The sequence below is a fragment of the Protomyctophum parallelum genome (assembly GCF_964188405.1).
Source record: "Protomyctophum parallelum genome assembly, chromosome: 7".
Classification (NCBI taxonomy): Eukaryota; Metazoa; Chordata; class Actinopteri; order Myctophiformes; family Myctophidae; genus Protomyctophum; species Protomyctophum parallelum.
Window position 1 is genome coordinate 24,936,334 of NC_139705.1, and position 112,627 is coordinate 25,048,960.

Sequence of the window (112,627 nt, forward strand, 5' to 3'; positions counted from 1 at the left end):
AAAAAACGATGGGCTATAACCATTGTTTTTTTTAATTTAGATTTTTTTTCAAATCCTCAAAAATGATGAAAAACGGTGTGCTATAGTATGCCGTATGGTAGGGGCTATAGCCCATGTTCAAAAATGATGAAAAACGAGGTAAAAGAAAAAATCAAAATTTCAAAAAACGATGGGCTATAACCCATGTTTTTTGAAATTTTGAATTTTTTTCAAATCCTCAAAAATGATGAAAAACGGCGTGCTATAGTATGCCGAACGGTAGGGGCTATAGCCCATGTTCAAAAATGATGAAAAACGAGGTTAAAAAAAAAATCAAATTTTCAAAAAACGATGGGCTATAACCCATGTTTTTTTAAACTTTAAATTGTTTTCAAATCCTCAAAAATGATGAAAAACGGCGTGCTATAGTATGCCGAACGGTAGGGGCTATAGCCCATGTTCAAAAATGATGAAAAATGAGGTTAAAAAAAAAATCAAAATTTCAAAAAACGATGGGCTATAACCCATGTTTTTTGAAATTTTTAAATGTTTTCAAATCCTCAAAAATGATGAAAAACGGCATGCTATAGTATGCCGAACGGTAGGGGCTATAGCCCATGTTCAAAAATGATGAAAAACGAGGTAATTTTTTTTTTCAAAATTTAAAAAAACGATGGGCTATAGGCCTAACCCATGTTTTTTGAAATTTAGATTTTTTTTTCAAATCCTCATAAATGATGAAAAACGGCGTGCTATAGTATGCCGTACGGTAGGGGCTATAGCCCATGTTCAAAAATGATGAAAAACGAGGTAAAAAAAAAATCCAAATTTCAAAAAACGATGGGCTATAACCCATGTTTTTTGAAATTTTGATTTTTTTTCAAATCCTCAAAAATGATGAAAAACGGCGTGCTATAGTATGCCGAACGGTAGGGGCTATAGCCCATGTTCAAAAATGATGAAAAACGAGGTTAATTTTTTTTTCAAATTTTCAAAAAACGATAGGCTATAACCCATGTTTTTTGAAATTTTGAATTTTTTTCAAATCCTCAAAAATGATTAAAAACGGCGTGCTATAGTATGCCGAACGGTAGGGGCTATAGCCCATGTTCAAAAATGATGAAAAACGAGGTTAAAAAATAAATCAAATTTTCAAAAAACGATGGGCTATAACCCATGTTTTTTTAAATTTTGAATTTTTTTCAAATCCTCAAAAATGATGAAAAACGGCGTGCTATAGTATGCCGAACGGTAGGGGCTATAGCCCATGTTCAAAAATGATGAAAAATCAGGTTAAAAAAAAAATCTAAATTTCAAAAAACGATAGGCTATAACCCATGTTTTTTGAAATTTTGAATTTTTTTCAAATCCTCAAAAATGATGAAAAACGGCGTGCTATAGTATGCCAAACGGTAGGGGCTATAGCCCATGTTCAAAAATGATGAAAAATGAGGTTAAAAAAAAATTCAAAATTTCAAAAAACGATGGGCTATAACCCATGTTTTTTGAAATTTTGAAATGTTTTCAAATCCTCAAAAATGATGAAAAACGGCGTGCTATAGTATGCCGAACGGTAGGGGCTATAGCCCATGTTCAAAAATGATGAAAAACGAGGTAATTTTTTTTTTCAAAATTTAAAAAAACGATGGGCTATAACCCATGGTTTTTGAAATTTTGATTTTTTTTCAAATCGTCAAAAATGTTGAAAAATGGCGTGCTATAGTATGCCGTACGGTAGGGGCTATAGCCCATGTTCAAAAATGATGAAAAACGAGGTTAATTTTTTTTTTCAAAATTTCAAAAAACGATGGGCTATAACCCATGTTTTTTGAAATTTAGATTTTTTTTCAAATCCTCAAAAATGATGAAAAACGGCGTGCTATAGTATGCCGTACGGTAGGGGCTATAGCCCATGTTCAAAAATGATGAAAAACGAGGTAAAAAAAAAAATCTAAATTTCAAAAAACGATGGGCTATAACCCATGTTTTTTGAAATTTTGAATTTTTTTCAAATCCTCAAAAATGATGAAAAACGGCGTGCTATAGTTTGCCGAACGGTAGGGGCTATAGCCCATGTTCAAAAATGATGAAAAACGAGGTAATTTTTTTTTTGAGGATTTGAAAAAAGAATCAAAGAATCATTATTATTTTTGACCATGGGCTTTTTTTGAAAAAAAATCTAAAAAATCTAAAAACGATGGGCTATAACCCATCGTTTTTTCATTTTTTTCAAAACCTCAAAAATGATGAAAAACGGCATGCTATAGTATGCCGTACGGTATGGGCTATTAGACGAGCGTCTAAAAATGGGATAAAAACGTCTAAAAATAGATGTGTTTTAGACGTCTATTTTTAGACGTTTTTTATCCCATTTTTGACCATGGGCTATAGCCCATACCGTACGGCATACTATAGCACGCCGTTTTTCATCATTTTTGAGGATTTGGAAAAAAAAATCAAAAAACGATGGGCTAACCCATCGTTTTTTTTCTTTTTTTTCTTTTTTTTCAAATCCTCAAAAATGATTAAAAACGGCGTGCTATAGTATGCCGTACGGTATGGGCTATTAAAACACGTCCAAAAATAGACGTGTTTTAGACATCTATTTTTAGACGTTTTTTATCTCATTTTTGACCATGGGCTTTTTTTGAAAAAAAATAAAAAAATCAAAAAACGATGGGCTATAACCCATCGTTTTTTCATTTTTTTCAAAACCTCAAAAATGATGAAAAACGGCATGCTATAGTATGCCGTACGGTATGGGCTATTAGACGAGCGTCTAAAAATGGGATAAAAACGTCTAAAAATAGACGTCTAAAACACGTCTAAAAATAGACGTGTTTTAGACGTCTATTTTTAGACGTTTTTTATCCCATTTTTGACCATGGGCTATAGCCCATACCGTACGGCATACTATAGCACGCCGTTTTTCAACATTTTTGAGGATTTGAAAAAAAAAAAAAAAATCAAAAAACGATGGGCTATAACCCATCAATTTCTTTTTTCGTTTTTTTCAAATCCTCAAAAATGATGAAAAACGGCGTGCTATAGTATGCCGTACGGTATGGGCTATTAGACGAGCGTCTAAAAATGGGATAAAAACGTCTAAAAATAGACGTCTAAAACACGTCTAAAAATAGACGTGTTTTAGACGTCTATTTTTAGACGTTTTTTATCCCATTTTGACCATGGGCTATAGCCCATACCGTACGGCATACTATAGCACGCCGTTTTTCATCATTTTTGAGGATTAAAAAAAAAATCTAAAAACGATGGGCTATAACCCATCGTTTTTTTTTATTTTGAATTTTTTTCAAATCCTCAAAAATGATGAAAAACGGCGTGCTATAGTATGCCGAACGGTAGGGGCTATAGCCCATGTTCAAAAATGATGAAAAACGAGGTTAAAAAAAAAAATCAAAATTTCAAAAAACGATGGGCTATAACCCATGTTTTTTGAAATTTTGAATTTTTTTCAAATCCTCAAAAATGATGAAAAACGGCGTGCTATAGTATGCCGAACGGTAGGGGCTATAGCCCATGTTCAAAAATGATGAAAAACGAGGTAATTTTTTTTTGAGGATTTGAAAAAAGAATCAAAGAATCATTATTATTTTTGACCATGGGCTTTTTTTGAAAAAAAAATTAAAAAAATCTAAAAACGATGGGCTATAACCCATCGTTTTTTCATTTTTTTTCAAAACCTCAAAAATGATGAAAAACGGCATGCTATAGTATGCCGTACGGTATGGGCTATTAGACGAGCGTCTAAAAATGGGATAAAAACGTCTAAAAATAGATGTGTTTTAGACGTCTATTTTTAGACGTTTTTTATCCCATTTTTGACCATGGGCTATAGCCCATACCGTACGGCATACTATAGCACGCCGTTTTTCATCATTTTTGAGGATTTGAAAAAAAAATCAAAAAACGATGGGCTAACCCATCGTTTTTTTTCTTTTTTTACTTTTTTTTCAAATCCTCAAAAATGATTAAAAACGGCGTGCTATAGTATGCCGTACGGTATGGGCTATTAAAACACGTCCAAAAATAGACGTGTTTTAGACATCTATTTTTAGACGTTTTTTATCTCATTTTTGACCATGGGCTTTTTTTGAAAAAAAATAAAAAAATCAAAAAACGATGGGCTATAACCCATCGTTTTTTCATTTTTTTCAAAACCTCAAAAATGATGAAAAACGGCATGCTATAGTATGCCGTACGGTATGGGCTATTAGACGAGCGTCTAAAAATGGGATAAAAACGTCTAAAAATAGACGTCTAAAACACGTCTAAAAATAGACGTGTTTTAGACGTCTATTTTTAGACGTTTTTTATCCCATTTTTGACCATGGGCTATAGCCCATACCGTACGGCATACTATAGCACGCCGTTTTTCAACATTTTTGAGGATTTGAAAAAAAAACATAACCCATCGTTTTTTCATTTTTTTCAAAACCTCAAAAATGATGAAAAACGGCATGCTATAGTATGCCGTACGGTATGGGCTATTAGACGAGCGTCTAAAAATGGGATAAAAACGTCTAAAAATAGACGTGTTTTAGACGTCTATTTTTAGACGTTTTTTATCCCATTTTTGACCATGGGCTATAGCCCATACCGTACGGCATACTATAGCACGCCGTTTTTCATCATTTTTGAGGATTTGAAAAAAAAAATCTAAAAACGATGGGCTATAACCCATCGTTTTTTTTTTTTTTTTTTTTCTTTTTCAAATCCTCAAAAATGATTAAAAACGGCGTGCTATAGTATGCCGTACGGTATGGGCTATTAAAACACGTCCAAAAATAGACGTGTTTTAGACATCTATTTTTAGACGTTTTTTATCCCATTTTGACCATGGGCTATAGCCCATACCGTACGGCATACTATAGCACGCCGTTTTTCATCATTTTTGAGGATTAAAAAAAAAATCTAAAAACGATGGGCTATAACCCATCGTTTTTTTTAATTTTGAATTTTTTTCAAATCCTCAAAAATGATGAAAAACGGCGTGCTATAGTATGCCGAACGGTAGGGGCTATAGCCCATGTTTAAAAACGTCTAAAAATAGACGTCTAAAACACGTCTAAAAATAGACGTGTTTTAGACGTCTATTTTTAGACGTTTTTTATCCCATTTTGACCATGGGCTATAGCCCATACCGTACGGCATACTATAGCACGCCGTTTTTCATCATTTTTGAGGATTAAAAAAAAAATCTAAAAACGATGGGCTATAACCCATCGTTTTTTTTAATTTTGAATTTTTTTCAAATCCTCAAAAATGATGAAAAACGGCGTGCTATAGTATGCCGAACGGTAGGGGCTATAGCCCATGTTCAAAAATGATGAAAAACGAGGTAATTTTTTTTTTGAGGATTTGAAAAAAGAATCAAAAAATCATTATTATTTTTGACCATGGGCTTTTTTTGAAAAAAAATCTAAAAAATCTAAAAACGATGGGCTATAACCCATCGTTTTTTCATTTTTTTCAAAACCTCAAAAATGATGAAAAACGGCATGCTATAGTATGCCGTACGGTATGGGCTATTAGACGAGCGTCTAAAAATGGGATAAAAACGTCTAAAAATAGACGTGTTTTAGACGTCTATTTTTAGACGTTTTTTATCCCATTTTTGACCATGGGCTATAGCCCATACCGTACGGCATACTATAGCACGCCGTTTTTCATCATTTTTGAGGATTTGAAAAAAAAAATCTAAAAACGATGGGCTATAACCCATCGTTTTTTTTCTTTTTTTTCAAATCCTCAAAAATGATTAAAAACGGCGTGCTATAGTATGCCGTACGGTATGGGCTATTAAAACACGTCCAAAAATAGACGTGTTTTAGACATCTATTTTTAGACGTTTTTTATCTCATTTTTGACCATGGGCTTTTTTTGAAAAAAAATCAAAAAATCAAAAAACGATGGGCTATAACCCATCGTTTTTTCATTTTTTTCAAAATCTCAAAAATGATGAAAAACGGCATGCTATAGTATGCCGTACGGTATGGGCTATTAGACGAGCGTCTAAAAATGGGATAAAAACGTCTAAAAATAGACGTCTAAAACACGTCTAAAAATAGACGTGTTTTAGACGTCTATTTTTAGACGTTTTTTATCCCATTTTTGACCATGGGCTATAGCCCATACCGTACGGCATACTATAGCACGCCGTTTTTCAACATTTTTGAGGATTTGAAAAAAAAAACAAAAAATCAAAAAACGATGGGCTATAACCCATCAATTTATTTTTTCGTTTTTTTCAAATCCTCAAAAATGATGAAAAACGGCGTGCTATAGTATGCCGTACGGTATGGGCTATTAGACGAGCGTCTAAAAATGGGATAAAAACGTCTAAAAATAGACGTCTAAAACACGTCTAAAAATAGACGTGTTTTAGACGTCTATTTTTAGACGTTTTTTATCCCATTTTGACCATGGGCTATAGCCCATACCGTACGGCATACTATAGCACGCCGTTTTTCATCATTTTTGAGGATTTAAAAAAAAATCAAAAAACGATGGGCTATAACCCATCGTTTTTTTTTTTTTTCATTTTTTTCAAATCCTCAAAAATGCTGAAAAATGGGATAAAAATGTCTAAAAATAGACGTCTAAAACACGTCTAAAAATAGACGTGTTTTAGACGTCTATTTTTAGACGTTTTTTATCCCATTTTGACCATGGGCTATAGCCCATACCGTACGGCATACTATAGCACGCCGTTTTTCATCATTTTTGAGGATTAAAAAAAAAAAAAAAAAATCAAAAAACGATGGGCTATAACCCATCGTTTTGTTTTTTTTCATTTTTTTCAAATCCTCAAAAATGATGAAAAACGGCATGCTATAGTATGCCGTACGGTATGGGCTATTAGACGAGCGTCTAAAAATGGGATAAAAACGTCTAAAAATAGACGTCTAAAACACGTCTAAAAATAGACGTGTTTTAGACGTCTATTTTTAGGCGTTTTTTATCCATTCTTTTTTTTTTTTTTTTTTTTTTTTAAGATATTTTTTTTGCGGCTTACGCCTTTTATTGATTTTTTAAGGGACAGACAGTAGGCTGACAGGAAACGGGAGAGAGATGGGGGGATGACATGCGGTAAAGGCCGTGTCGGGTCCGGGAGTCGAACCCGCGGCACACCGCGACTGGATCACCAGTCCGGTGCCCAGACCGTTACGCTACGGCCTGGGCCTTTTATCCCATTTTTGACCATGGGCTATAGCCCATACCTTACGGCGTACGGCATACTATAGCACGCCGTTTTTCATCATTTTTGAGGATTTGAAAAAAAATCAAAAAATCAAAAAACGATGGGCTATAACCCATCTTTTTTTTTTTCATTTTTTTTCAAATCCTCAAAAATGATGAAAAACGGCGTGCTATAGTATGCCGTACGGTATGGGCTATTAGACGAGCGTCTAAACATGGGATAAAAACGTCTAAAACACGTCTAAAAATAGACGTGTTTTAGACGTCTATTTTTAGACGTTTTTTATCCCATTTTGACCATGGGCTAAAGCCCATACCGTACGGCATACTATAGCACGCCGTTTTTCATCATTTTTGAGGATTTGAAAAAAAATCTTTGAATCAAAAAACGATGGGCTATAACCCATCGTTTTTTTTTCCATTTTTTTCAAATCCTCAAAAATGATGAAAAACTGCATGCTATACTATGCCGTACGGTATGGGCTATTAGACGAGCGTCTAAAATGGGATAAAAACGTCTAAAAATAGACGTCTAAAACACGTCTAAAAATAGAAGTGTTTTAGACGTCTATTTTTAGACGTTTTTTTATCCATTTTGACCATGAACTATAGCCCATACCGTACGGCATACTATAGCACGCCCGTTTTTCATCATTTTGAGGATTTGAAAAAAAATCAAAAAATCAAAAAACGATGGGCTATAACCCATGGTTTTTTTTTTTTTCATTTTTTTCAAATCCTCAAAAATGATTAAAAACGGCGTGCTATAGTATGCCGTACGGTATGGGCTATTAGACGAGCGTCTAAAAATAGACGTCTAAAACACGTCTAAAAATAGACGTGTTTTAGACGTCTATTTTTAGACGTTTTTCATCCATTTTTGACCATGGGCTATAGCCCATACCGTACGGCATACTATAGCACGCCGTTTTTCTTCATTTTTGAGGATTTGAAAAAAAAAATCAAAAAATCAAAAAAACGATGGCTATAACCCATCATTTTTTTTTTCCATTTTTTTCAAATCCTCAAAAATGATGAAAAACGGCGTGCTATAGTATGCCGTACGGTATGGGCTATTAGACGAGCGTCTAAAAATGGGATAAAAACGTCTAAAAATAGACGTCTAAAACACGTCTAAAAATAGACGTGTTTTAGACGTCTATTTTTAGACGTTTTTTATCCCATTTTTGACCATGGGCTATAGCCCATACCGTACGGCATACTATAGCACGCCGTTTTTCATCATTTTGAGGATTTGAAAAAAAATCAAAAAATCAAAAAAACGATGGGCTATAACCCATAATTTTTTTTCCTTCATTTTTTTCAAATCCTCAAAAATGATGAAAAACGGCGTGCTATAGTATGCCGTACGGTATGGGCTATTAGACGAGCGTCTAAAAATGGATAAAAACGTCAAAAATAGACGTCCAAATAACGTCTAAAAATAGACGTGTTTTAGACGTCTATTTTTTGACGTTTTTTATCCATTTTGACCATGGGCTATAGCCCATACCGTACGGCATACTATAGCACGCCGTTTTTCATCATTTTTGAGGATTTGAAAAAATGGAAAAAAAACAAAACATGGGTTATAGCCCATCGTTTTTTGAATTTTTGAATTTTTTTTAAATCCTCGTTTTTCATCATTTTGGACCATGGGCTATAGCTCATATCGTACGGCATACTATAGCACGTCGTTTTTCACCATTTTTAGGATTTGAAAAAAAGAAAAAAAGAAAAAAACGATGGGTTATAGCCCATCGTTTTTGAATTTTTGGAGAAAAAGAATATCCTCATTTTTCATCATTTTTGACCATGGGCTATAGCCCATATCGTACGGCATACTATAGCACGCCGTTTTTCATCATTTTTGAGGATTTGAAAAAAACGAAAAAATAAAAAAAACGATGGGTTATAGCACATCGTTTTTTGAATTTTTGATTTCTTTTTTTAATTCTCGTTTTTCATCATTTTGGACCAATGGCTATAGCTCATATCGTACGGCATAGTATAGCACGCCGTTTTTCATCAATTTTGAGGATTTGAAAAAATGAAAAAAACTATGGGTTATAGCCCATCATTTTTGGAATTTTGGAGAAAAAGAATATCCTCATTTTTCATCATTTTTGACCATGGGCTATAGCCCATATCGTACGGCATACTATAGCACGCCGTTTTTCATCATTTTTGAGGATTTGAAAAAACGAAAAAATGAAAAAAACGATGGGTTATAGCCTATCGTTTTTGAATTTTTGAATTATTTTTTAATCCTCGTTTTTCATCATTTTGGACCATGGGCTATAGCTCATATCGTACGGCATACTATAGCACGCCGTTTTTCATCATTTTTGAGGATTTGAAAAAAACGAAAAAATGAAAAAATGATGGGTTATAGCGCATCGTTTTTTCGAATTTTTGAATAATTTTTTAATCCTCGTATTTCATCATTTTGGACCATGGGCTATAGCTCATATCGTACGGCATACTATAGCACGCCGTTTTTCATAATTTTTGAGGATTTGAAAAAAATGAAAAAAACGATGGGTTATAGCCATCGTTTTTTGAATTTTTGAATTATTTTTTAATCCTCGTTTTTCATCATTTTGGACCATGGGCTATAGCTCATATCGTACGGCATACTATAGCACGCCGTTTTTCATCAATTTTGAGGATTTGAAAAAATGAAAAAAAAACGATGGGTTATAGCCCATCGTTTTTTGAATTTTTGGAGAAAAACTATATCCTAATTTTTCATCTTTTTTGACCATGGGCTATACTATAGCCCATATCGTACGGCATACTATAGCACGCCGTTTTTCATCATTTTTGAGGATTTGAAAAAAATAAAAAAACGATGGATGGGTTATAGCCCATCGTTTTTTGAATTTTTGAATTTTTTTTAAATCCTTGTTTTTCATCATTTTGGACCATGGGCTATAGCTCATATCGTACGGCATACTATAGCACGCCGTTTTTCACCATTTTTGAGGATTTGAAAAAATGAAAAAAAACGATGGGTTATAGCCCATCGTTTTTTGAATTTTTGGAGAAAAACTATATCCTAATTTTTCATCTTTTTTGACCATGGGCTATACTATAGCCCATATCGTACGGCATACTATAGCACGCCGTTTTTCATCATTTTTGAGGATTTGAAAAAAATAAAAAAAACGATGGGTTATAGCCCATCGTTTTTTGAATTTTTGAATTTTTTTTAAATCCTCGTTTTTCATCATTTTGGACCATGGGCTATAGCTCATATCGTACGGCATACTATAGCACGCCGTTTTTCACCATTTTTAGGATTTGAAAAAAAGAAAAAAACGATGGGTTATAGCGCATCGTTTTTTGAATTTTTGAATAATTTTTTAATCCTCGTATTTCATCATTTTGGACCATGGGCTATAGCTCATATCGTACGGCATACTATAGCACGCCGTTTTTCATCATTTTTGAGGATTTGAAAAAAACAAAAAAAACGATGGGTTATAGCCCATCGTTTTTTGAATTTTTGAAAAAAGAATTAATCCTCGTTTTTCATCATTTTGGACCAATGGCTATAGCTCATATCGTACGGCATACTATAGCACACCGTTTTTCATCAATTTTGAGGATTTGAAAAAATTAAAAAATAAAAAAAAACGATGGGTTATAGCCCATCGTTTTTTGAATTTTTGGAGAAAAATTATATCCTCATTTTCATCATTTTTGACCATGGGCTATAGCCCATATCGTACGGCATACTATAGCACGCCGTTTTTCATAATTTTTGAGGATTTGAAAAAAACGAAAAAATGAAAAAAATGATGGGTTATAGCGCATCGTTTTTCGAATTTTTGAATAATTTTTTAATCCTCGTATTTCATCATTTTGGACCATGGGCTATAGCTCATATCGTACGGCATACTATAGCACGCCGTTTTTCATAATTTTTGAGGATTTGAAAAAAATAAAAAAAACGATGGGTTATAGCCCATCGTTTTTTGAATTTTTGAATAATTTTTTAATCCTCGTTTTTCATCATTTTGGACCATGGGCTATAGCTCATATCGTACGGCATACTATAGCACGCCGTTTTTCATCAATTTTGAGGATTTGGGCCCAGGCCGTAGCGTAACGGTCTGGGCACCGGACTGGTAATCCAGTCGCAGTGTGCCGCGGGTTCGACTCCCGGACCCGACACGGCCTTTACTGCATGTCATCCCCCATCTCTCTCCCGTTTCCTGTCAGCCTACTGTCTGTCCCTTCAAAAATCAATAAAAGGCGTAAGCCGCAAAAAAATATCTTAAAAAAAAAAAAAAAAAAATTGAGGATTTGAAAAAATGAAAAAAAAACGATGGGTTATAGCCCATCGTTTTTTGAATTTTTGGAGAAAAATAATATCCTCATTTTTCATCATTTTTTACCATGGGCTATACTATAGCCCATATCGTACGGCATACTATAGCACGCCGTTTTTCATCATTTTTGAGGATTTGAAAAAAAAAAAAAAAAACGATGGGTTATAGCCCATCGTTTTTTGAATTTTTGAATTTTTTTTAAATCCTCGTTTTCATCATTTTGGACCATGGGCTATAGCTCATATCGTACGGCATACTATAGCACGCCGTTTTTCACCATTTTTAGGATTTGAAAAAAAGAAAAAAACGATGGGTTATAGCCCATCGTTTTTTGAATTTTTGGAGAAAAAGAATATCCTAATTTTTCATCATTTTTGACCATGGGCTATAGCCCATATCGTACGGCATACTATAGCACGCCGTTTTTCATCATTTTTGAGGATTTGAAAAAAACGAAAAAATAAAGAAACGATGGGTCATAGCGCATTGTTTTTTTAATTTTTGAATAATTTTTTAATCCTCGTATTTCATCATTTTGGACCATGGGCTATAGCTCATATCGTACGGCATACTATAGCACGCCGTTTTTCATCATTTTTGAGGATTTGAAAAAAACAAAAAAAACGATGGGTTATAGCCCATCGTTTTTTGAATTTTGAAAAAAGAATTAATCCTCGTTTTTCATCATTTTGGACCAATGGCTATAGCTCATATCGTACGGGCATACTATAGCACACCGTTTTTCATCAATTTTGAGGATTTGAAAAAATTAAAAAATTAAAAAAAACGATGGGTTATAGCCCATCGTTTTTTGAATTTTTGGAGAAAAATTATATCCTCATTTTTCATCATTTTTGACCATGGGCTATAGCCCATATCGTACGGCATACTATAGCACGCCGTTTTTCATCATTTTTGAGGATTTGAAAAAAACGAAAAAATGAAAAAAATGATGGGTTATAGCCCATCGTTTTTTGAATTTTTGAATAATGTTTTAATCCTCGTTTTTCATCATTTTGGACCATGGGCTATAGCTCATATCGTACGGCATACTATAGCACGCCGTTTTTCATCATTTTTGAGGATTTGAAAAAAAAAAAAAAAAACGATGGGTTATAGCCCATCGTTTTTTTAATTTTTTAATTTTTTTTAAATCCTCGTTTTTCATCATTTTGGACCATGGGCTATAGCTCATATCGTACGGCATACTATAGCACGCCGTTTTTCACCATTTTTAGGATTTGAAAAAAAGAAAAAAACGATGGGTTATAGCCCATCGTTTTTTGAATTTTTGGAGAAAAAGAATATCCTAATTTTTCATCATTTTTGACCATGGGCTATAGCCCATATCGTACGGCATACTATAGCACGCCGTTTTTCATCATTTTTGAGGATTTGAAAAAAACGAAAAAATAAAAAAAATGATGGGTTATAGCGCATCGTTTTTTGAATTTTTGAATAATTTTTTAATCCTCGTATTTCATCATTTTGGACCATGGGCTATAGCTCATATCGTACGGCATACTATAGCACGCCGTTTTTCATCATTTTTGAGGATTTAAAAAAAACAAAAAAAACGATGGGTTATAGCTCATCGTTTTTTGAATTTTTGAAAAAAGAATTAATCCTCGTTTTTCATCATTTTGGACCAATGGCTATAGCTCATATCGTACGGCATACTATAGCACGCCGTTTTTCATCAATTTTGAGGCTTTGAAAAAATTAAAAAAAACGATGGGTTATAGCCCATCGTTTTTTGAATTTTTGGAGAAAAATAATATCCTCATTTTTCATCATTTTTTACCATGGGCTATACTATAGCCCATATCGTACGGCATACTATAGCACGCCGTTTTTCATCATTTTTGAGGATTTGAAAAAAATAAAAATAAACGATGGGTTATAGCCCATCGTTTTTTTAATTTTTAAATTTTTTTTAAATCCTCGTTTTTCATCATTTTGGACCATGGGCTATAGCTCATATCGTACGGCATACTATAGCACGCCGTTTTTCACCATTTTTAGGATTTGAAAAAAAGAAAAAAACGATGGGTTATAGCCCATCGTTTTTTGAATTTTTGGAGAAAAAGAATATCCTAATTTTTCATCATTTTTGACCATGGGCTATAGCCCATATCGTACGGCATACTATAGCACGCCGTTTTTCATCATTTTTGAGGATTTGAAAAAAACGAAAAAATAAAAAAAACGATGGGTTATAGCACATCGTTTTTTGAATTTTTGAATAATTTTTTAATCCTCGTATTTCATCATTTTGGACCATGGGCTATAGCTCATATCGTACGGCATACTATAACACGCCGTTTTTCATCATTTTTGAGGATTTGAAAAAAACAAAAAAAACGATGGGTTATAGCCCATCGTTTTTTGAATTTTTGAAAAAAGAATTAATCCTCGTTTTTCATCATTTTGGACCAATGGCTATAGCTCATATCGTACGGCATACTATAGCACACCGTTTTTCATCAATTTTGAGGATTTGAAAAAATTAAAAAATTAAAAAAAACGATGGGTTATAGCCCATCGTTTTTTGAATTTTTGGAGAAAAATTATATCCTCATTTTTCATCATTTTTGACCATGGGCTATAGCCCATATCGTACGGCATACTATAGCACGCCGTTTTTCATCATTTTTGAGGATTTGAAAAAAACGAAAAAATGAAAAAAATGATGGGTTATAGCGCATCGTTTTTCGAATTTTTGAATAATTTTTTAATCCTCGTATTTCATCATTTTGGACCATGGGCTATAGCTCATATCGTACGGCATACTATAGCACGCCGTTTTTCATAATTTTTGAGGATTTGAAAAAAATAAAAAAAACGATGGGTTATAGCCCATCGTTTTTTGAATTTTTGAATAATTTTTTAATCCTCGTTTTTCATCATTTTGGACCATGGGCTATAGCTCATATCGTACGGCATACTATAGCACGCCGTTTTTCATCAATTTTGAGGATTTGAAAAAATGAAAAAAAACGATGGGTTATAGCCCATCGTTTTTTGAATTTTTGGAGAAAAATAATATCCTCATTTTTCATCATTTTTTACCATGGGCTATACTATAGCCCATATCGTACGGCATACTATAGCACGCCGTTTTTCATCATTTTTGAGGATTTGAAAAAAAAAAAAAAAAACGATGGGTTATAGCCCATCGTTTTTTGAATTTTTGATTTCTTTTTTTAATTCTCGTTTTTCATCATTTTGGACCAATGGCTATAGCTCATATCGTACGGCATACTATAGCACGCCGTTTTTCATCATTTTTGAGGATTTGAAAAAAACGAAAAAATAAAAAAAACGATGGGTTATAGCACATCGTTTTTTGAATTTTTGAATAATTTTTTAATCCTCGTATTTCATCATTTTGGACCATGGGCTATAGCTCATATCGTACGGCATACTATAGCACGCCGTTTTTCATCATTTTTGAGGATTTGAAAAAAACAAAAAAAACGATGGGTTATAGCCCATCGTTTTTTGAATTTTTGAAAAAAGAATTAATCCTCGTTTTTCATCATTTTGGACCAATGGCTATAGCTCATATCGTACGGCATTCTATAGCACACCGTTTTTCATCAATTTTGAGGATTTGAAAAAATTAAAAAATTAAAAAAAACGATGGGTTATAGCCCATCGTTTTTTGAATTTTTGGAGAAAAATTATATCCTCATTTTTCATCATTTTTGACCATGGGCTATAGCCCATATCGTACGGCATACTATAGCACGCCGTTTTTCATCATTTTTGAGGATTTGAAAAAAACGAAAAAATGAAAAAAATGATGGGTTATAGCGCATCGTTTTTCGAATTTTTGAATAATTTTTTAATCCTCGTATTTCATCATTTTGGACCATGGGCTATAGCTCATATCGTACGGCATACTATAGCACGCCGTTTTTCATAATTTTTGAGGATTTGAAAAAAATAAAAAAAACGATGGGTTATAGCCCATCGTTTTTTGAATTTTTGAATAATTTTTTAATCCTCGTTTTTCATCATTTTGGACCATGGGCTATAGCTCATATCGTACGGCATACTATAGCACGCCGTTTTTCATCAATTTTGAGGATTTGAAAAAATGAAAAAAAACGATGGGTTATAGCCCATCGTTTTTTGAATTTTTGGAGAAAAATAATATCCTCATTTTTCATCATTTTTTACCATGGGCTATACTATAGCCCATATCGTACGGCATACTATAGCACGCCGTTTTTCATCATTTTTGAGGATTTGAAAAAAAAAAAAAAAAACGATGGGTTATAGCCCATCGTTTTTTGAATTTTTGATTTCTTTTTTTAATTCTCGTTTTTCATCATTTTGGACCAATGGCTATAGCTCATATCGTACGGCATAGTATAGCACGCCGTTTTTCATCAATTTTGAGGATTTGAAAAAATGAAAAAAACGATGGGTTATAGCCAATCATTTTTTTAATTTTTGGAGAAAAAGAATATCCTCATTTTTCATCATTCAAAAAACGATGGGTTATAGCCCATCGCTTTTTGAATTTTTGAATTATTTTTTAATCCTCGTTTTTCATCATTTTGGACCATGGGCTATAGCTCATATCGTACGGCATACTATAGCACGCCGTTTTTCATCATTTTTGAGGATTTGAAAAAAATGAAAAAAAACGATGGGTTATAGCCCATCGCTTTTTGAATTTTTGAATTTTTTTTTAATCCTCGTTTTTCATCATTTTGGACCATGGGCTATAGCTCATATCGTACGGCATACTATAGCACGCCGTTTTTCATCATTTTTGAGGATTTGAAAAAAATTCAAAAAAAGATGGGTTATAGCCCATCGTTTTTTGAATTTTTGAATTATTTTTTAATCCTCGTTTTTCATCATTTTGGACCAATGGCTATAGCTCATATCGTACGGCATACTATAGCACACCGTTTTTCATCAATTTTGAGGATTTGAAAAAATTAAAAAAAAAAAAAAACGATGGGTTATAGCCCATCGTTTTTTGAATTTTTGGAGAAAAAGAATATCCTCATTTTTCATCATTTTTGACCATGGGCTATAGCCCATATCGTACGGCATACTATAGCACGCCGTTTTTCATCATTTTTGAGGATTTGAAAAAAACGAAAAAATAAAAAAAACGATGGGTTATAGCACATCGTTTTTTGAATTTTTGATTTCTTTTTTTAATTCTCGTTTTTCATCATTTTGGACCAATGGCTATAGCTCATATCGTACGGCATAGTATAGCACGCCGTTTTTCATCAATTTTGAGGATTTGAAAAAATGAAAAAAACTATGGGTTATAGCCCATCATTTTTGGAATTTTTGGAGAAAAAGAATATCCTCATTTTTCATCATTTTTGACCATGGGCTATAGCCCATATCGTACGGCATACTATAGCACGCCGTTTTTCATCATTTTTGAGGATTTGAAAAAAACGAAAAAATGAAAAAAACGATGGGTTATAGCCCATCGCTTTTTGAAATTTTGAATTATTTTTTAATCCTCGTTTTTCATCATTTTGGACCATGGGCTATAGCTCATATCGTACGGCATACTATAGCACGCCGTTTTTCATCATTTTTGAGGATTTGAAAAAAATGAAAAAAAAACGATGGGTTATAGCCCATCGCTTTTTGAATTTTTGAATTATTTTTTAATCCTCGTTTTTCATCATTTTGGACCATGGGCTATAGCTCATATCGTACGGCATACTATAGCACGCCGTTTTTCATCATTTTTGAGGATTTGAAAAAATGTAAAAAAAACGATGGGTTATAGCCCATCGTTTTTTTAATTTAAAAAAAAAAATTAAATGCTCGTTTTTCATCATTTTGGACCAATGGCTATAGCTCATATCGTACGGCATACTATAGCACGCCGTTTTTCATCAATTTTGAGGATTTGAAAAAATGAAAAAAAACGATGGGTTATAGCCCATCGTTTTTTTAATTTTTGGAGAAAAATAATATCCTCATTTTTCATCATTTTTTACCATGGGCTATACTATAGCCCATATCGTACGGCATACTATAGCACGCCGTTTTTCATCATTTTTGAGGATTTGAAAAAAATAAAAATAAACGATGGGTTATAGCCCATCGTTTTTTGAATTTTTGATTTCTTTTTTTAATTCTCGTTTTTCATCATTTTGGACCAATGGCTATAGCTCATATCGTACGGCATAGTATAGCACGCCGTTTTTCATCAATTTTGAGGATTTGAAAAAATGAAAAAAACGATGGGTTATAGCCAATCATTTTTTTAATTTTTGGAGAAAAAGAATATCCTCATTTTTCATCATTCAAAAAACGATGGGTTATAGCCCATCGCTTTTTGAATTTTTGGAGAAAAAGAATATCCTAATTTTTCATCATTTTTGACCATGGGCTATAGCCCATATCGTACGGCATACTATAGCACGCCGTTTTTCATCATTTTTGAGGATTTGAAAAAAACGAAAAAATGAAAAAAACGATGGGTTATAGCCCATCGCTTTTTGAATTTTTGAATTATTTTTTAATCCTCGTTTTTCATCATTTTGGACCATGGGCTATAGCTCATATCGTACGGCATACTATAGCACGCCGTTTTTCATCATTTTTGAGGATTTGAAAAAAATGAAAAAAAAACGATGGGTTATAGCCCATCGCTTTTTGAATTTTTGAATTATTTTTTAATCCTCGTTTTTCATCATTTTGGACCATGGGCTATAGCTCATATCGTACGGCATACTATAGCACGCCGTTTTTCATCATTTTTGAGGATTTGAAAAAATGTAAAAAAAACGATGGGTTATAGCCCATCGTTTTTTTAATTTAAAAAAAAAAATTAAATGCTCGTTTTTCATCATTTTGGACCAATGGCTATAGCTCATATCGTACGGCATACTATAGCACGCCGTTTTTCATCAATTTTGAGGATTTGAAAAAATGAAAAAAAACGATGGGTTATAGCCCATCGTTTTTTTAATTTTTGGAGAAAAATAATATCCTCATTTTTCATCATTTTTTACCATGGGCTATACTATAGCCCATATCGTACGGCATACTATAGCACGCCGTTTTTCATCATTTTTGAGGATTTGAAAAAAATAAAAATAAACGATGGGTTATAGCCCATCGTTTTTTGAATTTTTGATTTCTTTTTTTAATTCTCGTTTTTCATCATTTTGGACCAATGGCTATAGCTCATATCGTACGGCATAGTATAGCACGCCGTTTTTCATCAATTTTGAGGATTTGAAAAAATGAAAAAAACGATGGGTTATAGCCAATCATTTTTTTAATTTTTGGAGAAAAAGAATATCCTCATTTTTCATCATTCAAAAAACGATGGGTTATAGCCCATCGCTTTTTGAATTTTTGAATTATTTTTTAATCCTCGTTTTTCATCATTTTGGACCAATGGCTATAGCTCATATCGTACGGCATACTATAGCACACCGTTTTTCATCAATTTTGAGGATTTGAAAAAATTAAAAAAAAAAAAAAACGATGGGTTATAGCCCATCGTTTTTTGAATTTTTGGAGAAAAAGAATATCCTCATTTTTCATCATTTTTGACCATGGGCTATAGCCCATATCGTACGGCATACTATAGCACGCCGTTTTTCATCATTTTTGAGGATTTGAAAAAAACGAAAAAATGAAAAAAACGATGGGTTATAGCCCATCGCTTTTTGAAATTTTGAATTATTTTTTAATCCTCGTTTTTCATCATTTTGGACCATGGGCTATAGCTCATATCGTACGGCATACTATAGCACGCCGTTTTTCATCATTTTTGAGGATTTGAAAAAAATGAAAAAAAAACGATGGGTTATAGCCCATCGCTTTTTGAATTTTTGAATTTTTTTTTAATCCTCGTTTTTCATCATTTTGGACCATGGGCTATAGCTCATATCGTACGGCATACTATAGCACGCCGTTTTTCATCATTTTTGAGGATTTGAAAAAATGTAAAAAAACGATGGGTTATAGCCCATCGTTTTTTTAATTAAAAAAAAAAAATTAAATGCTCGTTTTTCATCATTTTGGACCAATGGCTATAGCTCATATCGTACGGCATACTATAGCACGCCGTTTTTCATCAATTTTGAGGATTTGAAAAAATGAAAAAAAACTATGGGTTATAGCCCATCGTTTTTTTAATTTTTGGAGAAAAATAATATCCTCATTTTTCATCATTTTTTACCATGGGCTATACTATAGCCCATATCGTACGGCATACTATAGCACGCCGTTTTTCATCATTTTTGAGGATTTGAAAAAAAAAAAAAAAAGATGGGTTATAGCCCATCGTTTTTTGAATTTTTGATTTCTTTTTTTAATTCTCGTTTTTCATCATTTTGGACCAATGGCTATAGCTCATATCGTACGGCATAGTATAGCACGCCGTTTTTCATCAATTTTGAGGATTTGAAAAAATGAAAAAAACGATGGGTTATAGCCAATCATTTTTTTAATTTTTGGAGAAAAAGAATATCCTCATTTTTCATCATTCAAAAAACGATGGGTTATAGCCCATCGCTTTTTGAATTTTTGAATTATTTTTTAATCCTCGTTTTTCATCATTTTGGACCATGGGCTATAGCTCATATCGTACGGCATACTATAGCACGCCGTTTTTCATCATTTTTGAGAATTTGAAAAAAATGAAAAAAAACGATGGGTTATAGCCCATCGCTTTTTGAAATTTTGAATTATTTTTTAATCCTCGTTTTTCATCATTTTGGACCATGGGCTATAGCTCATATCGTACGGCATACTATAGCACGCCGTTTTTCATCATTTTTGAGGATTTGAAAAAAATTCAAAAAAAGATGGGTTATAGCCCATCGTTTTTTGAATTTTTGAATTTTTTTTAAATCCTCGTTTTTCATCATTTTGGACCAATGGCTATAGCTCATATCGTACGGCATACTATAGCACACCGTTTTTCATCAATTTTGAGGATTTGAAAAAATTAAAAAATTAAAAAAACGATGGGTTATAGCCCATCGTTTTTTGAATTTTTGGAGAAAAAGAATATCCTCATTTTTCATCATTTTTGACCATGGGCTATAGCCCATATCGTACGGCATACTATAGCACGCCGTTTTTCATCATTTTTGAGGATTTGAAAAAAACGAAAAAATGAAAAAAACGATGGGTTATAGCCCATCGCTTTTTGAATTTTTGAATTATTTTTTAATCCTCGTTTTTCATCATTTTGGACCATGGGCTATAGCTCATATCGTACGGCATACTATAGCACGCCGTTTTTCATCATTTTTGAGGATTTGAAAAAAATGAAAAAAAACGATGGGTTATAGCCCATCGCTTTTTGAATTTTTGAATTATTTTTTAATCCTCGTTTTTCATCATTTTGGACCATGGGCTATAGCTCATATCGTACGGCATACTATAGCACGCCGTTTTTCATCATTTTTGAGGATTTGAAAAAATGTAAAAAAACGATGGGTTATAGCCCATCGTTTTTTTAATTTAAAAAAAAATTTTAAATCCTCGTTTTTCATCATTTTGGACCAATGGCTATAGCTCATATCGTACGGCATACTATAGCACACCGTTTTTCATCAATTTTGAGGATTTGAATTTTTTTTTAAATTTTAAAAAACGATGGGTTATAGCCCATCGTTTTTTGAATTTTTGGAGAAAAAGAATATCCTCATTTTTCATCATTTTTGACCATGGGCTATAGCTCATATCGTACGGCATACTATAGCACGCCGTTTTTCATCATTTTTGAGGATTTGAAAAAAACGAAAAAATGAAAAAAACGATGGGTTATAGCCCATCGCTTTTTGAATTTTTGAATTATTTTCTAATCCTCATTTTTCATCATTTTGGACCATGGACCATTTGGACCGTTTTTTGAACTTTAAAAAAAAGAATTATCCTCGTTTTTCATCATTTTGTATGTAGGACTAGTAGCATGCCAAAGTTTGTGCTATTGCCATAGAGAATGCATTGGGCGTTTAAGTTAAATAACTCAGAAACTACAAAACATTTCAAAGTAAAACGTTCCAGCATGTGTCTCCACAGTAAGCTGAAAAATAAAAAGTGTGAATGGAGTTTCTAGGTGAAAGTGATTTTTTGATGTGCCAAAATCTGCCATTGAGCCCCATGTTAAAAGTCTCAAATTTGAAAGCACTATCTTTCTAAAACTATGACACCTTTAAAAGATTCCTTTTCAGGCAAACATGTCCACCGTAAGATGAACCTAAGTAGGCTAGAATGGGGTTGGTAGGTTTAAGTATGTAGGACTAGTAGCATGCCAAAGTTTGTGCTATTGCCATAGAGAATGCATTGGGCGTTTAAGTTAAATAACTCAGAAACTATAAAACATTTCAAAGTAAAACGTTCCAGCATGTGTCTCCACAGTAAGCTGAATAATAAAAAGTGTGAATGGAGTTTCTAGGTGAAAGTGAGTTTTTGACGTGCCTAAATCTGCCATTGAGCCCCATGTTAAAAGTCTCAAATTTGAAAGCACTATATTTCTAAAACTATGACACCTTTCAAAGATTCCTTTTCAGGCAAACATGTCCACCGTAAGATGAAACTAAGTAGGCTAGAATGGGGTTGGTAGGTTTAAGTATGTAGGACTAGTAGCATGCCAAAGTTTGTGCTATTGCCATAGAGAATGCATTGGGCGTTTAAGTTAAATAACTCAGAAACTACAAAACATTTCAAAGTAAAACGTTCCAGCATGTGTCTCCACAGTAAGCTGAAAAATAAAAAGTGTGAATGGAGTTTCTAGGTGAAAGTGATTTTTTGATGTGCCAAAATCTGCCATTGAGCCCCATGTTAAAAGTCTCAAATTTGGAAGCACTATCTTTCTAAAACTATGACACCTTTCAAAGATTCCTTTTCAGGCAAACATGTCCACCGTAAGATGAAACTAAGTAGGCTAGAATGGGGTTGGTAGGTTTAAGTATGTAGGACTAGTAGCATGCCAAAGTTTGTGCTATTGCCATAGAGAATGCATTGGGCGTTTAAGTTAAATAACTCAGAAACTACAAAACATTTCAAAGTAAAACGTTCCAGCATGTGTCTCCACAGTAAGCTGAAAAATAAAAAGTGTGAATGGAGTTTCTAGGTGAAAGTGATTTTTTGATGTGCCAAAATCTGCCATTGAGCCCCATGTTAAAAGTCTCAAATTTGAAAGCACTATCTTTCTAAAACTATGACACCTTTAAAAGATTCCTTTTCAGGCAAACATGTCCACCGTAAGATGAACCTAAGTAGGCTAGAATGGGGTTGGTAGGTTTAAGTATGTAGGACTAGTAGCATGCCAAAGTTTGTGCTATTGCCATAGAGAATGCATTGGGCGTTTAAGTTAAATAACTCAGAAACTATAAAACATTTCAAAGTAAAACGTTCCAGCATGTGTCTCCACAGTAAGCTGAATAATAAAAAGTGTGAATGGAGTTTCTAGGTGAAAGTGAGTTTTTGACGTGCCTAAATCTGCCATTGAGCCCCATGTTAAAAGTCTCAAATTTGAAAGCACTATATTTCTAAAACTATGACACCTTTCAAAGATTCCTTTTCAGGCAAACATGTCCACCGTAAGATGAAACTAAGTAGGCTAGAATGGGGTTGGTAGGTTTAAGTATGTAGGACTAGTAGCATGCCAAAGTTTGTGCTATTGCCATAGAGAATGCATTGGGCGTTTAAGTTAAATAACTCAGAAACTACAAAACATTTCAAAGTAAAACGTTCCAGCATGTGTCTCCACAGTAAGCTGAAAAATAAAAAGTGTGAATGGAGTTTCTAGGTGAAAGTGATTTTTTGATGTGCCAAAATCTGCCATTGAGCCCCATGTTAAAAGTCTCAAATTTGGAAGCACTATCTTTCTAAAACTATGACACCTTTCAAAGATTCCTTTTCAGGCAAACATGTCCACCGTAAGATGAAACTAAGTAGGCTAGAATGGGGTTGGTAGGTTTAAGTATGTAGGACTAGTAGCATGCCAAAGTTTGTGCTATTGCCATAGAGAATGCATTGGGCGTTTAAGTTAAATAACTCAGAAACTACAAAACATTTCAAAGTAAAACGTTCCAGCATGTGTCTCCACAGTAAGCTGAAAAATAAAAAGTGTGAATGGAGTTTCTAGGTGAAAGTGATTTTTTGATGTGCCAAAATCTGCCATTGAGCCCCATGTTAACACATTGATTGCTAGAGTTTTCTATTTGCTCAGGCTTGGTGGTGCTGAGCGATTAACATTGGGACTTCTGAACTTTTTCGGGGCCCACAGCGAGGGGCCTCTTATAGCGAGAATCACACCGCATAAATCAAAAGGAAGCCAAACTAGTCCACTTCAATTTAAAAAAAAAATTATGATTCTACCATCTTCCATTCTGGAGATATTGACCTTTTTCTAACACCTGCTTTTCGCAGCACGCTGCTCTTTTGAAAAAACAGCAGAGATATGGAAGGTTGAAGTTGACAGACATTGACAGACAGATATAAAACAATAATGAAAATCACACCCCTGTGAAGTGAGCAGTGCAATGTTGCGCAACATTGCACTGCTCACTTCACAGGGGTGTGATTTTCATTATTATTACAGTAGAAGTATTTTTCTTATGAAAGCAGAGAGTCTTCTGTTTCATACGGTATATAGTATGTACATGTCGCTATAGGCCTTATTTTGTGAATAATAGTTCTTCTGGTCCATGCATTTTCTGAAATCCTCTCTGGTGGGCGCAAGCTGCATTCAATAGCCAATTACTGACAAACTATATTTGAATATATTTGTATATTTGTTTTCCTCCTAAAAGTAGACATTCAGGGCTTTCATTCAGTGTGTAGTATGTATATGATAATAATTTATTTATGTTTATATCTGCCTGTCAATCTCTGTGACTTTAAACCTTTATAACTCGCTATGATAACTTCATGAGGAAATGCTCACTTCACAGGGGTGTGATTTTTATTATTATTACAGTATTAGTTTTTTTCTTATGAAAGCAGAGGGTCTTCTGTTTCATACAGTATATAATATGTACATGTCGCTATAGGCCTTATTTTGTGAATAATAGTTGGACCTGAACAACTGCATTCAATAGCCTACTGACAAACTGTACATGGGATCAATATTATGTATTTGTTTTCCTCCTAAAAGTAGACAATTAGGGCTTTCATTCAGTGTGTAGTATGTATATGACAATAATTTATTTATGTTTATTTTTATATCTGCCTTCAGAACGATAGTATAACGGTGAGATGCGTTACTGGATCGGTGAGTTTAGTGGTTGAGGTTGACATGTCTGGACATGTTTGAGGAAAGAAGCACAGGAGAGAGAGATGATCAAATAACTGGCCGCGTTGTTGGACAACGCCATCGCGTCTTCACTTTGTTTGTTTGTGCAAAGAAGCACGATCAGCGATGGAAAAGAGCTTTATATCCACGGCAGATAAGTAATGACGTATTATCGAGGGACCGCCATGATCAACTAACTGCCTGGGACCGAGGCTACGTTGTCACCAGCCAATGCAGCCATCGCTATCCGTTGTGTGATTGTAGCCTTTTTATTCATTATAATTGCAGTGATAAGACCTATATCACAGCCGGGCGTCTCTCTCGATACCGTGGATATAGCCTACATCCACAATCACACAACGGATAGCGATGATGGCTGCATTGGCTGACGAAGACGTAGGCAGTAAGTTGATCATGGCGGTCCTTCGATAATACGTCATTACTTATCTGCCGTGGATATAAAGCTCTTTTCCATCGCTGATCGTGCTTCTTTGCACAAACAAACAAAGTGAAGACGCGACGGCGATGCACACAACGGATAGCGATGGCTGGTGAAGACTGAAGACGTAGCCAGGCAGTTAGTTGATCATGGCGTGTGCCGTGTGCGTGTTGAAAACGTTATGAAATGGCGATCGTTGAAGATTATTCTTGGTTTATATACTGGCAGAGGGCAAATCGACACGACTGCGTTATATCTTTTTCCGAGAATGAGAGAGCGGTGCAAGGCGATTGCAAGGCGCAGTGTGGCCTGGGGCCAGTGGGGGGGGGAACTCAAACTGCAAATTTGCAATGCGATCCGGGCAGAAGAGACTCCCCCCACAAAGATTCCTCGGGAGAAACCATGTAGAAACAGGAGGGGAGGGGGAATCGAGTGTATTCACAGACACTAGACTACTACTAGAGTATGGGTAACTCCATTTTAGATGCCCTGACATCTGCGTTGGTCTATGCCGTTGCCGTGCAGACCCATACGTGTAATGGAGGCATTGGAGGAGGGAGCGTCTTCGCCACAGACAGACCTCTTTTCAGGAGGGAGGGGCTTTTTACTCCCGGATCACATATTGGAGCTTCCTGGAAAGGATCGCTGTTATTTTCTTCGGTGTCCTGGAGCATAGGACGTTGATGTACAGTAAGCAATAAAAAAACGTATAAAACGTATAGTTACGCTTCGCGCGTACGGCGTTCGATATTAATAAAGCGTATGGATACGTTTCCAGCATTTTTTGTGTTAAAAGTCTCAAATTTGAAAGCACTATCTTTCTAAAACTATGACACCTTTCAAAGATTCCTTTTCAGGCAAACATGTCCACCGTAAGATGAACCTAAGTAGGCTAGAATGGGGTTGGTAGGTTTAAGTATGTAGGACTAGTAGCATGCCAAAGTCTGTGCTATTGCCATAGAGAATGCATTGGGCGTTTAAGTTAAATAACATAAAGAAACGTCCGCTCACGCCGTCGGACGGTTTTGGACTGTTTTTGTGGATTGCAGAAAAGTCAGACTGTTGAAAAATGAATTACGCCGACAAGCCGTGCATACGATGTTGATACGCGTCCAGAGAGAGGTCGGTGTATCAACGTCGTATGAACGGTGTGTCGGCACCATTTTAAATTTAATTAGGCCTATAGGCTATATGCATCTGACTTGGACGTTGTGTGGCCGTCCGCTAATTTGTGCAGAGAAAATAGATCATATTAACATCTTTGTGCAATGTTTAATTTATAATCGGCTCATGCACATTAGGCCTACTAGAATTTAGAAATATATATTGTGAAATTCAAAGTAGGCCTCCAGAATTGAACAAGGACATGTTGGATTTGAACACGGAACCTCTGGATTGAGAGCCTGATCATTAAACCAGTAGACCATCTCTCAGTCACTCCTGGCAGAACTTTATTGTATTCTTGAAGCATTCTTTTGTATTTTAGCAGTAAATTAGGTAAAGTTTAAAAGCAATGAACTGTAAAACGACTGGGATTTGAACATGAAATATCTGTGCTGAGAGTCTGACCATTAGACCATACATCTGCTGAGAGTGCTGAGTGATATTACTGATTGATTGATTGATTGATTGATTGATTGATTGATTGATTGATTGATTGATTGATTGATTGATTGATTGATTGATTGATTGATTGATTGATTGATTGATTGATTGATTGATTGATTTATTAACAGTTTGCAGAATTCCAGTACATTTCAAGTACAAGTTACTGTACAACTCAATACAAAAACTGTTAACTGTGAGTGCACGACACCATAAAGCATTACACTTGTTTACAATAGGGCCCACCATTTTCAATTAATCAAAACATTTAGAGACATACAAATATACACTTCTATATAGCCAAAAATAGGAAATCATCAGGTAAAAAGGGAAAAAAAAACATATAGGCCTACAGTGATTCAGAAAGTGAATGGCAAAATCGAGTGGAAAAGTGAGTGACAAAGTGAGTTTAATGTTGTTTAACGTTGTTTAATGCAATCAAATACAACTTTTCTGTTTGAATGTAGGCTATGGGCTGTCATGGCCAGAAAGTAATTTTTTGACACTCAGTAGGCGTTCCCGCGTAACTTCCGCGATTGATGATGTCATGCACACGTACCTCTATTCTGCTTGTATTTTAGCCCTAATGTATTTACAGTAGGCAGGCTATCTTACAAATTTGCCTTTCTGAAATCCAAGGCCCATAACTCCCTATGGGTAGATTAATGCTGATCGGACACCAATTGTAGTCATTGGTCCTGACTCCTGAGTCCTGACTCCATTGTACTCTACCTCTAACTAAGTCTAAATGGTCTGCTGTTACCACTATTAAAAAGTAAGTTTACTATAAAAGTATTTTAATTAATTACAAGGCCCTCCATTGCACATATACCATCATTTAATATGTCTTTATTCTTTAATCATCAGAACAAGGGCTTTATCTGTCCCTCTGACTAAGATAAGAGATAATTTGCATTTATGGCTCTGAAGCTGATAAACTATTTACCTCTTAAAGTCAGAATGGCTGAATATGTGGATGTATTGCTATTTATATGAATACATTTCTTGATATTAATGATTAATTATTTAAATTCAGTGTAAATTTGTCGGATCTATTCTGTGTTAGTCTGGGGTAAATTGTATGCATTCTGTCTCATATTCAGTCCCTTTCCCTGAGATACATTTCATCACTCGGTGTCCTTGACCACAACTTTGATAGAGCTCTGGATGTTCTTCAGTTTGTCACTGTCAAAGTTCACGAAAAGCACAGTGTTTCCCGCACTGCTTGGAGTGAACTCAACTTTGGCCCTGGCCTCTTGTTTGGCACCCACAGCTCCAACCCTGGAGGAAGATGAGAAGAGAAGAGAAGAGAAGAGAAGAGAAGAGAAGAGAAGAGAAGAGAAGAGAAGAGAAGAGAAGAGAAGAGAAGAGAAGAGAAGAGAAGAGAAGAGAAGAGAAGAGAAGAGAAGAGAAGAGAAGAGAAGAGAAGAGAAGAGAAGAGAAGAGAAGAGAAGAGAAGAGAAGAGAAGAGAAGAGAAGAGAAGAGAAGAGAAGAGAAGATACATTATTATCATTGATGTCATTATTAAAGTACAGTAGGCCTATATCAATCAATATTTGTAATGGAAAGATAAATAAAGGGTATAGGAAAATGTTTTTTTAGAAAAGAGAAATAATAGAGGCAGGAAGCATTGCAAATAACCAGTGCAGTGAATCATGTTATTGTAACAGAACCACATTTTGCATTTACACAGTGAATGGATTGACATTCAAGTTCTCTGAACTGAGTACTCATGACATACTTAAATGTGAGCATCTTGCCCTGTGTGAGGCCCCCTCCCTCAACATTAAAGCAGCAGTCCTTGAGGGGCTCTGGTAGAGGGTTCATCATGAATAGCTCTGCTGTTGTAGACTCGTTCACTGTGGCTTCGCCCAGGAGCTGTTTTTTAAGATAATCAGAATTCAGTTCAATTCAACTCAAAGGGCTTTATTGGCATGAGAAAACATATGTTTACATTGCCAAAGCAAAAAGTTAAACAATACAATTAAAACAAAAATGAGAGACAAATGATGTAAAATTTTAAATCAGAATCTGCTTATGTACCAAGCTCACTCGATGCTGTGGGAAGTATGTGTCTTTGATGTCGTGGTACAGTGGACAACTGTACGCCCAAAATATTATTATGTTGAACTACTCAACTGAGTGCTTGCTTAAGTTGCTTAAGTTGCTTCCTTTCTTTTTCTTCAGCCTGATTCAACCACCATTCACGTTTTAATAGTCTGTGTTAGCCTCTATCAATTCTTCCATACCTTAATCTCTAGATCTGGTTCATCCAGAACAATGGTCTTGTCAGCCTTGTGGTATTGCCTGGTCTCCTTGTCTATGGCAAAGGCTGACAGTTTTATCATCCTATCAGGGGTGAGCGCTGGACCATAATGGGTGTATTTCAGTTTGAGGGGGGTGTGCTTCTCTGAGGAAACACAGAAAAAGTGCATCACTAATAGAAATGGTCTTATAATCATTCATGTTTACTAGACTTAAACAGTGGAGAGAGAAAGAGGAGAGATTACAGTGAGAAGGCATGCTGTGTGGTTGTGACTCATATCCAGTACCGCCAACATCAGAAGAACATCAGTATGGGTAGAGTTATGATACTTCAAACTAACTAAACACTACACAGTTTATTAGAATAGAACTCTGAACTGTCAACTCACTCACTCCCATACTGTAGGTTGCCATTAGCGCTGTTTTAAAACAAGATGGACTGGAGCCCTGTAAAGGCATCCCCAAGCGAGTTGTTGGCCGAGCCCTGTCAAGAGGTGCAAAGTCCACTTCTGCCGATAGGCAGTAAATCGTCATGTCCTTGTCAACACACCATGCGATAGGCATGTTAAACGGGTGCTGCGTGCTGCATGGTCAAATCTGTCCAACTCGTCATGCGTTTGAAGCGTTTGACGCAAAGAATGTGAGAATGTGTTGGCCATGTGCCATCAACAGCAAATTTGTTCTCCAGTATACAGAAGGACCAGGGCCCTGGGCAACCATACAAGGACAGCAAAACGAAATATCTAGCCTTTCACAAGAAAAATCCAATGGGGTCCTTTGGACAATCTTGAATTGCTTACTTATTGCTTACTTGCCTGTTCATAAAAATCTCTACGTGTGGGATATTTTTTGTTCAGCTTCTGAAAATAAGTGGGTCTCAGTTTGCCACCTCAGTTGGCCCAATGTTTTAGAGAGCCCCCTGACGTTTGGGCCCCTGGGTCTGGGCCCGACCTGTCCATGCAGGGATCCAGCTCAGGGATCAAACCTCTCTGATGTGACAGATCACCTATTCTCTGCAAAGAGATTTGGTCAAGAGGAAAAAAGGAGCGGAGCAACGACACCCCTGTGGGATCCTGGTCAAGTATATACTGTAGGGTTTAAGTGGTTAATAACTTACCTTCCCCAATTGACAACTCCACTTTTTCTGAGGTGAATCCACAGGGCTCTCCTCGTTTACCATCATAGCTGACGGTGAAGGCAAATAGCATGAAGCTGCAGACCTTGGCCTCCATGGTGTTGTTGGCGATGCGAGCATGCACTTCAAAGTCTGAGCCCAAGGTCATGTTATCAGCCAGCTTGATCTTAAAGGTAGAATGGAACAAATATAAGTATAAAGTATAAATATAATGTCCAAGCTGCTAAAATTGTTCCTTATAAAACAAAAAAATAATATTGCACAGAAAATTCCTGAGTGTTGATAATATCTCATTCTCTACTATATGAATTACATTTTAATTCATGTCTGTCTGTCTGTCTGTCTGTCTGTCTGTCTGTCTGTCTGTCTGTCTGTCTGTCTGTCTGTCTGTCTGTCTGTCTGTCTGTCTGTCTGTCTGTCTGTCTGTCTGTCTGTCTGTCTGTCTGATAGAGAACCTTGACTTGGATGCCTGGCTCCTCTCCTCGCTGCTGAAGCTTGTTGGTGTGTTGAGCCTTCTCAAAGACCCGCCTCTCCTCCTTTGACCCTGAAAAACATTTTGAAAAGTGCTGAAATAAGTGTGTGTGTGTGTGTGTGTGTGTGTGTGTGTGTGTGTGTGTGTGTGTGTGTGTGTGTGTGTGTGTGTGTGTGTGTGTGTGTGTGTGTGTGTGTGTGTGTGTGTGCGTGCATGCGTGCGTGCGTGCGTGCGTGCGTGCGTGCGTGCGTGCGTGCGTGCGTGCGTGCGTGGTAGGCCCGTACGGTACCTTCAGGATACTTGTATTGGTGTGTGACGTCCTGTCTTGTATCACTGCCCACAGCCTTGGTACTGATGCACCTTCCAACAGATTTGGTTTCTGTACTGAACTGATAAAGCTCTCCACTTGCCAGCTGCACCATCTCCACAACATCAGCGTTAACCTGGTTTCAAATACAAATACAATCATGAACATGACACCCTGATAGTGATGAAATCATCAGTCAGACATTTTAAAACAAAACAAAAAATGTCTAAATTATTACTCAATCAGTATACAAAATGGATCAGCCTTTGCATTAGGGATATCTAAATATAAATATATATATCGTTAGCCTCATAGGATAAATGCCTAAGTAATTTTTTATGATTTTCGGATAATAAGAAAAAACACATTTTCTCGCAAGTATGTAAGAGTTTTTAATGCAGATTTTTACAATGGCTTCCTGAGGGGTTAACAAAATGTTTTTTACAAAAAGATAAACATGAGAGTCATTCCATAACAAAAAAAAGTGACTTAGGCCATTTTCAAGAAAATAATCTGTGACTTAGGCATTTTTTAATACATGTCTACTAAACACCTGGGGGTCTATTAGAGTGATGTTAACTCCATACTAAACACCATGGGGGTCTATTAGAGTGATGTTAACTCCATACTAAACACCTGGGGGTCTATTAGAGTAATGTTAACTCCATACTAAACACCTGGGGGTCTATTAGAGTAATGTTAACTCCATACTAAACACCTGGGGGGTCTATTAGAGTGATGTTAACTCCATACTAAACACCTGGGGGTCTATTAGAGTAATGTTAACTCCATACTAAACACCTGGGGGTCTATTAGAGTAATGTTAACTCCATACTAAACACCTGGGGGTCTGTTAGAGTAATGTTAACTCCATACAGAACACCTGGGGGTCTATTAGAGTGATGTTAACTCCATACTAAACACCTGGGGGTCTATTAGAGTAATGTTAACTCCATACTAAACACCTGGGGGTCTATTAGAGTAATGTTAACTCCATACTAAACACCTGGGGGTCTATTAGAGTAATGTTAACTACATACTAAACACCTGGGGGTCTATTAGAGTGATGTTAACTCCATACTAAACACCTGGGGGTCTATTAGAGTGATGTTAACTCCATACTAAACACCTGGGGGTCTATTAGAGTAATGTTAACTCCATACTAAACACCTGGGGGTCTATTAGAGTAATGTTAACTCCATACTAAACACCTGGGGGGTCTATTAGAGTGATGTTAACTCCATACTAAACACCTGGGGGTCTATTAGAGTAATGTTAACTCCATACTAAACACCTGGGGGTCTATTAGAGTAATGTTAACTCCATACTAAACACCTGGGGGTCTGTTAGAGTAATGTTAACTCCATACAGAACACCTGGGGGTCTATTAGAGTGATGTTAACTCCATACTAAACACCTGGGGGTCTATTAGAGTAATGTTAACTCCATACTAAACACCTGGGGGTCTATTAGAGTAATGTTAACTCCATACTAAACACCTGGGGGTCTATTAGAGTAATGTTAACTCCATACTAAACACCTGGGGGTCTATTAGAGTAATGTTAACTCCATACAGAACACCTGGGGGTCTATTAGAGTGATGTTAACTCTATACTAAACACCTGGGGGTCTATTAGAGTAATGTTAACTCCATACTAAACACCTGGGGGTCTATTAGAGTAATGTTAACTCCATACTAAACACCTGGGGGTCTATTAGAGTAATGTTAACTCCATACTAAACACCTCGGGGTCTATTAGAGTAATGTTAACTCCATACTAAACACCTGGGGGTCTATTAGAGTGATGTTAACTCCATACTAAACACCTGGGGGTCTATTAGAGTAATGTTAACTCCATACTAAACACCTGGGGGTCTATTAGAGTAATGTTAACTCCATACTAAACACCTGGGGGTCTGTTAGAGTAATGTTAACTCCATACTAAACACCTGGGGGTCTATTAGAGTGATGTTAACTCCATACTAAACACCTGGGGGTCTATTAGAGTAATGTTAACTCCATACTAAACACCTGGGGGTCTGTTAGAGTAATGTTAACTCCATACAGAACACCTGGGGGTCTATTAGAGTGATGTTAACTCCATACTAAACACCTGGGGGTCTATTAGAGTAATGTTAACTCCATACTAAACACCTGGGGGTCTGTTAGAGTAATGTTAACTCCATACTAAACACTGGGGGTCTATTAGAGTAATGTTAACTCCATACTAAACACCTGGGGGTCTATTAGAGTAATGCTAACTCCATACTAAACACCTGGGGGTCTATTAGAGTAATGTTAACTCCATACTAAACACCTTTGGGTCTATTAGAGTAATGTTAACTCCATACTAAACACCTGGGTGTCTATTAGAGTAATGCTAACTCCATACTAAACACTGGGGGTCTATTAGAGTAATGTTAACTCCATACTAAACACCTGGGGGTCTATTAGAGTAATGCTAACTCCATACTAAACACCTGGGGGTCTATTAGAGTAATGTTAACTCCATACTAAACACCTGGGGGTCTATTAGAGTAATGTTAACTCCATACTAAACACCTGGGGGTCTATTAGAGTAATGTTAACTCCATACTAAACACCTGGGGGTCTATTAGAGTAATGCTAACTCCATACTAAACACCTGGGGGTCTATTAGAGTAATGTTAACTCCATACTAAACACCTGGGGGTCTATTAGAGTAATGTTAACTCCATACTAAACACCTAGGGGTCTATTAGAGTAACTGTTGTTTGCTGTGTATGCAATGTAAAAATGCCCAAGTCACACAAAGTGAGTTAGGCGGCAACGTAAAAATGCTCAAATCACACAAGTGACTTAGGCAGATCATCATTTTTGAAGATAGTGAGCTTTGTGATTGGCTGAGGACATAGGCGCTAATCCAGGACGATGCAGCAGCCCCAGGAGAGCACCTGTAGGCAGAAATCTCAATTTCGCCAAAAAATGACTTAGGCATTTATCCTATGAGGCTAACGATATGTAGACTACTGTACAGGCCTATGACTATGATCCATCAATGGATGGATGTAGGCCCTACATGTATAAGCTTGTGCATAAATATCACAGTTTAATAATTGTATGTCTTCCAAGCATTGTGACAAGGTTCAACTTAAAATTGTCCTTATATTCATCCATGAAAATCAATATCTATCATGTCATGGTATACATGATTCCTAGTGAGGAAGTCCTACTAGGCAATAGGCATAAACATAAATAACCAGTCATACATTTTGTTCCACATGGTGGCACTGTTGCTCCTTTAACATTATGTCAAAACTAGCAGATGTACATGCTCACAACATGTAGCAAGATGATGCCTTGTGAGCTTACAGATCTGCTATTTTCACTATTTGACTACAACAAAGTATATAGAGCATAGCAGTGGGCGTGGTTTTCCCACTGAAAAGTCGGCCATTCATTTTTCCTAGAGATTTACAAAAATATTTAACAATTATTTTAAGCCTAGAATCAAGCTATGACAAAACCTTTGATTCTATGAATAAATGAAAATTAAAAACGCTAAACAAAGGTTTTATGGTCATGATCCTGGATGGCTTGATTCTAGGCTAATGTATATATTTTTGTACATCTCTATGGGAGAAATTAATTGGAGAGTTTTCAGTGGGTCCAGTGGTTAAATGGTACAATTTTCCAGCTATGTCAGTTATACTTATTATTCCTCAGTACTGTATGTTTTGAAATGAAATGTTATCAACATTGATTATTTACTACATTTTTGTTAGTGGAGAAATAAATACTGTACGTTTAAGGTTTTAATTAATTTCCATCATGAAAAAATATGCAGGATTAAATATTCTACCCATTTATGGTGTTTTCCTTCAAATCAAATGTAATACAAGAAGCTGTGGAACAAACTCACCTCAGCAAAAACAAAGGGGGCATCATACTTCTTGGTCATCTCACCTTCTTTGATGGCGTTGAGAGGAACAGGTCCACAACAATACACACCTGACAGACACACAGAGACCAAAGACAGACTTCATAGTTCATAGACTATTCCGTTCTACCGGTATTCTAATTTGATTCTCACAGACATACAGAAATCTGTTAACCTTATCTATTACATTAAATATAACAGAACAACGGACAGGCAACAAAAGTCAAAATATCGTCAACTTAAAAATGTATGAGTTCATTTCAAAACATTGTTTTGTGTGTCACCTTCACTCTTCTCCTGTGGGGTGGGGTCACTGGCTTGCCATCCATCAAACTCTGGACCCAGATCAGGTCGCCTCATCCAACTATCCACCCACACGTGAAAGTTCCTGTTCATGTTTTAAGGTACATAACAATGCATTAATAGATTATTTAATTTGAAATATACAGAAAATTGCTGTTCTGTTAGGTTTGTGGTAGACAGGTGATAGACAGAGAGATTGAGAACTAACTAAACATATACTTTGTCATGCGATTGTGCCCCTGGGTTAAAATAATGGATTGTCAACAACTAAAATGGCCGTACAACAAAGTATACATTGCCTTAATAATATACTGTAACTAAACACATACCATATAGAATCATCATCATCAAGTGGTTTCCCGTCCTCATCGTATAATTTCTCTATTAACAGGTTGGCGTTCGTATCGTGTGCTGATCCAAAATTAGTAACCACTCGACAGGGGATACCCAGTGCCCGGGACACTTGCGGAGAGAAGGGAAAGTCACACGTCAACAAATGGGGGTATTGAAAAAGATACTTGAGATAACTCTAGTCTTGTGGAGGTTAAGCAATACAAACATCAAATAAAGTGACAGACAGGAAGCAGATAGGCCCAATGGTAAGATACTATTTTAGGGTCAAGATAAAGGGCAATTTTATGAGGCAACAAAGATTAGAAACATGCAGGTGTTTTTCATTTGATAGGAGAGTGAAACTGAGCAGGGACAGGAAAAATGTGAAACATGATGGGAGTCAGAAGTGTGGAGGAGGAGCAAGTGGTTATAGTGCATTTATTGGTTGCCTTTAAAGCTGATCGATGTATTAATGACAATTGGAATGAATGCATGAATGAATGAATGAATGAATGAATGACTACCCTAAGGACTGAATTGCACAGTGTATCTGGATAAAATACACACACACACACACACACACACACACACACACACACACACACACACACACACACACGCACGCGCACGCGCGCGCACACACACACACACACACACACACACACACACACACACACACACACACACACACACACACACACACACACACACACACACACACACACACACACACACACACACACACACACACACTCTCTCTCACACACACACACACACACACACACACACACACACACACACACACACACACACACACACACACACACACACACACACACACACACACACCTGTGCATGCAACGGCAGCAAAGACCCAGCACTGGCCATAGCTGACAGAGCCACTCTCGGCCCACTTTCTCAGGATGTCTCCACTGCCTATCCAGTGGCCTGGGTGTTCTCCATCCTCATAGTCACCACTCCAGTTCCCCACTAACACACCCCTATCATCACAGCTGTTGATCTGAGGGCAGAGAGAGAGAGAGAAAGAAAGAGAGAGAGAGAGAGAGAGAACGAGACACATAGACAGACAGAATGATTGAAAGGCAAGTTAGAGAGGGAAAGATGTAGAGTAGACCATATGTTGGTATATCACAAGTAAACTTCATCATATTCTCATACTGTACAACTATTTGTTAAATAGTTTTTGAAATTTACACAGTTCAGTCTAAGTATAGAGCACATTACCACCATGGCTGTCAAAGCTGACCTGAAATAGCCCTGGAATTCAGATTCATCGTAAAGCTGTGTGGCTATCATGAGTCATGTTTTATGAGGTCTTCCTTAAGGAAGTAGCCTAGTTCTCAAACAGGTTCACGACAAAATCGATGTGTTAGGCCGTGGACCCAAAAAAAACAAAAAACAAGATGCTTGTTGTTAGATTTGATTTAGTACAAAGGTGAAAGTGAATAGTCATTCTTATATGTTCTCACGATGGACTAACTTCTAGCCAGTGAAATAATAAGTGAAATTAACTACTTTCAATATGGGTCCTTATTTTGGACATGTCATTATAGGCAAATATCTTCATAAATGTTTAAAAATAGTCTCCGATTTACAAGCTCGCGCAACTCATTTTCTGATGATGGATAAAATAGGGTTAAACTGTTCCTCATTTTGCTGCAGGGGACCCGCTGGAACCCCCAGAAATCTAAACTCTTTTCTTCAACTTCAACAGGGTGTAGAGAAACTCTGAAGAGTGTATCCAGTAGTAAAAGAAAATAATCTGAAAGGGCAGACACTGAGTGCTTGCTGTGGTACCACGGTAACGTCTTTTGTAACGACTCAAAAGACTATTCACAGCTTGGTTACATGGGGCTCACTAAGTGCAGGATGGTTCCAGTGCACTGGTCTACCCACTAACTCCCTAATTATTATACTCTGCCATTCACTCATCCATCCATTCATCCATCCATCCACCCATCCATCCGTCCAGTTTAAACAGACTCAGTACTCTGGTCACATAGACAGTGTGTATCTGAGTAACAGCATTTTAACTGTAACTGGCAATGTTTTTGTTTATTTTTCTGTGAATTACTATTCACAGACTAATGTGGTGCACATTCAATTCACATTCCAGATAATCCATAAAACCTCCTGCAACGTTGTTGAGGATTTAGATTATTGTGCTGCACTGTAACTTACAATCTTCATGTGTTTAATTTTAATTTATTCAAATGTTCTATTCTTTGAACTTTTTTACTAAGTGTATTAAAGTGCTCTTTTATAATATGTTTCTTAATGATCTTAATATTTTTATGTAAATCACTTTGGAATTGCCTTGAAATGTTGAAATGTGCTATAGAAATAAACTTGCCTTGCCTTCTGTCTGTCTATCTTTGCATCCATCAATCATTCCATTCAATCACTGATCCATACACCCTTCACAGACCAGACACAGACCCACCATGGCACTCAGCACTCTGGTCACATAGACAGAGTTCCTCCTGGCAGAAGTGTCCTGATCAGCATCAGCCACAAATTTAGGATTTTCATCCAAGATCTTGAGACACACATCCAGAATACCGTTCTCAAACTGCAAAGAAATGGACACATTTGCAAATAAAAGCTCTTCAATACTTTGTGGCCCTATCAGACTTGTACTGTAACACTATAAAAGGGTTTGATTCCTACATTTTAGTGTTTTTGAATGTTTTAAAAGTTGAATATCGGAATAAAAACTTTTGCTATTCCTAAAATTGCCTCTCTGTCCCAGAACGTGCCTTGCCTGGACCACCACCCACATGTTTCTCGATCCCCTGCCTGCCCTGTTTGTGTTTCCCCGCCCCCGTCCTACCTGAGAGACTCCTGTAAACACACTAGCATACAACATTGATGCATGCTAGATTTTTGTTGTACGGCTTTCGGCTGTGTTTCGACTGCCCCCCCCCCCCTCATACAACAAAAACGTTGTGTCAAACCATGTGACTCCCATTGGAAATGCATTGAGAGCTTGCATCAGTAAACAAGTCTCATGCATCAGCTATACATCAATCTGTTGTGACCGTGTGAGTCAGGCCTATGTGTGGACAATGGTTTTTAACTGATTGCCTTCCTGTTCTCTGTGTGGCTTTCAGTTTGTAGTTGTACTGTGTGGCTTCTTAGTATTACTTTCTGTTGTTCCTGCCCTGCGAGGCGTAATCATGCGTTGCCTTAAAGTTTAGTAAAAGTATCGTTTCTACGACTCCCGCTGCCTGCTTTCCTGCTTCGCTGGTTCCTAACTACAAGCTTAGGTTAGCGTGACAAAAATGAAATAAAATAAATTATGATAATCTAGATGAGTTTGTTTAATATACCTGCCCAAAGTTCCATGGTGTCCCCTTGATTCGCTTGGGTGTGCCTTTATAGACAAACCCATGTTGAGCTAAAACATACTCCTGCCTCTTTTCCTCATTCCTCATGTGAACAGCATCTCCTATGAGCAAGTAAAAACAAAACAGCATTGAGCACAAACATTAACACTGGCATTAGAAAGCTAAGAATTCCCTTTCTGATAATTGCAATATCATCAAATAATATCAATAGAGCAGATGATCCTGTCCTCTTCTCATTATAATTACTGAGGCGCCCTTGAGCAAGACATTTAACCGCTCACTGCTGCTGCTGTTCCTGCAAAGTGCCCAAAAGGGCAGGAAGCCAAAGGCCAAAGGTCGCAGTTAACTATAGAATCGCATTTCCCGTCAGTTGGTGTGTTGGTCGGGCACCATATATGGTGACCAGGTCTCGTGACATCATGTGACATCATCAGGGATGGAGATGTGGAGACCCTGTCCCTGATGTCATAGTAAATGCGACCTGCTGTCACAGTTAAGCCCATATACAGTATGGAGATCCTTGATGTCATCAATATTGGCCAGCAACTCTACATCTGACCTCAAACCTTAAACCCTTGGATCTCCATTCCATATGTTGATCCTTCTCCATCCATCCTTCCTCTTCGATGTCTCCCTTTTGACTTATACCTGCCCATTCAAATTTCAAACTCTAGACGGGTCTGCCCCAAAGTTATTAGTGAAGCCGAGCCCGGCAGCCGGCGAAAACTAAAGTTCTCAACAGGCCCACCTGTCCATTCAAACTCTAGCCGGGCCTGCCCCAAAGTTATTAGTGCAGCCGAGCCCGGCAGCCGGCGAAAACTAAAGTTCTCAACAGGCCCACCTGTCCATTCAAACTCTAGCCGGGCCTGCCCCAAAGTTATTAGTGCAGCCGTACCTGGCAGCCAAAGTGCCAGCGCTCGCCCAGCAGTCTGCCGTCAATGAGGCGGACGTGTGCAGTGTGCACGGGGCGAGGTCGCTTCTCGCCCTCAGGCATCTTACTGGTGGTATTTTAGTTTAGTACTTACTGGGACACCAAGCATTAAAGAGCAAGATGAATTCCCCAAGTCTGGTTTTTGTTCCTTCCTGGTCCAGAGTTAGAGAATAGAGTCCTATGGGGGCGTTGGGGGAGGAACTGATGGACACAGACACTGCGTCCTCTGTGGGACCATTACTGACGGACGCACTCCATTCCGTGTCGACTGTGTAGTCTCTCAGACCAAAGGAAACCTTTGTGTCAGACTCTTTCCTGGGTAAGGGACCTGATGGAGTGAGAAGGCAGTGAGTTGAACACTGTGTATCGATTCGGATGCATCATTACACACACACACACACACACACACACACACACACACACACACACACACACACACACACACACACACACACACACACACACTTTCTATTCTTTATGTACTCCAACAAGTTTATTCCAAACACATTCCACAGGATTCAAATATTTTAGGAGCTTCAACAAGGTGTATGGACATTTAAGGACAAAGTATTGTCTCTGCAACATGATCCAGCAACCTGTCACTCAAGAGACTAAACAGACCTCACACCTCACACACACACACACACACACACACACACACACACACACACACACACACACACACACACACACACACACACACACACACACACACCAATATAAAACATGTAGTCATTGCTTCTCTCCTTCTCTTTCACACTTTCACACACACACACACACACACACACACACACACACACACACACACACACACACACACACACACACACACACACACACACACACACACACACACACACACACACACACACACACACACACACACACACACACACCAATATAAAACATGTAGTCATTGCTTCTCTCTTTCTCTTTCTCTTTCACACACACACACACACACACACACACACACACACACACACACACACACACACACACACACACACACACACACACACACACACACACACACACACACACACACATTCTCTCTCTCTCTCTCTCTCTCTCTCTCTCTCTCTCTCTCTCTCTCTCTCTAGCATGTTCTGTGGGAGCCACATTGCTGGTACCTGTCTCCACTATGAGGGTGAAGCTAGTTTTGCCAGGGGTGAACTTCTGCCCACCAGGCTTCAGATATAAGTTCACAATAAAGGGTTGTCCTCTTCGGACGATCAAACGCTCATCTCCATTCAGCTCGGTGTGGTGGCTGATGTTGTTGGCTTTAATCTCCAAATCCCAGCGCTCAATGTCCATAGCTTTTTTTTGGACAGAACAAAGAACAAGGCAAGTTTATTTAAGCAATTCAACTTGCTCAAGTAAAAAATGAAACAGAAATATTGTAGTCCTACAATTAAGTAATACAGTGGTTGGTGTATAAAACATAGACTATACTAAAAGCATGTGAATAGATTTTGAGTTCCACTGATATGTTTTGTTAATTTATTGTAGGCTTATAATAAAATAAAAAAATTCAAGGCAAATTTGATCCACTTTGTACTTCGTTCATGAACTGAGTGTTAGTTCAACATGTGAGTGTTATCTAATGTCACCCTAACATTCCTGCTGACCACATTTCATACAACTATAAACCTGACACCTGCTACCGGCACTCTCTGCTGAGTTATGAATTTACAGAGAAACACACGTGCAAAAGTTAAAATTATATTTTTTGAATGTTGAAAGACAGCTCTTGTTTTACCTTGAGTCATGTCAGCAGTTACGTTCTTGTATAGTGGCTTCTGTATGTGGTGAGTTCTTCAGCTGCAAACAGAACTTATTAGTTAATCGTGGCCCCTACGGACTAACAGCCAGTGAGGGATATTTGTAGCATGTGAAATCTGAGCAGGAAGGTCCCCCTGTCGGCATGTCCAGGATCCTTCCCCTCTGTGACGTTTTTAGTCAGAAAGGGTTGAAAGAATAGCGGTTCAGCCCCCGTCCTCTTTATCCTGCCATTGGAGCGAACTCCGGAGCCCATTCTGCTGAATGATGGGAATTTCTTTATTGGAATGTAGCCTAATTAGAAAACTATTGTTCTTTTTTGTTTTGCTAAAACAAAGTGTAGACCTACTTTCCCTTGAACTTCATTTATTCATTACTTCCCTAAAGTACTGCATATTTATTAGATCTCTTATCGGAACACTGTGGCTCACTTTACTATTATTTATTTATCTGAATAAGAACCTGTTTTATTTGCCATTAAGTATGTTTCCATAGAAGTTTGTTGACATTCTGCAATGCTGTCAGACGCACAACTTGATTAAGTAGCCTACGAATTTGTGATACTGTTATCTAGCCTAAAAGTTTAATTTAAATGTTTTATGATGGACTGTATTGGGCCTGAAATCCCAGTCTTCCATATTTTACATGACTCTTGTGCTGCACTGTAATCTTATTTTTGTTTTATTTAAATGTATTCCTAGTTTCTATTCTTGTAACTATTTTAATTGTATTAGGCCTACATTAAGAGCAAAATAAACCCATTAAAAAAAAAGTAATCTTTTTTGTAATGTGTTTATTTTGCTCTTAATGTTGTGTAAAGTACTTTAATTGCCTTGTTGTTGTGTGTGCTACAGATAAACTTGGCTTGAGACAAACATTCTGGTTCAATAAACATAGACCATGGCCAGCCAGCAGGGGAACAGTTTTAGGTATTGCACAATGTAGCTTTAGCTCATTTTTTTGTTGCCCAGAAATAGGATGTAGGATGCTGATGTGAGGGTTATCCCAGTTACATAATGGCTGAACAATCCCCTCCATTTATCCAGAGCTGGAAAGGGTTGATTAGCGTTAGAGAACGTACGTCCGTTCTCTCCATATACCATCACGCTTCAGAAACTACAGCATGCACAGATTACTACACAATGGACCTCAAAGCCTGATGAGAAGGAATGGCCAAGGTTGTGTTTACACAGGGTTTTTTTTTAGAAAGAGTAGGAACATATATTACAGCAAAAAAAAAATCACCATGAATAATTGATAGTATATTTGTAGTTGTTACAGCATGTATTTACTAAGATTTAAGTCAAAAGTAATAATAAAGAAATCAAAACCTTTTACAAGATTAATAAATTACATTTCACAATGTATCTTTTCAGAAGATTTCACTGAAATAATTCAGCAATTTTCTTTACAATGCAAACATATAGATATTTTTACAAACTTAATCAGGTCAGCATTTTGACTGCTGGGTGAACTTTTTTTTCTTATATGCTAGCCTACCACAATATTTTGCATATGGTGGTTATGACATTTATATACGTTATCTTTTTGGTATGTTGGGTGTGTCACATATATTGTTATATTATTTGATTTACTGTATACCCTGAAATCTTGAATAAACAAAACTGTGGAAAAACTTTCACTTTGATTTGGGTGTTGTTGCAAGAATATTGCTGTGACACTAAAAACTAAAATCACATGTCAAATCTTTCTTATTTAGCAAACTAATGAACTAAACAAAACTTTTAAGTGAAACAAAGCTGGAATCATAAAACACAACATAGATTATAATCATTTATAATCAATCAACCACTTGTGCAATAACATGACACAGTGGTTATGCTGAACTCATGTTAAAATTACACTTATATTAGTCCTGCAATCTATGCTATGTTTAGCCAACTACCGAATCTTAAAAGAATCCTCGCTTTGCTGAAAACACTATCCCTACAGTAACACTATTAACACGTCAGCTTGTTGGTCACTACCTTTTCAGAGTCTGTTGGTTTTCAAAGAGCACCTGCGCTCAAAGAGTGGGCTAGAGTAAAACATAGCATATAATAAGTCATGAGAAGACAAACTGCATAAGACACTAGACTAAACTCAACCCCACAATGCATGACAGTCTGTGAGTCTTGTAATCATGTCTAAGTTCCCATGGTACTCTCTCTGGAATAGGGAAGTGTCATTTTTGCTACGGCAAACTTGAGTCATGCTAGTGTCACATCCCCAAGTTACTGATAGTTCACAGTGAGCTGAAAGGAAGAAAAGTTCAAAAAAGTAGAGTGACGGCATTTGTGAGTGAAATGTGAGAGAAAGCGCAAGAATGCCTGCCATTTACTGTTACAGTGGTTCTGAGGAAGAAATAAAACAGCATCATGGCCAAATACTTAACAAAATGACAACATAAAAATGAAACATGAATGATCTTACAAAGAGCACGTATTTCATTACAATCATAACTATACTGTACAATAGGTTTATCGTCATTCTTCACAATGGCAAAGCTGGTAAATTGATGCATTTGGGCAAAGATGGAGCCCAAATAGTATATTAAGTGGTCTGTGCCCCATCTCTGAACTGTTGTATGAGCCTCCCTTTAGCTGAAAATTATAGACCCATTTACGGAACACAAAATTCAGATTGAAATATCACTAGACTGTCTATTTGTGCCCACTTAAGCCCTATAGGCTACAAATAAAAAAGGTAGAATAAAAAATAAAGAAATGTCACCTATAATGCCATGCCCAAAATAGGGACACCCAGTTGAAAGTGGTTAACTGTTCAAAAGGCAAAACTTAAAAATATGTGACAATGGACTAACGAGAAAAAATGGATTTCTCTGGCAAAGAGCCTTGTGGCTTTGCCAAACGACAGGGGACCTGCAAATCTGTCTCGGAAGCTGTCCGGGTGATTTAGGGCAGTTGTTTTCAAAGTGGGGTCCGGGGACCCCGGGGATCGAGAAAGGAGTTCCAGGTGTTAAATTCACAAAAAATCACTTAACTTTCACACAATTCACATCTTTTCATATCAGGGTTAATTATTTGAACTGGAGGTCCAAGGGGGACTAGTCAAAGTCAATTTGAATGTCCATGAAATGGAAAAGTTTAGGGCAGCCATGCAGGTGTGTGTTGGCTTGTTACAGAGGGAGAAACCTGTCACACTAAAAACAGTTCTGTAAAGGATACCATCATTACCATGACTAACCCATCCGTTTTTGTGTTTGAGAAAGGCCAAGTATTGCAGGAAATAAATTATGACTAGGGATTGTTGTGATAAGAGATAAGACTGCCCCCTGCGGGACACAGATAGTTCTAAAATAAAGATGGCTGACTGATAACACCAGGACCGGTCTCTCTGAATATTATCTTAATATTGCAGGGATGTCCGATATTATCGGCCTCCTGATATCGGCCGATATGCATACAAAATGTATATTGGAAAATATCGGTGTAGGTAAAAAATAAGTTTTTACTGTATGGCGTGTGTGGTATGAAATGTGAGCCTACCATATTCACAGTAATCCTTAATATTCCATATGGGCTTTTGGAGAGAAATGAGCTTGAAGCTTCAGTCACTTTCACATTACAGCACTGCAGTGTGCACCTGGTCCTCCTTGGTGCTCGTTATCTCAGGCATCAAGGCAATTAGTACTTCGTAACTGTTTCGTAACTAAGTACATTTACTTAAGTACTGTAGGCCTACTTAAGTAGGCTACAATTCTGAGGTATTTTGCACTTTAATTCAGTATTTCCAATTATTTTACTTCTACTCCACTACATCTCAGAGGCAACTATTGTATTTTACTACACTACATGTATTTCAGCCCTATGTTTTGGCCATTTGAAAATAGCAGATCTACAAGCTCAGTGTGTTGCAATGCGACACATTGTGAGCTTGTATATCTGCTATTTTCAAATGATTTTAATACATTTAAACATTTGAAAACTTGAAATGAGACATTCTGCATAATGAGTACATTTTGATACCAATACTTTTGTACTTTTACTCAAGTACATGTTGAATTTACTTGTAACAGTATTTCTATATTGCAGTATTTATACTTTTACTTAAGTACTGTAAATAGTTTGAGTACTTTTTCCACCACTGGAATCGGTTGATATCGGTATCGGAAATTAGGAGTTGGACAATATCGGGATATCGGTAAAAAAGTCAATAATGCTTTTATGGTCAGAGTGACCTACTCTTGACCCGTCACAAACCTCCTTCCCTAGATGTAATCATAATTATACCAAGTTTGATATGGTTCACACAGTAAAATGCTTAATCTAACTAGTCTTAATCTAACTGTGAGAGTAATCAGAGTATACAACTGCAACCGGATGGAAACATGGTTAGATTCTAAGTTACAAATTGATACATTTACACGGAGGATTTTACTGTGTAGGAGCCATGTACCCGAAAAGATCTCAGAAGGACATACAGATGGCTGGAGTGCAAATATATAGAAGTTCTGGTGCGGGACTCATGAACATGCCTGTGGAAAATACAATCAAGTCCCAGCGTCATCAATCTCCAAAAAAAGGTTGCCGTTACAGATGCTGTGGTTTTACATCCTACAGGCATGCTTGCTTATCATAACAAAATATATTAAACCACAAATAAAAGCAAATAAAGTGTCCATGATCCATTTCAGCCAGGTCGTAATCCTATGCAGGGTCTGTGATATGCTTGGGCTTCACATTTCATCCCAGTCTCCCAGAAATTCTGTTACCTGTGCTAAATCACCAGAGCAGCTTATTAGTCTGATTTTTGGCAGGTGTGCACATCTTAAACTCACCCTCTCTGCCACAAAAAGGCCTTTTGGGTGGGTAGTGGTCTCTCCTTATATCCATGAGTTATTCAAAGAAAGGACTACCGTAGTAATCTCAGTCAGGACAAATAAAGCCATATGAACAAAGAGAAAACTTGCCAAAAAAACAGCAGTGTAAAAATAAAAATAAAAATAATAGCAAATACAAAATCATCTTTGATCCCTGCTTTAAAATAATTGTACAGGAGGTACAGTACAGTGGATCTGACAGTAAAATAAATGTGTTAACTAATTAGATATGCATATATCTAAATCTCTTTAACAAACATGCTCTATACATTTACACACTTAAAATGTTTGTAAATGTGACACAAAATAGACAACTGATTAAGTGGTTCTTACCAAATGTTTCTTCGGTTACTGTATGTAGTGTACGCTGTCTGGTATCTCAAACATACCTTTTATTTTCTTTGTACTGTAAAAAACATTTGAGAATGGTTGCAGGCTCAGTCCATCAGCTGACAGAGTCACATGCAAAGAGATCAATGTTGGGTATGCCAAAGGTTCAGAGGTCTCCGAGAACAAAGCATGTTTTCAGGATGTTGTGGGTTTACTTTGAGTTCACATTTCCTGTCTGCCTCCACAAAAGAGCATATTCTTCCTTGCTGAATAAAATCAGTCTGCTCAAATGAGAGAGAGAGTTGCATCCCTCCACTTATAGCAGGTAATCATTCCTCAGTCCCATCTCTTCTCTTGTTACGGAACCAGACCACATATTCATGTCACTGACTGGCTGGAAACAGCAATTTGAATTCAAACAGTGGCAGTTAAAAATGACCACAGGTCTATGTCAGGTTCTTCCTTTCTCTCCTCCGAGTCACAGCTAGCAGCTGCAGTGAAGTAGATTCCCAAAATAGCCTGTTATAATTGAACGGTTTTGTTTGGATGAAGTGAATCCATCCCTCCATCCTCCAGGAAATGTAGGGTGACCAGTAGACTTCGATAATGCTCAATGGACACTGATCTGAAAGGACATAAATTATACATCAAGCGTATCAGATCCACATACTGCATCATAAAGAGATGAAATTATGCCTTTTCTTACTGTAGGAGCCAAATGGGTATGAAATTAATTTGTGTAACCATGGGTCATTGGGGTGGCGCTGTGCCTGTGGTCTATATAAGCACCAGGTTCACGGGCATGGGTAGGGAGGATTGACTCGGAAGGGCAATGTTTTTTGTCCACTGGTTACCACTGTTTGTGGAATGTTTGGTGTTAACTCATTCATCTGCTTATGGAAAAACTAATAGAAAACGCACATGACTTTAGTAGAGGTGCTGGGTTCAAAAGTGACATCAGAAAAATAGAAAAGAACCCGCACACTCATCTGCTATTCGATCAATAACGTCAATAAAGTATAACATTTGGAGCAGATGAGTGTGCAGCCTTTTCTGCTTAAATGGAAACCCATGGATACCTGACTGTTATGCAAGGTGAAGTAATTCATATATTTTGCATCAAGATCTGGCTGCATCGCATCATTTGGAGCATTGTAGCAGTGTAACATACAGTAAGCTGGAAGCTCCTTTAACACTTACCAATAGCAGAATATCCACACTTTAAACCTCTGTTGATTTTCCAATGACAACGTCATTGCCCTGTTACAAAAAAAGATATCACACATCAGATATTAAAGAAATTATAGACTTAATTATAGAGTTATCATCTGGGAAAATCTGTGTCAAAGCTACAACTTCAGCTTCAGCAATATAACATACATCTTCCTGTATTCAGTACAGATGTTCTTTTGCACATCCAAAATGAGAATTTTTTTCATGGGACCAGGGCTTATTAAAATACATCCAGCATTTGCAATGTGAGAATTTTGGTCTGTATCCATATGTTAATGTTAATGGCGTTTGGAAGATTTAGAACACTTTCCTGGGAGTCTTTGACTCTTTATGTGTGTAATATGTGGTTTTAGATATTAGCAGTGAGCCCAGTGTCTCTGATGTCATGGACACTGGGCTCAATTACTTCGTGGACTACATGTTGTCTCAGTAAGACAGCCCTATCCACAACGAGGAGCAGTTCACCATCACTTCCAGGAAGGAAGTGAGCCCAGTGTCCATGACATCAGAGACACTAGGCTCACTGCTCAAATCTAAAATATGTTAAACCACATATTACACACTCACAGACCCCAGGAAAGTGTTCTAAATTTTCTAAACGTCATTAATACATATATTTTTAGCAAAAAGGGTGAAGTGTCGCTTTAAGAAAGCAGCATTTACTGATGGTGATGGAAGATCTCATTATAATTCTTTAGTTTGTACCTGAGAAGTAGCCAGGCCTGGTGGCTTGGGTGCAATTCTTTTCCTGTTTACCATCGGTGACTCATTTGTCCTCAGGCTAGGTGTTCGACTGAGTGATGGGCGGGGCTTGGACGAATGGGACGCAAATGAGGAGGTGTCAATTACATCTCCACCAATTGCAGAGAGGCAGCTGTGTTCTGAGTTGCCAAAGAGGCTGACATGTTCTCCTGAGGATTCCGTGTTGTCCACTATAAGAAAAACACAAAATGCACAAGACATAAAGCCTTTTTATTATAGAAAACAATTCGATTATTTTAGATTTAGATGCAAATATACACACATAATAAACATAACAAGGAATTAGTATGATACAATTTGGAACAATGCCTTGCAAAATGCACAATTATACAACAGGTCGATCGAGGAAGCAATCTTATTGGTTGAAATAGCCATCTACCCGTGCTTCAAACCAGCATGACAGTCAGCCAGCTGACTGGCTAGTGCATGGGACATATGCGGTCGTATTGGCTAAATCTAGAATTACAAAATCATGAATTTCTATCCAATATATTAGTTACAATGAAATTGAGTTGACATGTTTTTTTAAATGCAACTTCTATAAGCGCAATATTACACTTGAGCGTGTGCTTTACCAAGACTATTGGCACTTCAGCGCTGCTTACGGAAATCGGCTACAGCCTCGTTCCTGCAGCGACGCTGTCGTGCCAATAATCACGGTAAGGTACACCCAGTATTGCTTAATTCTGTCACAGCTGGAGAGAATTGCATATGGATCATGGCTATTTGTGATTGTACAGTATAGAAAATGTCTATTTATAAAGAGTGCTATATACTGTAGGTCTGAATCGATAACGATAGGGTAGAGAAATATTTTCCCAGGACTCCAAAAGGCTAGGGCTGGCAAAGGAAGCCAGAGACAAAGGGGAATAAACTCACTCAGAAGATAGCCATTTGGTTTCTGCTGTTCACAGTTATGATGAAGATGATGGTGATAAAGATGATGGTTGTTCATTTCATTTTCAGTCACTGCCTCAGGGGAGGAACAGCCAATGTGATTGGTTTCCACTCCTTGCGACTGATTTCCAATAGGGGGCAACGAGCCTCGACCCGATGACGAGGATGATTGGCTAAGAGTGGTGGAAGCCGTGCTGCCTGAGCCAATGGAGTGAGGCCGTGGGTATTCTAAACCCCTGTGTGAACAACACGCCACAGGGACTAAAAAAACATAAACAATAGATGTCATGAGATATTAATATGGCAGGTGAATAAGCACAATAGCACAATACCTAGCTGCTGTAAGTAAAATATAGTTAGTTTAGTTACGTTTAGTAAATTAGAGATTTTAGGAAACATCAAGTGCTGTCGGGAGATTTGTATCTCCACCTGAACATATTCATGTAAGAGCAAAAGGACCTAGAACCTTCTTTGGTCTATTGTGTCATTTGTAAAACTACTTACTTCTCCCAGGCAGAGCATAGTTGACGGCACGGTCACAAATGGCAGCTTCACTGGGTTGGATATCCATGAATGGTTTCTTGCCCATTCCCATAAAAACCCTCTCCTGCATGCGCAGCTCTGGAAATATGTAGTAGTAGTTAATAATTCAATGGGTTGATTGGCAAGGTTATTATAGTTTTGTCATGAGTTTTGAATGTATTTCATTTAGACTTCATCAATTTCAGTTAGTTTTAATTAGTTTTTTTTAAGTTGGCATGGTAGTTTAGTCTTATTTTGTGAAAAATAATAGTTTTAGTTTGATTCGTTGTAATGTGGTATGTATTAAATCATTAAAAAAAAAGGTATTCACGGTTAAAATTGGCACAGATAATAAAATGGAAGATGGATTACATAATATACAACCAAAATAAAAGGCTATAGAATACATTGACAATGACTACTTAAATCTACGGACATTTTCTTTATGAATTTAGTTAGTTTTGTAAGCACACAATACCGTTTCAGTTAATTGTCTTTTTTATTTTGATTGATTAACTTGTTAATTCACTCTTGTATTAATCCATTTAACAACTTGCATACAGTATACTGTTGCTGTACTCACAGATACAGTGGTACATTGCTCAGAGACTACAAACATCCTTTTCCGACACATACCATTAATGCCCACAGATAGTGTAACACAAAACACTAAATACATGCTGTACATGTTTACCTCGATTGTGGGCAGCCTGTTCCCACAGGATCCTCTCCAGGTCTGTGGTCCAGGCTTTCTTTGCCTCCATGCTGTATGCTCTCAGAGTGTAAGTATCCTCACTCTTCCTCCTGCGGAACCAGATCTCAAAACTCAGACCGGTGACCCCGGCATTGTGTGTCATCCCAATGTCACATGTCTGCAGAAAGTAGAGAGTGGCGAACAAAATGTTATGGTTCCAGCCGAGTCTTTAATGTTCCCATCGAACACAAAGCATGTTTTTTTTACACTGTGTATAACAAACCTTGAAAGACTGTTTGTAGACGTAAACATCGTTGCCAACGTCAGTTCTCTTGGTTTTGCTGAAGAGAATGAGGTGTTCAAAGAGAAAGATGCGGCGGACACATTTCTTCTTCCTGAAAAATACAGTGAACTCATCCTGGCGAATGAGTTCTCCCTGTTCCTTCAAATTCACCTGGAGGAGAAGAGAAGAGAAGAGAAGAGAAGAGAAGAGAAGAGAAGAGAAGAGAAGAGAAGAGAAGAGAAGAGAAGAGAAGAGAAGAGAAGAGAAGAGAAGAGAAGAGAAGAGAAGAGAAGAGAAGAGAAGAGAAGAGAAGAGAAGAGAAGAGAAGAGAAGAGAGCTTGATTCAATTCATCTCTTGAATTTAAGTTCTCAGTTATTCTGTCCACTCCTTGAAAGCTATCTTACATCACAGTCCCGGATGGCGTCCATGGTGAGGAGATCGTTGCCATGGCGCATCTGAAACCGAACCAGGTCTGCAGCAGCCTGGATCTCAGCCTTCTCCCTCTCCTGGTTCATCATTTCAGAAACACACACACTCGAATCACAAACACTTTGGCCACGTGTACCATCTTGGACCACGTCATGTGTCTTGTGTGAGCTTGTCAGGGCTAACATGTCCAAGAGCAGCAGGCTGTACTTGCTGATCCTCTGTATGGGTCTCAACAGGTAGGATGACAGGTCCATCATATCTCCTAACTCCTGTTGTTTTCTCTAGGAGAGAAAACAATGTGGTTTGTCAAAAGTAGTGCCTTGGATCTTTGTAGTTGGTAGTACAGTACCGCATATGTGAATATTGCATGAACTTCACACTTCTGGTTAGAATTGTAATGCAGATGCATTCACTACATGGCATTTGTTGACAATTAAACACATAACAAGAGGGGGCAAAGGGAGAGGCTGACCTTGAAGATGTCGTGGCGTCGGTGGAGGATCAGGGCGTCTGATTGGGGCTTGTTTTTACTGTAATGAGCATACAGGCCAAAGCTTTCGCTCTGCACAAAGAATCCAGTTCAAAGAAAGATTCAGACAATGCGGCTACCGTAGTACCGACAACTCTCACATAGCATATACAGTATATAATATTTATATTTTTATGTCTGTGTGTATGCATGTGTCCACTTAAGAAGCAAATGGAAACATATGAAGAAAGCAATTATGTGGATTATGGTTATGTACAATATGTGGCCGATCTAAATGGACACCAGTATGGTCCGACTCCTATCTCTCTCTATACTCTATAACACTATCTCTCTATACTCACATGTCTGAGAAAGCAGCGTGCGACCAGTGCAGGCTCTCGCTGACAGGACTCCAGCTCTGGGAGGAAGTAGTGACTGTGGAAGTCATAAAGCTTCTCCAGGTTACCAAAGATAACCCCCCTCTTCCCCCTCAGGTCCTGGGGAATGTCTGGCCTGTCCAGCAGAGGGTGGTAGTGGTTCAGAATGTAGCCCAAGGAGCGGACATACTCCCTCTCTGTGAACACCAACTCCTCCAACACACGCTGTAGCCTCCTGTAAGTACAAGTAAGTACAGAACCATTTTTTATGAGAACAAATCACAGACAGAAACACTACATGTTTGTTGAGGCAAGAGAAACACTTGACTTATATTTACTGCTTTTCTGGCATGCAATGATAGGATGGTTTTGGGATATAGAATAAATAAAACACCACACACACACACAGTCACGCACGCACGCGCACACACACACACACACACACACACACACACACACACACACACACACACACACACACACACACACACACACACACACACACACACACACACACACACACACACACACACACACACACACACACACACATATATATATACAGGAATAGAATAGAATAGATCAGGTGTTGTTGTTGGCTAGACTGTACCTGTGTTACTTCAATGTAAGCTTAGAGACAGATGAAGAAAAATAATGTCACCATCTCACATGGGTAAAGACGTAAAGTAGTGTGTTTCAATCAATTAAGTAGGTTAGACACACACACACACACACACACACACGTGCGTGCACACAGAACGTCACCCATTTATCATAAACTTACAGTGCATTGCTGGTGCTCTCCTCTGCACTGGCCACACACACTGAGCTCTCACATTTGCTGACACCAGGCAGGCTGGAGGTTTTACTGCAGGACATGGCTGCATGACCTCCCGCAGCTCCTACAAAGGACTCCTCCGAGCAGAAGCTCCCGTGGCGGGAGATCTGAAACCTTTGTGCCTCCTGGAGGATCCGACATGACGGCTGGCCGCGATGGGAGCAGGGTGATGACGTTGGAGCCAGCGGCTCTGGCAGAGAGGGTGCTGCCGACCCGGACCCTGCCGCCGCCGGTGACGCTACGACAGTGGAACACGAGGCCTCGCTCACCGACCGGGTGCCCAAACCTCGTCCCCATGGGAACCACTGGCAGCCGACGGTGTGCGACTGAGAGAGAGCAGCGGCATCTCTCTCGCGCCTCGCCCGGTTGTTAACCTCCCTCTTTTTGTTCTCTCTCTCTGTTCTCCTGGGCGACCTGTGAAGAGATGGTCAACGAGCAGCTTTAAAAGACAAATGTGGCACGATATGCCACAAAATATATTTACCTGAAACGTTGGCTTTGTTTGCGACGGGCTGTTAGACTGAAATTGGCACATGTATAAGAAACAGCTTTTAATAAATATGTCATTTATAAGCCGTCATTTGAAGCACTAACCATTATCTAATGACTGGCGCCTTATTGTAAAACACTTTTTAAAACGTACTTATATATATATACTATATATATTTTTTATTACATTTTCTTTATTAAAATGCATTATTATTTGCACTGCTGTCCCCCTGGGCAGACCTTAGTGCACAGCCGTGGACAGAAGAAGCTGTCTTTTACGTAATTTCCGGGTTTTTAGACAGCTGGTGGATGGAAAAGAAGCTCCATCCAGCTGACTGACGCGACGGACAGATTCCCGGAAACGCTCTCCTCCGCGGCAGTCAGCCGCGGAAGTGGAGCTTCTTTTCCATCCACCAGCTGTCTAAAAACTCGGAAATGACGTAAAAGACAGCTTTTTCTGTCTGCGGCTGTGCACTAAGGTCTGCCCAGACGGTATGTGGCACAAATGTTATGCAAAGCTTGGCCAATCAGTGAAGCTGACAGTTTGGATTGGCCAATAAGAGAGCCCAAACACACAAACACACAATTTCTGCCTCTTTCTCAGACAGTTACACATATTCGTGATGTTTTAGGTCTCGGAAACTGTTGGTCTGTCCGAAGCCATTCGGCTTTGCACACCTTAGGGTTATATGTATATGAGACAGAGACACACACACAAGGTTTGAGGCTGTGTGACACACAGACAGACACTCACAAAGATTCAGTGGCGTGAATTATAGTATTGATTATTATAAAATAATAATGTTACCTGTGGGGCGAGTCAGGACTGACCCTGGACCCCTCGGTGGTTCTGACATCATAGCTAGGTAGCATATTCTCCGGTTTGGCAGAATCACAGAAGGCTTCACTTATGGAGTTTGTATTGCTGCTCCCCAGGATTGGCCTTCTCTTCCTCATGTCCACTGTCCCTGTGATGATTCCCTCCCACTGAGGGTGTCTTGGCCCAGGGGTGGACTGCAGTGCCATATTCTGACCACTAGGTGACACCGTCTGACCATCAAGGTCTCCCTCAGCGCTGTGGCTGTCACACCAGGCAGTCTGGTGCTGTTGATCATAGGCCTCGTTCACTTCCTGCATGCTCTCCTGAAGCTGCTGCTTGGCCTCCTGGCACTTCAGCCAGGCAACATTCCAGACCCGCATCCCCCTGGAGCCCCGCAGGGAGCAGGCTTGGGCCTTGACCTCCTGAAATCGCTCGTGGCTGAATTGTAGGAACCGGAGTTCGTAAGCCTGGAGAAGGGTGGGGTCATGATGACCCGTCAGTGGGATGTCAGGAGTGGTAGGTCCCAACTCTGGCACTGGGAGGGTGTTCAGATTATGGTCATGCTGCTGCTGGTACTGCAACGGTTGAGTGTTAAATTGATGGTGTGGGGTTGTGTTATGGTCATGCTCATGGTGTTGGTCTTGTGTGACGTGGGTATGAGGTAGTTGCGTGGTGGCGTTGGTGTTAGGATCTTGTAGTACTCGGTGGGCGTTGGGTTGATTCTGGTCGAGGTACTCTTTGCATTCCATAGCCAGTGCTGTAGCCTAATAGAAGATACAGAGGTAGAGATTACAGCAGTGACCTTGGGCAGTGAAATATGTTTTTTTTGTCCCCTTACATATCTGAAATATTATGTTACTTGTTATGCTGACTAAAAATCTAACGAATGAAAGAGTAAGAAACAACATGAACAGTAAAACAAGAAATGAAATACAGAATGTACCGTGTAGAACGTTGGCAGTCAAAAATAATGGTAACAAATCTAAATCTAGGTTAGAAGCGTACCCTTTTATGTACACTGGTTTCCAGTGAAGGACTACATTTACTCATTGTGGATTAAAGTCTCAAAAACATTTGAGATCTCCCTGGCAAGGACTCCCACCAACCTGCTCACAGAAGTCGCACACGTTGACCATAATCTGCAGCTCCCGGCAGCAGGCTTCCGCCCTGGACAGGAAGTTCCCCAGGTCCGACTTGAAAGTGCGGACCAAGGTCCTGAAGACCTCTGTCTCTGGGTAGGACAATCCATCTGCCTGAAGCCTCTCTGCCTCTGACATTAAAGCCATGGCATGGTGGTTACGGTCCTGAAGGAAGAGAATGTGTATGAGAGAGAGAGAGAGAGAGAGAGAGAGAGAGAGAGAGATTTGCATTTGAGTTCTATTGTAGCCTGGGCAGCATTCCTTTTCAGGTTTATGATCCGGTCGGGAGCGGATGATATCTTATGTCATGTTGTAGTCATTGTTTTGTAGTCATCCGGCCGGAACCCTCAAACCAGAACTGCGTTTCCCTCAAACAGGAAGAATAATACCTAATTACCAATAAAAGCGTCTCGTAGCCTGTGATGAAAATATAATTTCCCTGTGGGATAACAAAGGTTAACAAAGGACGCTAAATAATCTCTAGAAATTAGAGAAACTACGCAGCATCAAGGCTTTTATTGGGAAGGTATTATTCTTCCGGAAAGGAAGTTCTGACTACAACAACATGACGTAACATATCATCCGCTCCCGGCCGGATCACACGGCAATTTAGCAACACAGACCAGGCTTTCCTCCGAGGTGGAAAGCCTGGTGACATGAGGTTAGTTATATTGTGAGTTAGAGTCAGACTCTTTTTTCAGTGATTGGTTGATGCTACTGAGTTAGACTAATATAATATGAGGGAAGGTTAATTTATCTTAGAATACAATAATAAGTTTGTCTCATGGTACAAATGTAAGTTTATGAAGTATGCTTACATGAACTAAGTGGGAAGCCCTTCTTTCACACTATACTTCTCTTTCCATCTTAAAGCTGCAATCCATGACTTTTATTTTAACCAATCTCTATGGTTAGGTATAGTAACACAACATAACTAACACAACTGCATTGGTTGTACATGGTCTCCCTTGTTTCTTCTGTTGTCAGATAGGACGGACCACCCACTGGTTGACAAGAGGTACTGCATGAAGCTCAAATAATATCCCGTCTTATGCTTGAAATATATATCATGTCTGATGTCTGCAATATATATAGATGCATATGATGTCTGTGTACTGTGTGTATGTATTTCATGTATATCTGTATTTAAACATTGAATGTATTACTGGTATTTTTAATGTATATACTTTTAGCAGAAGTTCTCGACTCGGAAGTTCTCGGAAGTTCTAACTTCACCTGCACAATATTAACATGTATGTATCTTTCTTCTGTTTTACATTTTGTATGTGCTAATAAATAAAACCTAAACCTAAAATCCAAACAAGCTCTGTTAATAGTTTAACAGTAGAATTTTCGGTGCTCGGACAAGAGATCCTGGTTCATATCCTTGGTAGGACATTGCGGACTTAAACAGTTAAACAGACATACAATACAGGGACTCATATTACAGCTACAATTCAACACAAAAGAGACTCACATTGGCTTCAATGAGGAAGGCAGTGAAGCTGTTCAGTGTCTGTTCCACTCTGGATTTGGAGTCCTCGACTTCTGCAGCCTCCAGCAGGTGGCGCTGTCCCTCCGCATCAAACCACTCCTTGATCTTTCAGCAATAGGATGGCATTTTTTTTAATGATTGAATACTTTGTTTGCAATAATTAGTACAGACAGAGGTACAATTTACAATGGTGGTTAAAAGGATAACACAAAAAGCCATAGGAGCTTGTAACCATCAAGTGTGGTCCTGAAGATGTACTTTATGTACTTTATGTAGACTTAACTAGAATCTTTGTTGCAATTGCAACTGCAGACACATCTGGATTTCAGAGCTAGATAATAAAACCTGATTTGTTTTTCATTTTCCCCCCAGTATAAGTAAAACAGTTTTGTCATAAGCACTTCAAATAGACTACCTAGATAAGACAATAACTAGAAGCACAATGTACTCTAAAAAGATGGCTGTTATGAAAACATTTTAAATGTTCAGTCATGAGTCAGTCAGTGGATCAACACCAGCTGATAACATGGCCTAAATCATCACGGTGTTTTGCCATGTCCAGAGTCTCAACACAACCATCTATTGTGATATTTTACAGCACTGTGTGCTTCAGTATGTTGACAAGTTTCATGGAGATGCTAATTTTCCTTTCCAGCTCGATTTGGCACCTGCCCACAGTGCCAAAACTACTAGTAACTGGTGTACTGACCATGGTATTACTGTGCTTAACTGTCCAGCCAACTGGCCTGACCCCCACAGAGAATCTTGGTTGTATTGTCAAGAGGAAGGTGTGAGACATAAGACTGAACAATACAAATTAATTTACGGCTGTTATCAAAGCAAACCTGGGCTTCCATAACACCTCAACAGTGCCACAGGCTGATCACCTCCATGCCACACCCCATTGATGAAATCATTTGTTCAAAAGTAGCCCAGACCAAGTAGTAACTGCATACATTAATATACTTTTCAGATGGTCGACATTTCTTGTTTAAAAAAACATTTCTTTAGTGGTCTCGTAAAATATTCTAATTCACTGAGATAGGATTTTCTTTTTTCATGAGCTGTACGCCATAATCATCAATATTAAAACAATAAAAGGCTTGACTTATTTCAGTTGTTGTGTAATGAATCTAAAATATATGAAAGTTTATTTATTTTTATTACATTATGGCAAATAATGAACTTTTTCAGATTATTCTAATTCGTTGGGATGGACCTGTAGAAGGCAAAAAAGTCAAAATTTCATCATGCTTTATGTAGCATGTGACATGTCCATCTAGGGCTATCCATCTAGGGCCATCATGATGCTGAATCCATTCCAAGCATTAGTTTTGCACAAAAAACAAGCCATTGGCTAAAACGGCCATAGCCGTCATCACAAATGTGATGATGGCCGTTTTAGAGTGTTTTTTGTGTCACATATTATGCCAATTATGAAAATTGCTCATCATATGCAAGTTAGCATTCTGCAATTTCTACATGCTGGGGATCCATACTCAACATTTCTAACATAAAACCTTGGTGTACTCAACATGTCCAGGTTCACAATGGGGCTCTATGGGCTGGCAAGTAGACTAGTCTGGCATTACAAGTGCTCAGGTAAAGGCTTTTTGCCAGTACCTGTGTGAAGTGTCCCTCCATCTCTCTCAGGCGGAGCAGGTACTCCAGGTGTTCCTGTGCCACGTTGGACCTCTGCACCAGGAAGTGAGCCTGCTCCTCTACATGGTTGTACAGACTGGTCACCGAGTCCACTGCATTGCTGCAAGGTAAGGAGAAAGCATATTCAATAGTCCATGAGTTTGGTTGGATTGAAGATCAAGATCAAGACAGTTTGTTCTCAGGCTGAGTGTGAATCATTATATCATGCACGATACTGTATTCAATGGTATACTATACTGGACAAGCTGATGTCCAGGCACCAAGGGTTACATGAAGCCTTGTACTTTCGGAGGTAGTCCTGTTGCACAAAATCTTTCACAACTCAATGTGAAATCAGTCCAACAGTGTCATTGCTTGACACTTGCTTTGGCAATTTGGCACATGTTTTCTCATGCCAATAAAGATCCTTTGGATTGAACTGAATTTAAATAGATTGTTTGTTTTGATGGGGTTTTTTTTACATTTATTTAAAAGATTTCAAAGTTAGTGAAAATAGCTACAAATAGCTAATATCTACAAGCTCACAATCCAAGGAATAAAGTTTGGGAAGCAACGCCATAGTCCTGTTTGTTCATAGTCCTGTAAATTGTCTAGTTGCGATTATGTTCTAAATACAGCAACAATACACAGTCAAATCATCGATGTTAATGTAACCGAGTGTACTGAGAGTGCACAATCATGTAACCAAAATGGTTACATTTTAAGAGTTGCTGAGGATTTTACCATCTACAGAGATACATTCCTTGTGTGAACACCATACTTGGCAATGGGTTCTGCACCGTGGGGGTGTTTACCTGAAGTCCTCACAGTGGGGGTATTTCATGTCACTCTCCCTCCTCAGCCTGGCCAGATTGGCCCCGCCTTCTCTTTGCAAGCCAACCAATCGGCTGTCCTGCAGAACGTCCCTCATCAGAGTTCTCTGATCCATTATGCACTGCTTTACATTCTATTAAAGGTAGACAGAAACACACTGGTTGTAACATAACATTGAGCACTAGTGAAAGTTTGTATTAACGTTTTTGCACTCACCAACACAAACTACTACCGTACAGAATCTATTATCAAGCTAATTAGCCCTTCACTAAATCCCACCCCAAAAAGCGATTGTCCAATGCCAATCCAAATAGTTTAGCAACGGTTGCTATGCAGGTCAAGCTTTCTTCATTGCTAACGTGCCTATTGGACAAGGATGGGTTGGGGAGGGACTTAGTGAAGGGCTAATTGGATTGGATACGCAAAGTTCTACAAGCAGTATATTGCACAATTGTGTATTGTGTAAAATGCTAAAAATGTATTTATAAAGATTGGTACCGGTACAGTGTCAATCTTCTGGGTCTCCTCCAACTTCCTGATGGCTTTCTGTAGCAGGGCAGCAGCCTCATGCAGGTCAGACACAAAGGGGTGAAGTTTCTAAAGAATAGAATATTTTACAGATGTTAAATATATGTATGCACAGATACTGTAAAACTTTGTAAAGCAAAGAATATATATTATTGTTTAATTCAAAAAACGGTTGCTGTTGTTTTTTCCATTTTCCCCCCAATTTAGTCAATCCCCTGTGGTCACTGACAACCCCTACTTGTTGGTCTTTGGGGAGGGTTGTAGACAACCATGTCTCATTCAATACACATGGAGTCACCAGTCACTTCTTTTCACATAAGAGTGAGACGTTTCACAAGAAGGGTTTGACGTGTGCAGAGGAACACGGTATTCCTTCCTGTTCTGCTCCCTGCTAAACAGCTGTCCCGACCAACCTGTAAGAGTCGCTAGTGCAGCGACAGAGATCGCCCTCTCCTGCCGACTTCCCACTTCAAAACACGTTTGCTTGAGTGCTCAGCCAAGCTGGGTGACTGTGGAAGAATCTGTGGAGTCTTAATAACATATCCGGCTTAATTAAGTGTCCGGGTAGCTCAGTCGGTAGAGCTCTTGCCTTCGTACCACAAGTTCATGGGTTCGATCCCGGGCACCACCAACTCAGCGGATGAGTAGAACGGCTTGGTGCAGCAAGTCGTGCGGGAAGTATTGGGAGCTGATGGTAGGTGTGGCGCTCCACCTCAGCAAACCATCTCCCAGGGGTCTAGCGCATTGTAACGGGGTTAAACTCCTGCATGTTACCGGCTGATAGGGCATTCACTTCTAGTCGTTTTTACTAGTTGTCTAGTTTACCTGTGTACATTGGTGACTATACTGTAACTATAATCTACCTGATCCTGAGGCCTGCAAAAAATAAATAAAAATTAAAAATCTTATCAACTAGTCAACTAGTACGAACAAGGTCGACTACTGGATTTACTAGTCGACTAGTTGAATAGTCAATTGATACCGACAATAAGCCACTCCCGACCTACTTCTTCTAATAAAATAAAATAAACTTTACACAGTTAATGAGGTACCCACCTGGTGCAGGTCCAGCCAATCACGGTGGCTGTAGGGAAGTGTTCCATCCAAACCCGAAGTCAGCTGGTTTGCTTCCACCATCTTGTGCAAGGCCTTCACTGAAGTCACTATTTCAGTCTGTTTCACAACACATGACAGAGTAACATCAGCAACTTTACACAACTACACAATATGTTTGAACTTCAAAGTAATTATACTGCCATTCAGATACGGTAATTACAGCTGTGACTAAATGCTGTCATCTGTGCTGACACGTAATTTCGTGAAATGGTCATACATTGTGGCCTTAATTAAATTACACAACTATAAATGCAAAATGTAACACAATGCACAATAATATAAGTTATACAGAATTGTTGTGTCTTCTTACACAGCAATTACAAAAAAAAAAAAAAAAAGGTAAAAGTGGGCAACACACTGTCCTTTTAAAAAATGCCAAACTACAGTATAAGTCTGACCTGTATGCCCGGACATCTGTCCGGTCGATGGCTGATGTCCTTCTCTCCCAACACCACCATATGGTGTACCACTTGGGGTGTCTGCTCCTGAAACAAAGACACAGGCTGTTTAATTCACTGATGAAATTCATTCAGTAAATGGAGCTCATACAATCAGTGGTACAATAGAGGAAGAAATTGATATAGGTGTTAGTCACTTGATGAAGACAAGACATTATGCTTTGAAATCTAGCCAGGCAAAAACAATCAATCAATCAACAAAATTCGTCTCTGGACTGCAGCAATAGTGCTGATAAAAGGAGGTTTGTGTCCAGTACAGTACCTGCAGCATCGTCAAGGCTTTAAAGAAGTATGGTGGTGGTGGGATCTTCCTCGTGTCAACTACAACTGTCATTCCAAGCTCTCTGGTCTCTCTCCTACATATACAGATACAGTGAATTTAAAAAAAAAATCACACCTTTGTGAAGTGAGGGGCACTCTTATCATCATACATCATCTCATTCCGGCCAATCACAATTTGCATCCTCACTTTTGTCTTCAATGTTTACACAATGTTTGTGTTTGTACAAACACTCAAAACTGGCCATTCATTGTTCAATGTTCACAATACATTGGTATCCATACAGTACACAACTACAATCATATTCTTTTTTTTTAATATATTTTTTTATCCCACGATTTTGTAACCCATTTTTCACCCCTGTGTCAATCATCTAATGTGATCCTGGGCTCTACACACCCTCCGCCAACCTGGGGAGAGCAACGGACTTAACTCATGCTTCCTTCATGCTTGAGTGTCCAAGTTGCTCCTTTACACCTGACAGGGGGGAGTTTCCCTGGTTGGACGTAGCGCGTGGAAGGAACACGTTATTCCAACCAGTTCCTTTCCCCTCCATCAGGCGCCCCGGCTGGCCAGGGGGAGGCAGTTTAGAGACCAGGATTACTGCATGTTTTTGTGAGGGTATCTACCCTAGGGGACACGTGGAGAACATGCAAACTCCACACAGAAAGGCCCTTTCGCCAACCCCGCCTTCGGGTATGGGCACTGATGACGCAGAGGAGGAAACACGCTGCCAGCACCCACAGCGCCCCGAGCGGGAATCAAACCCAGGACCTTCTAGCTGTGAGGCGACAGCACTACCAACTGTGCCACCGTGCCCCTACAATCATATTCTTGTAAAGGAAAACAATTTGTTTGCTTTTTCACATAAGTAGGTGAGTACGTGGCTTATTGTCGGTATTGGCCGAGGTCAAGTGTGTCTCTCCCAGGCACAGCATCCTATTTTTCATGTGCTAGAGTACAGTACCAACTTAGCTCTCCAGACACAAGTGCATGCTTGTTCACATAACCAAATGACAGAGCTTTTTCTGTGATTCATTGATTAATTGAATTAAGTTAATAGGCAGAGCAAGACTAAAAACATCCAAAATATGTTTCTACTTACCTAATGATAGAGTGGAAGTACAGCAGTGTTTGGCTGAGTTCATGGTTAGTTACAAATGACCTCCATCCCTGGTGGTCTCCATAGACCTCAACTACTGCCCTTCCTGTTCTGTCTCTGCCTCCTAAAGGTGATGGAGAGGGGGAGAAAAAGTTACATTACAGGAGATAAATATCAAGAGAATATCTAGATATGAACAATGATGCCGTCAGTGAAGAACTTCATAGACATCACCAGCGACCAGCGTTCTTCCTTGACCTCCAAGGGATGGAGGGAGAGAGGGAGAAATGTCATATTGTAACTTTCTCTTGAGGTAATAACTGCCACGTAGGACATTTAGTGAATTTAGTGGTAACAACTTATAATAAGGTGCTTGCGATAAGCATTCATTTACGGTTAAAACAGCCCTTATAAGTCCTGATAAGATGCTTATTTGGTTAATAATACTAGAATGAGCGTATGAGCCTAAGAACTTTAATAAAAGCCTTATGAGTTTCTTAAAGTTGTTTATTATAGAGCACCGAAGTCTGACGTAAATTTTACACATCCTACCTGGGTCGTGTTTTTTTCCCCCATTCTGAGTCCCCATACTCATAGACTTTTTTATATCGTGTCAAATAAGAACTGTGTTCCAAAAATACACAAATGATCCCGGCAGTTTCACTCGTTTGGATATGAAGAATCAACTGGCCAAATTAGTTACATTTTCGCCAACATGTCCGGTACGTTTTCTTATTTAATAAACCAAATTTGCCAACCTGTGAGACATGCTATTCCCAGGTAGAGGGGGTGAGTTCCAATATCTGGGCATGCCAGTGGCAGATAGTCTGGTCTGGGTAGAATCAATTCAGGTTGGAGTGTTGTCTGGTTCTCTGTTGTTGGAGCTGGATAGGTTTGTTCCTTGTTCTCTGTCACTTGTGCATTCCCACTGACAGCTTTTTCTGGCTCGTTGACTTCATGAGAAACAGGATGGGCTATAGTGTGATGGTAAAATTGATAAGATCCGTTAATGCTGACTACTTTGAGCGCTAGTCTGCTCTGCTCTGTTCATATTTGTGTTGCTCCTTCAGTTTGTCTACCTTTGAGTTAGATAAACTGAAGGAGAAACACAAAGATGAACAGAGCAGACTAGAATAGAACCCAACAGAATCCAATAGTACCGTATATGGCCTCAGCTCAAGTATTGAACAGGCGAATAAACTGAGACAAAGGTATACAATGGTTTCAATGAGAAAAAAATATATATATATCACACCCACCATGTGAAGTGAGGGGCGCTCTTATCATCTATTTGCTCAGACACTATGACGTAATATTGTCCATTCATTGTCAATGGGAATTTAATGTTTGTTGACACGCACCAAAAGTTAGACACAGGAGGGGCTAGTGCCCCTCAAAAACACAAATAAAACCAATACAACAAACTGACAACTTCCATAAAAACATACCTTTATTGAATATCTTCCTTCTGTTGATCTGGGGTGACACCAGCCTAAAGGCAGTGGTGTTTTTACATTTGACCACATGTAGCCTGGGCACCTCCTCTGTACTAGAGACAGTGTTGTCTATCTTTCGAACATTTTGACCGTGTACTACGACAACCTCACACTTCTCTGAGGTATCCACAACTGTGGTGGACAGCGATGAACATCTTCTGTCCACTTCTGTGGCTTCAGGTCTGTTTTGTGACAACCCACGAGGTCTAGCAATGTTGACATGAACCTCTGCGGAATCACTGTTATTTTCCAATACTTTACAAATGCTTGAATTCATCCCTGTAGGGTTCAATCTGTTTAGCAATATTCTATGAGGATTAACAATGTTTGCATTTGTCTCTGAAAGGCTGCTTGCATTCGGCGGTAATACACAAGGCTTAAAAGAGTTCATGTCTATCCGTTTGGGATCATTTGAGCTCAACAAAACTCTTTGGGATGTTGTAGGGTTAATATTTCTTCCAAAACCTACATTTGTCTCGTGTTTTGTCTCAACCTCCTGATAATGCACAACACCAGGAGGTATGTTATAGGAGTGAGTATCCCTGGATTCCCAACATGGTGCTGTTTTCCTTTCATCCAAACGCCAAGGATGAGGGTCAACTGTCAGGTCCGTTTTTCCATCACATCTCAATGCATTTGAGTCAATACAAACAGCAGCATTATCACCTCCAGGTGTCCAACATGGTACAGAGTTCCTCTCCCCTGACTCGTTACAGACAACACCACAGGCAGGGGGAGTTGTCTGGTTCTGAATCCCAGGATCACAGCACCCACCCTGGGCATTATACCATGGATACCCTCTCCTCTCGTTCTCTGGTGGCAACTGCCTCCCCTCACACGATGAGTTAAAATCATACCCATCCTCGTCCAAAACGGGGAGTGTGTAGAAAGAGTGGGGCTCTTTCTCCCTCCCAATGGCCACAGGGTTTTCTATGGCAGCCTGATAGGAGTCTCTGTATCTGCACCTAAGCTCCTGAGCTCGGGAGACCTTCCCACCCTGTCTCCTTGTCATACATGGAGTACAAGGTTCCTCTGAGAAGCGTAAGGTTCGGACACAGTGAGACGGTTCGCTGTGGCTGGCAGGAGAGTGGGAATGCAGGCGATGGTGGGGATCCTGTTGATAGGAATGGTCGAGGACCGGTGGGGGTCCGGCTTCACTTTGCATGTTTTGTTTAAATAACATGGCGGGACCTGATTGGGGGAGGGTGTGTGTTTTAGTATGTGGCTGTGTTTGTGTTTGTGAATATGTTGGAGTTTGCTGTAGCAAGTGCGGCCGTGCTTGCGTGCATGTCGCTTGCGTGCATGTCACCGTTTGTGACTGCATTATTTGTGCATGAGGATGTATCCGTGTTTGGGTCGGTGACTGCGGATCGTACATTTGTGCTTGATTTTGTTGCTGTTGTGCTTGTTGCGCCAGTGCACGAGCTCCACCAAAAAGCATAGCTGCCTGTAGTATATCAATGTACTCCCCTTCTTCAATGTTTATGCTGCAGAGCCTGTCTGCTGAATGATTTGTATTTGAACCGAGTAGGTTTGTGTCTTGCTTTGAATCTACACTTCCAAGTGTACTTTCGCTTTTATCTGTGCCTACAGATTTATTTGTATTTTCCCTAATACTTGTAGTTGAATCTACACTTTGGTTAGCTTTGGCTGTACCTGTACCAGGACAGCGACTGTCCCAGGTATTAGGAGACACCCAGCCAATCGGCTTTGACTCAGTGTCATTCACTTTAAGCAGTCTAGATGAAGCAGCAGTGCTACTTTCCACAAGGCAGAGTGACACAGCGATGCCATGCTTTGCTGGACATATCCTGGTCTCCACTGAGAATGCACAGGGATGTGGACTACGTTCTGTTGCCGATTCCTGCTTGGCTGTTGGCAGAGAACACAGGATAGTTGTAGGAGGACGACACTGATTAGACGGGGATTCCTTTGCGGATAAAAGATGTAGTGAAGGATTTGTCTGAGAATTCTGAGCAGCAGCCACCGCAGGAGAGAACGAAGAATGAGACAGAGGAAGAGGTCGAGGTAGAGGTGTAAGGCGGGCCGAGGCCATAATAGTCTCGGTTCGCTGCGGCACCTCCACAAACTCAGGCACAGCCACCCATTCCCATGGTAACCTTATCACACCCTGCTCTGTGGCGAGCAGGCACTGGCTGAGAGGCGTTCCATGGCGGTCCCGATTGATCTCCTCCAGCCAATCAGAAGTGAATATGCAAGGGTAGCAAGTTTCTGCAATGGGGGTTTCCTCAACCACTTTCACCCTAAGCCCCTCCTCTTCTAGCAGGCTGCAGACCACGATGCGAGTTGATTGACTGCAGAACGGCACCACCTGCAGGAAGAAGTCGCCAGGGCGGAGCAGCAGGGAGTTGATTGGAGCGAGGTGGATGACAATTTGGTCTCGCAGACACAGTGGCCAGCCCTCACAGAGGAAGACCACATCAGAGAACTGTGCCTGAAACCATGGAGAGGATATGATTTAATAAGGAATAGTTTTAATTACTGTAGTTTTAATTACTGTACATTATGTTGATCCTGTGATCCATAAAATCAGCTAAATTCTTCAGCATTTAGTATCTATTTAACTAAGTGTGTGTGTGTGTGTGTGTGTGTGTGTGTGTGTGTGTGTGTGTGTGTGTGTGTGTGTGTGTGTGTGTGCGCGCGCGTGTGCGCGCATGCGTGCGTGCGTGCGTGCATGTGTGTCTGTGTGGTATGTACAGTCTGTATATAAAATCTGTGCATGCATGTTTGTCTACACAACAACACAAAGATGACCCACTCACACATGCGGCTTGCTGCACGCTCTCCAAAATGTGCTTGGCTGGGACCAGGAAGTCCAACAAGCACCGGAGGGCGTCACCTTGGTAACGACCCTCAATGACCTGGAAAAGCTGGCCGAGGACTACAGGGGCGGTGGCCTCAAAGGGCGGATAGAGGGCCGACAGAATGTTCTGAATCAACCCCTCCACGGAATCAGGGTTCTGGAGAAACAAGGGAGGAAGTGGTTTAAGGAACAACAGGTGAAAGGTAGTTGATGTCGTGTCGGGTGGTCTTTTTTTGGTCTTTCTGTTTATTTAAACCCTGGTGGCACACACTAGAGACTTGACATCAAAACCCTTCAGCCCCACCCCTCTCTCACAGGCTCACAGCACACAACCCTCATCCTCCACACCATCAGCAGCTGAACATTAGCAAAACAAACTCAAACACTCTGATCTCCCTCTTTAAACATAAGTTCAGTCAGTCTGCCAGTAAACAGACTTTGGTGTGTTGTGTTGTCTGGTCTGGTCTCAAGGCTAGCTCCTAGGCCTCATCGGGGTTTATGGTTTCACATTCTCTTTGACCCGAACCCGTGGCCCACCACCCACTTTTAGGCCCTGCTTTATTTAGACCAACGAAGGCCACACTGGCAGACCCAGGGGTTAATGTATATGTAGTTGCATGTTTGAGGCACCGTGGGGAGATTTGTGGCAGTGGGATGGAAGAAGAAGAGTGAATGTGGGGTCGTGGTACGAATGTGGCAGCTACATCTCAGCTATGTGTTATGAGTTATGACCCATGAGAAGGATTCATGTCAGTGCACAGGTTACAAATAACAGGACTAAACAAAAATGTTTCTTGTGTGTAATGTTAATATATTTTAGATTCATATAGACAAAGGAAAAACACATTTGGAAAAATAGAGAAGACAATTAAGCCATGGACAATATTTTTGTCATTGGGAACATTTACGTTAAATAAATGTTCCCAATGACAGTAAATAATGGCTCCATATCAATTCACGGCACAACACTAAGGAGTTTACAAAAATGAATGACCCAGGTGGAGAACTGTAGTGAGTCACAGGCTCACAGCTACAGTATACAGATGGAGGTAGCCTACATTAGATAGCGGTGTAGGAATATAAGAGAATAAGAAAATAGAAGGGTGAATCTGGGTGTGTTCAATCTGGTCCCCCAGACTACCTTTGGCTCAAACACTGCTGTCTGTCTTTCATCTGTTTGTTCTGCACCTGTCAGGGGGAGGAATGCAGCCCTCTTAGTCTTTGGAACGATGTCAAGGTTTATTCTGCAAACTCTCGATGTCCATCTTTGTTTGACTGAGTTCTTATATTCTCTCAAACATACTGAATATTATTTTAGCTTAATTCACAAGATCCTGATGGGTCTTAATATAAAGTGGGCTATGAATAATTTTTTACCTTTGCATACTCCTGTATCGTATATCTGTGTATATGTCTATATTCTAATTTATCTTTCTCTCAAGCTATATTTCAAGTTTCAGCCTCATCTGCCTCACCACCAAAATTAAGATTTATTTTACATAAAAGTGGTCTTCTTACTGTATCTGTCTTTCTGTGTCACATTCATCTGTCTGTCTCTTTATTCTTTCATTTACACTCAAGCTACATTTCAGATCAAAGTTCTCCATCGCATTTGTTTCACCCCAATGTGGCACTGAGCAAACTGGGTCCACCTAAATTACCTGCCATTGCACACATGGACGCACAAGCATGAGGTACAGCTATGACAGTATACAAGACAAGTAGGCCATACATGGCAAGTACTGCTTCTAACTAATGTCTATTACAACTGCTGTTCTAAATCCTTTAGACCTGTTACTGACCTAATACCAACCTTGAAATGTACCTTAGTTACGTCACCATCAACAGCCAATAAGGGACCACCATTCTTACCCCAACATACACACATACATACACATACATACATACATACATACATACACATACATACATACATACATACATACATACATACATACATACATACATACACATACATACATACATACACATACATACATACATACATACACATACATACATACATACACATAAATACATACACATACATACATACACATACATTTTTTTAAATGCTAAACTTTGTGCTTTTAATCGTGTAAGGTTATCTTTTTCTGTATTTTACCTGTAGCACTTTGAGATTCCGAGGAATGTAAAGTGCATTATAAATAAAATCCATTATTATTATTATTATTATACATACTGTACATACATACCCAGCATATCACCAAACGTACATTAGTTACGTCATCAAGAATGGTGGTCCCTTCATCAATAGGAGAAGAGGCAGATATCTCCCCTTGTGTGTATTGTACGTATATTGTTTTGTTTTTGTTGTATGTATTGTCAATTGTCAATAGTCGTTTTGTTTAAATGTATGTTTGATTCAAATTCAATAAAAAGTAAAAAGAAAAGAAAAAATAATGGTGGTCCCTGATTGGCCGATCAACCGATTACAGTACTTGCGCACTCTGCTTGCGCAAGTAAAAACACAGTGTTATTGTTATCATGGATCTTCCATTGTTCAGCCTCATGACCAACCCATGAAACATTAGACTCTCCAGCCAGGTCAAATCCCACGCAATTACATCATTTCCAGACAGTTTTCCAGTCCACACCTCACTGAAACATTGCAATGTGGTGATAAATAGGGAGAGGACGGACACAGAGGACAATATTGATGAAGACGATGACTGTGTATAACACCTAACACTTGCTCAAGACTAAAATAGTGTGCTGTCAATAAAAGGCTGGCTTTGTGTGTGTGTGTGTGTGTGTGTGTGTGTGTGTGTGTGTGTGTGTGTGTGTGTGCGTGCACGTGCGTGTTGTCTGTTGGGGGGGCAATAAAACCGTGGAAATCCCAAGTATTTTAATGACCTGTAAGTGACCTGAAAACACATTCATGGGATGGGTCTTCTGGCAGGACTGAATTACTGATACATTTATAAATGAACAAATGCACAAAGACTGGAAGGCCAAACCAGCTAACGCCTTAATGCTCAGTGCTCACATAATAATGACAGTGAGATTTAAAGCACAAACGTAAAACGCCACTGACATGGTGAGCTGCATGAGTCAGCAGCATGACTATGCAAGGTTATGACTATGAGCAATTGCTCATCCGTGTTTATGTGAGCATGCACAAATTAGCATTAGCATGTGTCTTTATATTATGCTGGTTGGCTAGCATGTTTCCTTCTTGCAGTAATTAATATGCATAACGATGCATGGTGTGTGTGTGTGTGTGTGTGTGTGTGTGTGTGTGTGTGTGTGTGTGTGTGTGTGTGTGTGTGTGTGTGTGTGTGTGTGTGTGTGTGTGTGTGTGCGTGCGTGCGTGCGTGCGTGCGTGCGTGCGTGCGTGCGTGCGTGTACAGCCACACACTTGCACACATCCCAGGCTGCTCTGAATACTTAATATGCTGACTGGCAGGGCGCAAATGCTTAGTGGTCCAAAAGTCCAAGGATGACTTTATTTTCCCAGAGGGAAAAGTACAGTAACAGCAGGGCACATAAATAAAAAATAATGCAATACAGACGAAAATTCAATACAGCATAGCCTGGAGTGAATTACAATAATTTCATTCGCACCAAGCCCCCAGAGCGGCTGGCCAGCACTGAAGCCCAGAGCCCTACTGGCCAAAGCTGGAACTGCAGGCGGACGAAATACATGCACGAGCAAGAGAGGGTCGCGCCGCTGGGTCTTTGTGAGGGGTGGGCGATAATATGGTGATAAATATCCTATCGTGCACGTTTTATGATTTGCAGTTATATACCTTCATTTATACTTTTTATACTATACGGTTTCGTTAGCCAAGATTAAGAAGTATTTTGGTCAGAATGCTCTTTTAGTTATTGTTACCTTGTAGGTGGTTGTACTGTTAAGTAACTTGAACAATAACTCTAAAAATAAAATAAAACTATCGTGATAATAACATCCACCCCTAGTCTTTGCTTTGTAAACGCGCGAGATGACGTAACGTTGAGGTACCACAGAGGAGTGCGTGAGCCTGAGGAACTCTCATAGGGGAGTACCAATTATACCAATTATATTGAGCCAACACTAACAGTACTTCCGTCAGACTTCCGGGTGCTTTAAAACGCCACTGACCAACTTCTATTGAAATGAATAGCTGGGGTCAGGGCTGTCCGCTCTCTAGTTTATATATAACTCTATGATTTGCACGTGCAAAAGGCAACTACGTATGATGAGATGCATTCATTTCACACAGACACTCACACACAAGCTGCAACATGCAGAGCTTGCATTAGGAACAGCTGCATAAGATATGGTATACAGTACTATGTCAACCCATTTCTATTTTCTAATATAGACTCCATCAACTAATGACCCTCTGGCAAGGGAATTCATTTTTTATCTCTGTGTTAAAAATAAGTACATCATACAGGTACATCATAGATGTACCTGTATAGGTTTGTTGAGTATTTGGACTGATCTATGGGCTACAAGCCAGAAGTTGTGCAACCCCCTAGCACCTAATAGTATTCAGTGCATGCGGATCTTGTACAAGCAGATCTCCCTAGTACCCGGAATAACCAGGCTGGCATCCAGTTGCTGTGTATTCACACTGCTCTATATAAACACGGATCTCTCTTTCACTCAGCCACTGAAATAAATGGCTATGCTCACATTACTAGATAGGATGTCCCGCAGCGGTAGTCAAGACATTTTAAATGTCTCGGTCTGTCGAATACCATTTGCTAGGCTAGGCATCGTTCATTCCAGGAATAAGACTCAAACACTGGGAATAACTGGAAATAATATATCATCATCATTTACGCTCTGAGGTGAATGCTTATCAACACACTCGGACGTAGTGCATTTGGGAACTCCTTATATGGTTATGACTGAGTCATGGATGGTGACATGAGCATGACGTCAGGGGCCCGCCCGCCGGCCTAAGTCAATTTTAATATATAGGATTACACTTTGGAACGATGCAAGTCGGGAACGATGTAAGATGGGAATGCCCCACCCAGTTATGCAATACCTGTTTTACCTGTTTGTCTGTGTCCCCTTCATGCTCATGTTTGGAGAAATCTGTATCTGTCTGTCTGTATCTATTTATGCCCATATATGGAGTTTAATGTGACGCATGCCCAAATATGGAGTCCAGGCCAGTCTATGACGTCGCTCACGTCAGTATGATGATAAGGGGATATCCATGTTGTTCACTGCTGCAGGCAAGACACAAAATGAACATATAAGAATAAAGTCTGCACAGGCAGCTGCTGCACCGAATACATTAATATGCAAACAATGTTTCGGCCAATATGTGGTACTTTCATATATAACTAATATATGAAAGTATGAAAACATAGGAGCCCCAAATAATAGCAATTATGGTAGTTAAATACAGCAGTCTTAATCACCACCCGACCCATGCACCAACACTGAGAAGAGCCATGAGGCTATATGTCTTCATTTCTCATCCTTTCTTTCCTATAAACTCATGTCTGAGATTGTGGAATGCAATAATCATGACCGATGATATTCGGCATAGCATCAAAGATTCTGTACACACTGATAATACCTCTGAATCAGCATACAATTAAGTACATTTCCTGCATTTTTGTAATTTTTCATCTTGAATAAGTTGCACTGTTTAGAGACACTTGTTTAGGATTGTTTAGGATTACAAAGGACTCCTTCAAGTGAATTACTCATGCAAAGACTTAAAAGCCGATGGGCTACACACTATTCTCTAATAAGACTGCTTTACAGTCCATATTACTTGTCAGACTAACAGCCAGGATTTGAATACAAAAAGCTGTGTTCGCTACTTAAGCACAGGAAAAGGTTGTTTGCAGCACAATATAACACATGCTATTCTCCAAATGTAATTGTGTAAATTAAGAATTAGGGTGGTTATTTGAAGTTCATTGTTCAGATTTCTCTGTCAGTTACTGCGGCGACACTTTGTGAAACGTGTGTGGATTTGGAAGCAGTTGTATCAAATGGCTCTCCCTTTTCAAGATTCTGTATGAATAATCTACAGAGTGAAACCACCCAAGGACAATAAGGTTTACACAATATTCTGTTATTTTTTAGGGAACTAGCCCCTCCTATATACAGGTTTAATGTTTGTTTTTAGTTCAATGTTTGTTTTAAAAACACCATTGACAATGAAGGGAAAATGTACATCATCTTGTCCCTAAGACAAACATTAAATGCCATTAACAATAAAGAGAATTTAATGTTTGTGTTGGCACCGTTTGTTTTCACCATTACATCGTCCTAATCAACAAAAGTTACTTTATTATATTAGCGCCCCTCACTTCACAGTTCACACAGGTGTGACTTTTTAGATACATAATTGTGAGCTGAAATATTAAAATTAGAATACCATAGGCAACATAGCTCTGATGCCTTGGCAGCTGATGCTAGCAGTCTGATGAGGGATAATGTATTATTATATTATATTATGTATATATTATACACAAATGATCTTCCATTATTACTAACCAACTCAAATGCACACATGTTCGCAGACACAACCATCACTGCAGTAGCTGAATCACAAACTCAGTTGCACGAGCACCTGGCGAATGATTTTAAACACGTTGTTAAATGGGTTGAGAACAACAAATTTGAACACTGATAAAACTAAGAATATGGTCATATGCACCAACAGAAAAAGGAATAGGTTAGGGCCATGGAACTTATCTTATGGAGGGGTACAGATAAATGAGGTCACAGAAGTCAAACTACAGTACTAGGAATTAAAATACAAAACAATTTATCATGGACAGCTCATACCACAGATATCTCTAAAAAAGGCAATGCAAATGGCAGGAATGGTTGGGCGAATTGCAGGGCTTCTATCTGAAGAGGCTAATATCCTGTAGTCTGATTTATAGTCACTTAAACTATTGCTGTGCAGTATGGGGAAATGCAGCTCAGACAGATATGAGAAGACTACAGATCACACTAAACAAGGCAGCTAGAATGGTCTTAAGATGTGGGTATAAAATAGACATGGGTGAACTGCATAACAGAATGGGATGGCCCACAGCCCTTGAATGCATAAGAAAACAGTCTCTTGCATTGATTTCTAAAATAAAAACATCTAATAAACCAGTAAACATAACGAATAAATTAACATTAGTTCGCGAGAAACACAAGATCAAGACACAAAGATATTTATGTTCTACCAAAAATAAAAACTAGTATGGGAAGCCGATCTTTTATTTTTAGGGCAGTTAAATTATGGAACTCATCATTATAGCTGGGATTGCTTTTATTGATTCACTATTATGTTGTGATTTTTGTTAAGCTTTGTTTTTTAGTTCTAATTTTTGTGTTGGTATGCGGTCAGGTTTTCAGCTGGCTCAGGGAAGAGGACGACCCTGCCATGCATAGTCCACCATAGATAGGTGAATGAACTGTATCTGTCTGTGGGCAGGCATATGCTGTGCCTGTGTGTGCGTGAGTGTGTGCGGCTGTATGAGTTGAGGATTAGAGGTATCGGTATTTTTGTTACGCTGTAATATTTGACTCACTGTTGTCGTTTAGCATCAGTGCAATTTGAAATGTATTTTTGAAATGCAATGTACTATTTTGTAATGTAATAATATGTATTTTGTAATGTTTTAATTTATTTCTGGACTCTTGGAAGATTAGCCGAAAGGCTAAAAGAGATCAAAATCAAAAATCAATATCAAAATGTAAAGTTGTAAACTGACCGTGTAATCAGTCACTCTGACAATGGTGTGTGTGTACTCAGACAAAAAGTAGGACAGCTAAGGAGCGAGCATATGGCACAAAGGACAGAAGGATTTGTTCGCATTGGTCAGCACAGCAGGGATTTGTTCCCATACGGCAGGTCAGACTCAGCAGAGTGGGCGATGGGCTGTGGGTGTGGGTGTCAGACTCAGCAGAGTGGGCGATGGGCTGTGGGTGTGGGTGTCAGACTCAGCAGAGTGGGCGATGGGCTGTGGGTGTCATAACCACTACATACATTCAATAAAACACAAAAACAACCCCATATTTTTAAATCTGTAGTTCCCGAACCACAAGGCCTACCCAGTATATATACTGATGATGACCAGGACAAAGTTAGCTCACCTCAGTGATTTGGTCATCTGAGGGATAATTTAATTCTATAGTAAGTAGATTATTGACGCAGACAACACTGTGACCATCCAGTGAACAATCGATAAGGAATTGGAATGGCACACACCCGGCATTGTCACATTCAGGGGGAATCCTGGTGACAAATGTTCCAATGCTGATAAAACATATGAGATTCCTTCATGGTAAGAGAAAGTAATCTCATGTTGAATATGAATTCTCAAGTTTAAGGTATATGATATGTTCAGGGAATTATACAGGAGTATACAACCACTATAGTCTACAGTTGGCCAGAATAACCGAGAGTGATTTAATTTGACTGGTCTGGTATAGATAACCACAATTGTACTGTAGGAGGTGTCAACTGTGGACATGGAAAGGAAATCAGGGCTGGTATAGTCCAGGAAACATTAGCCAGAAATTTCCATTTGAGTCAAACAGGAAAATAATTCAACTGGAAATAATGTATTTTGGAATCAGTTCCCAGGGATGTTTTGTCCTGACAGAGACAATACGGATTGTTAAAGAGTCTTATACAACAGCTCAGTGGGAAACACAATTTGTCTGAGCCAAAATGCATGGATGGGTGCTTCTGCTTTGAAACCTGTAGATTCAGACCATAATTCAGCTTGATTGAAAGAGAAAAGTCACAACATGACAAACACTTATTTTTAACTGAGGTAATCGTTTCTCTACCACAGTACACACCACACACACACACACACACACACACACACACACACACACACACACACACACACACACACACGTCGACGCCCGGGTATGGGCCTGTGCCAAATTGCACTTGGGGTCGGATATAAACACAAGGCCTACTGTACATGACCGCTCAGGCACCGAGGCAGCCAAACAGTATATTTAGTAGCTTCACAGGGATCAGGGAAACAGCCCTTGTGGCAAGAAAATTCTTATCGTGATCGGCAGACGGTTTTGAAGGTGGCTTCAAAGTAGTCATCAGGCAGTCACTGGGCCTGTGTTTATGTCATTAACAACACGTCAGAGGAGTTATGTAGGGAGCCCTGCGTTTATGTATGAGCATGCTATGGGAAAAGGTTAAAGCCTGGTGTATATGTCGTTGTACGGCGGTGTCGTGCGCAAGCTCACAAGTGAGCTTGTAGATCAGTAGCCCTGGTCCAGTGCTTACAGCGAGTCTCTCATTGACGCCCTGCGTCCCATCCACTGCTCACTAGCAGCTTTTCCCACTGTGTGCGAGGGTTTACAATTCGCCAAAAATAAACAAAACGACGTAACTACTCACCGACACAAAGCCTGCTAGACATTGGTAAAAGTCTATTCTCGAAGCTGGGAAGTGTCTCAGGTCCCCAGCTTCTCTCTAAAACGCACTTTGTGCCATTTTAATAAAGCAATGTACCGGACAGAGTCATTTCTTCTGCTAAGGCATTTCCGGGTTTTGCCTGCGCCGATCTGGTTGGATTCATATTATTTAATGACTAAAATAGTGCATTTTAGAGAGAAGCTGGGGACATGAGACGCTTCCCAGCTTCGAGAATAGACTTTTACCAAGGTCTAGCAGGCTTTGTGTCGGTGAATAGTTACATCGTTTTGGGGAATTGTAAACCCTCGCACACAGTGGGAAACGCTGCTAGTGAGCAGTGGATTGGACTCCGGCAGGGCGTCAGTGAGAGACTCGCTGTAAGCACTGGACCAGGGCGAGTAGATCAGCAACTTTTTTAGCATGCGACACCACTGTAAGACGAAGCATTAATTAGGCTCATGTACGTGTTACCGCATGTCTTATCTGTGCATGTATGAATGAGTGTGTGTGTGTGTGTGTGTGTGTGTGTGTGTGTGTGTGTGTGTGTGTGTGTGTGTGTGTGTGTGTGTGTGTGTGTGTGTGTGTGTGTGTGTGTGAGAGGAGTGTTATTATATCAAAGTGTGGATTAGCTTTCACTAGCTTACTCATCCCATCTGTAATTAGCCCACAGCTGTGCTTAATGTAACTCACACCAGGAGATTTCATAACAAACAACCAGAAATTATCACTTAGCTACAGTAATAACAGGTGAAAACACTTTGAGATTCCAGACATCTAGACTGAGCTACACTGTCGCCTACTGATTCAAAACAACTTGATGTCATAGGTTACACAACTTGGTGAGAATACATTTCAGAAATCACAATAAATATACTGCAACTATTATCTCAATCCTGTAAGATACACTGGCAAACACACATTATTATTTCCAGTATACTATACACTATATTATACACAACTCTTGACCATGGCATTTTAGTTCGAAATGACTATTTCTATGTATCTTATTTTAAAATTGCCTTGTGGGTTGTCGGACTGTGGACAGTGGGTGGGTGTCACAACGATAACATGCCCAGGGATCCTGCCCATATGTGTGGACCTTAACATCTAGTACATTGTTGACAGGTTGTTGCATATGCTTGAGCATGAAGCTTTAGGCCTAAATAATCACATATTTAAACATCTAAACCTCAATTTAATAGTTTATACTTAAACTTAAATTATAGATTATATATACAAATAAAAAACACTAAATATTTTAAAACCTGTCTTTAAAATCCAAGCTCACGTAATGTAGAGTCCATATGTAAAGGCCAAGTGGTGATTTGCTGTTGAGCTGACTGTTGTGTATTTCCATTGAATCACCAACGGAGTACAAGTCTGCCTTTTCTGCAGCCAGAGAAGAGATCCAGTGTTTAACCCAGTCAACACGGGAGCTAACTCCCAAACATTGAGGTCACACTCAAAACAGGAATAGACTAGGTGTAAAGGTTAATGGATTCTGGCTTCAACGACATGGCAAATATGCAGGAAGCCAGGCGGGAAAATCACTGCAGATACATATAGTATAGCCTTACTTGCAGCCAAATCAAATGTACAAGTGTTCTAGGCGGGCTTTTTTAAAATTCAGTTGCACTCTGACAACTTTACATAATGTCCCCTTAGTCAGCGGCCCAACAAAATCAATATTATCCACAAGGCACACCCATGCTAGGAAGTTGGAACTGAGTAGCTGTTAAACACAGGGAAAATAGATTCATTCAGACAGTTTCTCATGAGAAATTCCAGTCTGGCTTTATCAATGGCCAACACATTCTCAGTATAAGGGGTTACAAAATGTTATGCTCATTCCAAGTTCCATTCCATTTCCAATCCCATGCAACTGTCATGATGTTTTCATGATGATGTGGTGAAAATTCCATTCCATTCCTCGCCTTCACTGGAAATTACACTTACATTTCAGATTGTTTCCTCCATGTAATATGCATTCTAACTCAAAATTACATCATGCCAGTGTGTGGGGGATAGAGTAGGGAGACATCATAGTGCTTGCTAGAGCCAAACCAATGGCAGATATTTTGGTTCCAATGCTGATCCCCATTTCGGAGACCTAGACCACGGATTACAGATATTTTAACCAAAAAAGTAATGTTTCTATTTGATTACGTAACGTTTAACTTTAACTATAATGACATACCCAAATTAGGGACACTATAATTACGACACATCGGCTGCTTAATTGCTGACATGATAATAAAATAAAACAAAGTCAAATAATGGCTCAACCAATATTGTCTGGCCCGAATTCTAACTCTAAAGCAGTAGCGTGTTAGTGTGTGGGGACACAGTAGGGACAACTTGAAACCCTCCCCTTATAAGTCACAAAAGGACTTGTGAGGTGCAGTCTTCTATGGAAGCTCTGCTAGAATCACAATGTATACTATGTTGTCCGACATGAAACGTAATATGAATACATAAATATATGATATAAGCACTATTTCTACAAGGATGGTCACTATAAGACTGTCTGCAAAAGGGAAACAACATCATCCTCCCATCATATTTTGAAATGGAATGTAAAAATATGTGTTTGTAGTATCCCAAAATACAGTATGATTTTGGATACTTTATAAATGGAATCAAATGAAAGTACATTCTTATGTCAATTTAACTAAGGCTATACTAATACAGTACATTGCATTATGGGATCATATCTTGCATTTGCACCCGTAATAACATTAGAAGATATCTGAGACATTTGAAGTCACACAATATGAAAACTCCTTTGTCAATTTAAGACTTGCATATTAGAATTAGATTTTAAGATATAGAAATTTGGAATTAAACAAGGATCACACTTAAAACATGGATGGATATCATGGTGAACTCGAGGCCACGGACATGACACCCAACACACCTAGTAGTTGTTCAACATACACTCTCAAATAGGACAGCATCACAGTTCAAATATTATACACAGATGATTCTGAAAATATCTAAATCTTGTCTAAAAGCTATTTCAGATATTTTATATTGTGATAAACATTTTAGTACATTGAAAAGTGAATCTATTAACACAAATCATATTACCATCTTCCTTTTTGTGTGTTGCAGTCCCCATTCATTGCAACAGTGGTGATTTGTGAAATAATCCAAGATTAGTAATAATCTACAGATTGGCCGCTGATACAAAGAGGCTCAGTGAGTCCTCAGTGTCCTCAGTGACATGCCTTCTGTCCTTAAAGTATTTCATGGCTGAGTGAGTGTGAGGAAAAACCCTGAGCTTGCTGGGTGACTGTCCATTAGAGATGTCGCTCTGCTCTCTCTCACTACTGTCTCACACTCTCTGTTCTTCAAATCTCCTTCTTGTCGCCCTCTTTTCTGTAACTATACTCTCTCTCTCTCTCTCTTAGTGTTCCTTTCACCTCTCCTGTCTGTCTCTTTGGTCTGCTCGCTCGCTCGCACTCAGGATATTACAGTATACGTTCTAGTCAAGTCTCTCTCTCTCTCTCTCTCTCTCTCTCTCTCTCTCTCTCTCTCTCTCTCTCTCTCTCTCTCTCTCTCTCTCTCTCTCTCTCTCTCTCTCAGCACGTTGAGTGTGTGCCGATATGTTTGTCTGAGGGGGGGCAGCATGACCCAACATGAGGGGATGGAGGTACGAGAGTGAAGGAGGGGTGGAAAATGAGAGACAGAAGAGAGAGGAAGGGGGACGGTGCAGGAAGATAGACAGAAGAGAGAGAGAAAGGAAGGAGGAAGGGAGAGATATAGAAGAAGAGGCAAAAGAAGGATGAAAGGGACAGTGTCACAGTGCTTTGCAGCATAGAGGAAATTCCATCTTAACTTACTTGCTTCTCTCACACCCAACATGCACAAATTTAGACACACATCATGCACACTTTCTCTCTTTTCCATTCTTCCCCCTCTCTAGATTTTAGACAAAAGCATGTCTTCACACACACTTACACGCACGCAGCCACGCACGCACACACGCACGCACACACACACACACACACACACAATATAAGTGCTCCTCGGTTATAGAGGGTATGCGCATGACATAATCATCATACCCGGAGGTTATGCGAGAACGCCTACTGAGTGTCAAAAAACTACTTTCTTGCCTTGATAGCCCATACATCCAAACAGAAAAGTCCTATCTGATTGCATTAAACAACGTTAAACTCACTTTGCCACTCGATCTGCCATTCACTTTATGCATACGCATATCCTCTATTGTGGGCCAACCACGATGGAATATGAAAGATCTGACAGATCCGTCTTGATCACTTGACTATAGACAATTGGCCCGATTCACTAAGCTATATTTTGGATGGAAAAATCGGCCTCCTGGTGCCGCTATCATACGGCAATGTTAAATGAGCATTCAGTGATTTGGGTGATTTGGAAACCCCCGGTCCGCCTCGGTAGCAAGATGTGCACATGCACACGCTCTACAGTGGTGGGACACGCAACAGGCCAACAGCATGCACACCAAGGCCCGCCTCTGCTCGATCATGATTGGCGGAAGGCCCCTCATCCTGATTGGATGAAGACTTGGCCACCTATGGTCAGCACACTCTATAGTTGGGAGGATTATCATAAAACAAATAAAAGAAGTGATATGATATTTGAATTAAGTGAAATCACTGAATATACCTTTAAAATGGTGGCATTTGTTCCTCAAAGTACTGTAGTGTGAATGTACAAAGTTTCGTGATTTGCTGCATTTTGTTCAAAACTTTAGACATCAATCTTAGCCAATCAGGATGATCACACATGATCATGTGGGATGATCACACATGTTCATGTGTACCGATTTGTGTGAAATTTGGATAAAATCGGAGTAATTTTCAAAGATTGTAGAAGTATTTTACATAAGTCGGCCTCCTGGTGGCCCTCTAAAAAGGCAAATGTGAAGAATGCAGGCCAAAGGTTTTAACTTGGCCTCTAGGCATAGTTTGCATACAAAAAGTGGCATGTCTTCACGGAAATCGCACGCTGTGTTCATGATTTGAGGCATTTTGTTCAAAACGGACCAATCCTGCTATAACTTTGGAAGCCAATCTTAGCCAATCAGGATGGAATATGAAGAATTGAACAGATTTGATTATTTTGGAGGGAAAGAAAATTTGTATTTTTTCATGAAATGACAAGTCTTTCACCATCCTAGGACACAATAACATCATTGCATTGGCCTATCAACTGGTTTTCAGAAATAGTATGTGTAACTTTCACATTATTGCAACTAAAACATGTGTTGCACACAATACATGTACGTTGTTGTCTATGAATAGACTAAAATGATGGATGAGAATTGCAATGCAACACAAGACTGCACATCACACAGGGGCGGTTTATTGCACAGAACTTATTATACAGAACTCTATATGAGAGCAGTAAATACAATACCCATCACAAAGACAAAGTTACTGCTCATAATTGATTGAAGAGCAAAGTGGCCTCTGCGCTGTCTTCAATGTTGTTGTGTTGAAGATACTTTAATCTCCCTCTCTCTCTCTCTCTCTCTCTCTCTCACCCTCTCCCTCTCCCTCTCTCTGGGGCTCCTTGAGGCTTTATTGGAAGCACCGACTCTACTGAGTGACCAAGCAAATTGTGCAAATGTCACAGAGAGAAAGGGGAGAGAGACACGTGTGTGTGTGTGTGTGTGTGTGTGTGTGTGTGTGTGTGTGTGTGTGTGTGTGTGTGTGTGTGTGTGCGCGTGTGTGACATTGGGTCTTAGCAGAGCCACAATGTCCTCGCCTGAGGAGAGAAGCTGTTATTTCAACTGGTGTAGTCAAAGCATCTTTCTCTCTCATACATATTATAAATAGTACATTTTATTTAAATCCCAGCTTTCTGCTGCTTATTAAGAGTTTTGTTTTGCCTCTAGGGGGTGTCATTGTAAATTTGAATTAGAGAACCTAACTGGTTGAATGAAGATTAAATAAATATATACATATATATTCCCACTGTGCGTGTTCTTTTAACAACTACCCTGCAGGAGGATGACTGCACTATGACAAATTACGTATTGCCGTGGACAAGATTCAGTAGAGGATCCATGACAGAATGTTGGTACAGTATATGACTAATAATACTACTTCCCTTTAGTTGTTGCTGCAGTATTTGCCAAGTATAATCTTGCAATTTGCAAATGCCTAATATTATGCCTATATTAGGAGCAGAAAAACACTGATCCGTTATGCGAGTAGTGGAAAGCAGTAAAGCACTATACCACAGTTCATATATGGAATAATAGTAGTGATACGAGGTCTTAATCGGTTGGCCTGGTGTTGACCAATATATTGTTTATTGATTAGTTAATTGTTGTTTTATTCCCAGACTGAGTTAAAAAAGAAAACATTTCTAGCAAGTAGATTTAAAAATATGCTTTTACCTCATTGCACTTGGCAAACTCAAAATGTAAAGATTTGTCGAATAAAGATGTTAGAATAGATGACTGTCTTTCAGTCTCTCACTATTGTTGTCTTTCTTGTCTATTTATCCTTCTTACTATCCATTCATTCATCTGTTTGTCTGTCTGTCTCTCAATCTACACAGCTATGTCCCAATATCTGTTCAGTACATAAATACTGTTTATAATTTATATCCATATATTTTTTGCTATAACAACAAATATGGGCCACTAAAACAGGCCTACTGTTCAGAATGTAAAATATGGATGTACACTGTAGCTGGGCGATATGGACAAAAAAATGAGCAATTTCTTTACCCAAATACCTCAACATTTTAGTAATTTTTGGAAATGGATAATTTTAACACAACATTTAACATGATATTACAAGATCAAAAATCCCTGTCTCGATATCAATATATTTCCCAGCTATAACTGTAGCACAGACTGACATTATTGTTGGAATGGAGTCGGACCTAATAATTCATATGTGCCATAATGTGCACATGCATTTTGTGAAGGTGTGCATGCCCAATTTAGGGGATGCATTTGAGAGTGAGAGAGAGAGAGCAGACCAAAGAGACAGACAGGAGAGGTGAAAGGAACACTAAGAGAGAGAGGAGAGGAGAGGAGAGGAGAGGAGAGGAGAGGAGAGGAGAGAGAGAGAGAGAGAGAGAGAGAGAGAGAGAGAGAGAGAGAGAAGAGAGAAGAGTATTCCTTGACACAATGCCCTTAATGGAAGAGGGCTGTTTAGAAGCTGTAAATCCCACCGGGCGACGGAAACAAAACACACCTCAAGGCTCTGGGCTTCTATTTGTGCCGTCAGCATCCTCAGAACGTTTGGTATGTATGCTGTCAAGCTCTGGGCTTAGGCAGCTAGCACCTCATTACCATGCTGCTGCAAAGCAGTTAACATTACTGCAGGATGCATTTCCTTCCCAACACAATCAGGGGTCAGTGTTGGACTGTGCTACTTGACTAGAGGGATATAGGTACACATCACTGACAGAATGAAATGAGAAATCCCATTCAGGCCTGACGTCGAAATTTTTAATAAATGTTTTCTGACTGAAATGACTGAAAGATTTGAGGCACATTTTAACGATTTTTCAAAAATAGCAGACCTACAAGTTCATAGCGTGCTATGAGCTTGTAGATCTGCCATTTTTCAATAGCTAAATTATAACATAATGTATGTAACCACCAAAAGGGTTCCCGCTCAAAATGGGTTCAACTAGCTGATACAATGAATAATACAGATAATTGAGATTATTTGTTTGATTGAACATTGAAACAGAAACAAAAAATACAATTCTGTTTGACTTTTAGGCTTTTTATTTATTTAATGCTTTTAAAATAAATTAAGCCAAAATAGCCAGCCACTCAACAAGCTCGATCAGATGTGTTGTGAACTTGTATGTAGAGTGTACAGCAGGTCACTGATTTGGTTGAGGGTTTTTAAAACGTTCAGGAATCTATTGTTTTCCTGCCATCAGAAACAAGCCTGCAGCTTCTTTTGTTTGTTGTCCTGCCTGAAGACTGACAATGCAATTTCAGAGATCTTTTTGTGCCATTATTATAATTTATATGACATTTATCAGGTACTATAGCGAAGAGAGAAGCATCCTAACCAGATACCCGAAACACCTAAGCTGGCTCCTTTCCAGGTGAAGAAGCAGCGACTTTACTCTAAATATGTATATAGCAGCATCACATTTTTGTAATTTTTGAATACTGTACATACTACAGAACCCCAAAAGGGGTTCCCGTCCAGAATGGTAAGGTTACAAAAAGGGGTACCCGCCTATAATTGATTAACAACAATTATCAATTTCTACAGTACAAATATATTTGATATATTTTGGGATTGGTTTGAAGTGAAAAGTGAAAAGTAAGGAGAATTTTGTATTGGTCATAAAATATCTGAAATTCCGAATTCAGATTCCATTTGAGTTTTTCCACAGCAGAGGCTTGCCATAAATATATTACCACCAGCCATATCACAGTATTATTTTTTACTGTTGAGTTTTGGTTTTAAATGATTGATACAGCACAAAGGAATATACTTGTAATATACATGATACTGATCCACTTTCAAAGAGGACATTGATGTCCTCATCATTATGTTAGTGATATGCGGCATGTACACACAACACTTGTGTACATTCATTCCAGAGGAAAATCAAAGGTCAGTGATACTGTACCCCACGTACAGTAAGCCGAGTATAGGCACGAGGCGGTTCATGCATGATGGAAAAACTCTAATAAGGGCCTCTGATGGAGTGACCATGGGGGCCCCCAGCTCGGGCTCTGCGCTCTCATATTTGCTTTCCAACGACAGGTCTGGGTTGATGGAGACAAATCGACCCAGCATGGATGCACAGGACGCGATGGGAGCAGGGGTCTATTTTGGCCATCTGACTGACTGACTGGTTGACCCCTAGGAGCTGCCTTCTGAAGCTGACCCCAGCTATCGTAAATCACTGAGCTGGTGGGTCGAGACACACTGAGACACAGCTGCCGATGAGACGATCGCTTGTAGAAAACAGTGTCACTTAGGTGTGGGTCAATGGACATGTTTGTGGTGTGTGAAAAAGACAGAGTGCGTGTGGGTGTGTGTGTGAGTGGGTGTGTGTGTGTGTGTGTGTGTGTGTGTGTGTGTGTGTGTGTGTGTGTGTGTGTGTGTGTGTGTGTGTGTGTGTGTGTGTGTGTGTGTGTGTGTGGGGGGGGGGGGGGGGGGGTTGGGGGTTTGTACTTGTATTACTATAGGCCTACTGTACTTGTGAGGGTCCTCAAAAGATAAATGGTTGATTTTCAGTTCAGTTAGACAGGCTATTAGGACATGATTTAGGTAGGGGACAGGGTCAGGTTTAGTTAGGCATTTAGAGGTTAGTTTTAGGGGTTAGGGTTGCTACCCAAAAATAGACGATCTACAAGCTCACAACACGTTGCGTTGTGAACTTCTAGATTGTCTGTGCACAACACTGACACGCAACTTTGAACTATAACCCAACCTTTAGGGTTAAAAGAGGTAAAAAACTAAGGTTTTGCATGACATCGCTGTCCTGAAAGTTTGATATGCTCACAAGTATAGTAATACCTAATACCACTGTGTGTGTGTGTGTGTGTGTGTGTGTGTGTGTGTGTGTGTGTGTGTGTGTGTGTGTGTGTGTGTGTGTGTGTCAAGGCACATGCATGTGTGAGAGAAGCCTACGGTAACTAACAGCAAACCAAGAAGTGATAATAACTGACAGAAAATGGAGAGAATTACTGAGAGAGTGAGAGAGACCTGTACTTTCCTTGAACTGTACCCATTCTACAAACTGTTAATAAAACGTTCAATCAATCAGAGAGAGAGAGAGAGAGAGAGACAGACAGACATTGAGGGAAAAGATGAGAACCACAGCCTCATACGAAGTTCTTCCAAAACCCCTGCATTTGTGGCTTACAACCTCATGTTATTCATACGTACCACAGCATACAACATTACTACTACTGACCAAGTCTGGCTCTGCTTGCTTTAACATATAACTCCCAGTGGCCGAACCATAACATTGACCTGGTAACCTGACCACAATACATCACATTGAGCTACAATAGACTCATATACGGTACAGGTTCCTGTCAGAGATGCTTTTAATGCTGTGACTCATGTCCTCTGTGATTCAAATACCAGTCCTGGACTTGAATGTCTGTGGAGAAGCATGACCATTGAAGTGGAGATGCTGTAGTGTGATTTCAATGTTTTTAATTATTTTACACATATATGCTACAACTTCAACAAACAAGACACACCCCAATTTGTTTTGGGTTGTTTTATTGCAGGCCTCCGTCACAGTGGACAGTTGCTGCTAGTAGGTGGTCTACTTTGCTTCTGAATGATGTATTACACTTCCGGGCAAATCGCTGCCTAAAGGCTAGCTTAAAATGAGAGTCACTTCCTCTCTAAAGCACAGTAAATATACAGGGATCTGTCTTGTTGACATTAGAACATGTCGACATTCATGAGAAGACACAAGTCGGACGGAAAACAAGAGTAGACCTTATTCGTTGCAAGCAATTGTTGACAAAATTATATCACATCAATCAATAAATCAATAATGTCATTTTGAAATAAATTAGAGGTCTTATAAGCGAGGGGTTCTTAAAGGACAACTTTAGTTTTTTTCAACCAAGGTTCATGTTTTAGGTTGTTATTAGAGAAAGTAAAAGATGAGTGTTAAATTTCTTTCATTTGCTGCTTTCTTTCGTTTTGGGGATTTTAGCAGTTTTTGACAGGGGGGCGGGGGCATTCAAGCATGGGGCTAAATATGTATTTTTTTACCAAATTTGATGGTGATTAATTAATTTATTATTTACTATAGTCCTAATAAACCCCAGGAAATTACATCTGGCCACAGCAGATCACAGGATCTACTGAATGTAAAGGTAGCCTACTGGGGGAAGGATTATACTGTGTGTATAGGCTCAATATGTCAGTTTGTCACATTCAATAGATCCTGTGATCTTTTGTGGCCAGATGTAATTTCTTGGGGTTTATTAGGACTATAGTAAATAATAAAGAAATAAATCACCATCAAATTTGGTAAAAAAATACATATTTAGCCCCATGCTTGAATGCCCCCGCCCCCCTGTCAAAAACTGCTAAAATCCCCAAAACGAAAGAAAGCAGCAAATGAAAGAAAATGAACACTCACCTTTTACTTTCTCTAATAACAACCTAAAACATGAACCTTGGTTGAAAAAAACTAAAGTTGTCCTTTAAAGTGTCGATCACGAACCCTCGGGAAGATGCCAAATTATTTTGGGGGGTCACCAGATTATTTTCTGAATGTTTTCTGAATGTGAATATATATATACTGTATATATATAGCGACTGAATGACTGGAAAATGGAAATTAAGAGTTTACAGTATTTATTTATGATGTTTCTCTTTTATTAAGGTTATTGTAGCCATCAATTTGTATTGGGGGAGGCAGGGGCGGGGGTTGCGCGGGTCCCAAGAGATGGCCAAAGCATTTCCGGGGGTCCCCAGCCAAAAAGGTTGAGAACCCCTGTTGTAAGCCACAAAGTGAATCCTGCCTGCCTAGTAATGCGGATGTGAAGTTCACAAATATAGATTTGTGTAGGCTATGTGACTGCTGGTGGTCTAGCCTGCGGCTGCAAAGTGCAATGTCTGACCAGTTTTCCCATGCTCCAATCCGTCTGGCTGCAGGACACACACACATGCAGACCAATCTCAGAACTGTCGCATGCACGCACGCACGCACGCACACACACACACACACACACACACACACACACACCCGTTTACCTAAAATAATAAACATTTCATTGCTCTGTTTACCAGTAAGCAGGATATGATGTAACTATCTCGGGTGCCATTTTTATATGAGCACATACATGAGTCTACATTAAGAAGAAGATGCTTTTGAACACATGCAACTAAGTAAAATCACACCTGTGAGAACTGAGCGGTGCAACTATACATTTATTGTTATAGGTAGTGTACTGTACTGTGCACTGTACCGTCCCCAGAACATCCAGACCCCCAGGAACATGCCCCCAGGAACATGCCACTTTACTCTGTGCTGTACTCTACTGGCCACTTTAGGTGTTGCAGCTGTCGGACACAGAGACTTAGACAGGTACGTATAGGGACACACATTGCTGTGTAATGGAGTGGAGGCACCGCTCAAAAATCCAGCCAGTGACAAAATAAAGATAACACAAAAACGATCAAGAGCTTATTTCCATTGTGTAAACACTCACACACACACACACACACACACACACACACACACACACACACACACACACACACACACACACACACACACACACACACACACACACACACACACACACACACACACACACACACACACACACACACACACACACACACAGATGAAACTGAATTCTTCTGAACTTTGATTTCTCTTGAGTACTCTTGACAGGTGAGGACCATGCAAAAACAAACAAACCATGCTACTTCAAAGCCCACCAAACCATTAAAGCAAGTCTGAGATCAGCATGTAGAAACCAACAACTACACCTGCACTCCAAGAACAGACACAAGACCTACTCAGTCAGCAGCTGGCTAAACACACACACACACACACACACATTACACACATGTATGCACACTTGCGCAGACGCCCTCTCCCACACACACGCACGCACATGCACGCACTAAAACCTTTTAGTCTCTTATTTATAACCTGGCAGACACATTAGTGAAGATCCCCTGGTGAACTGGAGATAGACAGTAACAGCTGTCCTCAGAACAGTGCTACTGTATTGGAGGGCTCACATGGTGAGAATGACTGAGGGTAGTTGTTAGCTTTCATTGCATTGTGTGTATGTGAATGTTACCCATGGGCCATGTGTAAGGTTGTGATAATATAACTAATTATTTTCTAGGGTACTTCTATACCCTTGTATGTATGTGTGTGTGTGTGTGTGTGTGTGTGTGTGTGTGTGTGTGTGTGTGTGTGTGTGTGTGTGTGTGTGTGTGTGTGTGTGTGTGTGTGTGTGTGTGTGTGTGTGTGTGTGTGTGTGTGTGTGTGTGTGTGTGTGTGTTTTCATGTGCATCCAATCATTGGTCTATATTTACTGTATATGGTTGTGTTGTTTATGTGCATGTTCTTAGTGTGTTTCGACACAAAACATCCAGTGTTCATTTAACTCTGAGATGACTCCCAGAGTTAAATTAAAATAGGATTTTACTGTGTGTATGTGTGTGTGCACATCCCTTTATATATCTGTGTCATCACATCATCCGTCACTGTCATGTAACTGACCCCCTTGCCTTGCATAGTAAATATGTTAAGATTATCACCTTGTCCTTGGCCTCAGATTAAATGAATATCTGCTGATTAATAGATCCTTAATTTAGCAGCTTCACTGGAGAGAAACTCAATCTCATTCCGTGTGTCGATACTGTAAATTGTGTAAATGCTTTAAAATTAGTATAAAATCAACTGCCATAAATCAGTGCTTCTTAGAATAGAAATGATTATGCATTAGATAGATTGCAAATTCAGCTGCGATCATGTTGCGACTTTTACCAATAGTGTGTGTGTGTGTGTGTGTGTGTGCGCGTGTGTATTCGGCCTTTGACTATATATAACATGTCTTGCAATTTGCAACTTCTTCATGAGGTTCAACTTGAGTCATGCAATTTGTGTGAAGTCTAGCAATGCCTTCACAGATATGATCTGCAATACATGTTATACATGTACCTGATACTCTTCCCTAAACAAAGATAACACGTATGTCTGTCATATTGTATACAGGAATGTACTGTACCTGATTGTCGGACGAGTGATTTAACGTTGGGTGTTTTAGTGGACTACAATAAGACATTCATGTTGTTTAAATCGTCAATACAAATATTCAATTTGACATGGCCTGCGTATTTTAACTCCTTGAATGTTTGTGGGGATGATGGTTTATCCTGTGCATATTTGATTGAAATTTGTATTCACAGTTTGTAGAATGGGTACAGTACAATCAAAGGTGCAGGTCAATACAAAAACTGCTACGAGGATAAAACCAGAAAAAGCACTATAAGACTTGTTTACATCAGGGTCCTCCATTTTCAATTAATCAGACCATTTCAAATGCATCAATTAACCTGATGAAAGTTGTTGCAACAGGTGTGCATGCAGTTACATCGCCTCTTTGAGTCCAATAACTTCTTGGACCCAGGCCAGATATGACTTAAATCAGCCATCCCACCTGATACTGTTCTCTAAACAGAGATAATACACACATAGGTCTGTCATACTGTACACGTCACTGACGTCAGGCATGCATCTGTTCCAATAAACATAGATAATATATGGTAGGTTTGTCGTATTGGATACATGTCAGGCGTGTATACTAGTCTTCTATAAACAGAGATATAGGTCTGACATGCTGGATACATGTCACTGTCAGGCCTGTGTGTGTGATACTCATCCTCTACACACAGTGAATGTGCAGACAGAGGTGCTGTCAGTGTAATGCTCAATGATATTCTGATGGGTCATGTGACGTCCGTGGCACTTGATGGAAACGCCAGCTGAAATTAGGGACCGAACCGGTGACCTTTAATTCTGTTACTACTACAGTTTTAGCAGGCCATATACAGAACAACTGTCCAGCTGTTTGGAGTTCAGTGAGATCTGTGATCTCATTTGAATGCTGGAAAATGTCGTGGGAATCAGGTCGGGACACTGTCCGGTGTCATGTCTTCACACATGTAGCGTGCAACAGGAAAATGTCCCATTACATATAGCACTGACGAAGGTCTTAGGACCAAAACGTTTGCTTTTTAATTGCACTTTGAGCACAGAGCACTTTATGAGCATGATAAAATAAAAGGAAAAAAAATGTCTTAACTTAACTTAAATGTTTTCTTGTTTTCCTTAATTATTTTATAGTGAGTGAGTCTTTTTCTGTCAAGTTTTCCTTTACAGATGCGTTCACATATGAAGGTAAATACATTCTACAAGTGCTGGAACCTCTGCTATATAACCAAAGAGGACACATTAATAATGTATATTGGGATTATATTGTCCTGGTGTATTGTGTTAATATTTATGTTAATATACCGCTAGGTCTGTCAGACTGTCACATACATTATAATATTATATTACAGTAATGAAGATGAGTGATAGGCCTATGCTTAAAATGTGGACGTCACATAAGGCTGTGAATGGGATTCAGAGACAGTGGAGCTTTTTCTGTGTTCCTATAGTTTGGGGGTAGGTATACCAACAACACTGTGTTAAAAACAAATACTACAGGCCTCAACATTTTTGTTTTATAAACTATAATGCAATTACATTAGGTAAGTTACAAACGTGCAAAAAAACATATTGCCAATGATGGGACGTGACATATAAAGTATTAGTCTAAGTAGTAGGTCTAGTTCAACGAAATGTTAATTTGATTTAAAAAAATTACTACTAGAGGAAATATTTAGGGTTGAAACTTACATCACCATGTGAGAAGTCAACAACTCAGGGCTGTGCAAACTGCAAACATGACTCGAGTGCCAGTGGTTATAGAAACGCTGACAGGGGGCTGCAAACATACAAATAAGATTTAGGGGTTTTTGCATCAAATTAACTATATATATTGGCTAGGATAATTTCTTTGTAACAACGATTAGTATACTATAGCCTATTATAGACTAGACCTTATACTCAAAGTCTTTGAGTCAAAGATCTTACTTAGCCCAAACATTTAGACTCTCGTAGAGGTTTTTTTCGTAGAGAGATTCGTCAGAATCGAAAAAAGCCTCTACGAGAGTCTAAATGTTTGGGCTAGACCTCACTCATGAACGAAATTACGAGCGCTTACCTTTGTGAGTCGCTCTCTTCAAGTCGAAATATGTTTGAACAGGTCGTAGTTGTCCGCAACAGCATTCGTCTGGTCTGGTGTAGCCTACTGTAGTTTCTTGGATATACAGTATCGCTGCGCGTCGACAGGTAGTAGTCAGAGTCAGACTTTGAAAGTCAGTGTCTTTTCCACCAGCTGTTTGTCCCCGGCGGGATTGTCGCTGTGTGTGACGACGAGAGAGAGGGGTCTTCACGGCTCTCCAGTCACGGCCGAATGACAGGTCCTCCTGTTGTTGGGGTCACCTACTGTGTTGCCCTCATGGTGCCTTCGTGTCTCGTGTCTGGTCTGGTCTCAGCGTGGCCACAGCAGAATTACGCACCGTACTCGACGGGGAGCCCCTGTAGCTGGCAATTAAACACTAAGCTAGACTGTTTACTCTAATACTAGTATTTTTGGCCTATTTTCCATTCCATGCCAGTGCCACTACATAGCAGCTGGCAGCTGAGCCTGAGCAACAGAAAAACTGGTGCCAATCCAATCAGACAGTGCAGCAAATCACTCAATAAATGCATCATGCCAGAGAACAGAAAACATCCTGCCTAAATATGGCTTGATTAGAAGGACATAGCACAGCACATAGGACATGATGATACCGGATATGAGTGTGGGAATATTTGACAAAACCCTTATGCAAAAGAATGAATGTTTGTCTATGGCCTAAATAAATAAAATGGTGCATCTCAAACGAGTTCCCCCATCCCCAGAAAAATATCGATACCGAATTAACTTCTTTCTAAATGCTCTTTTGGTCCATTCTCACATTCTCTCCTTTTTGCCCATAAAAACAAGCCCTCATACATGGATGGTGTTAACATATTTTTATGCTTCATTTTGCTAGGCTTGAAACAAATCTGATTGTTTCCCCCCATGCCCCATCCATGCGTATAAGGGCCAGCATCATCAGCCAGTTTGTTAGCCCAATATAGTAGGCTATATGATACATCACATTCCTCTGGTGTTTACAACAGATCATTCTTTCTCATGGGAAACGGAATAAAACAAAAACTATTCATTATAATACAAAGGGCACATTCTTTTTAGTATGAGACCAGCAAAATAATTTATTTTGGTGGTATTATATATCTGAATTGTTCCCTTTTAAACAAACTTTTAATTTCCTGTCACAGCATTAACAAAAGTGGCCATGGAATGTAAAGTGGCACTGGCAAGTACACTCATTTATTAGTGTGACAATGATTGGGCTTCATGTTAGTAGACATTTGATTTTATGTCATCTTCGCTTCAAATGTGCCATGCATTTCTTCTTTCTTTTACAGTAGAGCTGTGATCATATCTCCATATCTGTCACCCAATTCACAACCCTTAATCACATCAACCCTGGCACCCCCCTATTTTGAGTAAAATATATAACAAATAAAACAATTAAATTAGTGTTGGCTACAAATAAAAATGAGAAAAGCAGGTCTACATAAGTACACAATGTGTTGTTGGCTATTTTTGCTATTTGTCAAAACTGCCTATAGGTGTAACTAGGATTTGGGGGAGAAGTTGTTCCAAACACAAGACAGGAACAATGGTAATATTGTGTCATCTGCATTTACAGGCTATACTCTTTCACATCAAATCACAGCAAGGTGAGAAAATTACACAGGCTCTTTTAAGTTAAATGGTGGCTTATTTCCAGCCTTCCATTGCATCACACTTACTTCATATGAAGGTTTTGGTTTGCAAAAAGAAACAGGTGTGTTTATACGTAATGGAAAATGGTAGTGTTGACTCTGACTCATCTTCACCGGACCTCTAATTTCACGTAATCCACAGACCATTTCCCATTGCACACATTTGAAGTTATTCCTTTTAATTGCATGGTTTAAAAACATCTCGTTTTAAGTTCAGAGGTTATGGTAACAGTATGCATTGGCTGCATGTGGAGTTCAGTTGTGGAAATCAGATTAGTATTCAGATATTTCTGAAGAAAGAAATTCTACTCTACTTAACAGATGAACAAGCAACAGTCTGAGTTTAAACATTCCTTCCATAGCTTTAGATGAGGGCAGATGTATAACAGAATTAAACTACATGATCAAAGTCAGTGGACAAGACTGTCCCTTTATATTGTTTCTATTAATTAGTGCCTTACTGAATGTACATCTTAACCACCTAAACCCTACATACTTCTCGTCTATACTTGGTCCCCTCCTTTTTCAAATAGCCTATCTAAGGCCTCGATGTGACGCAGTGAGCTTGTAGACGAGTTATTTTCACATAATGTTCACCTATGATATGCCTAGAATAGGGACGATAGGGTTCATGTGGTTAATGTGACACATACAATGATATTCTTGATATTTGCATGCAGCACATTCACCTGTATTCTGGGATAGCTTTTCACCAGTAACATGGAACATTGCTGCTGCAATATGCTTCCATGAGTCCATCTAGCCACAATGTGTATTAGTGAAGTCAGAAGTAATGTTGGACGATAAAGCCTGGCCCAGTCTCAGACCGAGAAAGGGTGTTCACTGACTTTTGGTAATATAGGCCTAGTGTATTTTTAAAGATGTGTTAAAACAGCTAAATCCTATCTTTCATCCACTAGAGGGAGCCAATGTCCTAAATCTGATGAAAACGAATTGAAGCTCTGCTTTCTAAACAGACAGTCAGACATATTTAATCTGAACAGTCAATAGTTAATTTGTTGGATTATGCAATTACCACTATTGTCCAGTATAGCCAAATGCGACACATAACTGTCTTTCTCTCTCACAAATACTTGCATACATGGCATGCATTCTATTTTGCTGTCTCCTGTGACACATGCATGCACGTGTGACCGCAATCTCCCAGGCAGGGATATACCACATTTCTGAAGGAGCTTGGGAGTTGTTTGTGCTTGTGGTGTGGTGTGGCCGAGGGTATGAAAGGCACAAGTAATGTGCAATTCAAAATATATGGATTTACACCTCTTTAGTATTGTTGCGTCCTTTATCACTCATAACACATTTAGATTGTATCTTAGAGCAATGTTACATAGAAAATACTATGGAAATACACAAACACACTCCTGCAAGCAATACTCTCTTTCAGACCATACATGGAGACATTTGAAAAACATCCCTTTCACTCCACTTTGGCGGTTTTCTTCTTCTTCCTCCTTTTCCTCTTCTTCTTGGTTACCATGGTGACAGTGTGTCCTTGTACAGATGCAGACTGGTCCTCTGTCCCAACCATTTCCTCATCACTGCTGCTGGGCTCCTCTGTGGCTGCTGTCACGGTCTTCTCCTCAATGTCATCTGTAATATCAACCGTCCCTTCTGGGATGGAGTTTCTGTAAAGAAAGGATATAATAGTCAATGATCAAAATCACTTCACAACATCAGTTTAAGTGTTATTCATTTATTTGGCTGGATTCAATTTTAAATTGTCTGTGAAACTTACTGGGTAAGAGTCACAAAAATCATATTAATGAAATAAATTTAAAAAAAACATTGGATGTTTGCTAAATTACATTGACAACAGTGATGTATTATGATTCATTCGTCAGAGTAGTCTTCAGCTTAGTAAAGAAATGTAGTTACTTACAACCTTTCCTAATATAGATTTTTATCACACTTAAGGCTTGTATCACTACCCAGAGCAGAGGATATAATATGAGGATTGATTTTATACTTACATAATTTCAATGACTTGCTCCTGATTTTGAGTCTCTTCTTTGCTGCGTCTTGCCAACAGAGCAACAAAGAAACCATGGGTGTAGGTCTTAGAGGTGGAGGCACGCAGACACTGTTTGAGAGGCTCCAGACCACGCTCTGGCCACTGTGGCAGCACAGGAACCAACCTGCAGAAACACAACAGACACAGATTCAGATTCTGGAAAAGCAAAGACGTTGCTGTCGATATGTTAATAGTTAATTGTAAAATAGATTAATCGATCGTTAAGAAATTCTTCAATTTAACTTTTCCGACCAGTTCCTTTCCCCTCCATCAGGCGCCCCGGCTGGCCAGGGGGAGGTAGTTCAGAGACCAGGATTACTGCATGTTTTTGTGAGGGTACCTACCCTAGGGGACACGGGGAGAACATGCAAACTCCACACAGAAAGGCCCTTTCGCCAACCCCACCCCGGGTATGGGCACTGATGACGTGGAGGAGGGCCCACAGCGTCCCCACTCCCCAGCAGGAATCGAACCCAGGACCTTCTAGCTGTGAGGCGACAGCACTACTGACTGTCTGCAGATCACTGCCTCTTGAGAAAGTGTCTGTCATGGTATGTGGTGTCAATGTGTGTGTCTGTCCTCTACCTGAAGCCTGGATTCTTTTGCAGACATTCAGCAACAACCTCCTCATTCTCCTGGGTGTGGATGGAGCAGGTGGAATAGACCAGGCGCTGCACACTGGGAAATCTCATGGCGTGATTGAGGCAGTGCTTCTGGAACAACGCCAGAGAAGCCAGACGACTCCGTTTCTTCTTCTGGTCAGTGGAGTCATCGCCTGGTAGACACACCATGCCTGGAGGGAAAACAAAAACAATAATTGTAATCATGTTCCTACTTCGTTTTTTGCAAATAATGGGGGTAAATAATATACAGATCTAAACACACTGTGTTACCTGATCCACTGCATGAGGGGTCCAGTAGAATATACTCCACATCTTTATAAAGAGGGCCATCGGGGTCTACCTTCAAGAAGTCTTGATTGGCCAGTTGTTGACATGTGACGCCAGCACGTAGAAGGAGAGTGGACATGGTCGACATACGCTTGGCGTCCAAATCAAAGGCAAACACCTTCCCCTTGTTATGCATGATGGCTGCCAGGTGGCTGGTTTTGTTGCCAGGAGCAGCACACGCGTCGATAACATGGCAACCTGGACGAGGGTTGAGGAGATAGGCAGGGAGGCAGCTGGCTTTGTCCTGCAGAATGAAGTGACCAGCCTTGTACAGGAAGTGGTCGTGGAAGTGTGTCTTGGGTGAGAAGACCAGCACATCCGAGAGGTCCATGTCCATCACAAAATGTTTATCTTTGAGGATCAAATCACCTATCCTGTTGGCCTGTCCCAAGTAGTTGAAACCTTCCCTCTTCAGGTAGTCAATGGCATCGTCGACCGTCGTCTTCAGAGTGTTTACACGCACGTACCTCGGCAGCTGGTCGCCTGGAGATTGCTGGACGCCGGCGGGGAGCAGGTCTTGGTTCCTGCTGACCTTCCGTTTTATCTTCATGCGGGCCAGTTCTGCCTCGAGTCGGCACCGATGCTTCATCATCACAACTTTAAAGGACCCGCCGCACTTCAGCCCCTTGCCGATCAGCAGGTCATGCAACAGCACCTTGGCCAGATGTATTCTTAGTTTGGTTTGTTTGAGCAGCTTGGTGGACTCGATGATCTCTCCCAGAATGGATGAATATTTTTGAGTCTCGCATACCAAGGCGAAGAGCTGCTTGACGTTCTGAAACTTGCTTTCGTAAACTAAGGTTTTCACTGCGCCCTGTTTCCCCTCCACTTTCTCTAGGACGTCGGCAGCTTTCATGTAAAGTGCCATGGTTCTCTAACGTGTTCGTCTCTAAGTTAACAGCTGATTGGTAAAAACGTTACCACTGGAAGTAATGTCTGGAAACGAAACGGATAGCTTACCTTACCAGCTAACGTTACTTTAATGCCTGCCTTAATAAGTTATTACACTTAATATGCTTCTTCCATGCATATTCATTTCCGACAGTGGAAAACGTTATCCTTTTCCCTTTATAGATCTTCTCATAACTGCAATGAAATCACATTTGATTATGACTAAAGAGGATGGCTCGTGCATGCATGCACAACACATGGCACAGGAAGAAACGTTTCGGGTCAACTCATGACACCGGAAGAAAATTACAAATAGAGGCGTTCCTAGTATGACGTAAATCTTAGCAACCAATGGTGTGTGTGTGTGTGTGTGTGTGTGTGTGTGTGTGTGTGTGTGTGTGTGTGTGTGTGTGTGTGTGTGTGTGTGTGTGTGTGTGTGTGCGTGTGCGTGTGTGTGTGTGCGTGTGCGTGTGCGTGTGTGTGTGTAAACGTTTATGTTACATCTTGAGTACAGATTAAGAGTAAAACTTATTTTTGTTTGGCTTCCTTACAGACAATTCAGGGGCATAGATAGCATAATATTCAAACAACTAAAAAAACACAGGGATAGAAAAATAGTAACATATGTGCAATTTGTGCATGTTTTCCCTGTAGCAAAGTTAGGTAAACATTTTTGTGAACAGCTTCACAGTAATTATGTTCCATATAGACACAGTTTAGTTTAAGAAGGTGCAATTTTAGGCTATGTTCCATATATACAATAAAATTAGTTTAGAAAGGTGCAATTTGAGGGTGATAATTGCTTTTTAGTAGAGACACAGTCACAGAACAAAGAGGACAACAAAACAATATAGGAAAAAAACGTAGCTTTTTGGACATAGAAAAACGAATTACAAAACAGTTTTGCAGAACTATAGCTATAATCCTTTTCATGTGAAGGTGCTTACATTTTATGCTTACCACACAGTACAGTAAAAGTAGTGAATATTATATATCCATAACACAAAAGTGTGGATCGATGGGGAAAAAAACAACAAAATCATACAGTTTCATCTCCAGCCATTACAGGTACATGACTGAACATTATGCCAGTTCCTAGCTTAGCTAGAATTGACGGTTTATAATGAATGAATAAGAATGCTGGGAATGTTGGTGTGTTTATCAGCAGGTCATAACTTACTAGGCTAGGCGTAGCAGCCATGAGGTACACCGCAGGTGAGCAAGAAATACAATAGCATAAACCCTATAACATTATACTGTAAATTCAAGGTGCACAGTGGAAGTTACAGCACTGGTTACTCCCACAGAGTAACAATACATCCAGCCAATGAGTAAAACATTTCAATACACGGAGACATCCAACAGGATATCTTAGTGCCAAGAACTCTAGCAGCTTTGTAAGAGAACAAACAAGACAGAAAATGGATAATGTTTAAACTACTTTCTTTAGGTAAAGTAAAACACAGTTCGGCATTGTTGACATGGTTTATGTCTTTCATTCCAAATACTTTGCTTCATTGTTTGCTTTACGTGTCCTTTGGCAATTTTGTAATTTTTCGCAGTTTTTGACAACTTGTAAAATGTTCCTCTGGAAACTCTAAAAAACATTTATAATTGATCAATATAAAAGTATTATACTGCAAATAGCATTTCTTCAAGAGGAACCTTAAAGCATCACACATACTTATGAGGACATCAAAAAGTATCTCCATACGTTTTACTCAAGTTCTATAACTGGAAGACAGCTTATGCTGTGACATCACCATTCACATTTTGATGACACTGTTGGGCTTCTTTCCTGTCTTCCCACTGCATCCCTGTAGAGCAAAAGCCTCTCGGTTGTGTGAGGGAGCAGATGGCTCTTCTTGGCCTTGACGATGCATGCAGCCATCGGGTAGAGCCTCTCAAAACCCCCTGAGGTCGCCGGTATGGCTAGCAACCTCCTGGCCATGTCCTGAAGCTTGGGGAAACGACGAGCGCTACTCCAATACAACAAGCTGGAGCTATCACTGGCCAACTCTGGTTCGGCCAGATACTGCTCCAGTTCAGTCAAGGTCTTCATCATCTTGGCAGGTGGCTGGAGGCCAATTCGTAGCAAAAAAATGGTCTTGCGCTTGAGGTCATTGCTGTCGCAGGATTCATTGCTCTCCTGCTCGTTGTTCACACCCATAACCACCTGCCCCTCGATGGCCTCCGCAACTGCCTGCTCCCCCATTGTCTGCACAACTACCTGCTCCCCCATTGTCTGCACAACTGCCTGCTCCCCCATTGTCTGCACAACTGCCTGCTCCCCCATTGACTCCGCAACTGCCTGCTCTTCGATGGTCTCAACAATTGCCTGCTCCTCCATTGCCTTCACAACTGCCTGCTCCTTGATGGTCTCTGCAACTGCCTGCTCCCCCATTGTCGTTACAATTACATCTGTGTGCTCCTTGATGGTCTCCACAGTAGAAGCCGAGGTTCCCTGGCTTCCCAGTGCGGCCTCCGCCATCGAGCGGGCCTGGAACTTGGATGGAGCTTTTAGGAACAATGTCTCTCCTTCCTCTTTGGTGTCAGAGAATGGCTGAAAGAAAATGGAAGCCCATGTCATTAGTGTCAAATTTGTGTTATAACTGGTTTTAAATATAAATAAATTACAAAAACTATTGTATTTAAGCCACCTCACTTTAACACCACAAAAAAGGTATTCACGGATTAACATTCAAGTGGCTTTAACCAACAGTGGGGAGTACCTTGAGTTTGATCCTGGGATCGAGCAGAGTGGCCAGAATTATATCCCTCTGGGTGATCATGGACTGGAAGTTGGTGTGGAGGCCTGTGCGCAGGGCCTTGGAGAAGTGGGTGTAGGTAGTGGTACGCTTCTCCAGGATCTTATCCAGGCCAATAAGACAGGGAATGATTAAGGAGAAGGTGACTTCATTTCCTGGGTCCTGGGTCAGGACCTGGGTCAGGACGACAATCGACAAAGAGTAAACATTGTAAACAATGTTTCCACAGTGTACACATTATAGCAACAGCACTGATACAAAATGTTTACCTGGATTACTTCCTCAAATGGAATTAGGAGACCCAGAATGTCGACCACCTGTTCACGCTTGACATTCACCAGAGGCGGGTCGAAGGTTGAGTCCCTGGCCTCAGCGCGTGCCACTGCCAGCAGGGTTATGATGGCTTTCCAGACTGACTCCTGCACCATCCGCTTCATGGACAACATCATGGAGTTCCAACAATGGTTTTGGGTAGGTGGGCACAGCGCCAAGCCGCACTGCTGCAGCAGTATCTGGATGACATAAAACAGATACAAGCTTGTGAGTGCAAAGACTTGAGGCATTTATACTTGCAGACAAAATGTTTTGTCTTCAACACCAAAATGACCTCATAAAAGATGATCAACTCTCTTGCATCTTTTCATATGAAATTCTATATGAATCCGTCAACCAGATTACATTTTGTTCAATGCTACAATATGTCTCTATACACTTTTTGGACAGCATGTCCTTTCTCACCTCACTCCAGTAGGCGCTATTCCTGAAGAAGGCCACAACATTGTGGACCTGAGAGAGCAAGTTGTCCACCACCGGAGAGTTCTTCAGTGCCTCCTTGATGACCAGCTGTAGCATGTTCGCCACGCAGTGGGCACTGGTACCGATCTGCAGCTCTGCAAATGGCGACAGCTCTGTCTCCTCATCGCCGGAGGCCTGCACCTGATCCTCCAAGAACACCTCCATCTCCTCTTCGCCGGGATCCCCCCTCTGAGACGAGGAGCACATGATCTTATAGTTGCAGAATATGTCGTTGGCCAGCACGGCCTCCTTAGCCCGGCTTGTAAGAATGTAGCCGACGTTGTGTGGAAAGAGGCCGTAGCTCAACAGTGCACCCTCCAGCTCCTGAGCTACGCCTTTGCTCAGGGTCTTGTGGGTGACGTGGCGGTAAGCCACAATGGGCTGGCGGATTTGCCACTTGTCATCCACAAAGTGGAGCTGCACGGAGACAATGGGGTCTTCCATCGTACGGGAGAGAACACCTGCTCTGCCCCCTGCCCAAAAGTCATAGGTGACGTGGATGAAAGCCTGCCCGTCTGTGACTGCCAGACAGGCTTTGAGGTCTCGGATGAGCTGGGGCTTGACGTTCTTCTCCACATCATCATAGAGACGTAGGCCCACAGTGCGCTGGGACAGCTTGTTATACTGGGGGCAGATGGTGGACATGAAGGACCTGAAGCCCACACCTTCCACAATGCTGTGAACAATGAAAGAAGTCCATTGCTGTTAGTCAGATTAGCATAGCCAGATGTAGTTCATCAAGTCTCCACTCTCTGTGTGCAATGCTGATGAAAGCCGAGCCTAATATAAAGTTTTTGTTACACAACATCAAACATATTAGATAATTCTGTAATCACATTCAGTTTGGCATTGTGCTTTCATATTTGTTTTAAGAAATATCTGGAAAAATATATATATATCTTTTTATTTTTATTGAACTTTGCCCCCTGGTCGCTGGGTTTGGTGTGTGTGTGTGTGTGTGTGTAATTTAAACATACATATAATCAATCAGACGTGTGTTCTTTGCCTTTCTTTTATTTTTTCTCCTCTGTTCTTGTTTTTCTGGTCTTCTGTTGTACTGTCCCTTTTCTACGTGTATTTTGTGAAAACAAATAACTCTGATTAAACAAGAGTGACGCGCGTATCATTAACTGCCAGGTGAAACAAGCGCTCTCCGTTGTGCATCTGTCCCCCCATTTTTTAGTTTTTCGCTATTATTTTTTCGTATTCATTTTGTATGTTTCTCTGTGACAACCTCGCGGCACGTTCGTTTCCAACATGCTTTTGTTGGTTCAATCACTGTGTAGCTCTAGTTAGCTCATAACATTAGCCGAGTTATACTGCGAACTTGAGCTTTAGTTTAGTGCCATATCGTGCACCATTTTAAGTGCACGACACCATGTGCACCCAAGTATAACTCAGACCTGAACAGTCACCTGAGGGGCATCATGTCCTCGGCTATCATTCTCAGGGCTGCATCAGTCAGCTTCATCTGGATCTCTGGCTGAGTTCCCTGCAGTGCAACGCCAGGGCTGGTGCTGGAGGCAGGACTGTGATAGGTGATCTCTAAGGTCTGAGGAGGAGTGATCACCGCCTTCTGTTTGATTATTTTCTGTGGATCCTTTTTGCTCTTCTCCTTCTTGATCTTGATCTTCTGTTTGATTATTTTCTGTGGCTCCTTTTTGCTCTTCTCCTTCTTGATCTTGATCTTCTGTTTGATTTTTTTCTGTGGCTTCTTTTTGCTCTTCTTCTTGATCTATGGGGAAAAAATAAAGGCAAAGCAGTAACATCATGTTTGTTTTTGCCTGTGGGATGACGGAGAGAGAAAAATGTGTATGAGAGAGAGACAGAGGGATAGAGGGAGATGCCGATTTTCAATTAATGAAATGAAAAATCACACCCGTGTGAAGTGAGGGGTGCTGTTAACATCGTACATCTAAAAGAATGTATGCCATAAATTCTCCATTCATTGTCAATGGCATTTAAAAAATCGACACTATAGCTGAATATAGGAGGGGCTAGCCCCCCTCAAAACATTATGTTATCTTACCACTACTGGAGCTTCTGGCTTATTGTCATCACATCTTACGTCCACCTGTAAAAACAGACCAGCCCAACAAAGGATAATACAGCATTGTAAACATCACAATGAGACATTATGGTTGTGTCAAATCCGGCAGAGTGGCACCATGTTGTAACACACTGTCAAAATCACACCCATGTGAAGTGAGGGGCGCTCTTATCATCGTACATCATCATGCATCATCTCATACTGACCAATCAGAATGCCTGTTGCCTCCTAACATTTGACCTAATTTCTCCTTTCATTGCTAATGGTAAATATGTGGACAAAAGCTGTATATAGCGCCCCTCAAAATACACACCTGTGTCAAGTGAGGGGCGCTCTTATCATCGTACAATCGTACATCATCATGACATAAAATAGGCACAGAGCCGATTTGCTCAGACACTATGACGTAAAATTCTCCATTCATTATCAATGGGACTGTAATGTTTGTCACATATCATATGAATGCATCTCACTACTGTAGATTAAATGGAGTTGGAACAACAGATGTTCAGGAGGCAGAGAAACACACATTGACCCTGCCCTTCACGCCACTCTCCGCCCTCAACGCCAATCTACCTGTCCCTATGTATACCTGCCCAGTACCACCCAGAATCCTCCATGTTTCGCCTGCCTCGCTGTGTCGCACACAAGCCACCTTCCTACTGGCTTCTCACATCCCACCCCCTCCCTTTTCACCTCCATAGTAGCTCATTTCCCTACTCCCCTCAAAGGAGCTACTACATTGACTTTGCCAAAGTGGAACAAACTATCAAAACAAAACTCTCTTCTCCCCTACTTTTCCCATTTCTCAGGTTCCTGCTGGGGGGCGCGCCATACGACCTCAGGGTCGGCGACCCCCCCTGGAACCTACACACCGATTTCATTCATTCATTCCTTCATTTCTTTACTGTCAATAAATTCCTTAAACCTTCCCAATGGTGTGTTTCTTCCGACTAGTGAAAAGAAACCATGAAATGCCATTTGTCCAGCTAAAGCTAATCTTGGTTGTCTCTGGATAGCATACCTCTTCCTGCCCAGACTGATTATTATCCAGAGGAATTTCCACGTCCTTGTAGGCTCCCAACTCAGCCTTACGTCTGATGCTAGAGTTCCAGTGGTTCTTTATAGAATTATCTGTCCTGCATGCATAGGGGATTGAGAATGACCATTATTAGCAAATGTCTTCTTCATATATTCAAGCATCATCCTTGGTCAATTGTTCCTCCTCCAATCAACCCTGCCCTTTAAACACCCTCACATTGCTTTGTGATGTTTTTTTATATTTTGCCCCGTCTGTCCATCCGTGTGTGTATCTGTATCCATCCGTCCCTCCCTCCCTCCGTCTGTCGATGTACAACTAATCTCTAGCACTGTTATTTTTTTACTCCTACGTATTTTGTCCAAACATCACGCAAATCGATACACATTATCCATTCTATATAGTCACATGATCAAGTCAAGACCCGGGAGGTCCTGTCTCCAGGAGGCAGATAAAAAAGAAGATATTGCACACACATACACCTCCTGATTCTTGCCTGGCAGAAAACCTAATAATGTGTGTTTTATACATAAAATATCTTCCAGGATAACTACTTATTTTCCAGGACATGAGTATTGCATCAAAATCTCTGGTGTTTATTGTTTCCCTGTGCAAAATCTGTGCAAGCCAACCCACCTTCCAGGAAGCAGCTTGGAGATCTTAGCCCACCGGTTGCCCAGGGTGGCATTTGCCTGGTAGATGATCAAATCTTCTTCCTCAGTCCAGGTTTCTCTTCTGATCAACGGATCTAGCTGGTTATGCCAGCGTTCACGGCATTGTTTCCCCGACCTGCCCTTGAGGTGAGTACCGATAGTAGTCCAATGTTTTGGGCCGTATTTTCGAACGTGTTCAATCAACTGAGTGTAGGAAGCACAAACACATATTATGTTAAATGGGCTTTAATCTGCAATGGACACCAGGTGAGCACGGAAGAACACCACAACTTCCACGAAACGGCAAGAGGTACTGGTAACGCAAGCACACACACACACACACACACACACACACACACACACACACACACACACACACACACGCCCGCCCGGTGTGGCAATACACACAAGACGTCCTCTTTTAATCACCCCCATACTGGCAAGAAGTTCAGGATTAACAGCATTATAACTTGTGTTTCAACCTATGTGGTATATATTGTGGAGTCTCGCCACAGTACCACCAGAATAATGGGCGCGTTCCTATGACAACCAGACAAACGCCGACCTGCTCCGCCCCCGAAAGGGCTGAATGACGAACTATTATTAAATGTTATGCTGTAATCCATATAAAATATATTGTCATTTAATTATTGATTTGAACTTCTTGACCAAGGGGGTGCTACATAAAATGTAAAAAAAAAACTACACATGGTGCTCTATGTGTAGTCTTTTTTTTTTTTTTACATTTTATGTCCACTCTTGTTTTAATATTCAATTGCTTGTCTTTTATGGCATGACTTTAATATTATTCCCTGTATTGTTGTAATTGGTGACTTTCAATAATATACTAGGAATGTTCTACAGAAGTACTGCACCTTAAGTCACATGACTGGGTTTTTCACAGCTGCTATCTGATGAATGATTACTATATGCGATTGGTTGTATATTTAATGAAAATGTCAGCTTATTCTCAAACTATGCCTGAAGAAGGCTGAAATGTTGCTATGACTCTTATTTAAATAAAACTCTTGAACCAGCAAGTGGCGGTGTCTCTCCTCCTTCTCCATACGTTTGCTACTTTTCAGCTTCACCTTCATCTATATTTTTGAGAATTACTGTGTAGATATTTCACAACACAAGTCTATCATTATTCAATGTAATACACCCGACCTCACGAAAACATGTTTAAACCTACCTGGCTAATTTTGTTGCTAATTCGGATTACAATTAAGACAATCACTAGGATATATTTGTAAATAGTATTTTACCTTTTTTCTCTGAATCAGTTTAATTGTTTCATGCTTCACCTCATCATCTTCCTCCTTCGTCCACGTCCCCTTCACGTCAGAGTCCAGTCGCTTCTTCCATCTGCGTATACACTGCATGTCTGTTCTCCCCTGTAGCAGCAAAAACACAGCACAAAATATTTTGGCAGTGTTAGGAACAATTATTACAGTGTTACAGTCATTGCAACATTATTGTTTGTCCATTTTAATTGGTATATCCTGCTCAAGATCAGATATTTGCTACTTTATTTCCCACTAAATTTGAATGAAACAGTGCACTTTGCCCACTTTTTTTGTATCTGCATTAGTACAACTGATATTTAACTGCTTTCAACCTGGCTTCTTTATTGGGGGCATTTCAGGGTGTCCGTAACCTAATTCAGGTGAAACCGGGGGCCCTGGAAATTTAAAAAAAATAATCTTATGGGGGTCCCTTGGCATATATTTTCAAATGGGGGTCCGCAGGCTAATGAGTGTCAATTTGGGGGTCCTTGACATGAAAACGTTTGGGAACCAAGGACTTACACTACCTTTAAAATGTAAATATCCATGACATGTGTCTGTTATAATGATTCTAAGAAGGACTCACCTCTTTTGATGTCCATTTAACTTTCATGTCTGCTGAATAATTGGAATCTGTGTCAATGTGCAGCTAGGTTGTCATCTCCATCCAATTGCATACTGCAAAACAGAGATATATAAGGGTGTGTAAGTTCAAACATGTTGACCAGTTAAACAAAGACAGAGCACATTAGCACAAAGAACAGAATAAAACTTCAAAAGCCATACAAATGATGATTTTAGATATAAGCAATAAAGCAACTGTATCATTAACATCAAAATAGAATTGTCTCCACAAAACAATTGGTAAAGGTGTTTTACTAAGTTATTACCGTGCGTGTGTGTGTGTGTGTGTGTGCAGTGTGTGTGTGTGTGTGTGTGTGTGTGTGTGTGTGTGTGTGTGTGTGTGCGTGTGTGTGTGTGTGTGTGTGTGTGTGTGTGTGTGTGTGTGTGTGTGTGTGTGTGTGTGTGTGTGTGTGTGTGTGTGTGTGTGTGTGTGTGTGTGTGTATGTATGTAGGGGGGCGGGGTTCCTACTAGTTTGCAGACTATGCTAGCTAACTAACTAACTACACAACAGAGTATCAAACAAAACTAAAACATTTAAGACATCAAAACCAACGCTCGGCTAACTTAATTGTGATTAAGCCATGTTTATTTAATAAAAGCAGACAATATGACTTTGTCTTACACATCAGTGTGGCTACAAAGTCAAGCTATAAGCAAAAGGATGCACAGCACACCTAACCGGTCCTTGTGAGGTGCCAGCCAACGGGAAAGTTCACCCTGAAGAAGGCAGTATTATCTGTCCGAAACGTACGTTGGTGTCTCTGTGCAACGTCTCTGTGTCCTCAATCCTCATTAAAACGGCAGTATGGCACGTACGGCAGCTATGAGTGTGCGGCTATACATTCTTTTCACTTAGAAAGTTAAGCTAACTAGTCAAGTAGTCAGCTGCACTGACTGACGGTTACATGCTCACCATAGGATGCTCACAAGTGAAACGTTTTTCTAACTAACTGACTATAACTGACTGACTGTTGACTTTTTTACAGTTACAGTGCCCCTAGCGGTGAGGTATTAATGGTTAGGTCAACTGTTGCAAGGAAAAGAGGGCGCTGTTTTTCCTTTATGTTTTGACCATGTGTTCTCAGATTAGTCCAGTCATGATGATTCTGAAAACCCATCGGCAAATAAAAACAATTAACGAGACCCTCCACCTCTGTTAGAAAGTCAGGTTGAATGTGTGTGTTAGGTTTTTTTGCCTTCTTTAAGTGCATTTTATGTAGTCATAGCACTTTATAGTACACATGTATATTGTTTAATATATAATATAGTATAGTATGTATAGTTGACATATGATACTCCACTGTTACGTTCTTAGCTTATACACGATTCATGATAACTACTTTTTAATGTCATGTAAGACATGCTTTAAGTCGCTCTGGATCAAGAGCGTCTGCTAAATGCCTAAATTGTAAATTGTAAGTGCCCAGAGGGCGGCTGTGGCTCAGGAGGCAGAGCAGGTCGTCCAATGATCCCTGGCCGGGTCGGCGGTTCGAATCCCAGTCCTGTCCACATGTCGAAGTGTCCTTGGGCAAGACACTGAACCCTACATTGGCTTCAATGAGACGGTCGGTGTGAGCTTGCCACCATTGGTGTGTGAATGTGGGAAGTGAGGACGCTGGCATTGACTGTTCGACGCCTCACCTAATGTATGAATTAATGAACAATGAACAACTGTAAAGCGCTTTGAGCACTTGGAAAAGCTCTATAAAAATGCAATTGATTGATTGATTGATTGATTGATTGATTGATTGATTGATTGATTGATTGATTGATTGAATAGCCTATTTCATTAACTAAAAACACACACACAGAAAATTATCCTACAGTTTAATACAAAGGCAATGTTTAAAGGCATAGGTCCTGACCCCTGCATTAAATTCATATTAGTCTCAGGCCAACAGGTGCCTACTCTATGGGTTACCCTCTGAAGCTCTGTTACAAGCATTGTAGACTATTTCTGCCCTCTCCTGGTCAACAATAAGATTATCCCTGGATCGTAGGCCTAGGTTTATTTGTAGTCTACTGGAATGTTCATGAACCCAGAAATGGTGATTAGTATAAACATTTATGATTCAAATGTCATCTATAGGCTTAGAAGATGAGATTAAGCTTGGTTGCTAAAAGTTGCACGTTGAGCAATTTGAGTAATTAGCATAATATGTAACAGTAGACTACCATTAACATCCTGTATAAATTTCATCATGCTTTTAGTAGCATATGACGGATATTGAAGAGGCTTTGGATGTATAGTGGTTAATTGGAGTAGTCAGCTGTGGGGTGGGGGTAGGGAACTGTGCATTTGTTTGTTTAACTGTATGTAATGTGTTTTGTTTAACTGTATGTAATGTGTTTTATTTTCGTTTTATTTTTCGTTTTGTCATTATTATTTTTATTCTGTATTTATTGTCAAATCATTTTTTGATAAGATTTTGTTTGTATTTGTGCTGCCATGTGGATGTGGGGGGGGGGAATATGTAAATTGTTTTGAAAATACTTCTTTGTACTTTAAAGAAAATCAATAAACATATGTTTAAAAAAAAAAAAAAGTAGCATATGACATGTCAAACTAGGGGGTTTTCATGATGCTGAATCCATTCCAAGCATTATTTTTGCAAGAATTGCCTTTGTTATTGTTATTATTAAAATCCTTTTGGGGTAGTACGTGATTGACCAATCACCAATCTCTATATATTCTCTCTCATAATAGGCCTAATGGCCTATCTGAGCTTGAGCTATCTGACCTATATTGAGTGTCAATATAAGTATGAGTGTGAGGACAGCCGTGAGAATATTCCTGGTCTGCATTATAATGTTTATTGTTTTTTTCTAGGGAACATGACGTAAAAGTTACCTAAGTAAACTATTACAATTTAAATTGCATTTAAACTCACATACTGAACAGAACACCAAGGGATGATGTAGGCCTCCATCCATCCATCTTCAACCGCTTATCCGTAGTCAGGTCGCAGGGGCATCAGCTCTACCCGAGAGTTCCAGACTTCTCTCTCCAGAGCAACATTATAACTTCCTCCTGGGGGATTCCGAGGCGTTTTAAGGCCAGTGAATCGATGTGATCCCTCCATCTGTGCCTTCCAGGTGAAGAACAGTGACTCTACTCCGAGTCTCTCTCGTGTGACTGAACTTCTCACCCTATCTCTAAGGGAGATGCCAGCCACCTGTCGAAGAAAAGTCATTTCGGCCACTTGTATTCGCGACCTTATTCTTTCGTCATTACCCACACTTCATGACCATAGGTGAGAGTAGGAACAAAGATTGCTCGGTTGACAGAGAGCTTTGCCTTCTGGCTCAGTTCTCTTTTCGTCACAACCGTGCGGTACAGCGACTGCAATACTGCTGCTCAGATTCTCCGGCTGATCTCCTTCTCCGTCCTCCGCTCACTCGTACAATTCCTTCACCCGGGGTGATGTCTCATTCCCTACCTGGACTGCACAATCCATTGGTTTCCTGCTGAGAACCATGGCCTCAGATTTGGAGATGCTGATCCTCATCCCAGCCGCTGTACACTCAACTGCGAACCGGTCCAGTGAGAGCTGAAGGTCTTGGACCAATGGTGCCATCAGGGCCACATCATCTGCAAAAAGCAGTGAAGCAACCCTTATAGCTCACCGAGCTATATACCCTCTCCGCCACGACTTCGCCTCGAGATCCTGTCCATGAAAATCATGTAGGCCTAAATATACAAATGCACTATAGGCTACATAAGGTTAACATAGCTTTCCTCTTAACACACCTAATAAAAACTACACCTATGTTTTGTACATAGCTGGACGTAGCATAGTATCATATTCCTAGTTTATATAAAAGCACAAGACTTGACACTGAAGTATTTTACTGTTTGTTATTAGGTACAGAAATTCCATTACTGTAGCATTTTCTTGTTACACTGTTGTTGGATGAGTACAGCCCAGTTTGTTGACACATTAAACACACACACGCAGGCAGGCAGGCAGGCAGGCAGGCACGCACTCACTCACACACACACACACACACACACACACACACACACACACACACACACACACACACACACACACACACACACACACACACGTTGACATTTTGGATTCACAATGACTTTGTGACTCAGAGCATAATGGTCATCGGCTGAGACATCAGGAAGCTCTGGTGATTTGTTGTTTCTATTTTACACATAATTAACCTTTCGTCAAAAAGAACATGTAAATGTTTTGAGAACTGTTTGATCTATTGACAAGTTTCCTATGTACACACACAACCTTAATTTGTTGCTTCAGTGGATGTCAGTGATCTGTGCCACTGTGCTGGCTTCGTGACAGTCACCCTCTCTTCCTTTACTAGTCTAGGCTTTCATCACTCTCTAGACTGAGATTATTTGTTTGTTGTGGAAATTGAATATCCTGTTGGAATCTTTTACAGTTGCTCTTTTACTTTCTTCTGTGTTCTTACAATGTTATTGTCCATATTCACACAATATATATACTGTATATTATCCACATCTCATTTTTTTAAAGGCTACATTAAAGTAATTATTTGTATTGTGGCTAATGCTGTTCTTTTGAATATAACACACCTGCTGAGTTTATGCAAGGCAAGCATGCCTACAGGGCTATTATAGTGGTTGAACCTGAAGGGTTATACTTAATTAGGCGTTTACAATGGTGGGATTATATTTCACCAAAAGTTATATAATACTACTACACTATATTTTCTACAATTTTCTATTGTGCATCATTATTTGTAGATATGATTCACGAAGTCTATGGTGCATTTATTTTCATTTGTAGTAGTTTAGATGTTGTGACATGACATGCACTTTTGCAATGACCACACTTTAACATGGTGTGGTAGATCCTATTGTAATAGAGCCCCATCCTTTTTTCCACTGATAAGAGAAACTGACATGTAACCCATGGCATATATTCTAAGTATAATGCATATACTGTAGACTTAACTCTCCTTGACAGTTTTAACATAACAACTTAAACATAACATGGACAATTGAGTTACATGCACACGCCCCATTTTGCATGTTGCATTTCATACTCTGTATGGACCCTAATGATCAGCTCCTAAACATACTGCTCAGTAATCATAAAAATGTACCCAAAACTACATTAC

At 39.6% G+C, this 112,627-nt stretch overlaps 3 protein-coding genes across 3 annotated transcripts; all 3 read right to left on the reverse strand.

The window, feature by feature from the left end:
* Window positions 1-27,060: 27,060 nt before the first annotated feature.
* Window positions 27,061-41,783, reverse strand: LOC310861864 (protein-glutamine gamma-glutamyltransferase 2-like). Its single transcript, XM_083769550.1, has 15 exons — window positions 41,658-41,783; window positions 41,029-41,214; window positions 39,993-40,226; window positions 38,950-39,068; window positions 38,061-38,189; window positions 36,446-36,617; window positions 35,593-35,725; window positions 35,245-35,348; window positions 34,943-35,031; window positions 31,023-31,176; window positions 30,717-30,805; window positions 30,244-30,427; window positions 29,111-29,271; window positions 28,603-28,739; window positions 27,061-28,141 (listed from the first exon to the last, which is right to left on the reverse strand). Exons 1-15 carry the CDS (start codon window positions 41,665-41,667, stop codon window positions 27,988-27,990), a joined length of 2,055 nt encoding a protein of 684 aa, XP_083625676.1. The 5' UTR covers window positions 41,668-41,783; the 3' UTR covers window positions 27,061-27,987.
* Window positions 41,784-46,004: 4,221 nt separating this feature from the next.
* On the reverse strand, window positions 46,005-80,280 carry quoa (quattro a). The gene is made up of 27 exons (XM_083769729.1): window positions 80,054-80,280; window positions 67,537-67,734; window positions 66,410-67,208; window positions 65,551-65,785; window positions 64,706-64,935; window positions 64,016-64,210; window positions 63,261-63,381; window positions 62,138-62,231; window positions 61,816-61,902; window positions 61,358-61,474; window positions 60,272-60,370; window positions 59,755-59,906; window positions 58,922-59,060; window positions 57,281-57,403; window positions 55,771-55,968; window positions 54,653-55,428; window positions 53,302-53,769; window positions 52,503-52,752; window positions 52,144-52,233; window positions 51,647-51,952; window positions 51,242-51,412; window positions 50,959-51,136; window positions 50,247-50,363; window positions 49,725-50,003; window positions 48,789-49,015; window positions 48,051-48,110; window positions 46,005-47,475 (listed from the first exon to the last, which is right to left on the reverse strand). The coding sequence occupies exons 1-26, from the start codon at window positions 80,054-80,056 to the stop codon at window positions 48,072-48,074; spliced, it is 5,691 nt and encodes a 1,896-aa protein (XP_083625855.1). The 5' UTR covers window positions 80,057-80,280; the 3' UTR covers window positions 46,005-47,475; window positions 48,051-48,071.
* Window positions 80,281-95,109: 14,829 nt separating this feature from the next.
* Window positions 95,110-98,541, reverse strand: nsun5 (NOP2/Sun RNA methyltransferase 5). Its single transcript, XM_083770399.1, has 4 exons — window positions 97,343-98,541; window positions 97,035-97,242; window positions 96,409-96,573; window positions 95,110-96,063 (listed from the first exon to the last, which is right to left on the reverse strand). Exons 1-4 carry the CDS (start codon window positions 98,265-98,267, stop codon window positions 95,856-95,858), a joined length of 1,506 nt encoding a protein of 501 aa, XP_083626525.1. The 5' UTR covers window positions 98,268-98,541; the 3' UTR covers window positions 95,110-95,855.
* Between the last annotated feature and the right edge of the window lie 14,086 nt (window positions 98,542-112,627).

Coding starts and splice junctions, on each gene's coding strand:
- LOC310861864 (XM_083769550.1), bottom strand. Junction 29,272..30,243: donor GGAGTTGTCAATTGGGGAAG/GTAAGTTATTAA, acceptor GTGTTTCCTCAG/AGAAGCACACCCCCCTCAAA. Junction 28,142..28,602: donor GGCAAGATGCTCACATTTAA/GTATGTCATGAG, acceptor ATCTTCCTCCAG/GGTTGGAGCTGTGGGTGCCA.
- quoa (XM_083769729.1), bottom strand. Junction 57,404..58,921: donor TGGAGGGACACTTCACACAG/GTACTGGCAAAA, acceptor TATTGCTGAAAG/ATCAAGGAGTGGTTTGATGC. Junction 51,413..51,646: donor ACGCCATCCGGGACTGTGAT/GTAAGATAGCTT, acceptor CTTCTCCTCCAG/GTGAATTTGAAGGAACAGGG.
- nsun5 (XM_083770399.1), bottom strand. CDS start 98,267: ATGGCACTTTACATGAAAGCTGCCGACGTCCTAGAGAAAGTGGAGGGG. Junction 97,243..97,342: donor CCCCTCATGCAGTGGATCAG/GTAACACAGTGT, acceptor TTTTCCCTCCAG/GCATGGTGTGTCTACCAGGC. Junction 96,574..97,034: donor CAAAAGAATCCAGGCTTCAG/GTAGAGGACAGA, acceptor GTGTTTCTGCAG/GTTGGTTCCTGTGCTGCCAC.